At 38.3% G+C, this 144,179-nt stretch overlaps 2 protein-coding genes across 2 annotated transcripts; both read left to right on the plus strand.

The window, feature by feature from the left end:
• Positions 1–35,997: 35,997 nt before the first annotated feature.
• LOC108116182 (ubiquitin-conjugating enzyme E2 G1) lies at positions 35,998–87,217 on the plus strand. Its single transcript, XM_041817855.1, has 3 exons — positions 35,998–36,177; positions 76,827–76,929; positions 86,784–87,217. Exons 1-3 carry the CDS (start codon positions 36,015–36,017, stop codon positions 87,139–87,141), a joined length of 624 nt encoding a protein of 207 aa, XP_041673789.1. The 5' UTR covers positions 35,998–36,014; the 3' UTR covers positions 87,142–87,217.
• Positions 87,218–104,420: 17,203 nt separating this feature from the next.
• LOC121529855 lies at positions 104,421–118,718 on the plus strand. The gene is made up of 4 exons (XM_041817854.1): positions 104,421–106,012; positions 106,095–106,309; positions 118,322–118,394; positions 118,546–118,718. The coding sequence occupies exons 1-4, from the start codon at positions 105,595–105,597 to the stop codon at positions 118,716–118,718; spliced, it is 879 nt and encodes a 292-aa protein (XP_041673788.1). The 5' UTR covers positions 104,421–105,594.
• The last annotated feature ends 25,461 nt before the right edge of the window (positions 118,719–144,179 follow it).

Below are 144,179 nucleotides of genomic sequence, written 5' to 3' on the forward strand. Positions count from 1 at the left end.
CCGAGTTAAAAGCATCTCGAATAGGTGCCCAGTATCAATTTGGGATTTTATTGCTGACCTCAGAAGTTGGTTGACAGTAGCGGAAATTTTATTGATTTGAATTTGTACTTTATTGTTAATATTAACCTGCCTATTGTTTGCATTTATTAATTGGAATTCTTTAAATTTAATTTTTTCAAAATCAGGGACAACCTGTAATTTGGATATGTTATGAGTTTTGTTGAAATTGGGTAGCCCACCACCAAGGCATGATTAAAATAATAAAGAAGGCAAAACTTATGCCAAGTGGCTAGGAAAAAAGATAATAAAAAATGAAAGATTATCAGGCGAGCGATAATATAGTCACGCTCGGCCTACCTAAGGTTGTCTTTGTGGACCACCCCCCCCCTTAATGAGGACTGTGGTCCCCATGTCCGCTTCAACGGTTTTCGCTTCACATAACGGTGAGAGTTTGTTGCCTAGGCGTCTGTTGGACTTCACCAGGACTTTTTCGCCAACTTTGAATGCTCTATTTTGGCGGGAAGCGTTTTCCCTATTCCGGAGCTTGTCTTGGGCGAGTTTTATCCTGTATCACTGCTAGCGTGTGCAAATCGCAACGAATGGCGTTTACGCCTTTAGGAACTATTACCTTTGCGAGCTCCTCCAGCAATGACTCCTCGCAAGTGAAGTCAATAATTTTCCGTCTCTTGTTTCCAAAGAGAACGAAGCTGCGCCTTGACGGAGAGCGTGCTTCCTCCAGAACTTTGGATTGGATGGTGTGGGTTAGCGACAGCTCACTGTGAATTGTGGCCGCGCTTGAAAATGCCTCTTCCTCTTCTGCAACGTTGAGTTGTTGCCTCGAGAGGGCATCCGCAACAAGGCTGGCCTTGCCAGCCATGTAATGGACTTTGGCACCACACTCGTCGATGCGTTCTTTCCATCTTTTAATTTTTGTATTCGGATTAGAATCCGATACCGCGTAGGTCAGTGTAGATGTTTAAATCTTTGACCCTATAAAGGTAGTGGCGCAGCTTTTCTAGCGCCCAAACTATGGCCAACAGCTCCATTTCGTTGGTAGCGTAGTTAACCTCTCTGTCCTTTAAGGTCCTAGAGATCATAGTGATGGGCCGCCCCTCTTGGGAAAGCACTGCGCCAATGGCATACGCTGAGGCATCTGTCGTTAGATCAAATGCCTTTTTATAATCGGGGTACCTGAGGATAACGTCCTCAGAGGCCAGGATGTTACGCAGCTTTTTTAAAAGCTAGCCGTTGCGGCTCGGTAAACTGTACCTGGATGCTTCTGGTTTATAATGTTCGAAATGGGCTTAGCTATTGATGCAAAATATTTAATAAAGCACCTATAATATCCAGCCAAGCCCGTGCATGATCTTACTTCGAAAGCGTTATTAGGCTCTAGGAATTCTTTAATGGCCCTGACTTTTTCCGGGTCTGTCGTAGTCCCCTCTCTGGTGACTATAAACCCCAAAAAGTTAACGCTTTTTTTGAAGAAGACCGATTTCTGCGCCGACACTCTTATGTTAGCGTCGTGTAGGCTCTTTAGAACCCAGTCCACGTGTTGTATGTGTTTGTTTTCGTGTTCTGAAAGACGATAACATCACCGACATAGACGTAGCAAAATTTGACAATCTGCTCTCGCAGTAGGTCGTCGATGGTTCTTTGGAAGATGCTGGCAGCATTCCTCAACCCGAATGGCAGTCGGCGAAACTCGTATTTTCCCCCGTTTACGGAAAAGGAAGTTTTCTCACGGTCACGTTCTGCCAGTATAATTTGGTGGTAGCCAGACTTCAAATCGAGCGTTGTGAAGTATTTGGCTTTGCCTAAATTCCCTAGTATCATAGGGATAATTGGCATAGGGTAGTGATCCGGTATTGTCCTCTCGTTTAACTTTCGAAAGTCTAATACTAGCCGCATTTTGCGATTGCCAGATTCGCCGGTGCCCTTTTTGACTACTACCCATATTGGGTTATTGTAGGGGGATCTCGACTTCTGCCGTTTTTAGTAGGTCTTGAATTTCGCCATTGACGAAATCTGCCGTTCCAATCGGATACGGATAGGGTCGGGCATAAATGGGCTCCTCATCAACTGTCCTGATGGTGGCTACCACTGACGTGTTGTAAGGTAACGCCTCATCTGGGTTCGCGAAGGCGTTTTTCCTGTCGCTTAGCATTTTTGAAAATGCTTTTCTGACTATAGGTGGTGCGCTGGAGCAGTCCACCTCAGTGAAATTTACGTTGGGGCATGATTGGAATTCTAGCTTTTCCATCTCGGAGCCCCATTTGAGGTGGCCGGAAGCTAGGTCAAGTGACGCTCCTGCTTGTTTTAATAGACCAAGGCCGATGATGGCATCAAAAGAGGACAAGTCTAGTAAGATGAAGAACGTATCCTTCAAGTTGAACAGGAATATGAAGCATTTTTTTGTTATCGTGGTAACGCCATGGATGGAATGTACTGAAAATGGCGAACCTACTGGGCGGACGCCTTTCAACCCTTCGTATGGACGGATGAAATTTTTTGACGCGCCCGAGTCTATTAAAAGCTTCATCTCTTCGTCTAAAGAAGGGTAGCAGGACCTTTCCCCTAAAAAATTTATGACGTCCGAATCGTAATCTTTAACAGCATCGACGTCAATTTCTTGAGCCGCGCTTGAAGCTGCGGCAGTATATTTGATCCCGGTTTCATGATTAAGCCTCTGCCTTTTGTGTGGGGCAGATCGATCGGACTCAGCCGGCTTCCTGTTTTGGTATGCCGGGGCTTGAGATGGCTTGAGCATCTTGGACTGCGATGGGTCGATGTCCATGGGTTCAGGGGTGCCTCCACTGTGTGGGGCAGAGTGTACCTGCGCCTTGTGTTGCTTGGCGTAGTACGAATTATTGCCAGCGTTTGTCTGTGCATTTGCCTGCGCAGAAGTCTGTAGGTATTCTTGCGCCTTTGGGTGCTGTTTTTTGTCTTTGTCCTCCTGGCTTTTGGCAAATGAAGCCGCGAAGGAGTACCTTTCATGGTTAGATTCCACTTTTTTTTGCCAAAGCGAGAGACGAAGGCATATCTTTCGGCTTTGCGGAAAAAATGACATCCGTGGGGCTGCGCTTAAGCCCCGAGATAAATACTCGGAGTGCGTCATCCCGGAATTTGTCACACAAGACCTTTGCCGCCGAGGCTTCGTACGACATAGTGGCCTTGTTGGTAAGCAAGGTGAGCTTTTTCTCGACCTCGTCATAGTATTGTAGGATGGTCTTATTTCCCTGCCTAAGAGTACCCATTTCCTTATCACCGTACGTAAAATCGAGTCGATTTATAATCGCGTCGAACTTAGCACAGTGCCAAACGAGGATAGCACGGCATCGTCGGGGCCTCTTATTTTGCTCCTAATAATGATGACCGCCTGATAATGGCGAGAGCTGTTTACGTATTTCTTAAAAATGCATAGCCAGGCGTAGTTCGTTTTCCCTACGCCGGTGTTCAATATTGGCTTCTTGAACAGCATGTTGAATGGCCGCCTGTATAGTGGCTGTCATTTGTTTCATGTTGAAATCCATGTTCTCGAATTTGAGAGCGCTAGCTTTAGCGCTTTTTGGGGTGGAAAATCTGGCCGGCCCTTCGGTCTCGGACTCAGAATCACTAGAGAGTTGTCTTGTGTTCCTCTATTGTTGAAAGGGATTGCTCATGTGGAGCTGTAGCTATAAAACCGCCCGATAAAATAAATTCATGCATGAATTACATATATTCAAACAGAGACCATTGGGCTGGTAAGGGGGCCGCGGGGGCTGAGCTGCCGCTTTAGTTATGTGTGCGGGCTCGTCAAATTGCGCTATTGCTGTGTCAAGTAACGGTAAGGTGAGGGGTGCGCGGGGACTGAGCCTCCGCTTATGACAAACAAAGAAAAATAAAAGCAACAAAGTGGGATACACTGCATGTGCGGCCGTACCTTATTTCTGAAAACGGAGTGGGGAAACAAAACGGAGAAGAATTCTTGTGTAACAAAAGAGACATATAAAAGCTGAATTAAATACACGCGATTATATAAATTATTTCGGATCGAAATTTCATTTTTTGCCAGCGATTTTTTCGTCTTGGTTAATAATTTTTATTCCGCACTTGTTGTGTTATATAGTAATATTTATTTATTTATTCACACAAAAAAGAAATGCAAACAATATTGGGAAGTAATTAATTTATAAAAATGGTTTATAAATTTTATAATAAGATAAGAAATGTCAACGCTAAACCGTCAGCCACTTAATGGAAATTAATTAAATAGAAAAGGTTAATGGGGCTGCAGTTTTTTAGCTGTCAGTGTAAGGAACAATATCTCACTATTCTCGTCTTCTTCTTTTTTTTTTATAAAAAAAAATTCATGCAGACATAGAGGGTATTTATGTAGATAAAAGTGCTCACTTACATAATTTTTACGTTAGGCGCCAGTCAATAATGATATGGGGTGGTATTTTATATTATAATCGGTTATCCCTCGCTGCAGTCAGTGGTGCCGCAGATTCTAAAGAGATGATGGGGTAGTTGTCCCTGGCGGTTGCTGAGGGGGTTGCTTCTCCTTGTAGGCAGAGAGCGATGTTTTTTTCCCTGGCGGTTGCCGAGGGAAATTCCCTTTATGACGGGAATTACGGTGGGAGCACTTGCTCCGTTATCACGGCCCTTGAGGCACGGTGACCAATTCAATAAAATGAATTTACTATATAACGGCTATGCCGGAGATTTGATTTAAAGTGCTCTTTATTGCTTGAGACTCTGACACAAACTGAAACTTAAAGTTAACAAAATGTATTTCATAGCGGCCACGCAAATGTGCAGTGCTCGCCGCTATGTATGGGCATCCGGCCAGACGCTGTGTCAGCCGTTTGGTCAGGGCGCGCTCTTAAGTAATCGGACATTGCCGCTGCTCGGTTAACTTCAGTTAACTTATACAAGAAACTGCTTAATAAACGGATGGAGCAAGGGCAGAGCATGACGACCTACATAAGTGAATTTGTGGAAATTTTGGATGGTCTAACCGGAGTTGGAATAGAGCTAAACGATGAACTATGCACTATCGTTTTGCTATCGAGCCTTCCAGAACAATTTGAGCATTTCGTGGTCGCTATGGAGACGCAAGATCAGTTGCCGTCGTTCGAAGTTCTCACCATCAAGTTAAAGGAGGAGAGCGAAAGAAAAGGAAGTGCAGAAGAACGAGTCGACAATACTAAGGCATTCGCTGCAGAAGAAGACCTATGGGCAGAAGAAACGAAAAAATATCGTTTGTTTCAAGTGTGGTGAACAAGGGCACATTAAGTCCCAGTGTCGAAGTGAGAGCGAGGGAGATCACCGGATGGCATCAAGAAATGTGGTAAATCGCCAAAGCAGCCTGCTGCACGCCTGTGACGTCAACAACGTCGACAATTCAACATGGTGCTTGGATAGTGGCGCAACAAGCCATATGTGTTGCGCAAGAGAGCTATTCACAAAGTTTGAGAAGCACACTGAACAGATCGGACTGGGTGATGCTGGTTTCCTTCAAGGGGATAGTATAGGTGACGTCAAGATACAGACAGGCCAGTGCATGTTGACACTAAAAAAAAGTTCTTTACGTTCCTAAGATGACCGGAAGTTTTTATTCCGTGAGCAGTGCTGTCGAGCACAGGTGCAAGGTGGTCTTTGACATTGAGAATGCCAAGGTGATGCAAGATGGAGAATGCATAGTGAAAGACAACAAGATTGGCAACTTGTACTTGTTTGAAGGTGGACGAAGCAAATGTATTGCAATGTCAGCTGTTGATGGGATTTTGCTGCACAAGAGATACGGCCACATTAATTTCTCTAGCATGAAAGAGATGATATCCAAAGGGATAGTTTGAGGGATAGATAATATTCGGTTGCCAGAGAATATTAATTGCAAAACATGTATGGTTAGCAAAATCCATGTCCAACCTTTCCCAGCAGCAACAAGTAATCGGGCTAAAGAGCTTTTGGAGCTGATACACGCAGATGTCTGTGGACCTTTCCAAGTATTTTCTGACTTTCATTGACGATAAGTCCAGGAAGATTTTTGTTTACTTTCTGCGTGGGAAGAACGAGGTGCTATCCAAATTCATCGAATTCAAAAATCTGGTGGAACGGCAGACAGGCAGAAGGCTTAAATGCCTGCGGAGTGATAATGGCGGAGAATTTGTCAATAAACAGTTTGACGAATGTCTGAGGCAGCATGGAATCGACAGACAGCTAACAATAGCGTATACTTCCCAGCAAAATGGAGTTGCGGAACGGGCCAATCGTACGCTTGTGGAAATGTCGAGATGCCTTCTGGTCCAGGCGGGACTGGGAGATCATCTTTGGGCAGAAGCTGTCAACACTTCGGTTTATCTGCGAAACCGCTCGCCTACAAGCGCATTAGAGAGTATGACTCCTATGGAAGCGTGGACGTGTAAGAGACCTTCTGTAAAACATCTAGAAGTTTTTGGATCTCTTGCAGTTGCTCTAGAATATGATTCTCCGGTTGCCAACCAGACCTGGCAGCTCACAGATTTACCAAAGAATCAGCGAGCAATTGGATGCAAGTGGGTGTTCAACGTGAAGCGTGATAAAGATGGCCAAATAGAACGCTTCAAGGCTCGACTGGTAGCAAAAGGATGCTCCCAGCAGTTCGGCATAAACTACCAAGAAACATTTTCGCCGGTATGCTGATTGGAGAGTGTGCGCTTTATTATAGCACTGGGGCCGGAGCTCAAGCTACATCTTCATCAAATGGATGTATGCACCGCGTATCTTAACAGCGATCTGAATGAAACGGTCTACATGAAGCAGCCGGAGGGATATTCAGATGAAACGAATCCTGAAGAAATCAATATATGGCTTGAAGCAGTCAGGAAGGGCCTGGAACGAGAAGCTGAATGGCGTTTTGGTTAATATGGGATTCGTTGCCTGTGATAACGAGCCATGTTTGTACAAACATTGTGGAGAAGGTAATCTTGCTTTAATCCTAGTATATGTTGACGATATACTTATAGCTTGCCAATCGCACGAGGATTTGCTGAAACTCAAGAGCAGCATCTCACAGTCGTTCGAGTGCGTTGACAAGGGTCAGTTTAACCATTTCCTGGGCATGGAAATCGAACGAGAAGGCGATCTTGGAGCGACTACTTTGGGACATACGCAATATATCAAGGACTTATTGCATAGCCACGGGAGTGATCTTTGTAAATCGGCGAAGACACCTTTAGACGCTGGTTTTCAAGTGGATTGCGCAAGCGCTCAATGCAAAAAGGTGGATCCTACGTTTTATCAGTCCGTAGTAGGAGAGCTTATGTGGCTAGCTCTTACAACAAGGCCTGACATATTGCATTCGGTGTCAAAATTGGCACAACGGAACCAAAACCCGCATGCTGAACACATGGCACATCTTCAGATACCTCGGCAATGTGGTCAATCGTTCTGTGGATATGTGGATGCGGATTGGGCAGGCGATAGGCTTGACAGAAAGTCCTATTCTGGTTACATCTACCTGTTAGCAGGTGGTCCGATTTCTTGGCGTTCGGAGAAGCAGCGAAGTGTGGCGTTAATCAGTACCGAGGCGGAGTACATGGCACTATCGGCGGCATTTAAGGAGGCGATCGTCATGCGAAGGTTGATTATAGAGATCGGCTGCGGAGACAACGACACCCCGATCGTCGTGTATGGGTATAATCTGAGTGCGCAGGCGTTAACCAAGAATCCTGTTCATCATTCCAGGACAAAGCACATTGATATACGTTATCATTTTGTAAGAGAAATTGTAAAGGAAGGGAAAGTTTTGTTGAAATACAAATGTACAACTGAAATGTTAGCAGATATTTTGACAAAGAATCTTCCGAAGACGAAACACGAAGAGTTTACAAAATCATTAAATTTGTTTTGATTATATTTTTTGTAAACAAGCTTGCATTGAGGAAGGGTGTAGAAAATACAGTACCCTGTATATTTCTGTTTGTTACAATGCACGCTTGTATAGGTATTAGAAAGAGATCTTGAAGTATCGATATTTGTCTCGCTCTAAGGAATAGAGAATAAGAAAATATGTATACCAATCTTTTGTTTCTTCTTTAACTTCAAAGTTAGTCGCAAATAAAATTCCGAAGCATACACACGGTGTTCTCTGATTTGGCTTCTTCGAATTCTGCCGCTCAAGATAAATTGGGCCAATAATAGAGTCTAGTTATTTGATGAGTTTCTGTGATAATAAGAGATCTGTCTTCAGCGTTCTCTACATCCTGGACAAATATCTTAGTGTATAACAATTTGTTTATAAAATTGTCCTTAAGTGGTTTTTGAATTCTGTAAAAATCTTCTAGAGTACAGTGAACTCCTATTGTTATATTGGGTGTCATACTCTATTATTTGTCTAGTATTTCCGAATAAATCAATCGACTCATGTATTGTATACCTCCCGGTTGCTATTAGCAATTGTTGCTTAAACTGGTTTAAGGGTTTTCGGGTTTTCGGGTTTCTTGTATTACATTTTCAAAACTACTCTCTGCTGAATGCTGAGTATTTTGATCTGAGACCGATTCATTACTTTCCGTTAAATTATTTATTTGAATCCTTGATAAAGCGTCCGCAACAACATTTGTTGCTCCTGGCTTGTAAATGATTTTGGTTGAATAGCTTTCAATAAAGGAATACCACCTTTTCATCTAAATTTTTGGATTTTTTTGAGAAATGGAAAAGGAAAGAGGTTGATGATTGGTATAGATCTCGATGTTGTTAACCCCATATAAGTAATTTCGAAGATTTTTAAAAGCCCATACAATGGCTAAAAGTTCCTTTTTATTTGTTGCGTATAATTGTTCGGTTTTTGTCAGAGTTTTTGAAATAAATGTAATTGGTTTTCCTTCCTGAGAAAGAACAGCACCAATTGCTAAGTCAGTTGCGTCCGTGGTTAGAGTAAATTTTTTATTATAGTCTGGTTGTACTAGTTCTACGTGTGCAATTAAATTTTCTTTGAGCTCGTTAAAAGCTCTTACAGCTGAATCATCAAACTGTATTAAAGTTTAACGTGATGCCTTTTTTGATACTTTGCAGTTTTGGCCTTCTAAATATTTTGTTAAAGGTTTAGCTATCTTTGCGTAATTTTGTACAAATTTTCTGTAATATTCTGTAAGGCCTAGGAAGCTTCTAAGCTCTCGAATATTTGTAGGTATTCAATATTTTACGATAATAGAAATTTTTTCGGGATCGGTTTTTATCACATTGTGAGAGACAACGTAACCGAGAAAATTGGTTGTCTGGTTCATTCATGAGCATCTGATGAAATCCAGATTCCAAGTCAATTGTTGAAAAGTAATGGCTTTACCAAAATTTGACAAAATCATTGAAGGGTCTGGTATTGTATTTTCATTGATTTTTTTTATAATCAATTACGAGTCTGAGTTTTGGAGTTCCGTCTTCATTGAAACCCTTTTTTGGTACTAATAGTACTGTTGAATTATAAGGACTTCTACTTGGCCTTATAATTTCTTCTTTTAACATTCGACTTATTTTAGAATTTACAAAATCTGAAGCTGATTGAGCATAAGGGTATTGTTTGCTGTAAATGGCCCTATCATTTACGGTGTTTATTTCACCGCGGATATCTGTCCTAAATGGAATCTGCATATTTATTTTTGAATGCTCTTCATTGATAATATTTAATATTTCGTTCTCCAGATCTTTCCTCTGATCTGCAGACGATATTTTTATGTTGTTTATTCTGTGATTGTCGGGTAGTTCAATGACGGCGTGTTCAGAATTTTTAAATTCCAAACTTTTATTTTTGTCGGATTTCTCAACAACGGCGGGTTCGGGATTTTTAATTCCCAAACTTTTATTTTTGTCGGATATTTCAACGACGGCGTGTTCGGAATTTTTGAATTCCAAACTAGATTCGCTTTGATTACCCATTTCAGATTCGGATCTGATTTGAGCTTTTTCATCAAAGTATTTTTTTAATATAAATTCTTTTAATGGAAGAATGGTGTTTTCTTCTGTTAAAGAATGTTGGTTTAATACGTTTTCATTATCATAATTTAATTTTTCTTCTTTCCCATTATATTTAATTACTCCCTTAGCTGTATCTATTACCGCTCCTATTTTTTTAATAGGTTATAGCCGACCAGTAAATCTGAGTCAAGCCCATAAAAAGTATATGGTGTATCAAAAATAGTTATTTTATGATAAAATTTAATTATTTAATATCCATTCACTGTGGATATCTTTTTGTAAATCGGAAGCTCGTTCTTATTTTTATAAATACCTGTTCTTATATATTACGAGGTTGCCCCAGTGTCAATTAATATTTTTAATTTTTTGTTTATTATTGGATCATTTCTAAATAAGTAGGGTAGGCCTACTCCTGACTGTTGTCTAATAAATGGTTCTCCTCAATGTTATTTAATCTCATCGTCTTGTTAACCGGTTGGTTAACAGTTCCAGTTGATACCCTCTTATTTGGCCTTGCTGAGTATTCTGGGTCTCAAATTTTTTTGCTTGATCCCACTTTTTCTGACTATAATTATTATTTTGATATTTATTTTAGCCTTGATTATAGCCATTGTTAGCCTTATTCTGAAACTGGATAGACTCGTCTACCTCCATTGGTACCGGCTTATTTTGTGGCTGCCTATAGGTGTTCCACTGTTTTTGTTGGTTATTATTAAATCTACCCAAGAGTTCCAAGAATTATTTTTATTCTGATTATAATAACCATAAGCATTTTTATTCTGGTTGTTGTCATGATTAAACCTTAAATTATTATTGTTTCTCTGGTTACTGTAACTATTGCTTTGTTGTCTTGTCTTGTGGTTGAAATGTGTTTGTCCATTTCCACTAGAGTTTGGCTCGCTATGTTTTCTCTGAGTAGTAGAGAAACTATTTGCGAAATGATCCCTCATGTTGTTGTTTTCCAATTCCTGAACTATGACCATTGCATTTGGTAGGTCAGGTGGATTCATTGAGAAAATAGTATCTGAAATTTGGCCGTTGAGGCCGGTAATGAAAACTCTAAGAGCTGTCTTCCTGTGTTTCTCATTCATTTCTGCTGTTATAGGCTTGTTTCTACCGTAAGTCATAATAGTTTTATTAATTAGAAGAGTTAATTTTCTATTAACTGTACCATAATAATCCATTATGGATAATTTTCCCTGACTCAATACACTTAATTCCTGTTCAATAATGTGAATTGGTCGTTTGTCGCTAAAGACGAAGTCAAGTCTGGCCATTATGGCATCGAAATTTAATACAGTACCGTTATGGGTTAAAGCGTCGTTTGCCATTCCTGTTATTTTGTTTCGTAATATAGATAAGGCAGAATAAAATCTTTCACTCCCTCTGGCATATTGCCCCATGGCTATTTCTGCCGATTCTCTCCAGCTAACATATTTATCCTCTTCACCTTTATATTCCCTAACAGATTTGATGATCTCATAAGATGTGTCGCATTTTATATTTGGATCTACAATCTCTATCTGATAATCCTCAACCGATTTAATTTTGTGCGAAAGCTGCGATCTTAAATTAACGATCTCGTCCTTTAATGGATTTAATTCTAAATTTACAATTTGCTTAATTAAATCTCCTACATTTAACATGGTGTTGTTTGTTATTGCCTGATGGCTTGTATTTTCTTGTGGCTGATTCATGTAGAGTCTTTTATTTGCTCCAATCTGGCTTGTTGAAGGTTCTGACATTTTGAGAAGTTTTATGAAATTTGAAATTAACTCTTCCACTTTGTATATTTATATTTTCTTTCTTACAAATTTTTTGTATAATAATAATAATAATAAATAAATGATATATGGGTCTTCCTTCTTTTAAATATTTGGCGAGGGATTGCCCTTCAGCCTGTTTTCTTTGAATGATTTTTGTTGTTGATTTTGAAGATTTTTTTACTTTTTGATTTTAAACATTTGTTTAATTTAACTGTTTTTTTTAATGTTTATTTTTTAATGAAAGTTTTTTTCACTTTTTGATTTTTATATTGTCCGAGCAATGAATTTATGTTACGATCACTATTTTGTAATTTGAGATTTCAAGGGGATTGTTGTGATTGGCCGCGCTAAATTCCTTTTTTCACTTTAAAACTTTTTTGTTTTTATTTTAAAGCTTGTTTTTTTTTAAATTTTTTAGTCTCACGGTTCCACGTTGGGCGCCAATTAAGTTTCTCACTCGTGATTTTAGTAAAAAAATTTTATTTTATTTTTTAATAACTTAATCACTATTAAAATTTTTCAATAGGTAGAACTTAGTCTATTCACTGCTCGTTTACTTTTTACTTTTTATCAGTACTGCTCGATTCGGATCTCAAAAACGGACTGTCGATCTCTAGTTCAATGATTAATAATCAAACCTCCGCTTAAGAGAATTTATACCCAAAAATTGATAAAGAGAATGGAATCTCAAAAGAGTCGGAAAATAGGTTGATGCAATTGCCAATTCAATTTGAAGTCCAATCTTGTCCGGAAATTGGTGTTTACATTAGCGGAGCTTAGGGACCGCTTTGGGGATCTTTTTGATTACGTTAGCGGACTCGGGGCTCGCTTTGGGGAGCTTTTGTTTACGTTAGCGGACTGGATGTTTACAGCATCCGTTTGATTTGGGCTGCGTGAAATTAATCTGGGTGGGAATGATTCTGAGACCTGGTTGACAGAGATAGCTGACCTCGGATTTATCTCGGGTCTGTCAGAGTTATTTGGAAATTGGCTCTCGGCTCAAAGTTGTTTATAAATTGGGTAAGAGCCCCTAAATAATGAGTCATATAACTTGCATATCTATAAGTTGATAACCGCTTCTCGGACATTAAGTATACCTGCGATATGGGACCTTCTGCAAGTGGTCACCACATGGTTTTTTAGATAATGATATCGGGCAGCGGAAATTCCCCGCTTGAACCTGCGTTGGGATATTTAGAAATAAGAGTCTATGCGATATTACTGTTAGCTACCTAAGTTATGACTCTACGGAAATAAATCAGTTTGAAATATCAACTCAACAAATGTAGACGTTTGCTTCCTTTGCAGCCTCTCTTACATTTTGATCCTTCGATCCTTCAAAAAATATTTACTTTGAAAAAACTCTGCAGTTTCCCCCTATATGGTAACGGACTCAGAGAAAAGGCCAGCTCCTTTAAGCATAGCAAAGGAAGCAAAAATATTTAACTCTTGTTTCCCCCTACATGGTAAGGAACAGAGTATAACATTGAAAACAAAAGGATAAATAAGAGTCCTTATTGCTTAAAAATACATTATTTTTCCAACTCAATAAATTGGTTGGTTTAATATAAGCAATTTTGTTAAAATTAATTTTTGGGGTCAAAAAATCGGCAATATACAAAATAAAATGAAAAAAAGTGGAGGCATGCTAAGGTTTTGACATTAGCAGTGAGTGTAAATGTGAAAAATAATAAAAAGTTCCTAAAATAACAAAAATAAATAAATAAATAAATGCCATAAGAGCATAAAAACACTTAACTGACGTTAAGTTAAACTGGAACTTAGTGCCAACATCAAAAATAAAGTGCCAAATTCAACACAGACACCTGCAAGCCAAGACTAAAAAACAACAAACAAAAAAATGGAAACCAAAAGAAGACGACATTACAACCACTGCGTGAACAACAACAACAGCAACAAAAAAAGCAGCAGCAACAACAAAAGCAGCAGCAACAAAAGCAGCAGCAACAACAAAAGCACCAGCAAAAACAACAGCAGTAGTAGAAGACGACAGTGGCAACAACAAGGAGCAGCAGCTAACTCAATTCAAAAAAAATTTTTTATACATATACATATACTTATTTAATTACGCACATACCTATATTATAAAAAAAAAACATTAAAAAAACGCAAAGGTTGGCAATAACAATATTGTTAACAGATTTTTTAAGTTGCTATATAGATAAAATATTTTCCGAAAAAACGATTGGGTTTCTCTCACAGCAGGCCGAAATCACGTTTGAAGTTAGAAAGTTGGAAGCAAAACCAACGATAAATTCCTTATTCGCAAAGCTAGAGGAGTTAAGGAGTATTTTCGTTTCTAATCATAAAAATTTCTAAAAAGGCGAGTGACAGCGCATATAAAATAGAGCTGTCGTTCCATAATATTGTTCTGCAACTAAGATGTTATCTAGAGGAAACATCGAAACTTATAGACAGTAGTTCAGATTTCCTTAATAAATAAAAATAAAATAGAATTTCTTTGGAATAAGGTGGTTAACATAATCGAATAAGTGAAGAAATAAGCGAACTGGAATTCGACAAACCAAATATTTTAACAGCCATCAAAAGCCGACTCAGCGGAATAAATAATATTTCTGAACTATCTATTCATATTGAATCCAGTAAGCAGATAAAATCAATTATTGACATGATTATTGACTCAGTTTATGTAATAATACTAAAGGCACAATTGTACGAAGATGTGGATGCAATTTTCGCGCACATTATCCTTCGAAAATTTTACAAGGAGTCAATTAATCTTTACGAAAGCCATGTCAAAAAGACAAGAAATTCAGTCACTGTCTGATATCGTGGACTTTTTAGAACAAAGGCTCAACTCAATTTCTTCATTTTCACAGGAAAACAAACCTGTTAAGAAAATGGTAACAAATATTTCTTCTCACAAAAATTATAGTAAAAATTGTGCGTGTTGCAAGTTACCGGGGCATTATGTAATTCAATGCCATAAAATTAAAAATAATGAGCCCAGCAAAAAGATCTGACTGGGCAGGAAAAAATTTGCCTAAGATGACTTAGGCATCCATTTGATAAAAAATGTACAATCGAGCAACTTTGCTTGACTTGTAACTAGCCCCACCATACATTACTTCACTTTACAGGGCATAAACAGGAAAAAGTGAATACCTGTAGGACAACAGAGCAAGCGTTGTTAGCCACTGCCCTGGTCCAGGTAAAGTCGAGGAATGGTTTGAGATATTAAGGGCTTTGACAATTATGTATATCTGAGGAAGCTTCACAAATTTTGCAATTACCTAGAATTGAAAGTTATACCCAAATTAGTGGTGTTTTCTCCACTAAAAAATGCAATTCTAAGCATAAAGTGAATTTGCAAATTAAAAGAAATGGAAGCAAAGGTAAATTGACAGTAGATGCAATTATTCTTCCAAAGTTGACAAAGGCACTACCAGTTCAATTATTAAATATAGACACTTCCAGGTGGAATAAATTCCGGCTTGCTGATCCAGAATTTAATAAACCAGGTAGAGTGGACATTATTAGAGCAGTAAATTTATATTCTCACATTTTTCAAAGTGGGTTAAAGAAAATAGACGGGCTCCTAAGTCAAAATACCGAATTTGGTTGAATTGTATTGTTGCAACAATGATCGAGTCCAAAGATTTGGAGAGATTTTGGGAATTAGAAAAGGATGATAGCAATGACATAGAAACCAAATTTTGCGAAAACAATTTTATTAAAACTACCACGAGAGATTCAAGTGGTAGATATATTGTTAGGATTCCATTTAAGGACGATACATCCTTAGCGGAATCAAATCCACAAGCAATGGCACGGCTCATTAACATGGAAAAGAAATTTCAGCGAAATGAAAAATTAAGAGAAGCTTACAAAAAGTTTATGACGGAATATATGGATCTCGGTCATATGATCGAATCTAAAAAAGAAGGAAAATGTTACTAGCCTCATCAAGCCGTACTTAGGGATTCCAGCTTAACCACTAAATTAAGAGTAGTATTTGACGCTTCGGCCAAAACTACTAATAGTAAAAGTCTCAATGACATTATGCGGATTGGACCCCGAGTTCAAAAAGATATTTTTAACATCATTTTAAATTGGCGTAAATGGGAATACGTCATATCAGCGGACATCGAATAAATATACCGGCAGATATTCATTGATGAAAAAGATCAAGAATATCAATATATATTGTTCTCCTAACGATAAAATAAAGTCTTACAAATTAACAACAATAACATATGGGACTGCATCTGCTCCATATTTAGCTACTAGAGTTCCAGTAGACATTGCCGATAAATGCAAAAATGAAGCACTCGGAGAAATAATTAGAAATGACTTTTATATGGACGATCTCATGACAGGTGCCAATTCAATAGAAGAAGCAATAAATATAATACAAATTATTTCTTGCGAATTCATGTCATTTAATCTGAATTTAAGAAAATGAATTTCTAACAAACCAGAGATATAAGAAGTTGTAGAAGATACAGGGGACAACAAGATAATATCGATCAAACATTGGGACTGTGGTTACCCATTTGTTGTTTGGATCTGGAGAAAACTATCATGCCACCTGGGATTTATTAACCAAGCAGTATGAGAATAAAAGAAAAATTTTCTCAGACCACATAAATAGGCTTATGGATATGCCAAATTTGAATATGGAATTCAGTAAGCAGATAAAATCAATTATTGACACGATTAATGAGTCAGTTTATGTAATAAAACTAAATGCACAATTGTCCGAAGATGTGGATGCAATTTTCGCGCACATTATCCTTCGAAAATTTAACAAGGAGTCAATAAATCTTTACGAAAGCCATGTCAAAAAGACATAAGAAATTCAGTCACTGTCTGATATCGTGGACTTTTTAGAACAAAGGCTCAACTCAATTTCTTCATTTTCACAGGAAAACAAACCTGTTAAGAAAATGGTAACAAATATTTCTTCTCACAAAAATTATAGTAAAAATTGTGCGTGTTGCAAGTTACCGGGGCATTATTTAATTCAATGCCATAAAATTAAAAATAATGAGCCCAGCAAAAAGATCTGACTGGGCAGGAAAAAATTTGCCTAAGATGACTTAGGCATCCATTTGATAAAAAATGTACAATCGAGCAACTTTGCTTGACTTGTAACTAGCCCCACCATACATTACTTCACTTTACAGGGCATAAACAGGAAAAAGTGAATACCTGTAGGACAACAGAGCAAGCGTTGTTAGCCACTGCCCTGGTCCAGGTAAAGTCGAGGAATGGTTTGAGATATTAAGGGCTTTGACAATTATGTATATCTGAGGAAGCTTCACAAATTTTGCAATTACCTAGAATTGAAAGATATACCCAAATTAGTGGTGTTTTCTCCACTAAAAAATGCAAGAGATTTTGGGAATTAGAAAAGGATGATAGCAATGACATAGAAACCGAATTTTGCGAAAACAATTTTATTAAAACTACCACGAGAGATTCAAGTGGTAGATATATTGTTAGGATTCCATTTAAGGACAATACATCCATAGGGGAATCAAAGCCACAAGCAATGTGGCAGAAAGCTCATTAACATGGAAAAGAAATTTCAGCGAAATGAAAAATTAAGAGAAGCTTACAAAAAGTTTATGACGGAATATATGGATCTCGGTCATATGATCGAATCTAAAAAAGAAGGAAAATGTTACTAGCCTCATCAAGCCGTACTTAGGGATTCCAGCTTAACCACTAAATTAATAGTAGTATTTGACGCTTCGGCCAAAACTACTAATAGTAAAAGTATCAATGACATTATGTGGATTGGATCCCGAGTTCAAAAAGGTATTTTTTTGTTGCTTGGATCTGGAGAAAACTATCAAGCCACTTGGGATTTCTTAACCAAGCAGTATGAGAATAAAAGTAAAATTTTCTGAGACCACATAAATAGGCTTATGGATATGCCAAATTTGAATATGGAATCCAGTAAGCAGATAAAATCATTTATTGACACGATTAATGAGTAAGTTTATGTAATAAAACTAAAGGCACAATTGTCCGAAGATTTGGATGCAATTTTCGCGCACATTATCCTTCAAAAATTTAACAAGGAGTCAATTAATCTTTACTTTACCAAATTTGCGTACTAGAGGTCCAGTAGACATAGCCGATAAATGCAAAAATGAAGCACTCGGAAAAATAATTAGAAACGACTTTTATATGGACGATCTCATGAAAGGTGCCAATTAAATAGAAGAAGCGATAAATATAATACAAATTATTTCTTGCGAATTCATGTCAGTTAATCTGAATTTAAGAAAATGAATTTCTAAAAAACCAGAGATATTAGAAGTTGTAGAAGATACAGGGGACAACAAGATAATATCTATCAAAGATAATGAATCCGTGAAAACATTGGGACTTCAATGGGAACCCCAAAAAGATGACATTAAGTTTGAGGTCAACTTGGGGAGTACAAAAAAAAAATAAACGTACTGTTCTCTCAATTTTATCAAAAATTTATGATCCCTTAGGATGGTTAGCCCCAGTAACCATTTCAGGGAAGCTTTTTATACAAAATCTCTGGCTTTAAGAAAATAGCTGGAATCAGGAATTATCAATTGATGATGCCCAAGAATGGTCAAGTTATAAAGAAAAACTGGAATTTCTAGGAAAAATCAGAATACCACAATGGATTCAAAGCAGATCCCTTTCTTCTATTGAACTCCATGGGTTTGCCGATGCATCTGAAAGAGCATATGCCTCCGTAGTATATGCAAAGGTAGGAAAGCTGGTTACGATACGATCACACTTCACTTCTCTTTCAAAGCGAACGGTTGTATTTTTGGCTTTTGCGTGTTCTCGAGCGATTTAATCTTTGAATTTATTCCCGAATCACCTCGTTTTTGCTACTTTTTTGCAAACGTTTATCTACTTGAAAAATCCGTCTTTCGATTCCGCGTCGTCCAGTGCATTTATTGTTATCTGTTTTCATAAAGCATTTATTGCAAACAAATAACAACTGTGTATTCTAACATTTTTTTTACTTTACTTTGTGCTATTAGTAACGGAACTTTAACCGCTTACCTCTCCAGCACAACATCTGTAGATCTCTTTTCTATATCTCCCACCGGCTTGTAGCTCTCGAAAACACACTCTATCTCCCTCTCTTATACAACTTCTACTCTCTTATAACGCCTCTCTCTCGCTAACACTCTCTCGCTTACTCTATTGCCCCTAACTGTTTCTCTCAAACTCCCTTTCTTCTTCCCTATAATATTTTTTCTGGCACAGTGGTTTACATTTTACTAATTATTTGCCAAAATGTCCGATATTATCTGTTGCATTAAAAAATGCAATAAAATTGTGTCTCCTTCATTGTCACCGCTGCCGTCCACCACTCCAATCGTGACGACACCGGTAACAGCTCATATTTCGGATCCCGAAAATGTTGCTAAGGTGCGTAGGCATTTGTCCGATGAGCAGTCCGAGGTAGTCGCATTGGACCCTCCCGTGCCAAATGTTCTACAAGCCCAAAAGAATTTACCCTTGACTCACCAGAGGAACTTAGGGTCCGGATTACCGGTACCCACTGGTAGCGTGGGTAAACCACCCGCCCCGCTACCCGGCTTTCCCCTGATACGTCCGAATCGGATCGCTAGGAACGTGGCATCTTTCAAGATCCGTGTTTCTCCGATGGCTTTTGACGATATCTGTTCGACCAATTTCTGGCCGCAACATATTTTCGTTCAAGAACATCAGCTTAAAAATAAAAAGAAGAAAAAAAGTCGCCCTTTAGGAGTAAAGCTTCCACAAGTGAACGCTCCTGCCAACCTAAAAAACTAACATCATCCATAATTCTTTCGTACCAGAACACAAGAGGCTTTCGCTCTAAACTTTCTAATTTGTTCTCGGTAAGCTTCTCGTTTGCATCCCAGGTCATTGTGTTTACCGAAACCTGGCTAACTGCAGAAATCCTTAATTCTAAAGTTTTCCCCAGTAGGTACACAATATATAGGCTTGACCGATCCCTCGGAAATGGTAGTGGAGTAATAACTTCAGTGGACTCTAATCTCGTTTCCGAGGTGATAAATCTTCAAACTGGAGACTTAGAATTTATCAGAGTTAAAATTTCATTGTCTAGGTTAAATTTATATATCACTTGCTCTTATATTCCGCCTAAGTCCGATTCCTTGACATATGAGCGGCACCTAGCAGCCATTCAGTCTGTCTTCTTAATGTTATCGGACATGGATCAGCTGGTGGTGTTGGGTGATTTCAACCTACCCCAGGTAGCTTGGTCCATGAACGATAACACCTTAGCTTTAACACCTAGGTCGCATCACGACTTTACTACTGGCATGTTAGACATGTCACTGGCTCAAATTAATCATATGGGGAATTCTTTAGGTCGTATGCTCGATCTGTGTTTTCTCTCTGATACGGACGCCGTATCCATATACAGAGCTCCACCTCTCACACACCCTGAAGATCCTTATTATCCAACATTAGATCTTACGATCGATATGGGGCTATGTACTAAGCCTAAGAACAATTACGCCTAATTTTTGATCGCTTTGTTTCGTTGCGGTTTCCGGCTATGGCGGATAAACCCTCTTGGTATACAAGGCACCTTTCTAATCTAAAAAATATCAAATTAAGATTCTTTAAAAAATACTTAAGAACTAATAGCAATTACTGTTATGTGCATTATATGGTGGCTCGGTCTAACTTTACCGTGAATAACACTCAGTGTTATAAGAACTATTTATCTCGATGTAAGAACCAGTTTGCTCTGGATCCGAAACAGTTCTATAGTTTTGTTAGCACTAAGCGTAAATCGAAAACCTTTCCGTCTTTGCTATCGTTTGGAAAATCTACTGCAACCACGGATCAGGAAATTGTCGATCTTTTTGCACAGTTTTTTCAAACCACCTATTCACCTTTGTTAATAAACGCGCAAAATTACGCTTACGATATCCCCCGGTCTAACTTTATTTCCCGACCCACCTTGTCGGAATGTGCGGTTATAAAGGATCTTCAGAATGTGAAGCCTTTTCACAAGGGGAAAAAATCGGATGCTGAAAATTACAGAGGTATATCTAAACTATCAGCAATTCCGAAACTTTTTGAAAAAATTCTTGTGCCTCACTTGCAGCACCAGTGTAGAGCTGTCATATCTCCATGCCAGCATGGCTTTATGAAACAACGGTCTACCACTACCAATCTTCTGGAACTAACATCCTTCTTGATCACTGGTTTCCAAAATAAACTTCAGAAGGATGTCATTTACACTGACTTCAGTAAAGCATTTGACTCCGTGAATCACGGCCTTCTTTTAGAAAAACTTGATCTTATCGGTTTTCCTACTGATCTCCTGGGTTGGATTAGCAGTTACCTCACAGGTAGAACGCAACGAGTTCTTTTTAAAAATTCAGTGTCTGCTTTAGTCTATGCTTCCTCCGGGGTCCCTCAGGGGAGCCACCTTGGTCTATTACTTTTTACTTTATTCATTTACGACCTTCCCTTGGTTGTTAATGACTCCCTAGTACTTATGTATGCAGATTATGTCAAACTCTGCAATATACCGATGCCTCCTACTAGGTGAAACTGCAGTCTGACCTTAATAATTTGATGCTCTGCAAACTTATTAAATCTTAATGGCTCTAAGTGCAAAGCAATGACCTTCTGTCGCCTAAGACCTAAAGTTGCCACTTATACTCTGCATGGTATAGCTCTGGAAAGAATTAACACAGTTGAAGATCTTGGCATCTTACTCGATGCAAAACTAAAGTTTTCCGACCAAATTTCCTCTATGGCTGGAGAAGTGATTGGTTTCATTAAAAGGTGGTCGAAGGAATTTAACGAACCATATGTTACCAAAACACTTTTTATTTCTTTAGTTCATCCGATTCTGGAATATGGATCATGTATCTGGGATCCCCAGTATGGGGTTCACCAGTGCCTTATTGAATCATCCAAAAGAATTTTTTAATATTTGCTCTCCGCGGTCTCAACTGGGATGCAAACATACACCTTCCCTCTTATAAAAGTAGACTCTTACTAATCAATTTACCATACCTCGCTAATCGTAGGACGATGCTTGGTGTCGGTTTTATCCATAATCTTTTTAAGGGTGAAATTGATAGCCAGGCCCTTCTAGGCCGCTTGAATATCCATGTAGCCCTTAGGATTACTAGAAACTATATTCCTCTATCCTTAGAGCATTGTACTTCGAACTTTGCCCAACATGAACCATTTCGGGTCCTATATTCAAACTACAATGATCTTTATAACATTACTTCTAACTCTTCTCCTAACACTTTGAAAGTTTCGATACTAATCCATTTGGCACAAAACTAACTTTCCTCGTATCTTTACTAATCCACTCGGATCTATCCCCGTGTTCCGAGCCGTACGTCAGAAGGCAGCGCCCCTCGGTCGGTTGGGCGGGAGGTGGATTGCACGTCAAGCAACGGGAGTCGCAAAAAAAAAAAAAATATAGTAGCTAGCAAAAGCAGGGTAAACCCAATTAAGAATAGGAAAACGATTCCAAAACTAGAGCTGTGCGCTGCTCATCTTCTTAGTAAGCTACTACAAAAAATTAAGTAGTCGATTGATAATGCGGCTAAAATATACGCATGGAGTGACTCTTCCATTACGTTGGCTTGGATCAAAGGTGGTCAAAGCAAAATCAAATTTATTAAGCATAGGACCGATGACATTCGAAAGTAAACAGAAGTAGAATGGAATCACGTAAGATCTGAAGATAATCCAGCTGACTCGGCTTCAAGAGGAATTCCCTCAAGCGAGGGAATTACAGTACGCAGAAACAATAATAATTAAAAAAGAGCAAGATTCCCAATTTGGTTCAGAGCTCAACTGTTTGCTTAACCAAATAAGAAATTAAAATTTATTTGAAAATCTTAAGCTTGCATTCATTCCTTGATCAAAATAATATTATCAGAGTAGGCGGCAGATTACAAAATTCCAATGCCAGATTCGAAGTGAAGCATCCAATTATTATCGATAAAGGTCACGTTTCTTCGTTAATTATAGAAAATGCTCATAAGGAAACCTTGCATCGCGGAATAATATTAATGAGAACACATATTCAGCGAAAATATTGGATCTTTTGATTAAGGAATTCACTAAAGAAATAATTAAATGAATGAACGAAATGTGCAAGATATCGCCATATTACCGCACAACAAGTAATGGGAAATTTACCTAAATATAGGGTAACAATGGCATACCCGTTTATAAATACAGGAATTGATTACGCAGGGCCTTACTATATGAGATGTTCCAAAAATAGAGGTCAGAAAACATACAAAGGATATGTAGTGGTATTTGTGTGTATGGCAATAAAGGCGATACACTTGGAAATTGTAAGTGATTTAACTTCTGACGCCTTTTTAGCAGCGCCCAGGAGATTTATCGCAAGAAGAGGAAAATGTGTCAGTATCTATTCCGACAATGGAACAAATTTTGTGGGTGCAGCAAGAAAGTTAGGCGAAGAACTGATAAAGGCAATACAACAAAATTCTGTAGTTGCATCTCAACTCGAGAAAGAAGGGATTTAGTGGCATTTTATCCCCCCGGCAGGACCTCTTTTTGGAGGTATCTGGGAGGCCGGCGTAAAATCTATGAAATACCATTTAAAACGAGTGATTGGAGATAGTATATTGACATACGAAGAGATGGCAACCTTGCTATGCCAAATAGAGGGAGTTTTAAACTCACGGCCCCTATATCTATCAGATAATGATATAGAGGATAATGAATTTCTAACGCCGGGTCACTTCTTAATAGGACCACCACCATTAGAAATAATCGAACCTATAAATGATAACCAGAAAATATGTGATTTAGATAGGTGGAAATTAATCCAAAAAATTAAAAGAGATTTTTGGAGGAAATGGAAGGAGGACTACTTGCATATCTTGCAACAGAGGTATAAATGGAAAAAAGATATTCCAAATATTGAAACAGGGCAAGTAGTGCTCTTGAAGGATGAAAATTGCCACCCAGCCAGATGGCCAATGGCAAAGGTAGAAGAAACTCACAAAGGTAAGGACAATAGATAGGTAGTCAAAGTCAAAACCCCAGAAGCGTCATTTACAAGACCAATTACAAAGACTTGCAGTTTGATTGGTGTACAAGAAGCAGCTGACGCAGTATAAATTCCGATCGCAGATACTAAAAGAAGAGTGTCTCCTAGATTGTCGAAGTTAGGCAGTATGATGATATTGATGTTGCTTGCTTTGCTTTGCCAGTTATCAAGTGCTACACCGACGACTATAAAAAAGACTAGGTTTGTTAAGTTTGCTGCCTGTCCCAGTGTGCTGGAAGCTGGGAGCGGGGAGCGGGGAGCGGAGAGCAACAGCTGATCGCTCTCGCATTTTGGGACGATGCGTGGGAGAACGAAAGCGGGAAGAGGGCATCGGCAAGCGAGAGAACACGCACGTTGAATCAAACGCGGGACGTCATTTACATATGTGCATAAATTAATAAACGTGAATTCTGTGAATTTATCTATTAGTGTTTTGCATTGCCCGGGAACCCCTCTTACAATGACCCTTTGTTAGCCAAATACAAGGGAACACAACTTTACATGGTGGCCCATGAGGGGAACCTGCAATCGTAAAGCATAATAGAAAATTCTTAATTTTGTGTAAATGAACGCCGTTAGATCGCAACTGTGTTAAGTTTCAAGTCGGCTCTGCATATCGCGGAAAGTGAAAAAGAGAAAACTGCGATACATAGACGCAGCAACAGAAGTTTCTGGACCTTTCTGGACGTTTTATTCGCTTCTTTTGGGCTGGATTCGTGTGCATAACGGAATTGCAGCTGCACCTAGACTACAGGCCGGCGGCGCAAGACGACAGTTTTTTTAACTTTGGAGATCTTGGAGATCGTTGATCTTCGCTTCATCTTGGGGTGGATTCTGGTATACATAACTGAGTAAGTAGACAAGTTGTGTGCGAAATAAAATTTACTGAGTTTTTCTATTAAATTATTTATTATTGGAGTGGTGAGTTGCGCGCGAAGTTCGGTTTTACAACATTGGTCAACACGAAAGCGGGATCGGATGCTCCTACTTTGGAGCAGCTGGTTAACTTGCAGGCGAATCGATTTCAGTCCGTGAAATCCCTGTTGCAAAATTTTAAAATGGATTCGCAATCGAGGAAAACGTGGATTTACCTGAAGAAACGGCTGGAACAAGTTGAGGAGTTACGAAGCGCATTTAGGGAGACGGATTCAGTTATCGTGAACCTGGAAGGATTTTCTGTGTCGGCCTATGCCACGAAGGATTTCCAGTCGGAGTTCGAGGAGCAGTACATGGATGCCTATTGCACTTTCGCGGAGGAGTTGGTCAAACTTGGACCAGAGGCTTGTGCGCCTCCGCCGCCAGTGTCGGTTCCGAAGTTCTCCGGCGCGTGTGTCGATTGGCCAGGCTATTATTATGCCTTCACGAGCCTAATCCACAACACGCCAATCTGAGTAGTGTGCAGAAGTTGCACTTTCTCAAGGAGTCGCTGCCGAGGGACCGCGATAATGACATCCGTCAGATGCAGCTCACGGAAGGGAACTATTCGGTTACTTGGGGATTGATGATCAAGAGGTACAACAATCCTCGCCTCGTTTTTGCCCACCACATGAATGCCATCTACGCGTTGCCTAGGCTACAGAATGACAACAAAGAGTTAATACGGTCGATGGTCGAGCCATCGAGGCTACCAAAGGAGACCTACAACGCTTGGGAGCACCATCAATGAAGTTGTTCCACAGCTCCATCCTACAGAGAGTTGGAGTCATTTTTTAACGATCGGGTGGTTGTAATGGATGCGATTGAGAACCGAGGCTCGTCGTTTGACTCCGCTGTGGGCCCAGGATCTTCAGACCCTACCAAACGAGTGCGAGTGCACAGTGCACAGGAGCACGCTAGGCGCCCTATCGGCGCCTGTTACCACTGCGTCGGCGACCATATCCTGCGTCGTTGCTCAACGTTTTTGGCCTTAGACTGCTACCATAGGAAGGACATAGTAAGCAGGGCTAAATTATGCATCAATTGTCTAAGTAAGGCACATGCCCTATCGCGCTGCACGAGTAATAAAGTCTGTCAAGTTTGTGGGCAGCGTCATCACACATTGTTGCATTTCCCTGTTTTGGCTCATAGCCAGTCGCCGAGCGGGGTGCTGCCGCATCATGTGGCGCCGACTCCTAGTGCACCTGCAGACAGGGATAGCGTATCTCAAATCCGTAGTAATGTTAGCCCTGACTTTTCAGTAGACGTTGATTCCGCGTATGTCCTCAATTCGGTTACTTCCTGTCTTCCTTGTCGCAGCTTCATGCCTCAGCGTTGGGACCATATACGAGTGCTCCCGCTGGCGGATCCGAACTTCTCACGATCGAAGCGAGTCGACCTCATCTTGGGTGTGGACCTGTTGGCGCAAATCATGTTGTCGGATACCAGGATCGGGCTGCCCGGCGAGCCTATAGCTCAGAACACTCAACGTGGGTGGATCCTATCTGGTTTGGCGGACGGAGTGCGGGAAGCGACCCAGGTTCGCTGTCATCGGGTGCTCTTGGACACCGAGGCTTTGCTTAAGCGTTTCTGCGAGGTGGAGGCCGTTCCGGACCGTTCTTTCACATTGGAGGGTGACCTCTGGTGCGAAGCCTTCTTTCAGAAGACACATATTCAGCGATCGGATGGCCGTTACGTGGTATGGTTGCCCTTCAAAACTTATATTAATCCAACTATGGTTCTTGGAAGATCGCATCAGATGGCGCTTAATAGGTTCCTTCAGTTGGAACGGCGTCTGTCGAGCAGTCCGGAGCGGTGGAGCAAATATGTTGAGGAGATCGAGGAGTACTTTGCCCTCAAACAGATAGCGCCGGCGGTGGGCAGTGAAAGCAGTTTGCTGATGCGTACTTCTACGGGTAGGCATGTGGCTTCCTGCGTGCTGCCGCATCATGCGGTCTTTAAGAAGGAGCCGCAGTCGCTTAAGCAAAGAATCGTTTTCGACGCCTCCGCAAGGACTAGCAACAGCCCTTCAGAACGACATGTCGCACGTTGGCGGAAATATCGTTTCGTTTTTGCAGCGGATATCCAGAAGATGTATCGTTGTAAAGATGTTCATCCGGAAGACGCCCAATACCAGCGGATTTTATGGCGGGCGGCGGATGGGTCCATCAGCGTTTTCGCGTTGTCAACGTTAACCTTTGGTACGGCGTCTGCACCATTCACGGCCATCAGGGTCATCCAGCAGTTGGCGAAGGACGAGCGCCGTTCGTTTCCCAAGGCGGAAGAGGTGTTAATGAGCTAAATATATGTGGATGACATTCTTTCCGGAGGTCACACGTTGGAAGAAGCTAGGGGTAAGCGGACACAAGTATCGGGGGCGATAAAATCCGCGTGCATGAAGTTGCGGAAATGGTCTAGCAACGAATCCAGTCTCTTGCTCTCGATTCCTGCGGAGCATCAGTGCAGCCGGACTCCTTTAAACTGGGACACTACGGATCCTATCAAGGCGTTAGGGATGTATTGGCTTCCGAATATGGACTGTTTTAAATTTCAAGTCATTTTTGAGATTCCAGATAGGTTTACCAAACGGATGATTCTAACGAGCATAGCTAGGCTGTTTGATCCACTGGGTCTCATCGCACCAGTCATCATCGTGGGAAAGCTGATCTTAAAGGAGGTAACCATGGCAAAGAAAGTGCATGCGGATGGCACTCAGTCGGCGCTGGAGTGGGACGACGAGGTTCCGGACGCCCTCGTAGAACGGTGGCGAACGTTTCGGGACGGGTTGTCGAGGATCGACGACATAAGCATAGACCGATGGATTCATTATTCCCCTGGATGTATAGTGTCAGCTCAGCTTCACGCGTTCTGCGACGGTTCATCGACATCTTATGCGGCCTCGGTCTACCTAAGGCTCGATTGCGAGGACGGAGCATGCTATAGCTCACTGTTGGCCTCGAAGTCAAGGGTGACTCCCACAAGGCCCTTGACTATACCTAGAACGGAGCTGAGTAGCGCAGTTTTGGCTGTCAAGTTGGTAAAATGGCTTACTTCGGCTAAATGGCTAAGCGACCTACCCATCGAATCGTTCTACTGGACGGATGCTACAATCCTTTTACACTGGCTGTACGGGGACATCACTAGGTGGAAGATGTTCGTGGCCAACAGGGTCGCGTTAATTCTGGATCATTCTTCGCCCTCGCAATGGAGGCATGTGGGCACGGCTGAGAATCCAGCGGGCTGTGCAACAAGAGGACAAGGGCTGTGCAACTTTGGCCTATGGTGGCGAGGCCCTGAGTGGCTTACACGCAGTCCGAGTGACTGGCCTTCTATGGAGTTCGAGCAGGTCGACACGAACGATGCCGCACTAGAGGCAAAGGCGGCCAAAGTACGAGTTCACCACGCAGTCCCGCTTTCGTCGTTCGTTGGCAGATTTTCTACTTTTAGCCGGGCTGTACGAGTCACGGCCTATGCGTTGCGGTTCAGGCACAATGCTGTCGGCAAGGGGGAGAGGCGCATCGGCCCCATAGCCAATGAAGAGCTTGACTTTGTTTTAGGGACTAAAGTGCGCATCGTGCAGCGGGAATCGTTCCCAATGGATTTGGCTGCAGTAAGAGAAAGTAAACTGCTACCTGCGCGAAGTAAGCACTTGAGCTTGTCGCCGATCTTGTCGGAAGGCATCCTGCGAGTGAGGGGGCGACTACGGCATTCTAACTTGCCATATGAGCGCCGGCATCCGATAATACTCCCAAGTTCCCATCATTACACTAAGCTGGTAATTCGGCACTCGCATGTTTTGACTCTGCACGGAGGTGCGCAGCTGACGTTAGCGCATATCCGCCAGCGGTTCTGGATAGTGACAGGAAGGCAGGCAGTTCAAAGAGTTGTGCGGAAATGTGTCCAGTGCTTCCGGGCACAGCCCTCCGCTTCGGCTCAGCTCATGGGAGACTTACCGCTTTATCGAGTGAACCCTCCTCGTCCATTCATTGCAACGGGAGTTGACTTCACAGGCGCTATTGAGCTTAAGGCAGCACGGTTGCGAGGCACCAGCTTCTACAAGGGGTACATCGCCGTTTTCATTTGCCTTGCAACAAAGGCAGTGCATTTGGAAGCGGTGACAGGCCTCACCACGGAGCAGTTTCTGCTGGCGCTGGACAGATTCACAGGGAGGAGAGGGACTGGCTAGTACATCTACAGCAGAGACCCAAGTGGTGCCGCGAGGCTGAAGGACTCCAGCTGGGCGACCTCGTCATCATCAAGGACGACCGTTTTCCGCCGTCGCAATGGCTACTGGGGCGCGTCGTCGAGCTACACCCGGGGACGGATGCGTTGGTTCGAGTTGTCACGCTTAAAACCAAGCAAGACCGGTTGAAGCGTTCGGTGTCGAAGCTCTGCCCACTACCGATCCGATCTTAAGCGCCCTCACATACACACCTCAATTATAATTAACTCGTCTTGTGCGCACACTTCTTGTTTACTTTCCCGTACCAGATTCTACCCCACAACCAAGTTGGACCGGACAAGCGAAGGTTTCACATGCTAGGTCTAGCATCGGCGGGTGGCATGTTAAGTTTTCTGCTTGTCCCAGTGTGCTGGAAGCTGGGAGCGGAGAGCAACAGCTGATCGCTCTCGCATTTTGGGACGATGCGTGGGAGAACGAAAGCTGGAAGAGGGCAAATGCAGTCGTCTTCGGCAAGCGAGAGAACACGCACGTTGAATCTAACTCGGGACGTCATTTACATATGTGCATAAATTAATAAACGTGAATTCTGTGAATTTAAATATTAGTGTTTTGCATTGCCCGGGAACCCCTCTTACAATGACCCTTTGTTAGCCAAATACAAGGGGACACAATTTTACAAGGTTTTATATTCAAAAACTTAATTGCACTGCGGCAATTTATTTAGATCCATTGGGAGATGTTGAAATAGTAAGCACATCTTGTAATTAAGTGATTTATTATAAAATGGATCCATATTTCAAGATGATTACAAAAGGTAATGCGCTCATAAAGGGAATGAGAAAGGTTTGTGAAATTCTTCATAGCTTCGAAGAGCAATGTAGTCTAGTTTTGGATAATATGCAAAGCCAATTATCGGAACTAGAAGACAACAATAAATTGTTTATGATGCAGCCAAGATCCAGAAGCAAGCGTGCTCCGTTCGAGTTCATGGGTTCATTATATCATATTTTATTTGGCATAATGGATGAGGATGACAGAGAACAATTAGAAGAAAATATGAAGAAATTATTAGACAACCAGAATAATATAGATAAACTAGTTCAGAAGCAAACATCAGTGGTTGATTCAACAACTAATATATTAAAAAGAACAACCGAAGATGTTAACGCAAATTTTAGGAGTATGCAAGTTAGAATTGATAACATGACGAAAGTTCTTAATGAAAATTATTATGTCTATAAGGAATCGATAAAGTTCTTTATGATAACAAAACAACTGAGCTCCCTGATTGAGGAAGGTGAGAAGGTGCAGGCAGGTATAATTAGCCTTTTAATCGATATTAATCATGGTCGGCTAAATACAAATATTCTTCGGCACAACCCAACTGAAAAAGAAGATAGCGAAAATTCAGTCTTTCGGAAAATCTAATAATTCCGGGGAAACACTAAGGGACAGAGCTTAAGGAAGTATATACTCTGTTAACAGCCGGGGGATTGTTTATCGACGAAATACTAATCATTAGCGCTAAGATACCTCTGTTTAGAAGGCATCCGTCTAAATTATTTAGACTCATTCCGGTGCCAATTAGGAATGAAGATCAGATGATCATGGTGCATACAGCTTCCGAATATTTAATTTATAATTTTGAGATCGATTCTTATCATATAAAGACGGAAGCAACCTTAAATCAATGCCAGAAATGGCAACCTAATAAAAGGATATGCAAAGGATGTTGGCCCTGGAATTCTGCGAATGACAACGCATGTGAGATTCAGCCGCTGAAGCCAAATAGAGCTGCGATTTGTATTTATAAACAAATCGTGGATTCTAAAAGTTACTGGGTAGAGTTGGAAAAGAAAAGTAGTTTGTTGTTTAAAGTTCCGATTAATACCAAAGTCAGACTGCAATGTACTGGCTCTCAAATACAGGTTTTTGACCTGCCTCAGCAAAGGGTGCTAAGTATTGCGCCATATTGTACGGCACGGACAGACGATAAGATCTTAGTTGCCCATCATAATATTCAATCTGAAAGCGAGGAAACGCTATCAACATCATATAACATAGATATCAATGAAGTTCCAAAGATTATTTGGGATCCGCTAAAACTAACAACATTAATCCATACTGTTGAAACTAGGCGAGTAAATAATGAAATTAAATACTTGAAAGAACATCATTACAACTTAAAAGATTTAAATATATGCTGGATTAATGATTGCGTTAGTAATTATGATAATTTTAATAATATATTTTGTACGAAAATGTGCTGTTAGACAAAGACTGCAAGCAATAACCTTTCCCGGTCCATTGCCAGTCATATAAATGTTGGCAATTAAGATCAAACAAAATAAATACAAATATAAAATAAAAAGAGGAAACGCTATAATCGAGTGCCGCGACTATAAGATACCCATTACTGTTTTACAAAATTTTAAAATAATATTTTGCTAGTGGAAATTCACAAGGCGCCACCTATTGTCAGAGGAAGTAGGTTGAGTGTGCCCATGTGAGGACTTAAAACCTTAATTTCTCTATAAATAGCGAAAAAATGTTCCGATTTGAAAAATTTGGTAAATCGATAGATATGAACAGAAATAAGTTATACAAGGTCAAACGAAGGCATTCATAATAATATTATAGACGCCATAGTTTTCCGCGGCTTATGGGCGTTAGTGGGCGTGGCCGGATGCAACTTCGTGGCAAGTTGCAGAGGCATCTCTTAAATACGTGTTCCTAAGCAAAATTTTGTAGCTTTTACAGTTTTCGAGATTTTTGCATTTTTGGTTTTTCGGGTTTTGTGGGCGTTAGAGTGGGCGTGGCTTGATTGAAAAAACAATTCGCATTGGGAGCATCATAAAAACCTACATACTTAATCCGAACTTTCTATCTTTTATAGTTACCGAGATATCAGCTTTTTTAGAAAATCCGAAAACCGTCTTTTGAGCCTTGTGGCCGTATGGGTGGGTGTGGCCGGATAGTAGAACCACTATAAGATGCGCTGGCATCTAAAGATTATACTTTCTGAATTTCAACTTTCTAGCTTCAATAGTTTCTGAGATTTCAGCAATTTTAGTTTTTTGCGATTTGTGGGCGTTGGAGTGGGCGTGGCAGGATTCTGTATCGGGACCTTAAGAATCTTATTGGTTAATGTCTACTTTGTATCTGTTATAGTTCCTAAGATCTCAGCGTTCATACGGACGGACGGACGGACGGCCGGCAGACGGACATGGCTCAATCGACTTCGCTATTGATCCTGATCAAGAATATATACACTTTATAGGGTCGGAAACGCTTCATTCTATCTGTTACATACTTTTCAACGAATCTAGTATACTCTTTTACTCTACGAGTAACGGGTATAAATATTAATAAATACAGTCCACTACATCGATGTTTAAAAAAAAAATAACATTAAAAAATATATACTATACATGTATATAAAAACATATAAAAATAAATACAGTCCACTATATCGTTGTTTTAAGAACATATGAAAGTACGATAAGCCATTAAAAAATTAAAAATAAAGAATATACATATAGTAAAGTGAAAACCATTATAAATAATGTTTCCGTCGTAACTGTAAAGCCGGAGCCTAATCTTGCTGACCCTTGGCAGAATGTTCACACATGAACACGTACATATATATATATATAATATAAGAATGTTATGTAAACATCAAACCGCTGCAGTACTGAAGTGTAAAGCATCTGTATGCATATCTATAAGTTGATAACCGCTTCTCGGACATTAAGTATACCTGCGATATGGGACCTCCTGCGAGTGGTCACCACATGGTTTCTTAGATAATGATATCGGCAGCGGAAATTCCCCGCTTCTACCTGCGTTGGGATATTTAGAAATAATAGTCTAGGCGATATTACTGTTAGCTACCTAAGTTAGGACCATACGGAAATAAATAAATTTGAAATATCAACTCAACAAATGTAGACGTTTGCTTCATTTGCAGCCTCTCTTACAATGAGTCCTTCTGATTTGGATTTATTGATTACAGTGGAGTTGCACTTATTAATTTTTCTCGCGAATCGAACTTAATTGGATGTCCCAGCGTTGCTTCTTCTACCTGGAGTCAATTCAGAAGCTAAACTTAGGCAGGATATTAGGGAGAGTGAGGAATCTTGCAGCGTTCCCAAAATCAACCACCATCCCTGATGGAGAAGTTTATCGCCAAATTTTCCCTAAGTAAGAGGTTGGTCTGGGCCAGATACGCGGCCAAACGAACTCGCTATGCTGATATGTACCATTTCCGACTTACACAGTAATGACCCAAAGCAAAGTGTCCTTATCTTCCGATGCAAAAGCGATCGGGAAAACACCAGAGGTATAATAACCGCCCCAGAGGGTATCTCATGTGTGCATGGCAACACGCTATTATGAATTGTAAGGAGTTCAATCACGCCACAGTCATCGTCAAGAAACATCGGATCTGTCCTTTAAACTAGGCACAGGACATGGTTCTGCCGGAGAAGTATAGGCCAAAGATACTGGGCTTCTATGGAAGTGTGACGGGGTGAGACAGCCAGAAAGTTACAGCATGGCTCTTCAGGGACTCAATAACGAGAGAAAAATGTGACGCAATGACTAGAGCAGCAAGAGGTTAATTATGGCAACAGTGAGAAGTTGTGGTACCTGTGGTCGGGGTCGAGAACCGAAAAAAGTCTGGAAAGATCCGTCTAGTCTTCGTCGCAGCAGCCAACAGAGCTACACTCCCACTCTTCCATTTCAGGGAAGGAGCCATTGGAGTGTGTGCAGACCTAAAGGATATGTTCCACCAAGTATTAGTACATGACAGATGTGTTTAAAGACTCCTGTGGGAGCATTAAGATGATCGGGATGAGCCGTTGGTAAGAGATGAGCCATGTAAAATAGTTCCAGTGTTCACGCTACTAATTTTGGTACTGGACGAGTACAAGCAACACAACTTCACGTCTTTGTGCAGGTGTATTTCGTGGGTTCGAAAACCAAATTTTTTCAGTGACAAGTTCAATCCAGAGAATGGAACTTCTAGCGGCCGTGCTGTGGACCCGGCTGATGAACACTTTGAGGCAGGAGTACAGTGTGGAGATAAAAAGATGCGTATTTTGGTAGGAATCCAAAACTGTGCTGTTCTGGATAAGTAGCACCCACCGGCGATTCAACCAGGAATCGGGTAGCAGATATCCTGGAGACTACTGATGTATCCCAGTGAAGATGGGTAGCAGAGGACGCAACCAGACCGCATCGCCATATGAACTTCAGTCAAGGCGGACCCTCGTTCCTAAGAGAACCTGAAGAGAAGTGTCAGCAGAAAGTAGGCAGCCAACTGAGAGGGTTGTCTTCGAAATTCGACGACGAAGGAGAAAACCGGCACTTTATTATAGTGTCCCACAGACAAATGCTGACGAAGATATCAGTATGCCTCTACCTATGTAATGACATGTCGCAAGGCATTGCTGCTGGACGTACATCCATTCGTATTCTATGCGCAACACTTGTTGATTAACTAAGCTAATTTGTGCTCAAAACTCGGACCCATGTCTTTTTTCTAGTTGCAGGCTGAATCAAACCTTCTATTTTGGCTGTGTTCATTATGTAACCACCTTCCACTTGTACCTGCTCTGAAGTATGGTCTTGGTGGTGTTTGCTCCACATTTGGATATCGTCGCTGCAGTCTACGTTGCACATGGTTCCTAAGTCGATGCCCGCCAAGTCTTCTTGCACCGGTTTAGGAGCGCCTTCGCAGATAATCGGGGAGAGGGCATCAGTTTAGAGTCGGAACTACCTTCTTTGCCCTTAAGTCTCCCTAACGTATATCAGAAAAATATTTATGCTTCCGTAGGAGTAACTTTTATTGAGCGACAGCTTTTTATTGAAGTATAAAAGAAAACTTAAACTATAAGCCAAATCCTTTTAGAATTGTCAAGCCAAGGTTGTGAAAGTGCAATGTCACGAAATTTTACCTTTACTCTATTTTAAACCAAAATTTACCAGGTAAAAATAAGATCTACTATTAATCCTTAAGTCAGATATTTTGCCCGAAATTAAAAACTGGTGTTCTCAATGGGGATAGCGTGGATTACGAGAAATCTTGGCTTTTACAAGAACAAACCATTAAATTTACGACTAGTCTAATTTATAATTGCCAACTTTAATTTATAAATTTCCAGCTGGATACTGACTTTATTCTCTACAAATCATGTATCTTACCAAATTCAAAGTGTATTATAATTGATTACGTTTCAATAACTAAAACTAGCGAGCTTGAGGAATATGTATATACATACATTCTCTAAGGATACCCAAAAAATAAAGGCTTAACAATAATTAAAGTCATATACATATGTATGAAATTATCAATCTTTTAAATGTACTGAAAAATGTTTCAAGGAATATTGAAAACATAGTTTTGGGTTAGTGAAGAAACGAAAATCGTCAAAACGAAATGCAAAAATCTCAAGAACTACAACAGCTTGAAAGGTGTGCTTAAGAATACGTTACGCGTTTTGTGAATTTCCACTAGCAAAATTAATAATTTAAAATGGTGTAAAACAGTATCGGATATCTTAGAGTCGCGGCACTCAACTATAGCGTTTCTTCTTGTTTAGTTCTGCTGTAAGTTAGAGGGTCATCTCTACTTTGGGGAATATTCTTAGCATAAGGAGGATCAGAATGCAAAGATTTAATTTTAAACAAAAACCTTTGAATAATGGAAACGTTTAATAATCAAAGTATTACACTACTATAAATTAATCGTTCCGTTTTCGTCCAAGTTGGAAATTCGAGTTTCTTATTACCCCTGGGTCTTATTGAAAAATGATAACTACAACTCTTTAGTTAGTTTGATAAAAGTTCGATATCAGTCACACAGGATCGAAAACCAGCAGATGATACAGTTTAAATTTGAATGATTAAGGCATTATTTTGGTGGTGGAGAAAAAGAAAACATAGGTCATCGAGACCCCTATTCGCACGTAATATAAATGTTACATTCAAAATAATTTTTGTTCTATCTTATTTGAAAGGTTAATGCGGCTCTGTGGAAAAAGGATGTGAGTATAGTATAAAAGTAATATAATTGTCAGTGTTCTTATTCGTCATTCCGGTGGCTTGTTATATATTGTACAACGAAAAAATGTTTGTTTGGCCCAACGAAAACTGTCATTATAAAGTTATATTTAACCATAAAGTTTTTATTTGTGTAATTTCGTTGTGCTTTATATTAAGCTATAGAATTATTTTTAAAGTTATAATGTCTGAACTTCAGTCATCATTACTGTTAAAGAAACAACTGGCAGGTATGCTTAACAACTTAATACGAATATATACATACATACATGCATACATAAATATGTACCAATATACTCTATCATTGTTATGTTTTTAAGTACCATTGTATATTTGAGAAATTTGTATTTATGCCACATTGTTTTGAAAATTGTATTAAAGCGGAAAACCATATAATCTTTTTAATAAGTTTTTTGATGGGATCTTTTTTTTTATAAGTACTTTTCACATGTATACATAAATATAGAGAAAATTGTTTTAGTCTGCATTAATATTTTATACCATTTACAAATAATGCTACAGTATATAGGTATGTACATGCATACATTAATGGAATTATGCACAGATATATATATATATTTATATACATATGTATATGCATCTATGAATACTATCCCTTCTCTTTGTCCACTAGAACTATACATTCACATACACGAGTAAATAAATACAGTTGCTCACAGATCCATGCATTAAAAAAACAATTTTAAAACGTCACTGATCTCAAGCTATCTTAATTTTCAAAAAGAAATTTATTGAGGTGTAATAAAAGATGTATGTATTTATGTAATTAAAAAAAATACTTTGATTTTCATAGAAAATGAGGGTCTTTTATTTATTTATTTGTATGTACATAGATATGTACATATGCATGTGTGTACATATCAACTATATTTAATACATTTTATTTAAAGTTTAGGATCTTAAATGGGGATATTTTCCATGTTAATTCTTACGGAAAACTACGCGTCATTTGAGATTAAATTAAAAAGTTTAACAGTAATTAAATGGCCCCTAAAAATTTTTAGATCCAATCTTAAATTTGTGAACAATTATGGATCACGCTATTCATAATGGGAAGGATTAAAAAAAAAAAACAAGCTAAAAAAATGTGCTGATGGTAGAATAACACAAAAAAATTATGTGGATTTTTCTATGGCTGCGCAAACGTTAGGAGTTTTATGTTAACCTAAATGGAGTGCACGACATAAAACCGGATCAACAATATCTACAGTGGCTCCAAGCTTATTTCGTGCAAGAAAAAATCGAATTTTTAATTTGATACTGCTACTAAACCAGCAGAGGTATCAAAAAAATTTAAACGCAGTAATGTTAAGAATGTCGCATATTATTAAAATAATAACAAAAGTTTTTACTAATTTAAAAAACAAAAGAATTTTTCATACAAAAACTAAAAAATAGGGCAGCTCCGACGCACAAGCTTATTTCGTGCAAGCACTTTAACGGTTAATAACTCTAAACTAGGACTTTTAAATCCATTTTTTTTTCTTAATACTAGTAAAAATATATTAACAAAAGCATATTTATAAGTTTTCGAGGCTGGGGGCACCCAAAAATTACGGATTAACGAGGATTTTCAAACTATTGCGCCACGAATAATAGTCAATAGTTTGTTGAGCAAAGCGAATTAGTCCTTAAACATTTTAAGGATGGGAAAACCCAGGAAATGGTTGCCTCAAGCCCTAGTACAAACCCATACATAACCCAAACGCTTTTTTACGAAAATCGGGGGGCAGAAAGGGGCGGTAATGCACCGAACAAAATTTTTAATGACCAGGAGGAGAGACGTATTGTCCCAAAAGTGAAGGAAAACCCCAAGCTATCGGCTCCAAAAATAGTTGAGGAGATCGAGAACGAAATGGGCAAAAAATGTTGCCCAGGTACAGTTCGGAACATTTTACAGAACCATAACTTTAATGGTCGAGTTCCTAGAAAAAAGCCCTTTATAAGTGCTAAAAATAAGTTGGCGCGCGTCAAATTCGCCAGGGAACTTGAAAGTAGTCCGATTTTGGTCTGGAACGACGTTATGTTTGTGGACGAATGTCCTAATGTAATATATTTGGGTCCCAGATGAGGAAATATGTTTGGCGGCGTCCCAATACAGAGCTACATTCAAAAACAAAAAATCAGCGGCTAAGCACGGCGGTGGTCATGCTATAGTTTGGGCATGTATTACTGTGTCCGGCGCCGGAAATTTGGTTTTTATTGACGGAATCATGGATGCCAATAAATATTCAACTATTTTGAAAGAAAATTTGGTACAAAGCTTGGGGTTTTCCTTCACTTTTGGGACAATACGTATCTCCTCCTGGTCATTAAAAATTTTGTTCGGTGCATTACCGCCCCTTTCTGCCCCCCGATTTTCGTAAAAAAGCGTTTGGGTTATGTATGGGTTTGTACTAGGGCTTGAGGCAACCATTTCCTGGGTTTTCCCATCCTTAAAATGTTTAAGGACTAATTCGCTTTGCTGAACAAACTATTGACTATTATTCGTGGCGCAATAGTTTGAAAATCCTCGTTAATCCGTAATTTTTGGGTGCCCCCAGCCTCGAAAACTTATAAATATGCTTTTGTTAATATATTTTTACTAGTATTAAGAAAAAAAAATGGATTTAAAAGTCCTAGTTTAGAGTTATTAACCGTTAAAGTGCTTGCACGAAATAAGCTTGTGCGTCGGAGCTGCCCTATCTTTTAGTTTTTGTATGAAAAATTCTTTTGTTTTTTAAATTAGTAAAAACTTTTGTTATTATTTTAATAATATGCGACATTCTTAACATTACTGCGTTTAAATTTTTTTGATACCTCTGCTGGTTTAGTAGCAGTATCAAATTAAAAATTCGATTTTTTCTTGCACGAAATAAGCTTGGAGCCACTGTATATGTATATTTACATACTATATGTGTATGTACATACAGTGACGAACAAAATTTTTGGCACAGAAGGCTTCATTAACTTTTATGCACGATTTCTCCCCTTAAAATTTAGATGTTTAAATAAAAAAAAATGTATACATATAATAAAACAAAGGCCAACCTGAAGGTGGCTCTAATAGAAAAGGGGTAGAAACAACACAAAATTTCGTTTTTTCGATGCCAAAACGGTTGGAAGCCTTTATAAAACAAAATGGCTTAGCCACAAAGTATTAATTTTAGGTATTTTAATTTATTTTTAAGTGTTGCTATAAGTGTGCCAATAATTTTGTTCAGGGAAATTCAGTTCTTAATTATGTTTTTTAATTTTTAAAAATCAACCATTGAAGGTAAAAAATTGAAATAAACTTTGTCGTGTTATGTTTTTATAATATTATATGTAATATTGAAGCCTTCTGTGCCAATAATTTAGTTCGTCACTGTACCTGTTACTCCAAGAGTAAGGGATATTTTGTATATATTGAAAAGTACAGTGAGTGGCTCCAAGCTTATTTCGTGCAAGAATAAATCAAAGTTTAAATTTGATACTTCTACTAAACCAGCAGAGATATCAAAAAAATTTAAACTCAGTAATGTTAAGAATGTCGCATGTTATTAAAATAATAACAAAAGTTTTTACTAATTTAAAAAACAAAAAAATTGTTCATACAAAAACTTAAAAATAGGGCAATTCTGACGCACAAGCTTATTTCGTGCAAGCACTTTAATGGTAAATAACTCTAAACTGCGACTTTTAAATCCATTTTTTTCTTAATACTAGTAAAAATATATTAGCAAAAGCATATTTATAAGTTTTCGAGGCTGGGGGCACCCAAAAATTAAGGATTAACGAGGATTTTCAAACTATGGCGCCACGAACAACTATTGAGCAAAGCGAATTAGTCCTTAAACATTTTAAGGATGTGAAAACCCAGGAAATGGTTGCCTCAAGTCCTAGTTCATAACCCAAAGGTTTTTTTGCGAAAATCGGGTGGGGTTTTTCTTTATTTCCTTCCTCGTGGTCATTAAAAATTTTGTTCGGTGCATCACGGCCCTTATCTGCCACCCGTCAGATTTGCCCTATTTTTTAGTTTTTGTATAAAAAATTCTTAATTCCTTATCTATGCTGGTTTTGTAGCAGTATCAAATTTAAACTTTGATTTATTCTTGCACGAAATAAGCTTGGAGCCACGGTATGTAACAGTAGGAACAGAAGGAATCGTTTCCGACCCCATAAAGCAGGGGTGCTCAACGACTATGCTCTGAATCATTTGTTTTTCTAAATGCTTAGAGCATACATACATATCAGAGAACGGCAAGGGTACACTCAGACATTGAGTGCACCCGAATCATTTGTGCCATCTCGGCACTCAGATAAGGGTGGGTGTCTTGCACAACTCATTTCGAATGTGCACCTGCGCACCCAGTACTCTCCTGCACAGACACCCAACATACTCATAGCAAATGAAGGGAGTGTCTGAAACACCCATGTTTTTGGGATGAGTAATTCGGGTGTCTTCAAATGATCCGAGTGTTTCGGGTGTCTTCAACTGATTCGATTGTTTCGGGTGTCTTCAACTGATCTGAGTGTTTCGGGTGTCTTCAGCTATAATGCATGAGCAGGTCATTGAGGGTTGACCGAATAATTTTACATGAAAGGAAGGAAGGAAATCCCAATAATTTAACATAAACATAGCCCCTTAAAAAAGCCAAAATAATTTGTTTTCCGTTTGGATTAATTTTATTCTTAGATAAGTATATTTTTAATAATAAAAATTATTGCCGTCTTCAGTAACTAATATTAAAAAATAATAAATTTATAAACATTGCAAGTGATTAGTCTTCAATGACAAAGTCTTAAAAAACCCAAAAAAACTTACATTGCATCAATATTTTAGGATTTTCCGTGTCTTTATCAAGATATCTACCTATAAACTTATTACCGTTTTTTGCAGATGCATATAAGAATACAGATCATAAGTCAATCCTTCCTTCTTTTCATGTAAAATTATTCGGTCAACCCTCAATGACCTGCTCATGCAATACAGCTGAAGACACCCGAAACACTCAGATCAATTGAAGACACCCGGAACACTCGAATCAGTTGAAGACACCCGAATCACTCATCCCAAAAACATGGGTGTATCAGACACTCCCTTCATTTTGTATAAGTGTTTTGGGTGTCTGTGCATTAGAATCATGTGCATAGAATTGAGTGGGTGACAAAAACGCAAACACTCAAAACACACAAAACGATCTGTGCACTCGGCTGTGTGCTCTTTTCTTGCTGTTCATGAGTGCGACAAACACTCGAAATGTATAGGTGTGATTCGGGTGCCGAAAAAAGACACCCTTGACGTTCTCTGATACATATGTATGTATGTAGGTACTTTCTCGCTCATAAGCTTCGAACGCTCGCGGGGATATTACAGTAACAATTTTTCGATTTTCTCTTTCCCCCTCATTCCGTCGCCAAACGTAATATATTTTTTTCTTGTTTCATCCTGGAACATCTTCGAACACTAGCACTGGAATTCATTCCTTATACCTTCTGTTTGCAATTCTGAGTATTTTTCGGACTTGGAGGGCCGGTAAAATGAGTGATGAATTTTTTCTCTTAGTGCAGAGATGCAAGCCAACACAAAAACATCACTAAATATGTGCACGCTTTCTTGTATTTATGTTAGTAAATGCTCTGCCGTAAGGGGATTTTGAGCACCCCTGCTACAAAGCATACGAGTATATAGTGGCTCGCAACATACTTCGTGCAGTCGAAGTACGCTGTAACCTATATTCAATGTTGCGGCTGCACTAGGAAAATGTAATTTGATGTTAACATTTTTCATAGCTAAAAATCAAATTCTTAAACATAAAAGTTACATAACAAAAACTTACTTTTTAGAATTTTTTTTTATGCCGCAGCTTAATTTGTGCAGTTCATTTAGGCTAACATAAAAATCTTAATTATTAATTTTTTACGTTGTGTCCTGTCCAAGTACAGTCCGCAGCTCAAGATGATTATTTTATCTGAACAAGTCCACCTTAACGCCTATAAACCGTGGAAATCTGTGGCGACAATGATATTAAAATTTATGTTTTCGTTTTACTTTTTATATTAATCGATATTTATTGATTTATCAAAATATGTACATACATATAAATCGGAACATTTTGCCTCACATGGGCAGTTACTTCACCATAAGTTATTAAACATGCTCTTTCTGACAAGAGGTGGCGCTGCGTAAATTTCTGTTAGCAAAATAATAATTTAAAATTAAAAAAAAACAAGGGGAAACGCTATAGACGAGTGCCGCGACCATAAGATACCCGTTACTGTTTTACAAAATTTTAAAATATTATTTTGCTAGTGGAAATTCACAAGGCGCCACCTATTGTCAGAGGAAGTATGTTGAGTATGCTTATAGTGACGTCACTGCCCATGTGAGGCCTTATAACTTAATTTCTTTATAAATAGCGAAATAATGTTGCGATTTGAAAAATCTTTGGTAAATCGATAGGTATTAACAGAAATAAGTTACACAAGGTCAAACGAAGGCATTCATAATAATATTATAGACGCCACAGTTTTCCGCGGTTTGTGGGCGTCAGAGTAGGCGTGGCCGGATGCAACTTCGTGGAAAGTTGCAAAGGCATCTCCTAAATACGTCCTAAACAAAATTATGTAGCTCTTATAGTTTTTGAGATTTTTGCATTTTTGGTTGTTCAGGTTTTGTGGGCGTTAGAGTGGGCGTGGCTTGATCGAAAAAAAAACAATTCGCATTGGGAGCATAATAGAAACCTACATGCTTAATCCGAACTTTCTATCTCTTATAGTTACCGAGATATCAGCTTTTCTAGAAAATCCGAAAACCGTCTTTTGAGCCTTGTGGGCGTATGGGTGGGTGTGGCCGGATAGTAGTACCACTATAAGATGCGCTGCCATTTAAAGATTATACTTTTTGAATTTCAACTTTCTAACTGCAATAGCTCCTGAGATTTCAGCAATTTTAGTTTTTGGCGATTTGTGGGCGTTAGAGTGGGCGTGGCAGGATGCTGTAATAAACTTGCGCTGTCCCGGGACCTCAAGAATCTTCATGCTTAATCTCAACTTTGTATCTGCTATAGTTCCTGAGATCTCAGCGTTCATACGGACGGACGGACGGACGGACGGACGGTCGGACGGACGGACGGACGGACGGACAGACGGACATGGCTCAATCGACTTCGCTATTGATCCTGATCAAGAATATATATACTTTATAGGGTCGCAAAAGCTTCCTTCTATCTGTTACATACTTTTCAACGAATCTAGTATACCCTTTTACTCTACGAGTAACGGGTATAAAAAAAAAAGTATATTATAGTCGCTATACTCCACTAAAGCGTTTCTTTCTTTATGTAAGCTAAGAAGCGACTTCTTTTTCCTTAAGTTTATTTGTGTAATCGGACAACATAATAACTTAATAATCGCAGTCTATATCAGAACTGAAGTTTTCGCCGGCTGGCCGTTGCCAAGTAGGAAATTACTACCATTGCTAGCGCATCACTCCGGGCACAAGCGGTGCTGTGCAATTCGCGAGAGCGAATTCAGCGCAGCTCAATGTTGGATCACGCGGCCGCGCATGTTGCTGTCCCGTGGTTGTGATGGGGAGGAGTAGGGAAGAGGATAGTGTTAACTCCTCCCCGCCGCAAGAACTGCGTTCCGCAGATCAACGAGACTTGGGCTGACCCTGAATGATGTAAGCGCCTAAATTCGCGGCGATGGGGAAATATAACTTAGAAACAACCTAAACTGAATATAAATTTGACCTACCGCAGTATCTCCTCTCTCTTTCTATGGGATCGCTGATCGCCAAACTTAACGTAGCTTTAGACCACAATCACTGTGGCCAGATAAGTGTAATCCGCGAATACAATACTGAACGAAGAGGAGCCATAGTGGCGCGCGATTTAAACTGACTGACTGATTACCGATACTTATCAGACTACCTCACTACTACCTCATCAATCTAGGATGGGAAAGTAAACAAGAAGTGTGCGGAAGAAACGAGTTAATTCTTAAAGAGGTGGGTAAGTGACGGCGCCTAAGAACGGCTTGACAGTGGACAAAGTTCCAACACTGAACGTTTCATCTGGCCATGCTTTTCAGTGTTACAAAACGGACCAACCCATCCGTCCATGGGTGTAAATCGACGACGCGATCCAGTAACCATTGTGACGGCGGGAACCGGTCGTCCTTGACTATCACGAGGTCGGCACCTCTTGGGCCTCTGCGGTAAATGAGACAGTCCCGACGGCAAGCCTTCCGGAAATGGCGTACCCTTGATTGCTTGATAAGAAAGTGCCCTGTAAAGGACTTGTACTGCGGACGTTTTTCCGTTTTGTGGAGGTCCTTTCAATGATGGTCTTCTTCTGTAAGGGCACATCTTTAATTTTCACATGAGATTCCTCTGAGCCTTCGAAAAGTTCATCGCTTGGTGCAATATGTGCAATATCTATCTTCTTGTTCCTGATCAGCAAAACATTGCTGGAGCAGTCGATCCATAGAATAATTGCCTGGGACCTTTCTTTGCGGTGTAGACCCAGTCATTGGAAGTTGCATCGATGCCCCTGAAGATCACGTTGATTTTATTTGGAAATGAGTGCAGAGTTTCCTGAAGCGCTGCCTTGATCTTTGCCAATTCGTTGCTGGGAACATTCGCTTTGTTGTATTTGCGAGCGGGCACCATGAGATCCACACCGTGATCGATAACGTGTTTCACATGTGAACGAAATATGTCTACCATCTTAACCGATTGCCGGTCTTTGGTGAGCTGGCCATTGAAGTAGACGGCATCTCTCTCTGACGCTAAAAAGCTGACCTCGAAGAAACGCCTGCGCAATGCCTTGCTGTACAAAAGCATTAGAAGCATTACTCATCCTCCTGGTGTCTGGCAACATAATTTGCTCCAAAATATCCACTCCGAAGATGAGATCGACTCAATTCGGATCCGCCGGTGGGAGCCCTCGTATATGATCCCACCGCTGTGGCATGAAGCTGAGGCTCGGAAGATAGGAAGTAACCGAATTGAGAACATATGCCGACTGTATACCGACAATATACATGACGAGCGACTGTATACTTCCACCGCAATGGTCGACCAGGGCGGTTATAACTGTGTGTTGACCGTTGTACGGATTTCGCACGGTGATACAAGCAGTGGGGAGAACATTTTTCGAAGAAAAATTCGACGTAGCTGAATAGCATCTGAAAGATGCGTCTGGGTCCGACGTTGACTGCGTGCGCTGTTGAGAAACGTTCTCCATGGCTGCAGATGCACTAAAATCCGGCGCCACAGGTCGGACCGGAAGCGGCGGTATGTGGCTCAGCGATTGATTATGAGTCGGAACTGGGAAATCCAACAATGTGTGCTGGCGCTGTCCACAAACTTGACAGCCTTTATTACTAGTGCAGCGCAAAAGAGCATACGACTTACTTTAACAATTGATATAGAATTTAACCCTGCTTCTGGGACCAAGAAGGTTGTGCAACGGCGCAAAATATGGTCGCCGCCACAGTGGTAACAGGCACCATTAGGGTGCCCAGAGTGCTCCTGTGCACTGTGCACTGTGCACTCGCACTCGTTTGCTCGGGTCAGTTGATCCTTGGGCAGCACTGTAAACGTACGATGAGCTCCGGTTCTCAATCGCATCCATTATGACCAGCCGATCGTTCGAAAAGAATTCCAACTACCTGTAGGATGGAACGGTGACACCGCTTCCTTGATGGTGCTCTCAAGCGTTGTGGGTCTCTTTGGATAACCTTGATGCTACGTAATGTGCAAACCAGTGCAGCGATTACCCGTCCATAGCTTTGGCGCGGCGTAATGCAGCCAAGCAAAAATTGACCATCGACCGTATTAGATCCGTGTTGTCCTTTTGCAGCCTGGGCAACGCGTAGATGGCGTTCGTGCGGTGAGGGAAAACGATGCGAGGATTGTTGTACCTCTTAATCATCATTCCCCAGGCCACTGAATAGTTTCCTTCCGTGACCTGCATCTGACGGATATCATTATGGCTATTTGAGGGCAACAATTTTTTGAGAAAGTGCAACTTCTGAACATTACTTAACTTGCTTTTGTTGTGGATGAGGCTCGTGAAGGCATTATAGTAGACACACGCGCCGTAGAATTTAGGAGCGGACATCTGCGGTATGTTTAGCCGTACTTCCGCGTCGGCGCCCCCAGACACTGGTGGCGGAGGCCAAGCTTGTCCAAATCCTCAGCGAAAGCGCAATAAGCATCCATGTACCGCTCCTCGAACTCCGACTGAAAATCCTTTGTTGCATAGGTCAAATCAGAAAATTCTTTCGGGTTCACAAACGCCGAATCCGTCTCCCTGAAAGCGATCCGTAGTTCCTCCACTTGTTCCAACCGTTTCTTCAAATTAATCCCCGTTTCTTCAAATTAATCCTGGATTGCGAATATTTCCTAAAAATTTTGGAACATTGATTTTAGGGACTGGAATCTATTTGCCTGCAAATTAACCAACTGCTGCAAAGTCGGAGCATCCGATTCAGCCTTTATGTTGGCAAGTGTAAAATACGAACTTCGCGCGCAATCAGTTATGTACATATACCAGAATCCACCCCAAGAAGAAGCGAAGAGTGTTGCCGTCTTCGGAATTCAAGAAACTGTTCTCTATGAGCCTAGGTATTGCCTTCCTCCCTTTCCGAGATTTGCCCGACTCCCGAGAAATCTGCAAGACCAAGTCGATGCAGAGCTCGTTACTTCTTTGACTTTCTGAAATTAAAAAGCAATAATCCGTTATTGCTCCCCGGGTTGAGAAATTATTTTTTTGCCAATAGTGGCAACGTTGTCCATATCACTGTAAATTGAATCCCGACGTTGTTTTCGCTGTAGATGGATTAGTTACTCACCTACCAGCGGCGCACAAATTCGACACTGTAGACTGATATCTGGCACATGTATCGTGGTAAAAATTTGCCAAATTTTAGCTAAATATAATGTTAATTAAAGATGGCAAGAGCCAGTGGGAAAGCCAATTATATGGAATCATAATTCGTAACACATATAGACACTCTTTTCAGAACTCCTGAAACGTCAAGAAAAAACAAATGCCAGTTTGAATGAATTTCAGATCGTACCGCTGACAGATCCCGGACATTCACGCATCCGAGCCCAACTACTAACTTTCCCTGGTATGTGATGCACCTGATGTCGCGATTGGAGCCAAGAACAGCTAATCGACCTTGGCAACTTCGGCCATTGTTTTTTTTTCAAAGAAAATCATAACCATTGAGGAAAACTACAGCTCTTACGATCATAAAATGTTCACGATTTTTAAAGCCTAAAATTAAGCATTGCATCGAGGGTCTCATAATAACCAGCAAAACGGAATACTACACTCTTGTTTATGCTTTTAGGCATCGGCCTTAGATGGCAACACCAAGGCAACTCCGTAATCTGGGCTTCAATTTGCAGCTTACGATTCGCAGTCACTGTATTCCGAGCGGAAAACGGCAAAACCTAATGGAATGGTTCATGACCCTTCTCCTTCACGATCAGTTGGCACAATAATCTGAACCCACAGAAGGTCACAGTTCTCAACGGCACTAGAACTGGAAATCACAGTAATATCGTAAACTGTATGAAACAAAATGCTGAATTTAAGGTCTAGCCTAAGACAATACATAGCGGATGTGATCGAAACTAAAAGCGAGGCCTAATTATAAAAACACTCGGCAAGACTGAAGCCACTAAGCTTCAACTACAAGCGTGTGTAATATGTGAAACTTAATAAAACATAACGTGTAGCCATACCCCGTTATCACTAAATTGGTTAGCAGAGTAACAGGTATTCCTTTGTCGGTTCATTCTTTTTTATTATTTCCGATACTAGTAAATGACTCCATGACTCGGTTCGTCCATTGGTCTGTTTGAGATCTCGGAAACTATAAGAGTTATAAAGTTGGGGCTAATAATGCGTAAGTTAAAAGTCGGGCGGGGTCAAAGAGGTGGGAGTCAGCGAATTTTTTAGTTTTTTCTGGTTCTGGTTCTGGTTTCTGGTTCAGGAGGAAAAAATGCGTGTTTCCAATTTTGTGCTATATCAAAAAGAGAAAAAGCTTTATTGACAAGAATTATGTATGCTTAACAAAGAGTTGCGCTTTTGATCCCGTTACTCAGGGCTGGTGAGTATTTGTATTGTGCTTTAGATCCCGTTGCTGAGAGCGAGAATGCGAGAGCATGTCTACAATCTATGCGTGAGCCTTATACACTATTTATATTAGTTTAGTGGCAGAAAGCGACGGTGGTACAGAGACAGGGTAGGGTGTTCTATGTATTCGTATTGTGCTTTAGATCTCGTTGCTGAGAGCGGGAGTGTAAGAATGCGAGAGCATGTCTACAATCGATGCGTGAGCCTTATACACTTCTTATATTTGTGCAGTGGCAGAATGCGACTGGGGTACAGAGACAGGGTAGGGTGCTCTATGAAACTCCTACCTACTGATTTAAACAATAGTGATAATGGTAGTAATAATGAACATAAGGCCTTTTAAGCTATAATTTGTTAAAGCTTTAAGTTTAAAGTTTTTTTTTTTTTTTGTTTATTATATTTCGTCTGTATTTCTATCAACAACCCTTACGAGACTTTCAATTCCATTGAGTAAACTTCATCTGTTTTCTTTTAAGAATTGTTTTCCTTATTTTTGATTTGTGTAATTTTTGGTTTCTAGTTGTAATGAGAGTTGTACCTCTATCTCTTAAAACTCTGTGTACGAAAAATCTGGGTGTTAATTTATTTCATCTATTTTCTTTTCTAAGGATTGAAACGTTAGGCTCTAACGTTATTGGGTCTGTTCTTGTCTCATTTAGCTTTACAGTCCTTTTAGTAATGTCGTTTTCTAATTGATCTTAAGTTTTATGATATAATGTTTCCCGAAATTGGTTTAGCTGGATTAAATAATCGTGTTCGTTATTGTATTTAATAGTTTGGTGGGATATGTGGGTTCTATCACTAAATAATTCGAAAGGAGTTAATTTTGTTGCGGAGTGTATTGAGTTGTTATAAGTAATTAATGTCTCCGTCATTAGTTCGTCGTGTTCAGTGACTTCTGTTGCTTTCGAGTGACAAGTATTATTCTGTAGATTTCCGATAGAGTGGAATGAAGTCTTTCTACAGGGGAATTGCTCGAAGATTGCTGGAATGAGGTTGCGTATAGTTCGATGTTGAATTGTAGACAAAATTTGTTAAACATATCGCTTAGAAATTCTGCCCCCTGATCATAGACCAATTTTTTAGGTGTACCGAATATACTGAAGAAGTGTTTTAGAGATTTGATGACATTAATTGGGTAAGCCGCAGCAAATTTGTCAATGATAGTTAGATTATAATTACCATTGATAGTATAGATGTCAATATGTATTTCTGGGTTTTGGAATGCAATTTTTTGTGGTTTTCTGTCATATTTTAACTTAAAACAGGTTTCGCAGTTCTTGATTATTTGGGAAATTTTGTCTTTCATATATGGAAAGAAATATTGGCGTTTAATATGCAAAAGTATTCCGTCAATGCCTCTATGGTTATTATTAATGTGATAGTCGGTTATAACTTTTTCTATTTCTGATTTGTTAGTAATTTCAGGAAGGACAAACGAGCATCTCACTAAATGGGATGTGTTGTTATTTGAGTAATAAGTTTCTTAAACTTTTTCTATTAGTTCGAAAATGTGATCGGGGGCAAAGATTGCGTATGTCTTTTTTTGTTTTCATGACTGCTTGAGTATGTTTGCAACATCATTAAACTTGAACAAAGGCCTACGGTATTCTTTCCTCAGCTTATTTTTAAATGGGGTTAATGTAGTGGAGCCAGTGTGGGGGTCGATTATGAAAACGAGTTGATTGTTAAATTAATTGAGGGGTTTAGTTGACTGTGGAAGATTTGTTTTAGATGTAATGAGTGCTTCGTTGTGATTAAGTGTGGCGTCTATTCGAATGAGTGCGATTACGTTCTGTGAGCCTTTTTCATGAACGACTTCAAAGTCATATTCTAACCATTGCAGCCTCCAGTGCATAAGCCAAGTCAATGGCTTTCAAGATGCTTTCCTTCAAGAGGGCTTTGCGCCCTCTTGGAACACTATATTACCTAAAAATTCGGTTTCTTTCCTAAGAAAGTCAGATTTTGTAAGTTGGATTTTGAAATTTGCAATTCTTAGACGTTGAAAGACACTCTTTAGGTGTGTGAGATGTTCTTGGAGAGGGGCAGAAAAAATTATTTTGTCATCTAAATATACCAGACAGATACTTCCGACCAGGTCGCCTAAAATGATGTCCATTACCCTTTGAAAGGTGGCAGGAGCGTTCTTAAGCCTAAAAGGCATTTTAATGAATTCATAGTGACCTACTACTGAATGCAGTTTTGGCTGCGTCATCAGGGTTTATCTCAATCTGACGTTGAAAAATATCTAGCTTTGCCTATGCGATCTAGGATGCCGTCAATGTTGGGTATGGGGTATTTGTCGGTGACCGTTTTGTCATTAAGTTTCCTGTAATCTATTACAAGTCGCCATTTCTGTTCCTCGGTGGGAGTGCTTTTCTTAGGAACGACCCAAACAGGTGCGCTCCATGGTGAATAGCTGGATTTTATGATGTCTTGTTTTAGCATTGAGTCTATGTGTTTCTTGACTTTCTCTTTGTGAATAAATGGGTATCTGTATGATTTAACGTATAGAGGAACGTTATCAATAGTTGGAATAGAATGTGTTATTTTGTTCTGAAACTGAGAGGTTTGGCCTTGTTATAGAGTATGTCGATGTATTTTTTACATAGTGAGGATAATCCCTGTTTTTCTTCGGGATTTAAATGTTCTAGGTTAAGTTCTTCTAGAGAATTCGGGGTGTCATGTGACTGGGGGAGGTCGGAAGAAATGTTGAAAAGCTCTGTATAGTTGGTTTCAGAAAAGGGTGTACCTTCGATAGGGTCTTCAAGATAAAGGAGTTGATCTGAATGGCTAAATATATATATATATATATTACCATTGTGTAAATCTGTAACGGGTATCTTATAGTCGCGGCACTCGACTATGGCGGTTTTTCTTGTTTTACTTTGGAAGAAAGCGACATCTGCATTCCATTATCTATTAAACCTTTTGGTAATTGTTTCGGATCTTCGAATTGGTGAAGTGCTGGTACTTCACCAGCACATTTAATTCCTAGGAGTTACAAGCAATATAAAAATTCATGGTTAAAATATAGATCATTTTACTTTACGTCTGCTTCCCTCGAGTATCAAAAATGAAAAGAAAGATATTTGCATCCGGGCTTGCAGCTTAACAGAGATTTAACATCAAAGGCTTCTTTTGCTTCGGCGTTGCCTGATTCCACGGGAGCAGTTCACTATCTATGGCAACAGTATTGTTATAATTGAAGCAAATAATAATATCCACCCCAAAGATGAGTAGGTTTTCTATACTGACCAAACCAAATTCTCGCGATATATCCTTAAACTAAATTCATTGATCATCATTCACAGATGTCTTTTAGGAAAGAGACAAAGCCTTTCGTTCTTTTTGCAATATCTTATTCGTATTCGTACAATTTGTTTTACCTTTTTTTATACGCTGCTATTTATTTATTCAATCTCCTTTGGAGACTACAAATAAGTTAACAAATTTCAAGTCTATAACCTAACTATCTAATTGAGAGTTTTAATTTAACCGGCTGGGGGTCAATTGTTGCATTGTAGTCAAGTTTTGATGAGATCATTGTTAGCTTCCGAGCGAAATTGTTCGGATGTACGTTGTGTTTAGGTGGCTTTAAATTCCGAGATCTCTGGTTGTTATTGGCTAGAACATCTAATGGTGCCCCTGTGATAGTTCAAGCGGGCGGGGTCAAAGAGGTGGGAGTCAGCGAATTTTTCAGTTTTTTCTGGTTCTTTCTATGCCGCAACGTTTTTTTTTTGTCAGGAGGAAAAAATGCGTGTTTCCAATTTTGTGCTATATCAAAAAGTGAAAAAGCTTTATTGACAAGAAATATGTATGCTTAACTAAGAGTTGCGCTTTTGATCCCGTTACTCTGGGCTGGTGAGTATTTGTATTGTGCTTTAGATCCCGTTGCTGAGAGCGAGAATGCGAGAGCATGTCTACAATCTATGCGTGAGCCTTATACACTTTTTATATTAGTTTAGGGGCAGAAAGCGACGGTGGTACAGAGACAGGGTAGGGTGTTCTATGTATTCGTATTGTGCTTTAGATCTCGTTTCTGAGAGCGGAAGTGTAAGAATGCGAGACCATGTCTACAATCGATGCGTGAGCCTTATACACTTCTTATATTTGTGCAGTGGCAGAATGCGACTGGGGTACAGAGACAGGGTAGGGTGCTCTATGAAACTCCTACCTACTGATTTAAACAATAGTGATAATGGTAGTAATAATAAACATAAGGCCTTTTAAGCTATAATTTGTTAAAGTTTTAAGTTTAAATTTTTTTTTTTTTTTTATTATATTTCGTCTGTATTCATCATACTTCATCTGTTTTCTTTTAAGAATTGTTTTCCTTATTTTTGATTTATGTAATTTTTGGTTTCTAGTTGTAATGAGAGTTGTACCTCTATCTCTTAAAACTCTGTGTACGAAAAATCTGGGTGTTAATTTATTTCATCTATTTTCTTTTCTAAGGATTGAAACGTTAGGCTCTAACGTTATTGGGTCTGTTCTTGTCTCATTTAGCTTTACAGTCCTTTTAGTAATGTCGTTTTCTAATTGATCTTAAGTTTTATGATATAATGTTTCCCGAAATTGGTTTAGCTGGGTTAAATAATCGTGTTCGTTATTGTATTTAATAGTTTGGTGGGATATGTGGGTTCTATCACTAAATAATTGGAAAGGAGTTAATTTTGTTGCGGAGTGTATTGAGTTGTTATAAGTAATTAATGTCTCCGTCATTAGTTCGTCGTGTTCAGTGACTTCTGTTGCTTTCGAGTGACAAGTATTATTCTGTAGATTTCCGATAGAGTGGAATGAAGTCTTTCTACAGGGGAATTGCTCGAAGATTGCTGGAATGAGGTTGCGTATAGTTCGATGTTGAATTGTAGACAAAATTTGTTAAACATATCGCTTAGAAATTCTGCCCCCTGATCATAGACCAATTTTTTAGGTGTACCGAATATACTGAAGAAGTGTTTTAGAGATTTGATGACATTAATTGGGTAAGCCGCAGCAAATTTGTCAATGATAGTTAGATTATAATTACCATTGATAGTATAGATGTCAATATGTATGATATCTAAGGGTTTTGTGGGTATTTCTGGGATTTGTAATGCAATTTTTTGTGGTTTTCTGTCATATTTTAACTTAAAACAGGTTTCGCAGTTCTTGATTATTTGGGAAATTTTGTCTTTCATATATGGAAAGAAATATTGGCGTTTAATGTGCAAAAGTATTCCGTCAATGCCTCTATGGTTATTATTAATGTGATAGTCGGTTATAACTTTTTCTATTTCTGATTTGTTAGTAATTTCAGGAAGGACAAACGAGCATCTCACTAAATGGGATGTGTTGTTATTTGAGTAATAAGTTTCTTAAACTTTTTCTATTAGTTCGAAAATGTGATCGGGGGCAAAGATTGCGTATGTCTTTTTTTTGTTTTCATGACTGCTTGAGTATGTTTGCAACATCATTAAACTTGAACAAAGGCCTACGGTATTCTTTCCTCAGCTTATTTTTAAATGGGGTTAATGTAGTGCAGCCAGTGTGGGGATCGATTTTTAAAATGAGTTGATTGTTAAATTAATTGAGGGGTTTAGTTGACTGTGGAAGATTTGTTTTAGATGTAATGAGTGCTTCGTTGTGATTAAGTGTGGCGTCTATTCGAATGAGTGCGTCAGCAATTACGTTCTGTGAGCCTTTTCATGAACGACTTCAAAGTCATACTCTAACCATTGCAGCCTCCAGTGCATAAGCCAAGTCAATGGCTTTCAAGATGCTTTCCTTCAAGAGGGCTTTGCGCCCTCTTGGAACACTATATTACCTAAAAATTCGGTTTCTTTCCTAAGAAAAGTCAGATTTTGTAAGTTGAATTTTGAAATTTGCATTTCTAAGACGTTGAAAGACACTCTTTAGGTGTGTGAGATGTTCTTGGAGAGGGGCAGAAAAAATTATTTTGTCATCTAAATATACCAGACAGATACTTCCGACTAGGTCGCCTAAAATGATGTCCATTACCCTTTGAAAGGTGGGAGGAGCGTTCTTTAGCCCAAAAGGCATTATAATGAATTCGTAGTGACCTACTACTGAATGCAGTTTTGGCTGTGTCATCAGGGTTCATCTCAATCTGGTGGAAGCCACTTGCAAGGTCTAACGTTGAAAAATATCTAGCTTTGCCTATGCGATCTAGGATGCCGTCAATGTTGGGTATGGGGTATTTGTCGGTAACCGTTTTGTCATTAAGTTTCCTGTAATCTATTACAAGTCGCCATTTCTGTTCCTCGGTGGGGGTGCTTTTCTTAGGAACGACCCAAACAGGTGCGCCTCATGGTAACTAGCTGGATTTTATGATGTCTTGTTTTAGCATTGAGTCTATGTGTTTCTTGACTTTCTCTTTGTGAATAAATGTGTATCTGTATGATTTAACGTATAGAGAAACGTTATCAATAGTTGGAATAGAATGTGTTATTTTGTTCTGAAACTGAGAGGTTTGGCCTTGTTATAGAAAATGTCGATGTATTTTTTACATAGTTAGGATAATCCCTGTTTTTCTTCGGGATTTAAATGTTCTAGGTTAAGTTCTTCTAGAGAATTCGGGGTGTCATGTGACTGGGGGAGGTCGGAAGAAATGTTGAAAAGCTCTGTATAGTTGGTTTCAGAAAAGGGTGTATATATATATATATATATATATATATATATAGATATATATATATATTTATTTAGTAATTAATATAAAATATATATATATATATATATATATTTTACCATTGTGTAAATCTGTAACGGGTATCTTATAGTCGCGGCACTCGACTATGGCGGTTTTTCTTGTTTTACTTTGGAAGAAAGCGACATCTGCATTCCATTATCTATTAAACCTTTTGATAATTGTTTCGGATCTTCGAATTGGTGTAGTGCTGGTACTTCACCAGCACATTTAATTCCTAGGAGTTACAAGCAATATAAAAATTCATGGTTAAAATATAGATCATTTTACTTTTCGTCTGCTTCCCTCGAGTATCAAAAATGAAAAGAAAGATATCTGCATCCGGGCTTGCAGCTTAAGAGAGATTTAACATCAAAGGCTTCTTTTGCTTCGGCGTTGCCTGATGCCACGGGAGCAGTTCACTATCTATGGCAACAGTATTGTTATAATTGAAGCAAATAATAATATCCACCCCAAAGATGAGTAGGTTTTCTATACTGACCAAACCAAATTCTCGCGATATATCCTTAAACTAAATTCATTGATCATCATTCACAGATGTCTTTTAGGAACGAGACAAAGCCTTTCGTACTTTTTGCAATATCTTATTCGTATTCGTACAATTTGTTTTACCTTTTTTTGTACGCTGCTATTTATTTATTCAATCTCCTTTGGAGACTACAAATAAGTTAACAAATTTCAAGTCTATAACCTAACTATCTAATTGAGAGTTTTAATTTAACCGGCTGGGGGTCGGTTGTTGCATTGTAGTCAAGTTTTGATGAGTTCATTGTTAGCTTCCGAGTGAAATTGTTCGGATGTACGTTGTGTTTAGGTGGCTTTAAATTCCGAGATCTCTGGTTGTTATTGGCTAGAACATCTAATGGTGCCCCTGTGATAGTTCAAGTCGGTTGGGGTCAAAGAGGTGGGAGTCAGCGAATTTTTGAGGTTTTTCTGGTTCTTTCTATGCCGCAACGTTTTTTTTGTCATGAGGAAAAAAATGCGTGTTTCCAATTTTGTGCTATATCAAAAAGTGAAAAAGCTTTATTGACAAGAATTATGTATGCTTAACTAAGAGTTGCGCTTTTGATCCCGTTACTCAGGGCTGGTGAGTATTTGTATTGTGCTTTAGATCCCGTTGCTGAGAGCGAGAATGCGAGAGCATGTCTACAATCTATGCGTGAGCCTTATACACTATTTATATTAGTTTAGTGGCAGAAAGCGACGGTGGTACAGAGACAGGGTAGGGTGCTCTATGTATTCGTATTGTGCTTTAGATCTCGTTGCTGAGAGCGGGAGTGTAAGAATGCGAGACCATGTTTACAATCGATGCGTGAGCCTTATACACTTCTTATATTTGTGCAGTGGCAGAATGCGACTGGGGTACAGAGACAGGGTAGGGTGCTCTATGAAACTCCTACCTACTGATTTAAACAATAGTGATAATGGTAGTAATAATGAACATAAGGCCTTTTAAGCTATAATTTGTTAAAGTTTTAAGTTTAAAGTTTTTTTTTTTGTTTATTATATTTCGTCTGTATTTCCATCAACAACCCTTACGAGACTGTCAATTCCATTGAGTAAACTTCATCTGTTTTCTTTTAAGAATTGTTTTCCTTATTTTTGATTTGTGTAATTTTTGGTTTCTAGTTGTAATGAGAGTTGTACCTCTATCTCTTAAAACTCTGTGTACGAAAAATCTGGGTGTTAATTTATTTCATCTATTTTCTTTTCTAAGGATTGAAACGTTAGGCTCTAACGTTATTGGGTCTGTTCTTGTCTCATTTAGCTTTACAGTCCTTTTAGTAATGTCGTTTTCTAATTGATCTTAAGTTTTATGATATAATGTTTCCCGAAATTGGTTTAGCTGGATTAAATAATCGTGTTAGTTATTGTATTTAATAGTTTGGTGGGATATGTGGGTTCTATCACTAAATAATTCGAAAGGAGTTAATTTTGTTGCGGAGTGTATTGCGTTGTTATAAGTAATTAATGTCTCCGTCATTAGTTCGTCGTGTTCAGTAATCAACTTCTGTTGCTTTCGAGTGACAAGTATTATTCTGTAGATCTCCGATAGAGTGGAATGGAGTCTTTCTACAGGGGAATTGATCGAAGATTGCTGGAATGAGGTTGCGTATAGTTCGATGTTGAATTGTAGACAAAATTTGTTAAACATATCGCTTAGAAATTCTGCCCCCTGATCATAGACCAATTTTTTAGGTGTACCGAATATACTGAAGAAGTGTTTTAGAGATTTGATGACATTAATTGGGTAAGCCGCAGCAAATTTGTCAATGATAGTTAGATTATAATTACCATTGATAGTATAGCTGTCAATATGTGTGATATTTAAAGGTTTTGTGGGTATTTCTGGGATTTGTAATGCAATTTTTTGTGGTTTTCTGTCGTATTTTAACTTAAAACAGGTTTCGCAGTTCTTGATTATTTGGGAAATTTTGTCTTTCATATATGGAAAGAAATATTGGCGTTTAATATGCAAAAGGGATGTGTTGTTATTTGAGAAATATGTTTCTTAAACTTTTTCTATTAGTTCGAAAATGTGATCGGGGGGCAAAGATTGCGTATGTTTTTTTTTGTTTTCATGACTGCTTGAGTATGTTTGCAACATCATTAAACTTGAACAAAAGCCTACGGTATTCTTTCCTCAGCTTATTTTTAAATGGGGTTAATGAACGAGTTGATTGTTAAAGACTGTGGAAGATTTGTTTTAGATGTAATGAGTGCTTCGTTGTGATTAAGTGTGGCGTCTATTCGAATGAGTGCGTCAGCAATTACGTTCTGTGAGCCTTTTTCATGAACGACTTCAAAGTCATATTCTAACCATTGCAGCCTCCAGCGAATGATTTTTGAGTTGGGTAGCTTAAAGTGCATAAGCCAAGTCAATGGCTTTCAAGATGCTTTCCTTCAAGAGGGGTTTGCGCCCTCTTGGGTCACTATATTACCTAAAAATTCGGTTTATTTCCTAAGAAAGTCAGATTTTGTAAGTTGGATTTTGAAATTTGCATTTCTAAGACGTTGAAAGACACTCTTTAGGTGTGTGAGATGTTCTTGGAGAGGGGCAGAAAAAATTATTTTGTCATCTAAATATACCAGACAGATACTTCCGACCAGGTCGCCTCAAATGATGTCCATTACCCTTTGAAAGGTGGCAGGAGCGTTCTTAAGCCTAAAAGGCATTCTAATGAATTCATAGTGACCTACTACTGAATGCAGTTTTGGCTGCGTCATCAGGGTTTATCTCAATCTGACGTTGAAAAATATCTAGCTTTGCCTATGCGATCTAGGATGCCGTCAATGTTGGGTATGGGGTATTTGTCGGTGACCGTTTTGTCATTAAGTTTCCTGTAATCTATTACAAGTCGCCATTTCTGTTCCTCGGTGGGAGTGCTTTTCTTAGGAACGACCCAAACAGGTGCACTCCATGGTGAATAGCTGGATTTTATGATGTCTTGTTTTAGCATTGAGTCTATGTGTTTCTTGACTTTCTCTTTGTGAATAAATGGGTATCTGTATGATTTAACGTATAGAGGAACGTTATCAATAGTTGGAATAGAATGTGTTATTTTGTTCTGAAACTGAGAGGTTTGGCCTTGTTATAGAGTATGTCGATGTATTTTTTACATAGTGAGGATAATCCCTGTTTTTCTTCGGGATTTAAATGTTCTAGGTTAAGTTCTTCTAGAGAATTCGGGGTGTCATGTGACTGGGGGAGGTCGGAAGAAATGTTGAAAAGCTCTGTATAGTTGGTTTCAGAAAAGGGTGTACCTTCGATAGGGTCTTCAAGATAAAGGAGTTGATCTGAATGGCTAAATATATATATATATATTACCATTGTGTAAATCTGTAACGGGTATCTTATAGTCGCGGCACTCGACTATGGCGGTTTTTCTTGTTTTACTTTGGAAGAAAGCGACATCTGCATTCCATTATCTATTAAACCTTTTGGTAATTGTTTCGGATCTTCGAATTGGTGAAGTGCTGGTACTTCACCAGCACATTTAATTCCTAGGAGTTACAAGCAATATAAAAATTCATGGTTAAAATATAGATCATTTTTACTTTACGTCTGCTTCCCTCGAGTATCAAAAATGAAAAGAAAGATATTTGCATCCGGGCTTGCAGCTTAACAGAGATTTAACATCAAAGGCTTCTTTTGCTTCGGCGTTGCCTGATTCCACGGGAGCAGTTCACTATCTATGGCAACAGTATTGTTATAATTGAAGCAAATAATAATATCCACCCCAAAGATGAGTAGGTTTTCTATACTGACCAAACCAAATTCTCGCGATATATCCTTAAACTAAATTCATTGATCATCATTCACAGATGTCTTTTAGGAAAGAGACAAAGCCTTTCGTTCTTTTTGCAATATCTTATTCGTATTCGTACAATTTGTTTTACCTTTTTTTATACGCTGCTATTTATTTATTCAATCTCCTTTGGAGACTACAAATAAGTTAACAAATTTCAAGTCTATAACCTAACTATCTAATTGAGAGTTTTAATTTAACCGGCTGGGGGTCAATTGTTGCATTGTAGTCAAGTTTTGATGAGATCATTGTTAGCTTCCGAGCGAAATTGTTCGGATGTACGTTGTGTTTAGGTGGCTTTAAATTCCGAGATCTCTGGTTGTTATTGGCTAGAACATCTAATGGTGCCCCTGTGATAGTTCAAGCGGGCGGGGTCAAAGAGGTGGGAGTCAGTGAATTTTTCAGTTTTTTCTGGTTCTTTCTATGCCGCAACGTTTTTTTTTTGTCAGGAGGAAAAAATGCGTGTTTCCAATTTTGTGCTATATCAAAAAGTGAAAAAGCTTTATTGACAAGAAATATGTATGCTTAACTAAGAGTTGCGCTTTTGATCCCGTTACTCTGGGCTGGTGAGTATTTGTATTGTGCTTTAGATCCCGTTGCTGAGAGCGAGAATGCGAGAGCATGTCTACAATCTATGCGTGAGCCTTATACACTTTTTATATTAGTTTAGGGGCAGAAAGCGACGGTGGTACAGAGACAGGGTAGGGTGGTCTATGTATTCGTATTGTGCTTTAGATCTCGTTTCTGAGAGCGGAAGTGTAAGAATGCGAGACCATGTCTACAATCGATGCGTGAGCCTTATACACTTCTTATATTTGTGCAGTGGCAGAATGCGACTGGGGTACAGAGACAGGGTAGGGTGCTCTATGAAACTCCTACCTACTGATTTAAACAATAGTGATAATGGTAGTAATAATAAACATAAGGCCTTTTAAGCTATAATTTGTTAAAGTTTTAAGTTTAAAGTTTTTTTTTTTTTTATTATATTTCGTCTGTATTCATCATACTTCATCTGTTTTCTTTTAAGAATTGTTTTCCTTATTTTTGATTTATGTAATTTTTGGTTTCTAGTTGTAATGAGAGTTGTACCTCTATCTCTTAAAACTCTGTGTACGAAAAATCTGGGTGTTAATTTATTTCATCTATTTTCTTTTCTAAGGATTGAAACGTTAGGCTCTAACGTTATTGGGTCTGTTCTTGTCTCATTTAGCTTTACAGTCCTTTTAGTAATGTCGTTTTCTAATTGATCTTAAGTTTTATGATATAATGTTTCCCGAAATTGGTTTAGCTGGGTTAAATAATCGTGTTCGTTATTGTATTTAATAGTTTGGTGGGATATGTGGGTTCTATCACTAAATAATTGGAAAGGAGTTAATTTTGTTGCGGAGTGTATTGAGTTGTTATAAGTAATTAATGTCTCCGTCATTAGTTCGTCGTGTTCAGTGACTTCTGTTGCTTTCGAGTGACAAGTATTATTCTGTAGATTTCCGATAGAGTGGAATGAAGTCTTTCTACAGGGGAATTGCTCGAAGATTGCTGGAATGAGGTTGCGTATAGTTCGATGTTGAATTGTAGACAAAATTTGTTAAACATATCGCTTAGAAATTCTGCCCCCCTGATCATAGACCAATTTTTTAGGTGTACCGAATATACTGAAGAAGTGTTTTAGAGATTTGATGACATTAATTGGGTAAGCCGCAGCAAATTTGTCAATGATAGTTAGATTATAATTACCATTGATAGTATAGATGTCAATATGTATGATATCTAAGGGTTTTGTGGGTATTTCTGGGATTTGTAATGCAATTTTTTGTGGTTTTCTGTCATATTTTAACTTAAAACAGGTTTCGCAGTTCTTGATTATTTGGGAAATTTTGTCTTTCATATATGGAAAGAAATATTGGCGTTTAATGTGCAAAAGTATTCCGTCAATGCCTCTATGGTTATTATTAATGTGATAGTCGGTTATAACTTTTTCTATTTCTGATTTGTTAGTAATTTCAGGAAGGACAAACGAGCATCTCACTAAATGGGATGTGTTGTTATTTGAGTAATAAGTTTCTTAAACTTTTTCTATTAGTTCGAAAATGTGATCGGGGGCAAAGATTGCGTATGTCTTTTTTTTGTTTTCATGACTGCTTGAGTATGTTTGCAACATCATTAAACTTGAACAAAGGCCTACGGTATTCTTTCCTCAGCTTATTTTTAAATGGGGTTAATGTAGTGCAGCCAGTGTGGGGATCGATTTTTAAAATGAGTTGATTGTTAAATTAATTGAGGGGTTTAGTTGACTGTGGAAGATTTGTTTTAGATGTAATGAGTGCTTCGTTGTGATTAAGTGTGGCGTCTATTCGAATGAGTGCGTCAGCAATTACGTTCTGTGAGCCTTTTTCATGAACGACTTCAAAGTCATACTCTAACCATTGCAGCCTCCAGTGCATAAGCCAAGTCAATGGCTTTCAAGATGCTTTCCTTCAAGAGGGCTTTGCGCCCTCTTGGAACACTATATTACCTAAAAATTCGGTTTCTTTCCTAAGAAAAGTCAGATTTTGTAAGTTGAATTTTGAAATTTGCATTTCTAAGACGTTGAAAGACACTCTTTAGGTGTGTGAGATGTTCTTGGAGAGGGGCAGAAAAAATTATTTTGTCATCTAAATATACCAGACAGATACTTCCGACTAGGTCGCCTAAAATGATGTCCATTACCCTTTGAAAGGTGGGAGGAGCGTTCTTTAGCCCAAAAGGCATTATAATGAATTCGTAGTGACCTACTACTGAATGCAGTTTTGGCTGTGTCATCAGGGTTCATCTCAATCTGGTGGAAGCCACTTGCAAGGTCTAACGTTGAAAAATATCTAGCTTTTGCCTATGCGATCTAGGATGCCGTCAATGTTGGGTATGGGGTATTTGTCGGTAACCGTTTTGTCATTAAGTTTCCTGTAATCTATTACAAGTCGCCATTTCTGTTCCTCGGTGGGGGTGCTTTTCTTAGGAACGACCCAAACAGGTGCGCCTCATGGTAACTAGCTGGATTTTATGATGTCTTGTTTTAGCATTGAGTCTATGTGTTTCTTGACTTTCTCTTTGTGAATAAATGTGTATCTGTATGATTTAACGTATAGAGAAACGTTATCAATAGTTGGAATAGAATGTGTTATTTTGTTCTGAAACTGAGAGGTTTGGCCTTGTTATAGAAAATGTCGATGTATTTTTTACATAGTTAGGATAATCCCTGTTTTTCTTCGGGATTTAAATGTTCTAGGTTAAGTTCTTCTAGAGAATTCGGGGTGTCATGTGACTGGGGGAGGTCGGAAGAAATGTTGAAAAGCTCTGTATAGTTGGTTTCAGAAAAGGGTGTATATATATATATATATATATATATATATATATAGATATATATATATATTTATTTAGTAATTAATATAAAATATTATATATATATATATATATATTTTACCATTGTGTAAATCTGTAACGGGTATCTTATAGTCGCGGCACTCGACTATTGCGGTTTTTCTTGTTTTACTTTGGAAGAAAGCGACATCTGCATTCCATTATCTATTAAACCTTTTGATAATTGTTTCGGATCTTCGAATTGGTGTAGTGCTGGTACTTCACCAGCACATTTAATTCCTAGGAGTTACAAGCAATATAAAAATTCATGGTTAAAATATAGATCATTTTACTTTTCGTCTGCTTCCCTCGAGTATCAAAAATGAAAAGAAAGATATCTGCATCCGGGCTTGCAGCTTAAGAGAGATTTAACATCAAAGGCTTCTTTTGCTTCGGCGTTGCCTGATGCCACGGGAGCAGTTCACTATCTATGGCAACAGTATTGTTATAATTGAAGCAAATAATAATATCCACCCCAAAGATGAGTAGGTTTTCTATACTGACCAAACCAAATTCTCGCGATATATCCTTAAACTAAATTCATTGATCATCATTCACAGATGTCTTTTAGGAACGAGACAAAGCCTTTCGTACTTTTTGCAATATCTTATTCGTATTCGTACAATTTGTTTTACCTTTTTTTGTACGCTGCTATTTATTTATTCAATCTCCTTTGGAGACTACAAATAAGTTAACAAATTTCAAGTCTATAACCTAACTATCTAATTGAGAGTTTTAATTTAACCGGCTGGGGGTCGGTTGTTGCATTGTAGTCAAGTTTTGATGAGTTCATTGTTAGCTTCCGAGTGAAATTGTTCGGATGTACGTTGTGTTTAGGTGGCTTTAAATTCCGAGATCTCTGGTTGTTATTGGCTAGAACATCTAATGGTGCCCCTGTGATAGTTCAAGTCGGTTGGGGTCAAAGAGGTGGGAGTCAGCGAATTTTTGAGGTTTTTCTGGTTCTTTCTATGCCGCAACGTTTTTTTTTGTCATGAGGAAAAAAATGCGTGTTTCCAATTTTGTGCTATATCAAAAAGTGAAAAAGCTTTATTGACAAGAATTATGTATGCTTAACTAAGAGTTGCGCTTTTGATCCCGTTACTCAGGGCTGGTGAGTATTTGTATTGTGCTTTAGATCCCGTTGCTGAGAGCGAGAATGCGAGAGCATGTCTACAATCTATGCGTGAGCCTTATACACTATTTATATTAGTTTAGTGGCAGAAAGCGACGGTGGTACAGAGACAGGGTAGGGTGTTCTATGTATTCGTATTGTGCTTTAGATCTCGTTGCTGAGAGCGGGAGTGTAAGAATGCGAGACCATGTTTACAATCGATGCGTGAGCCTTATACACTTCTTATATTTGTGCAGTGGCAGAATGCGACTGGGGTACAGAGACAGGGTAGGGTGCTCTATGAAACTCCTACCTACTGATTTAAACAATAGTGATAATGGTAGTAATAATGAACATAAGGCCTTTTAAGCTATAATTTGTTAAAGTTTTAAGTTTAAAAGTTTTTTTTTTTTTTGTTTATTATATTTCGTCTGTATTTCCATCAACAACCCTTACGAGACTGTCAATTCCATTGAGTAAACTTCATCTGTTTTCTTTTAAGAATTGTTTTCCTTATTTTTGATTTGTGTAATTTTTGGTTTCTAGTTGTAATGAGAGTTGTACCTCTATCTCTTAAAACTCTGTGTACGAAAAATCTGGGTGTTAATTTATTTCATCTATTTTCTTTTCTAAGGATTGAAACGTTAGGCTCTAACGTTATTGGGTCTGTTCTTGTCTCATTTAGCTTTACAGTCCTTTTAGTAATGTCGTTTTCTAATTGATCTTAAGTTTTATGATATAATGTTTCCCGAAATTGGTTTAGCTGGATTAAATAATCGTGTTAGTTATTGTATTTAATAGTTTGGTGGGATATGTGGGTTCTATCACTAAATAATTCGAAAGGAGTTAATTTTGTTGCGGAGTGTATTGCGTTGTTATAAGTAATTAATGTCTCCGTCATTAGTTCGTCGTGTTCAGTAATCAACTTCTGTTGCTTTCGAGTGACAAGTATTATTCTGTAGATCTCCGATAGAGTGGAATGGAGTCTTTCTACAGGGGAATTGATCGAAGATTGCTGGAATGAGGTTGCGTATAGTTCGATGTTGAATTGTAGACAAAATTTGTTAAACATATCGCTTAGAAATTCTGCCCCCTGATCATAGACCAATTTTTTAGGTGTACCGAATATACTGAAGAAGTGTTTTAGAGATTTGATGACATTAATTGGGTAAGCCGCAGCAAATTTGTCAATGATAGTTAGATTATAATTACCATTGATAGTATAGCTGTCAATATGTGTGATATTTAAAGGTTTTGTGGGTATTTCTGGGATTTGTAATGCAATTTTTTGTGGTTTTCTGTCGTATTTTAACTTAAAACAGGTTTCGCAGTTCTTGATTATTTGGGAAATTTTGTCTTTCATATATGGAAAGAAATATTGGCGTTTAATATGCAAAAGGGATGTGTTGTTATTTGAGAAATATGTTTCTTAAACTTTTTCTATTAGTTCGAAAATGTGATCGGGGGCAAAGATTGCGTATGTTTTTTTTTGTTTTCATGACTGCTTGAGTATGTTTGCAACATCATTAAACTTGAACAAAAGCCTACGGTATTCTTTCCTCAGCTTATTTTTAAATGGGGTTAATGAACGAGTTGATTGTTAAAGACTGTGGAAGATTTGTTTTAGATGTAATGAGTGCTTCGTTGTGATTAAGTGTGGCGTCTATTCGAATGAGTGCGTCAGCAATTACGTTCTGTGAGCCTTTTTCATGAACGACTTCAAAGTCATATTCTAACCATTGCAGCCTCCAGCGAATGATTTTTGAGTTGGGTAGCTTAAAGTGCATAAGCCAAGTCAATGGCTTTCAAGATGCTTTCCTTCAAGAGGGGTTTGCGCCCTCTTGGGTCACTATATTACCTAAAAATTCGGTTTATTTCCTAAGAAAGTCAGATTTTGTAAGTTGGATTTTGAAATTTGCATTTCTAAGACGTTGAAAGACACTCTTTAGGTGTGTGAGATGTTCTTGGAGAGGGCAGAAAAAATTATTTTGTCATCTAAATATACCAGACAGATACTTCCGACCAGGTCGCCTCAAATGATGTCCATTACCCTTTGAAAGGTGGCAGGAGCGTTCTTAAGCCTAAAAGGCATTCTAATGAATTCATAGTGACCTACTACTGAATGCAGTTTTGGCTGCGTCATCAGGGTTTATCTCAATCTGACGTTGAAAAATATCTAGCTTTGCCTATGCGATCTAGGATGCCGTCAATGTTGGGTATGGGGTATTTGTCGGTGACCGTTTTGTCATTAAGTTTCCTGTAATCTATTACAAGTCGCCATTTCTGTTCCTCGGTGGGGGTGCTTTTCTTAGGAACGACCCAAACAGGTGCGCTCCATGGTGAATAGCTGGATTTAATGATGTCTTGTTTAAGCATTGAGTCTATTTGTTTCTTGACCTCCTCTTTGTGAATAAATGGGTATCTGTATGGAATAGAATATCAATAGTTGGAATAGAATGTGTTATTTTGTTTTGAAAGTGAGAGGTTTGGCCTTGTTATAGAATATGTCGATGTATTTTTTACATAGTGAGGATAATCCCTGTTTTTCTTCGGGATTTAAATGTTCTAGGTTAAGTTCTTCTAGAGAATTCGGGGTGTCATGTGACTGGGGGAGGTCGGATGAAATGTTGAAAAGCTCTGTATAGTTGGTTTCAGAAAAGGGTGTACCTTCGATAGGGTCTTCAAGATAAAGGAGTTGATCTGAATGGCTAACTATATATATATATATATATATATATAAGTTATGGCCTGACATAGCCAGAGGGGGGAGTATTCCCCCGGATATTACCTAGTTAATGATATCTGCATCCTCGTGTTTCCAATTAAGGGTCCCTTCGTCCTTCACAGCTCGCTAATTATTGTCTACGATGCTAAGTTAAAAATAAAACAGTAATCGTTTCTACACGTTACAATGGTTTTATTAAAAATGATAAAGGTGTGCTGGCTTTGGGGGTACAAATCTAAGTAAATCTAAAACATAAGTTTTGCTGGCTTGTTGGCTGCATAACGCTGGCAGAGCGGTTGCAGCGGTCCGATGCTGACAGCAGCGGTTTTGGGGGTTTTGGGCCAAAGTGTTGCTATGCTCCAGGTGCTGGTGTTGCATTTCCGTCCGTGTGCAGGGGTAGGGGAAGCTATGGCTGAGACAGCTAGCGATCGGTCAGTGCTCTTCCATTGTCGCGCTGCTGATAGCAGCGGTTCTGGATATTTGGGCCAACGAGTTGCTAACCTCCAGGTGCTAGCTCTGCATTTTGGGTTGGCCGCAGCGATGGGAAGGGGTAGCGGCAGGTATTGCTGAGGCAGCTAGCGGGCGGTCAGTGCTCTTCCATTCTCACGCTACTGCCGTTGCAATTCTGCCGGTGCAATTCTGCCGTTAACGTTCTGTCGCTGCGCTGTCGCTCTGACGCCGCTGACGTTTGGTGTTTGCACTACCGCTGCTGTGTCTCTGCTTGTCGTCGGGTTGGCTGAGTGGGGTGATGAGGGAAGTCGCGGTGTCTGGTATCCGGGTCGAGAGGCGGTGAAGGGAAGGGGGCGTTTGGCCGGTGTTAACTCCTCCCCACCACAAGATCTGTGTCCCACAGATTATTAGGCTTTGGTTGCGGGTTTCAGAGTATCCTGCGCTTCCAGGCTTGCAGGCGGGTCCCGCAGTTTAGAGATTCCTTTGGTCGACGTTATCTTCTTCCAAACGATGAATACCGTTGTCATAATGGAGAGGGCTATGACTATCTCCACTGAAAAGGATATCCAAATCTCATCTGACATCACAGATAACTTCTTTAGGTTTTCCATGCTGAATTCGAGGACATATTTCAGCGAGAGCTCGTAACCCGTTGTTTTTACCTGGGTTAGCACGGCGGGCATTGCCATAAGGTGTGTTGAAGAGTATCTGCTGTAGTTCCGGTCGCCGATTGAGATTGTTTCGTTGTCAAATTGTATGACGTACGATCCCTCCAATTTGTACTTCTTGGCTGGTGTGGATATCGTTCCATTGAAGTTGGTTAGAAAGAGTGTGCCGTCATCGATTAGGTCCACCTTTTCCTGGTTGATCATCAGATAGTCGCATTCGGCCTGACCTCCTTTTAACAGTCTGGGTATGCAACCGTCTTCCTCCAATTACAACAAGTCCTTTTCTCGGCAGACCGTTGTGTTGCCGATGGATATACACTTTCCGAGGAGGGCGTATGTTTCCAGGCGGTCCATCGCCAATGTGTTGTATTTCAGAACAACTTGTTTCCCATCGGATATCGTTGGGTAGATCCTCATTAGTCTGTACCTCCTATCCACTACCTTGGGCATAGCCAAGATGTACAAGAGAACAGTCCCGTTTGTCAGGATTGTTGGTTTAGAGAATTCGACGGCCTCGACAACGTTTCGATAAGGGAGGCTGTCCACCTCCGCCAGTATTGTGTCGACCTCGTCTTGGTCCAGGAGATTCGTGTTGACCACTCCAGTTTTTCCAAGTCCAGGCCCTCAGTATTTCATTGACCTGGTCCGCTATTATAATTGCTTTATGGAGAACGGCCGTCGTCACGTGGAAGTCCCCATCTATTGCGTTGACTCTCCCGATAACGTCGTTCAACTTCTGGAGCGACTCGTGTGTTGTGTCGAACAACCTGGTATTGATGCGAATCTGCTGATTGTTGTTTCTTGCCAAGCTGTCCTCCTCTTTCAAGATGGCATTCCAATCCGATTTGTCCGGCGATCCCGCAACCCATTTCCAGGCTGATCCTAGCCAGTCGATTGAGCGTTGTCTTCGTGTTGGTGCGCCAACCATGCGCGATATTCCTTCTGAAGCGTGTTGCAGATAGTGGTCAACTAGTGCGTTGATACGTTGGTCGGTTACCACCATAGCCTCGTTTGCCACCTGGTCGATGAGTTGCTGCATGTGGCCTAGATTGATGACGTGAGCCAGTTTGAAAACGCCATTGGCCCTCCAGACGGTACCTTGTTGTAAGGGGACAACCGGTGCATCATATTTGAAAATGTGGAGGGTTGTCGCCACGTAGATTGTGGACGCACTTGTAACGTCGGCAGGGGATTACGTGCACATGAAATGTAGATTCTTATAATAAAATAGTTTCTTTGTCTTAAGCCTAATGTTTGTGTTCGTGTTCTTGGTATTTTCTTGTATTATTCGTATGTTCTTATTACTAAAAAAATTTTATTTGATGTGGTTCAATATCGTTTTAATTAATTGTTCACCTGTTATGCGAGGTGTTTTGATTTTGCTTAACTTAAACTAAGAATTGAATTATTGAGTTTTTCTGTTTATTACTAAATTACTAATGTTTATTTGTTTGCTTGTGTTTGAAGGAGGTTATGGGTCAGTGAAACGTTCAGTACGCACTTTTGTATAGATAAATTTCAATGTTTTGAGGAGTTATGATACACTGTTGCCAGTCTTCCCTGTCGAGAAAAATATAACCTACACTGTTGATCAAAAAAAGTTAATTTCTTAAATGGGATTTATGAAAGATTTTTCCCGACCTTGTTTTGATAGTGACCTTTCGGTCATCTTCAACCTCCTCCACTTTGAATCGCTGCTTTTCTTTTGTTTTAATCTGTTTATTGGCGACATAAACGGTGTCACCTTGTTCATAGGAAATTGGGTCGCCTCTATTTTTATTGCGCCCATTATTGGTTAGGTTTTGTTTGTGCTCAATGAGGCCTCGAAAGTCCTCAAGAGTTTGCTGTTTAAAATTAGATAGCCCCTGATAGTTTATTCGGGAAGTTCGGTTTAAAAAAATGTCAACGGGTTTTTTATTTGTCACCGAGTGGACAGAGTTATTGTATCTGTCTACAACAATTGAGATAAGCTCGTTTGGCTTAAAGGTGGGATATTCGCCTTTCAAGCATCGATATATTTCCATGAAGGTGGAATGGAATCTTTCTTCCTGACCGTTTACTTCGCTTTTCTGAGTTGGGGTATGGTATAGCTCAATGTCCAAAGTTCGAAGGTAGTTTAGGACAGTTGGGCATAGAAGGCCTCTTTCGTTATCAGTAACTATCATTCTAGGCGCCGTGAAGTAATGGAGTGCATCCAATAGTGTTTCGCAAAGATGGATTGCTGATTTCGATTGTAAGGGGAAAAGTTTAGCGAATTTAGAGAATTTGTCGATGCAACTGAGATATACTTTTTTCTCCAATGTGAAAACGTCGATATGAAGTATTTCACATGGGTAATTAGGGATAGAAGTTGGCTGTAGTGGTGGTTTATTTGGGTGCCTGTCATACTTGTGCAATTTACAAGTGGCACAGGTTGACAGTTGCGTGCGAATAATGTTAGCCATCCGTGGGAAATAGTACTTTTCTAGGATCTGAATGCGGACCTCTTTTGGGTTTCTATGCGCTCTGCGATGTTCTTTTTCGATGACTTCGCAAATTTGCTCCTCGTCCGAAATATCCTGAACTAAACGCTGTGTTATGCGGATTTTAAACAATTTAAAACTCTGAATGCAACAGGTTTGAAGGAGTTGTAGGTAATCGTCCGGAATTTTAATCCCATTGATTACTGAAGGTTTTAAGTATTTTTTTAGTGAGTCTAGAAGCTTAGAAGAGGTAATGTCGTTAATTGGAATTGAGTGGCGCACGTATCCGGCATGTGGGTGCTCACATGAGTAATCGGATAGGGCTGGAAGAAAAATCAATTGATTTCGGTAGGCTTTAATCGGCGTTTCAACATGGGGGATTAAATGAGATGCGTCTTGGAGAGCGCTATGAATTGTTGCTATAGAATCTGACTCGGAGGCGGTATCGGTGCCAGAGCCCAGATGGTTAACGTACGTTGTAACCCTTGAAAGTGCATCGGCCACTATATTCGACTTCCCTGGTTTGTATATCAGTTCGCAATTGTATTCCTCAATACGGGACTTCCAACGTTTTAATTTGGCGTTAATATTTCTATTGCCCAGGACAAATGTTAAAGGCTGGTGATCGGTGTAGATCTTGATGGATCCGGCACCATACAAATAACACCGGAGATTATCTAAGGCCCACACTATGGCGAGCATTTCCTTTTCATTGGTGGCATAGTTTTCTTCCGTCTGAGTCAAGGACCGAGAGATATACGCTATTGGCCTATCTTTGCCAGCGTCTACTTGAGAAAGGACTGCCCCGATAGCATAATTCGACGCGTCAGTGGTTAAGTGAAAGGGTTTAGAAAAATTTGGAAATGCCAAAACCTCTGAGGATGAAAGGATAGATTTTAAATCATTGAAGGCTTTTAGGTGTACATTTAGGGATTTTTTGGCAAGAAGGGAATCTTGATATCGGGTGATATTGTCAGGAGGTCATTTTTCCTGTCGATCAGGGCTTTTAAAGTTCTTAGGGTGTCGTCTCCTATGATGCCGTCAAATGATGTTAGTCCGGGAAGGACAAAAAAGGTGAGAACGGTATTGTTCCCAATCGGCTTAAAAAATTGTCCAGTGATACAATGCGTTATTTTAACATTACCCCCTGCGGACTGAACGACAAACGGTGTGGGTAGTGCTATAGAGCCGGCGGAGTTCTTGGGGCTTATAAAATTATTGTTAGCACCGGTTTCTATTAGAAATTGTAGTTTGGCCCCTGTTTTGGTCCCATACTCTATGTATGGTATACTAGAGAGGCGTCGGTCATAAAATTTTGTTCACCATCGCCAATACACTGTATCTCCTCCAAGGGAGAGCAATGTTCTACCCCTTGCGATGGGTGTTCCATCTCCTCCCCCTCATTACCAGAATGTTGTTGATAACACTCGTTGGGAACGGGGTCTGATGATGGAGTGGACTGGATATGGTAAAGCCTTTGCGCTTTACGGAAGGGGTTTAAATTGGAATTAGTGCTCGGGCTTCGTTTGATGCCACCGGCCTCTCCTTGACGCGAGTTAAAATTTGATCTGTAACTTTGGCCTGAACGATTTGACTCATGTTTGATTGCTCTAGCTCCCTGGAATCTTGGGGGGCTCTGCGGGCTTCCGCTGGGAGCAAGGTTGTGTCCCGAATTAATCTGTACCCTATGATTTAAATGGTTATTGTTAAACTGATTCGTCTGGGGGAACCTTGGTGCTATAGGTCTATAGTTCTGGTGACTTTGGCTAAAGGCCTGTCTAAAAAAAGGCGCCCTTGGTGCAGGGTTCCTCGGTTCCATTTTTTGTAATTCTAGGCAAATAGAGTATGCCTCGTGGACGTCCGCAGGCTTACGGATTATCAGTAGCCTAGAAGCGTCGCCGTTTACTCCCCTTATAAAAGCATTAAGGGCTTTGTCCCTTTGAACGGCAAGAAAAGCATCGGTTATCTCTGTAGAATAATTCATGCTCTTAATTTTATTCATTATGAGCGAGACATGATTATTGATCTTAAGGTAGAAATCCTGTCCAGTTTTTGGCTTCCCTGGGTCATTTGAGCTAGTTCGTACTCAAGCGTACCAACATCTCGTTTATCGGCAAAGTGTAATGCCAATACCCGTTTGACCTCTGCCCAATCGTCTTCTCGCACGTTATAGGCATTAAGTGCCATGTCAGCGTTGCCCCTAATTTTTTGCCTAATCTGAATAAGGACTGACCTATATAGGGGTTTCTCCCGTACGACCTCGAAATCGTTAATAATGGATTGAGCCCTATTAATCCAAGAGTTGTATTTCACAAGCTCCCTTACGCAATCCGGTACGGACGAAGACTCCTTGAGTTCGTACTCCGTACGCGGACGCATTAATGGTACCGGTATCTCTGGTACCGGGTTGCGTCGCTCGAAGTCAGTTTCTAAAACGTTCACCCTATTTCCTATTTTCCTAACCTCTTCCTTCATGCTCACCATCTGATTGGTTAAGGCCGAAATGGTAGCATCAAGGCGGTTTAAAACTTCTTTCATTTCCTCCATTTTTATAGTTAAATTTTTCTCAGGTTTTTTTCTTTATTTAATTTTGGGTCGAAGCAGGGAATTTAGCAACAGTTTTCCGCGTTTTTGTTAATTAATTTCTATTTTATTTGTATTTTTTTATTAGTATTAACAGACGTGCGTTTAAAGAATTAGAAAGAATTAGTATGTGATTTTCTTTTTGTTCGGAAAGAAAAAACAAAATTGTAATTTTAGTTTGAGCGTTGTGCGATTTTTTAATAAAATTCGTGTTTTTTTGGTACTTTATTTTTGTATTTCTGTGTAATTGTGTTTATCGGCGCGGTGGTCCGTATTTATCCGTTTTGGCATTGTGCCTACTAAGGTAGGCATTCCACATCCGTTAGCCTTTCCAAAAAAAAAATTTTTTTTTTTTTATTTCAAAATTGGTTTATAATTTTTGCCGCTCGCAAATTAATTGCCGCAGCGGTTGTCTGTGTTTATTTAATTAAAATTGCAATTTTTACACTCGCGAATAAGCTACCCAATGGTGTGGACTTATCGCCGCAGTGGATTATCGCTTCTTTTGTTTTATATTACTTAGTGTTTTGTGCCCGCGAATATGCCGCGTCACAGGGTACGTGGACAGATCGCCGCGGCAGGTACTAAGTTTATTCACAAATTTTTTTGCGCCCGTGGGGAATGCCAGCTCTAAACGGCAGCATCCTCACCGCAGCGGGTAAATGTGATTCAATTCCAATTATATTTTTTACACGAACACGCACAACGCTTTCTTTTTTTTTAGCTTTTATTTATTCACATATTTTTCACTTTATTTGTTACTTTTTTCTTTCTCGTTTTTTTTTTTTTTTTGTTTTTTGGGGGTCCTTGGGTCCCACTTTCGAAAGAAAGTGGAATCTGTTCGGGCGCCAGTTATGGCCAGACATAGCCAGAGGGGGGAGTATTCCCCCGGATATTACCTAGTTAATGATATCTGCATCCTCGTGTTTCCAATTAAGGGTCCCTTCGTCCTTCACAGCTCGCAAATTATTGTCTACGATGCTACGTTAGAAATAAAACAGTAATCGTTTCTACACGTTACAATGGTTTTATTAAAAATGATAAAGGTGTGCTGGCTTTGGGGGTACAAATCGAAGTAAATCTAAAACATAAGTTTTGCTGGCTTGTTGGCTGCATAACGCTGGCAGAGCGGTTGCAGCTGTCCGATGCTGACAGCAGCGGTTTTGGGGGTTTTGGGCCAAAGTGTTGCTATGCTCCAGGTGCTGGGGTTGCATTTCCGTCCGTGTGCAGGGGTAGGGGAAGCTATGGCTGAGACAGCTAGCGATCGGTTAGTGCTCTTCCATTGTCGCGCTGCTGATAGCAGCGGTTCTGGATATTTGGGCCAACGAGCTGCTAACCTCCAGGTGCTAGCTCTGCATTTTGGGTTGGCCGCAGCGATGGGAAGGGGTAGCGGCAGGTATTGCTGAGGCAGCTAGCGGGCGGTCAGTGCTCTTCCATTCTCACGCTACTGCCGTTGTAATTCTGCCGGTGCAATTCTGCCGTTGACGTTCTGTCGCTGCGCTGTCGCTCTGACGCCGCTGACGTTTGGTGTTTGCACTACCGCTGCTGTGTCTCTGCTGGTCGTCGGGTTGGCTGAGTGGGGTGATGAGGGAAGTCGCGGTGTCTGGTATCCGGGTCGAGAGGCGGTGAATGGAAGGGGGCGTTTGGCCGGTGTTAACTAACCATTGTGTAAATCTGTAACGGGTATCTTATAGTCGCGGCACTCGACTATGGCGGTTTTTCTTGTTTTACTTTGGAAGAAAGCGACATCTGCATTCCATTATCTATTAAACCTTTTGGTAATTGTTTCGGATCTTCGAATTGGTGTAGTGCTGGTACTTCACCAGCACATTTAATTCCTAGGAGTTACAAGCAATATAAAAATTCATGGTTAAAATATAGATCATTTTACTTTTCGTCTGCTTCCCTCGAGTATCAAAAATGAAAAGAAAGATATTTGCATCCGGGCTTGCAGCTTAACAGAGATTTAACATCAAAGGCTTCTTTTGCTTCGGCGTTGCCTGATGCCACGGGAGCAGTTCACTATCTATGGCAACAGTATTGTTATAATTGAAGCAAATAATAATATCCACCCCGAAGAAGAGTAGGTTTTCTATACTGACCAAACCAAATTCTCCCGATATATCCTTAAACTAAATTCATTGATCATCATTCACAGATGTCTTTTAGTAACGAGACAAAGCCTTTCGTACTTTTTGCAATATCTTTTTCGTTTTCGTACAATTTGTTTTACCTTTTTTTATACGCTACTATTTATTTATTCAATCTCCTTTGGAGACTACGAATAAGTTAACAAATTTCAAGTCTATAACCTAACTATCTAATTGAGAGTTTTAATTTAACCGGCTGGGGGTCGGTTGTTGCATTGTAGTCAAGTTTTGATGAGATCATTGTTAGCTTCCGAGTGAAATTGTTCGGATGTACGTTGTGTTTAGGTGGCTTTAAATTCCGAGATCTCTGGTTGTTATTGGCTAGAACATCTAATGGTGCCCCTTTGATAGTTCAAAGAATTTTTGCTTGTGCCCACATGGATAATGTCAACGTTCCTCCTCCTTGCGTTTCGCCACAGCTGAGACCCGTATGTTCATATTGGCTTAGGCAGGTTCTCACCTTGTGAAAAAAATCGTTCTTTTTTGCCTTATCGTGTAGATCAATGTTTTCAAAATGTGTTCAGATCAAAATCTATAGCACTGTCGAACACCGTCCGAGCGAAGGCAAAACTTCAAACACTTTTTCTCAGAACCACGTTTTCGGACCTGATTGGTATAATGGACCAACCGTCACCAAATTTTCATTAAAATTATCCTTTGGGTTTATTCTAATAAAAAATATTACAAACTTTTTATTATAAAAAATAATTAGTGAAGAAAAAAATGGATTTCGAAATTTTGATTTTTTAATGATCGTTTGTTTTTAATGTTAAATTTAATCGTTTTCTGAAAACAAATTTATTGAAAGGTGCACTTTTTCTGGTCCACAAGGTGATAGCCTGCCTTAAGGATACTGATAGATAGTATAGCAGGAACTTGTAGTCTAAGCGTGGGAGACCGCGAATTCAGAATCCAGTGAACTTTAGTGTTAGTTTGAGTTCTTAACATTCGATATGCCTTCGCCTTGTTAGACGCCTATACAGGGAGACACTTAGATAAGCTATTTCACTAACTTGGAGAATTTTAGTGTTTTTCAAGGTTATCGGAGGGCATGATTATCTGTTCAGAGTAAACGTTATGTGTTTGCACTGTTGTTCGTTAATTTTAACACACAAGTCAGATAGCAACCTCTCGACTAATACTAAGTGATCCGCGAGTTGCTCTGTTGCTCGATTCGGGACTTTCGCGCGGCTCAGGATGGCTGTGTTGTCGGCGAACGTGGATGTAGTTAGACATTCGTATAGAGTACGTAGAGTGTGGGACCAAGTGCACTACCTTGAATAACTCCAGCTTCTATGGTGTGGTCCTCCGATGTTGTTGTTGTAAATCTAATGTTTTTTTATGTATAGGGCTCTAGTTATTTATGAGTGTACTTTTGATCACGGTTTTGATTTAATGCAAGAGGCCATCTACGTGAACGAATTTCTCACTGCACTATTCTTGATTTTCGGGGGCGATGCGTATTTCAGCTGATAACAGGTTAATCCGATCGATTGTGTCTTTCTCGGAAGCCGAATCAATGATAATACTTTGAGCTCTGATGTAAGGTATTATGCGAAATCAAACACAATTATCTAAGAGCTTTGAGAGATACATTAGCAAACTTAGTTTTAGCAATATTGGTGGACGAAAAGATTATTGGGTCCGTCTCTGGTGCAGTGTTTGTTTGCGGTAGAGCGAACGAATTTATTGCAGGGGCGATTGATTCGCACGGGGAGTTAGATTTGTTTCAGCTTTTGAAATCCAAAAAAGTTAAAATCTCGGGAACTATAAGAGTCTTGTTAGGTATTCTCATTCTAGAGATGCCACTGCAGCACTCGGTCACTCTAACGCTCAGAAACTGCTGAAAACTGCGGAGTCCAAATATTACAATTTAGGTTTTCGTTTGAGTTTGTATACAATTTTTAGTCAATATCTATCGATTTATTAAAAATTTTATTTCTTAGAGTAATTTTTGCATAAAAACAAAAACAATAAAAATAAATATCAATTTAAAACTACAGCTTTTTTGTGAAAATATTTTGATGTTTCATAAAGAAAATATAAAACTTTTTTGAAAGCTGGGGCTTAGAATTCTGTTTGACGTAATTTATGAACACTACTGAACTCTTCGAAATAAACATTTAATTTTAACAATAAATTTCTCAAAGTTTATTTATATTTGTATCGTTTCAGAACTCAATAAGAATCCAGTGGAAGGATTCTCAGCTGGTTTAATTGATGAAAACGATATTTTCCGCTGGGAAGTCTTAATAATAGGACCACCAGATACGCTGTAGTACGTAATTTAAATTAAATTATTAAGTTATTATTAGAAAATATAATTTTGAAGATATTTAAATCCTCAAATAGTAGATGCAACACTTTATAATCGTTATTCGCAGAATAAGTGGGTATATATATTCCAACTATTTAATCATTGGGTCATATAAACTATCGTTGTATCGTTGGTCCACAATTAAAGAAGTAATTAAGAGATTAATGTTGAAATATGAACTAGATGGCGCTTTTAAAATTATGCGTAGTCATATCTTATTACAGAGCAAGGATGCTTAACGTCTATGCTCTGAGTGCTCATTTCTTTTTGTAAATGCTCGGACCACACGGGCGCTCGCCCACAAGCTTTACAGTAACAATTTTTTGTTTTACTTTCTCCGCCTCATTCCGTCTCCAAACGCAATATATTTTGTTCTTGTTTCGTCTAGGAACATCTTCGAACACTTGCACTGGAATTCATTCATTCATTATGTTTGCAATTTAGAGTATATTATGGGTCAGTAAGATGAGTGATGATTTTTTGTTCTCTCAGTGCACAGCTGGAACCCAATACATAAACGTTATGTGTTTATCGGAATATCAATCGGAATATTGTTCCTATGCTTCCATAGGATGGCCAAAAATCCCAGTGGAATCCACAAAATAGTTCGTTTCTTCCATGAGAAATCATCAAAGCTGTCCTGAACCAGAAAATATGACATACAAAATATTAGCTGTTAAATTACAAATCATAAGTTAAGTAGAATCTTCTGCAAAAAATAAGATGCGGCATGAAAATTTTCTGAATTTTTTGTTTTTATTACAAAAGTTTTTTGTTTTTATGATTTTGAAAATCGTTTAAGTATAATAAGCATGTTAAAATTCCCTGTTAAAAAACTGCGTTTAAATTTTTGAAAGATTTTCTTTGGTTTAGCAGGAATAACGACTCAAACTTTTTTTTGGTAGCTGCACGAAATAAGCTGCGATCCACTGTATCTTAAAATTGCGTCACTCAGCTAAAGTAATCGTTTATTTATGGATTTTACAAAATAAGATTCACCAACTTAAAAACATAATCGTAAAAATTGTGGTATCTTATCAGGAACTAAAGTGTTAATAATTGGGGATTAATTAGGCTGGTTTTTCACATATGGTAAAGTCAAGTAAACGAAAAGTTTAACTAAACAAAAAACTTAAATCCACCAGGCGCGTAAACGAATAAATCAGAAGATTTTTCGGACTCGCGAGCAAGCAACATAGAGCTGCCATTGTAAGAAGCATTGATTCTCCAAATTTAGTCCGCACTTTTGCAATGATTGCCCTTGTGCTTGGTTGAAAGTCATTCCGAAGGCACCGGGAACTGCCAACGTTTGAATTCGAATGCCTTATCCGCCGCAATTCCAGACAGTGTAATATTATTTTGTGATCGTACGATGGCCAAAATGAGCGATAGAAGAAAAGTATTGCCAGTACCACCGGGGGCATTTATGAAAAACAGTCCAACCCTCCTTTCTGTGATTGCACGCATAATTCTGACAAACGCAGTGCGTTATTCTAAAACCAACTGCGGAAGATTTATTTGAACAGATGCCCTGAGCTCGACAGAATCAAAGTTTGTTTCTTGTTGCAACTCACAATCGAGCAGGTCACTTGCTGGTCGGTTTAGAGCAGGCATATCCAGTTGCCCAGTGTCTTTTTAGCGATTGTGAATCATATGTCATCAACTAAAAGCCTCGTTATACACATTTGGTATGAATAGATGACATAAATTTCACAATTTACATAAATTCTTACGTGAATTACATAAAAAAACACTTCAAAAAAATAAACATTTCAAATTTAACTGTTTAAAAAAAGCCATCCAGTTTCATTCCTACAGCGTTGCCACATACTCTACTCCCTAAGCCGTTAAGAGCTGAGTCCACTTCGGGTTTTATGTTTTACTTTTAATTAAACTGTAACTAGTTCTCTTAGCTCTTCTTTGTCCAAATATCGAGGAAGCTCATTCACACAACTGCACTTTTTTCGGCTGTTCCAATTGCTTCTTCGATTTAGCTCTCATGTTATATAATTGGGGTATTATATATGTATATGCTTAACATAGTCTTCTAGGTTTTTTTCAACCCAACTAAACGAAAAACATTAAATATCTATTGAAGTACTTTGGGACATATATACAATGTTTCTTGTAAAATATAATACCGAAAAACCCAAATTTAAAATGAAATCCACCCGAAATACGTTTTTCAATGATTTGTATAATCATAAAAAATAACCCTTTTTGGACCAACCTGTGGCACCATTAAAAAAACCAAAAAAACATTAGCTAAAATTTAGTCACAGATACTAATAAAACAAGAAGAAACTCTATAGTCGAGTGCCGTGACTATAAGATACCCGTTACTGTTTTACACAATTGTAAAATATTCATTTAAATATAAATATTTGAATTTCCACTAGAATTCACAAAGCATGTCAGAGAAAGCTTGTTGAACAACTAATAGTAAAGTCACTGCCCATGCCACGTGAGGCCTTATTATCTACATTTCTTCATAAATAGCGAAATAATGTTTCGATTTTGGTATATTGGTCAAACGAAGACAACCATTAAAATATTATGGACGTCACATTTTCCGCGGTTAGAGTGGGCGTGGCAAGATTAATCTACCTGCTTAATCTTAACTCTGTATCTCTTATAGTTCCTGAGATTTCAGCGTTCATACGGACATATAGACGGACAAACGAACGGCTTAATCGAATTCGCTATTGATACTGATAAAAAAATATATATAATTAAATGAACATTGAACACATTGAACATTCGTAAGTTTAAAAAAATAATTTGATTTTTATTAAACCGAATTATTACAAGATTCTTTGATGAAGAACACCGACTCGAACAATTTCGTGTCTTGAACTGAACTTCACTGGATATTGAGTTTTACAGTAATGCACTTAGTTTATAAACTTCTCTTAATTATGTATTGATTATAATTATGCTTGAACGCGTACCGAGGATAACTATTCTCGAGCGTTAACTGTCTTAAACTGATTTTATCTTAAGTCTTAATTTATTATGAAGCCTTGGTTTTGGGCTTTTACAATTATTATGTTCTCTGAGAGAACTTTCTTATATCCAAGCTTTATTCTCTTGTATTCAAGTTTAATACTCTTGAATGCAAGATTTCTCTTTTCAGTTGTCCGTAACAGGACTCCTACTTTAACCTTGATCGTCTATGGAAAATTTAAGTGTTAATGTTTAGTCTGGAGTCTGAGTAATAAGACTCTCTTGTTTTTCAGTCGCGGTGTGGGAAAGAATTTGGGTCTGCGATCTGTCTGTGTTTAGATAAAAGGTTTGGGAAAGTTTATCTTTTAATTTTCCATATTCGATTAAGTTTACATAGAAAGGTATCGATCTTACTTATGACTAAGTGGAGGTGACGAGGTTATTATGGATATGTCACTATATATTTTATAGGGTCGGAAAAGCTTCCTTCTACATGTTACATACTTTTCAACAAATCTAATATACCCTTTTACTCTACGAGTAACGGATATAAAAACTACATAAATACAAATCAATCTGTAACAAGTAGCTTCATGAATATAGCCCCTTAACAAATTACAAACCTTTTAAGATATTCCGAGTTGTCATCAAGCCATCTCTGTGCGATTGACTTATGATCTGTATTCCTTAACTCATCTGCCATAAACGGTAATAAGTTTTCCAGTCTTATAGTAATTTATTATTATTTTTAGGAACCTCCCCCTTCGGTGTCCAACCGCGATATGACAAATATTTTAGAATTTATATAAATTCTTACGTAAATCACACCATCACATCATAAAAAAACCTTAAAAAAAATAAACAAAATTATAAATTTAACTGCGGGCTACATTTCTAAAGAGTTGCCTCAACTGTTGGGAGCTAGAGCTGCCAACTATAACTGATCAGAACTGCCTACTTTACTAAATTTTCCAAATTTTTCAATAAATTTTCCTAGTTTTAGTTTTGACAAATTTTCCTCTTTTATTGTTTCTCAACACGCCCGAAGCCCCCTTGAGCCCAAATTGGCTGAATGCTATTGAAACCATTATAATTGAGCGACTAAAAAAAGTTTATAGTGCTGTACGTGGACGACCAAAAGTTGCTGAGTCCTCTAAAATGACGAAACATAATCGGATAGCGCTGCTCGAAAAACGTGATGAGTTTCTGTGTTGCGCTCAGCCAATTTTTTTAATTGACACTGGAATAACGGAACACCAATACTTGGTTATTCGTGAATTCGTAATTGTAAATGAGCATTGCCAAGCTATGAAAAAATTCTCTGATTTAAAACTTCAAGTTATCCAAAGGACATAACAGTGGATGAAACATATGCAGAAGTGGACAACATTTTACTTGTAAGATCTTCGTTAAATTTTTGCATTTAAATTTTAATGCATCTACACATTACTTTTAATAATGAAAATGAATGGTTTATTCTTATACACTACTGCAAGAACTAAAGAACCTCATTTGTTTCTATTTCGTAAATCTTTATTTATGGCCGCGGCTTCTCACAAGTCCAACCACTGTGGGTGAAGGGTTCAATGAAATAATAGATCCAATGTATAATGCACTTGGCATGAACCCTGCAACGTCCCGAATTATTATGAATTTTATGTTAGTCAAAAAGCAGTTTGTCAAAGAAAACACAAGGGCTCTTGAGAAAGGAAAGCAATTCTGAACGAAGAAGTTCGATTAGTGCAGAAAATCCGAACACCTTACTAGTTATAAAGCTTAACACATAATATGTAAAAAATGTTAGATGCAAAAAAAGTATTTAAAAACATTTTCTGAAACTTTTTTGCTTTTTGTTATATGGAATTACGTAATCAAAATGGAACTTGTTAACAAAAATATTTTAAAATAAATTTAAAGTGTTCTTTTAAAAAAATTACAACTTTTTAAGAATTTTATTTGAGAAAAAATGCAGATACTTTAACTATTTAATAGCTATTATGCAGGTTTTAAAGTGGCTTCCTTGGGGAGCGATGCAGAGCCATCAACGGGCCCTAAATTTTTGGAAATTTAGCGCAATGGGCCGCAGGTCTTTTGTCGATAATCGATCTCATTCGCGGAGCAATGATTTCTTCAGCGCCTCCAAACTTATGTGGCGTTAAGCACATGGCACACACTGCAGTCCATCGCATTGAGATCCGGCGCGTAAGCTGACCATTCAGTGGATGTGATAAAGTCCGAAAAATTTGCTATGCACCAGTCCTGGGTCAATTTTGACCTATGGGCTGGCGCTGATTCCGTTTGAAACGTCCACTGCGTATCACCAAAGTTCTGCTGGGCCCAAGGAAGCACAACAGTTTTCAAAATATCATGGCACACCTAATTGATTTGTACCCATTGTTCGATGAAAAAAAGGGGTATTTTGCCAATGGATTGGATGGATTGCTCAAATTGACGGCGCTCGATTATTGCAGAGGTACCTGGAGCTTCAGCTGACCAGCTTCTGTCATTTTGGCGATTTGGCCTGTTGGATGGTGAAAAAGAAGACACTCCCATTTTTGACCTGCGGCCCGACGCTTCAGCTGAGTCTCTCGCACTTATAGTCATCTGTAAGAAGCTGTACTTTTTGGAGCTTGTTGGACTTGAGTTAAGTTCATTTTTGGCAATCACCGAATTATTTCGCGACTTATTTCGATTTCACGGGCTATTTTTATAACCGAGACTGCAATTCCGGGTGATTCGCTTTTTCACGATCTGCCGAATTCTGGAAGTGTTGGCGGTGCATGGTCTTCCTCGTCCGTTGCGGTCACCTTTATGGCCAAGCTAATTAAATCGCCGGTTTTGGTATACCGAGCAAACGAACAATGTCGCACTGGCGATTTCCTTGATGAAGCATGTTTAAATTTGCACCACGCTTGTTAGCGTGTTATACACACACACGCATGTTGGCAAATTGACGGTAACGAGTGGGCGTATTGACGGCGGCGAGTTGGCGAATTGACGGAGCGAGTTGACAGCGCCATGGAAAAACAAAAGCTGATCAGCTGGGTGAATGCATAAAATTTAGGGTAGAATTAAGATAACTGTAAGCTCAATATTCTACTTTGACTTTGTTTTTGATTCTAAATTTAATAACTTCTCATAACTATCGATTAAGTTTTGTAAAATGGAGCGTACCGAGATTTTGCAGCTGCGTTTGGAAGAGTTAAAAGAAAAGTTGTGCGAGTTACAGTTGAATACCCAGGGTAATAAGGTTATATTACAGGATAGACTTTTGAATCATTATGGAAGATAAGAGGGAATAAAACTTTGGATCACCCTTAAAGATGTTAAGGGCAGTGTCTCAAGGTTTGACGGGTCAAGCCGAGTTGATATTGATCAGTGGATCAGTGAAATGGAAGAATGTTCCTTAACAGTCCAGTGGGATTATTTACAATTGTATGTGTACGGGCAGCAACTACTTGAAGGTGCAGCCAAGGCTTATATCCATAGTCAACGGGGAACTTCTAGTTGGAAAACACTGAAAGAGGCTTTGATAGAAGAATTCCAAGAGAAGTTATCGTCGGCAGAAATACACAAGCGTTTAAATAAATGTCAACAGATGAAGAGAGAAAGTTTACATGAATTCTTATACGCTCTTTTAGGAATAGCGAAGCCAATCCATTTGGAAGAGAAAAGCATTATTTAATACTTTGTCGAAGGGATACCGGACCCTAGATCCAATATGTTAGTGCTCTATCAGGTAAAAACTATTAAAGAGTTGAAGGAGAACTTGAGAACTAGAACTAGAACTAGAGTTGTAAGAGCTTCAGATAAAAATCAGGGTTCAGCATCAGGCACAAAAGAATCTGGAGGTGGAAAAGATTCCATGTCGAATAAACAAATAAGGAAATGCTTTCAGTGCGGAGATACCGGACATATGATAAATACATGCCCTCAGACCGATATTACTTGTTTTAAGTGCCACAGGACAGGTCATCGTGCACCTCAGTGTAAAAAGGAAAGTCAAGAAAATCAGATGGAAACCTCGAACATGGTACAGGACAGGAATCGGTTGATTAAGCCATGAAGTACTTTCACATGTATGGTTAGCTCGGAACGGATCGGAAAAGAAGTTGAACATGACCTATCGCACTTGAATAAAGCGTTGCAAAAAGAAATAAGTGAATTGATTGAAAACTATCGACCTGTTCGAAATCCAAATGCTCCGGTTCAAATGAAGTTAATCTGGTCAGACGATCTCCCAGTGTATCAACACCCCAGACGTATGGTAGGTGAACAGGTGAAAGAATGGTTAAATGAGGGGTTCTTATCGCCAATAGATAAAGGGCATCAGCCGTTGCCCATATATCACATTGATCACGTCGGGCCAATGGCAGTAACTAGCAGAGGCCATAACCATATCCTCCTTGTTGTTGACTCGTTTTCAAATTTATCTGGCTTTATCCGACTCGGAGCACAGGGGTGAATGAGGTCGTAAATTGTTTAGAAAGACAGGCAGCATTGTTTGAAAACCCTGCTAGGATTGTGCCAGATAGGGGTACCGCTTTCACTTCAAATGTGTTTAAAGAGTTCTGTGAAAGGGGGAATATAATATCTTTTGATAACTGCAGGTGTTCCGCGTAGTAATGGCTAAGTTCAGTGGATGCATAAGTTTGTGGTGCCTATGTTGTCAAAGTTGAGCCACGAAAGCAGGTGATGAATGGCACTGTACCACGAATTACTAAGGCGTCTCCGTTTCAAAAACTCACTAACTTAGAAAATTGAATGACTTATAATTTAATGAGATTCGTAAGGATTGCATTATAGAGGATTTGAATAAAGATCGAAACGAATTGCGCGCGAAAGCTCGTGAAAACATTATAAAGTTGCAAGAGGAGAATAAGAGGGAATTTGATTCAAAAAGTAAACCGGAGCGACAGTATATAGAAAATGATTTAATTGCTATAAAACGAACTAAGTATGGAAATGGGCTCAAGTTAAAGGAAAAGTTTTTGGGACCATACAAGATAGTTAAAGTAAAGAAGTAGATATGATTGGTAGATATGATGTTGAGAAGGTGAGTGATGGTGAAAGGCCTTGTAAAACACCAACCGCGTCAGACTAGATGAAGCCATGGAGTTTCTTCTCGACGAAGAATATATCAGGACAGCCGAATGTAAAGTTATCGAGTGGAAAAGAGAATAACTAAACTACTTGTAGTGGAAGATTTATCGGTTATCGGGACGCAAGCACAGGCCGAACTTCAACGTTTGGCAGTGAGAGAGAGCTAGGAGTCAGTCGTCATATTGAGAGAGGTGTGAACGGTCGTAGGCTGCAAGATCGCGATAAACGCATTTATGTTTATAAACGGAGCCCATTCATTTAACTTTTATAATTTATTATATATTTTAAACTAGTTAATTAATAAATAAGTAACTAATGTATGAAAATACCTACATATGTATATATGAGGACAGCAAGAGTCTCTTGCTCTGAGCATGAGAAGAGTCTCTTGATTTTTATTTGCAGTGGGTTTCGTGACTTGTTTCACGGGGGGTATCTTTTGGCAACTACTAGGTTAGCCCATGAAATGCTCAGATGGGCACTGTTAAGTATTAATTGATTTAGGCTAGCTGTTTTTTAATTGACATTGGAACTTGGTATTTAGGTTAAAGGTATTCAAATAAGTTTCAAAAATATTTAAATTCGATTTTGTGTTTTATAGTATGGTCATGTGCAAGAGGGTTGCTATGATTAGGAAGCTGTGCAAAAAGTAAGGTTATACGGGCTTTTGTCATTAAGAATTATGTTATTAGAATCAGTTATTGTTCTCTGAGGGCCCCAGAATTGGAGTCAGGCATTAAAATCCCCAAAAGTTAATGTTTGCTTACATTTGGGTGGTCTTAGCCTAGATTGAATATTACTAAGATTAAAGGTAGCTTAAGGTTAAAGATAAGAATTATAATACCACCTTATGAGTGTTAGGGGTTAGGTGAAAGCATTGTGTTGTAAAGTTTTTATGTGTGATCTATTTGTTTATGAGTATTTGTTCAAAACTGTAGAACTTGTATAATGCAAATTATATATTATATATATGAGCCCGTGTATAGTCCCACGCCGTTTTCATTAAGGGGGTGGATGAAGTTCGCTAGGGCCGATGGGTCCGCATTCTTTTAAACCGCTTGATTGAAATTCATGTACATACATGTACACACAATGTACATACTCTAAAATGTTTGTATTTTGTTTAAAGCACTAAGATGTCCAATATGTGCTGCATATCGCCATATGTTCTATAACTTCTGGCATCGTCAATATCATCATCGTTCATATGCATTTGTGATAAAATTGTCAACGTTTATATTTATTTCGTATTTTTGGTTTGCACTTGCTTCGATCAAATATTTAGTTTTTATTGTTTTTTAAATTTATGATCTGGTTAAACTTAAAAAAAAGATAACAAAAAAAGCTATAGTTAGTCGAGTGTATCGTCTATAGAGGCATTTTTTCTAACGCCACCTATTGACATAACCACAATGTTCTGCTATTACTACTACTACTACTACTATTACTACTACTATTACAATTACTCCTACTATTACAACTACTACTATTACTTCTATTATTCTACTTCTACTAGTACTAATATGAAATGAAAATTTAATCAATCAAGAAATATTCTATAAACATTTTTCTATGCGAAATATATTTTTATTGCGTTCAGAATTGGTTTTTTTAAATACATAAAACCTCGTAGCCAACCCAATATAATCCCCGATATAAAGTCCTATTTGATTTAATGACTCTATTTATTGTCGACTGTTAAACAGAAAAAAAATAATAACTGTAAAAAATGTTATAAATATTTTCTTTCTTATTCTTACCCACAGCGAAGGAGGTTTCTTTAAAGCACATCTTTACTTCCCCAAAGAATATCCATTGCGTCCACCACGAATGAAGTTTGTTACAGAAATTTGGCATCCAAATATCGAAAAAAATGGAGATGTTTGTATTTCAATTTTACATGAGCCTGGAGACGACAAATGGGGCTACGAAAAAGCATCGGAGCGCTGGTTACCCGTGCACACAGTGGAAACTATCTTGATATCTGTAATATCAATGTTGGCAGATCCTAACGATGAGTCTCCAGCTAATGTTGATGCTGCTAAGGAGTGGCGAGAATCCTATACCGATTTTAAACGCAAAGTTGCTCGTTGCGTCCGGAAAAGTCAAGAGGAATGCTCGTGAAGCTGGTCGCCTATATTTGTATATTTATATTAAACATTTTATACATTAAAAGGATTAAATGAATTATGTAGGCATATTTGAGAATTATTTTGGTTATTAAGTGGGATGTGTTGTTAGGGCCCCCAAAATTTTTACCAGAAAGCGTGGCTCCTATGGGTCTAAACTAATGGTAGCTTTAAGTTTCAGTTTTGAGTGTTATATATGTAGTAGTTAATATGAGATGATGATAGACGACAGCGACTCGGTCGACTACCATGCCATGACTGTCTCAATTTTTTAGAAAGCGGTCCCGGCTACCGTTCATTGAACGACGCTTGGCTAAGAGAAACTTAAAAATTCCTATCGACACAGGGCCAGCGAAAACGTATATTAAAGTTCGTCGATATGCTGAAAATAATATCTAAAGTCTTCTCCGACGTAACTCAAGTCTTGCCGTACAACACAAATGTTGTGGCAACTATTCGCCGTACAACAATTTAACTTAGGTGATCTATAAAAATGGATTAGATGAAACAGGTGGTTGGAATAATCGTTCACCTAATACCCCTGGCAAAGCTTGGCAAAGCCAAATACTTTACAACGTTAGACATAAAATCCGGCTATCACCAAATTTTTCTCGCGAAGGAATATCGCGGAAGTCAACGGAAGAAAGTATGAATTCTGCCGTTTGCCTTTGGGAGCGCAATCGATGATGTCTTGATAGGGCAGATAGGGAAATGACGATGTCATTATCTTTTCAGAAAACGAAAAAAAAAATTAAACCAAGCCAACGTGATCATCTTTGAAGAGAAAACCCATTTAATTTAAAGAATGTGTCCAATAACTTCGTAGTGACACAAAACGGGGCTACATCTGACCCTGTAAAGGTAGCAGCCATTCTTAGGACTTAGCAGCTATTATAGCTGCTTCATAAAGGATGAAACACATGATTTGGAAAGTACCAAAAAATTTTAATGATCAGCAAAGATATGCATTTAATAGACTTCGAAATATTTTGTCACTTTAAGAAACCGTTCGATCTGACAACCGATGCGTCAGCTTACGGCATCGGGGCTGTTCTGTCGCAAGAAAAAATCTCATAACGAAGATATTCAGAAACCTTAAAGATTGCATCTAACGAAAGCCTGATCTTTTATATTTTTCGGAAATAAACCCCGCCATATTATACATTTCACGGAAAAATCCACCCTTTTAAAAGCATTAAAAGTTGTCGACGCTATTCATTGTAACTTGTCAGCATTGGCCAGCATTCAACATGCATTATTGTCAAATTTTCCACCGACGAAATTTTGGCATTCCAAAAACTTTGTATCAGACATCTGCATATATAATATAAAAATTATTGTAACACTTTCAGGTTGTTGTGGGCTTATTATATTTTATTCATTTATTTCACCTAAACCTGTTAAGGTAAATGATAATATAAACAATGTTACAATTATTATTTATTACACAGATATGGCTGCGGAGTACGATTTTAGACTAACTTAATGGTCTGATCCGGCTGCAGCTAGAAGACTTTGTCTGGTCGCCGCGCTGTCGCCAAAGTGCCGGATCAGCATTGGGTATTCGGTTGCTGACGATCACTCGCTGCGCATGTGTTCTGGCCGGGCTCCGGGCGATTGCCCCCAGAGTGCGGAGTCGGAAGTTTCTGTGGTACGCGTGTTGGCCACTTCTGGCCGGGCTCTGGGTGATTGCCCCCCGATTGCGGAGTCGGCGGTTTCCGTACTACGCGTGTTGGCCACTTCTGGCCGGGCTGCGGATGATTGTCCCCGGAGTGCGGAGTCGGCGGTTTCCCTATTCCGCGTGTTGGCCACAGGACACGGCAACACGGAAGTTTCCCAATTTGGGAACTGGGTGTGTTAACTTCTCCTCCTTTTAAGTGATCGCCGTCCCGGTGACCCAATGGTTCCAAGTCATCGTTAATTCCTGTTTTGGCGTGGACTTTGGTCTTTAGATGGTGGTAGCTGGACCGGATAGACAGTTATCTTCTTTAAAACAAGCCTGGGATTAGGAAATTTAATAAGAAAATGAATGATATCGGAATTTTGAAAAACACTTATACTATATGCTTCTAAAATTCCTATCAAACTAATGTTAATAGGCTTCTTGTCTTTAAATTCGCCAATGTCAGAGCTATTTAGAATTGCCGGACTTACAATATTTAATTTTGCTAGGGTCAAGCCCATTAGAATGTTTTCCAGATCTGTGATGCCGAATCTATTTTTAGCAAAAATTATTTCTAAAAGATTATTTTCTTTATTTGTCCCAAATTTTTATACCCGTTACTCGTAGAGTAAAAGGGTATATTAGATTCGTTGAAAAGTATCTAACAGGTGAATGAAGCGTTTCCGACCCTCTAGAGTATATATATTCTTGATCAGTATCAATAGCGAAGACGATTGAGCCTAGTCCGTCTGTCCGTCCGTCAGTTCGTATGAACGCTGAGATCTCAGGAACTATACTAGATACAAAGTTGAGATTAATCATGAATATTCTTGAGGTCCCTACGCAGCACAAGTTTAGTACAGCATCCTGCTACGCCCACTGTAACGCCCACAAATTGCGAAAAACTAAAATTGCTGAAATCTCGAGCTATTAGAGCTAGAAAGTTCAAATTTAGTTTACATAATCTTTAGATGGCAGCGCATCTTATAGCGGCAACACCCACCCATATGCTCACAAGGCCACTATAAGAGATAGAAAGTTCGGATTAAGCATGTAGGTTTTTATGATGCATGCACAAAATGCAAATTGTTTTTTTTTCATCTAACCATTCCCACCCTAACGCCGGCAATACCCGGAAAATCAAAAATGCAAAAATCTCGGGGCCTATAAGAAATGCCTGCAACATGGAACGAGTTTTCAACCGGCCCCGCCCACTTCGTTTGCCTTCGTTTGACCTTATAAAACTTATTTCTGTTAATATCTATCGATTTACCAAAGGGTTTTTTAAATCAGAACATTATTTCGCTATTTATAAAGAAATTTAGGTTATAAGGCCTCACATGCGCAAGGACGTCACTACCAGTAACTCAACATGCATTCTCTCAAAATTTCCACTGGCAAAATGCATATTGTAAAATTATGTAAAACAGTATCGGGTAACTTACAGTCGCGGCACTTGACTATAGAGTTTTCTGTTGTTTAATTTGTTCTTTATTTGTCTCGAAAATTTTATAGCTTCATCGTCGCGTCCGTCTTTACAGCCATTAGTGCCCATATTATAATGTATTTTATATAATGTATTTAATATAGAAGAATATAAAAAATATGAAAAAGTATAAAAAAGGGTCGGGAGTCTAGCCAAGGATGGTTAGCGTAGATTGTCTTTGTGGACCACCCTCCCTCTAATTAAGACCGTTGTTTCCTGCGAACATAATGGTGAGAGCTTGTTACCTAGTCTTTAATTTGCTTTTAGAAAAACTTGTTCGTCTACCTGATAGTCCTTATATGTCCTATTCTTGTTTACCTGGTCAATCATCTTCTCCTGTACTGGTTGAATTTTCCTAATAATTTCTCTATCGAATTCCATGAGCTTTGTGTGAACTATTTCTGTGGTTTTTTTGTAAGTTACTGAGAGGATTGATTTGTTGGTTGCTAAATGGATTATTTCTATAGTATCGTTCAATTTGCATCCAAAGTTCAGGCATCTGGCTATTTCGGATAGAGTGCTATGAAACCTCTATACTTGACCACTTGTTGTGCTGAGGTAGAGGTAGAACGTTGGAAGTGTTGATAATGAAATGATTTAACAAAGTTGTTTTAATAGTCTCGGAATTTAGCGATCTTTTATTATCGCAGTAGCTTGTTGTTGTTTTCGGAAAGAAATTTATTATGTGTAATAAAGGGGTTTTTAAGTCTACTATGGCCCTTGAAGCGATGTTTTGCACTATGACGAATTTCGAGAATTTATCGACGCATGTAAGGAAAAGGGCTCCTTGGTTGAGAAAATATCAATGTGTAGAATTCTCCCACGAATGAGGGTATAAGAGTTTCTGCAACTATTTGCTTTGATGGGTGGTGGAACAGGTTTTTCAATTTGATGTTATTTCTGTTGCTAACCGAAACATTTTTGTGAATAAATAGTCCCTAAGAATTTGTTTTACATTTTCTTGTGCTGCTTGGTGAGCCCTTATGTGTTCTGTTATGACAATTTCTTTCTGTTCGGTTGAGTCCGTTTTGCCCTGTACGATGTTTTTCGTCTGCTTGAAAGAAGTGCCTCCGCGTTTACAACATCTCGTAATGTTTCAATCAGATTTTCCCGGTTGGGGTTCTGTTTATGTGCCTCACCTTGCTCTTAAACAATATGAATGTATCCACCGAGAAACTATTTCCGTCTTCGATTATTATTTGGTTTCGGAAGCAGTTTACTGGGTTGTCGGTTGTCTCGATGGTGTATGTCATGGACTCTTCGCTATGAATGGTGGCTACGTCCGATTCTTGTACGTCTTCTAAGGCTTTACTTTTTTGGGGAGATAATGAGTGTGCCACGAAATTTTCTTTGTCTGGTTTTTAAATTTTTTTTCTGAGACGGCAAAGGTAAGTGGTTGATGATCGGTAAAGTTTTTAAGTGACTAGGAGCTCTCGCTCATTGGTTGCGTAATTTTTCGTTGTCACGTAGGGCCATATTCCGAAGCCTATATTTTCTCTCTTTAGAATGGTTGTCAGAGGTCTTGCGATAGTCGCGAAGTTTTTTATGAAGCACCTTTAGTAGCTTGCTAGTCCTTGACGTGGCCTTCTTTTGTTTTTGAGAATATAATAACGTCGTCTATATAAACGTAGCATCTTTTAGAGATTCCCTCCTTAGGACGTCAACGATAGCCCTTTGGAAGATGCTTGGAGCGTTTTTAAGTCCAAATAGCATTCTACAAAATTCGTATTGGCCATTATTTACGGAAAAAAGCGTTTTTTCCCTGTCCTCTTCTGCCACCTCTATCTAGTGGAAGCCTGACTTGAGGTCGAGTGCAGTGAAATACCGTGACTTGCCCATATTCGACTGTATTTTCAAAATTGTTGGGATAGGATATCTATCATCTACTGTTATCTGATTTAATTTCCTGTAGTCGATAACTAATCGCTTCTTCTTAACCCCATTTTGGTCTATACCTTTCTTATCCACAACCCAGGTAGGGTTGTTATATGGGGACCTGGATGGCCTTATCACGACGTCCGCTAGAAGTTGTTTTACCTCTGCATTGACGAATTTGGTGACACCCATGGGGTGTGGGTACGACTTGGAGTACACCGGTTCCACATCAGTTTTTATTGTGGCTATAGTGTTAATATTGAATGGAAGTGCTTCGTCTGGATCTTTATAATTCTTGACAATCATTTTATTGAAGGTGGCTATAACTGCCACGGGAACATCTTAATCATAAATTTTAATAAAGTTGACATTTTCTGACATATTGAATCGGATCTTTTCGTCTCCGTTGTTTGTGTGAAGAACAGTCCCGGTATAATCAAGTTTCGCATTCGCTTGTTTAAGAAAGTCGAGGCCGATAATATCATCGAAGTGTTAAGGTTATTTATGATAAAAAAGGGTGTTTTTATGTTAAACACCGAAACTAAACATTTTTTATTTATTTTGGTAAAGCCATGAATTGACTTTACAGTAAAGGGTTTCTCCTCTGCCACAATTTCTTTCAGTCCCGGGATTGGAGTAATCTATTTTTTGAGGTGCCTGTGTGTAATGTAGGGGAGCAGGGATTTTATTCTAAAAATTACATGAGTCTTCTTCCTCAAGATCGTCTTCTACTTCAGTAGCACAGGTCTGCGCATGACGTTTATTTTTTGTTGCCTTGCTGACTGCCCTTTTTCGTTGTGGGCTGTCTAAATACCTCCCTGAAGGAGGGGTCGATCTCCATTGGCTCTGGTGCTGGTTGACCCTGACAAGTTCCTGTGCTTATGTGTGGTCTCTGTCCAAAGGAACCATTCTGGTTGTTGGCTCCTTTTTGAGTCCTAACAAGTGAGGAGTTTTCCTAATTGCTCCTGAATTTCAGAATGGGTCTGGGAATTTTTTCAACCTTCTTGTCGCTGGTTGTTCGGCTTGTATGCTTTCTCCTCATTGTGTTGGGCGAAAGTGGCGCGAAAACGCTTCTTTCGTTACTTGATTCAGCTTCTTGTGCTAATGCTAATGCTGCTGACCCAATGGTTCCAAGTCATCGTTAATTCCTGTTTTGGCTAGGACTTTGGTCTTTAGATGGTGGTATCTGGACCGGATAGAATGTTATCTTCTTTAAAACAAGCCTAGGATTAGGAAATTTAATAAGAAAATGAATGATATCGGAATTTTGAAAAACAGTTATACTATATGCTTCTAAAATGTCTATCAAACTAATGTTAATAGGCAGCTTGTCTTTAAATTCGCCAATGTCGGAGCTATCTAGAATTGTCGGACTTACAATATTTAATTTTGCTAGGGTCAAGCCCATTAGAATGTTTTCCAGATCTGTGATGCCGAATCTATTTTTAGCAAAAATTATTTCTAAAAGATTATTTTCTTTATTTGTCCCAAGTTTTTATACCCGTTACTCGTAGAGTAAAAGGGTATATTAGATTCGTTGAAAAGTATGTAACAGGTGAATGAAGCGTTTCCGACCCTCTAAAGTATATATATTCTTGATCAGTATCAATAGCGAAGACGATTGAGCCTAGTCCGTCTGTCCGTCCGTCAGTTCGTATGAACGCTGAGATCTCAGGAACTATACTAGATACAAAGTTGAGATTAATCATGAAGATTCTTGAGGTCCCTACGCAGCACAAGTTTAGTACAGCATCCTGCTACGCCCACTGTAACGCCCACAAATCGCGAAAAACTAAAATTGCTGAAATCTCAGGAGCTATTAGAGCTAGAAAGTTCAAATTTAGTTTACATAATCTTTAGATGGCAGCGCATCTTATAGCGGCAACACCCACCCATATGCTCACAAGGCCACTATAAGAGATAGAAAGTTCGGATTAAGCATGTAGGTTTTTATGATGCATGCACAAAATGCAAATTGTTTTTTTTCATCTAACCATTCCCACCCTAACGCCGACAATACCCGGAAAACCAAAAATGCAAAAATCTCGGGGCCTATAAGATATGCCTGCAACATGGAACGAGTTTTCAACCGGCCCCGCCCACTTCGTTTGCCTTCGTTTGACCTTATAAAACTTATTTCTGTTAATATCTATCGATTTACCAAAGGGTTTTTTAAATCAGAACATTATTTCGTTATTTATAAAGAAATTTAGGTTATAAGGTCTCACATGCGCAAGGACGTCACTACCAGTAACTCAACATGCATTCTCTCAAAATTTCCACTGGCAAAATGCATATTGTAAAATTATGTAAAACAGTATCGGGTAACTTACAGTCGCGGCACTTGACTATAGAGTTTTCTTTTGTTTAATTTGTTCTTTATTTGCCTCGAAAATTTTATAGCTTCATCGTCGCGTCCGTCTTTACAGCCATTAGTGCCCATATTATAATGTATTTTATATAATGTATTTAATATAGAAGAATATAAAAAATATGAAAAAGTATAAAAAAGGGTCGGGAGTCTAGCCAAGGATGGTTAGCGTAGATTGTCTTTGTGGACCACCCTCCCTCTAATTAAGACCGTTGTTTCCTGCGAACATAATGGTGAGAGCTTGTTACCTAGTCTTTAATTTGCTTTTAGAAAAACTTGTTCGTCTACCTGATAGTCCTTATATGTCCTATTCTTGTTTACCTGGTCAATCATCTTCTCCTGTACCGCTTGAATTTTCCTAATAATTTCTCTATCGAATTCCATGGGCTTTGTGTGAACTATTTCTGTGGGTTTTTTGTAAGTTACTGAGAGGTTTGATTTGTTGGTTGCTAAATGTATTATTTCTATAGTATCGTTCAATTTGCATCCAAAGTTCAGGCATCTGGCTATTTCGGCTAGAGTGCTATGAAACCTCTATACTTGACCACTTGTTGTGCTGAGGTAGAGGTAGAGCGTTGGAAGTGTTGATAATGAAATGATTTGACAAAGTTGTTTTAATAGTCTCGAAATTTTGCGATCTTTTATTATCGCAGTAGATTGTTGTTGTTTTCGGAAAGAAATTTATTATGTGTAATAAAGGGGTTTTTAAGTCTACTATGGCCCTTGAGGCGATGTTTTGCACTATGACGAATTTCGAGAATTTATCGACGCATGTAAGGAAAAGGGCTCCTTGGTTGAGAAAATATCAATGTGTAGAATTCTCCCACGAATGAGGGTATAAGAGTTTCTGCAACCATTTGCTTTGATGGGTGGTGGAACAGGTTTTTCAATTTGATGTTATTTCTGTTGCTAACCAAAACATTTTTGGGAATAAATAGTCCATAAGAATTTGTTTTACATTTTCTTTTGCTGCTTGGTGAGCCCTTATGTGTTCTGTTATGACAATTTCTTTCTGTTCGGTTGAGTCCGTTTTGCCCTGTACGATGTTTTTCGTCTGCTTGAAAGAAGTGCCTCCGCGTTTACAACATCTCGTAATGTTTCAATCAGATTTTCCCGGTTGGGTTTCTGTTTATGTGCCTCACCTTGCTCTTAAACAATATGAATGTATCCACCGAGAAACTATTTCCGTCTTCGATTATTATTTGGTTTCGGAAGCAGTTTACTGGGTTGTCGGTTGTCTCGATGGTGTATGTCAGGGACTCTTCGCTATGAATGGTGGCTACGTCCGATTCTTGTACGTCTTCTAAGGCTTTACTTTTTTGGGGAGATAATGAGTGTGCCACGAAATTTTCTTTGTCTGGTTTTTAAATTTTTTTTCTGAGACGGCAAAGGTAAGTGGTTGATGATCGGTAAAGTTTTTAAGTGACTAGGAGCTCTCGCTCATTGGTTGCGTAATTTTTCGTTGTCACGTAGGGCCATATTCCGAAGCCTATATTTTCTCTCTTTAGAATGGTTGTCAGAGGTCTTGCGATAGTCGCGAAGTTTTTTATGAAGCACCTTTAGTAGCTTGCTAGTCCTTGACGTGGCCTTCTTTTGTTTTTGAGAATATAATAACGTCGTCTATATAAACGTAGCATCTTTTAGAGATTCCCTCCTTAGGACGTCAACGATAGCCCTTTGGAAGATGCTTGGAGCGTTTTTAAGTCCAAATAGCATTCTGCAAAATTCGTATTGGCCATTATTTACGGAAAAAAGCGTTTTTTCCCTGTCCTCTTCTGCCACCTCTATCTAGTGGAAGCCTGACTTGAGGTCGAGTGCAGTGAAATACCGTGACTTGCCCATATTCGACTGTATTTTCAAAATTGTTGGGATAGGATATCTATCATCTACTGTTATCTGATTTAATTTCCTGTAGTCGATAACTAATCGCTTCTTAACCCCATTTTGGTCTATACCTTTCTTATCCACAACCCAGGTAGGGTTGTAATATGGGGACCTGGATGGCCTTATCACGACGTCCGCTAGAAGTTGTTTTACCTCTGCATTGACGAATTTGGTGACACCCATGGGGTGTGGGTACGACTTGGAGTACACCGGTTCCACATCAGTTTTTATTGTGGCTATAGTGTTAATATTGAATGGAAGTGCTTCGTCTGGATCTTTATAATTCTTGACAATCATTTTATTGAAGGTGGCTATAACTGCCCCGGGAACATCTTAATCATAAATTTTAATAAAGTTGACATTTTCTGACCTATTGAATCGGATCTTTTCGTCTCCGTTGTTTGTGTGAAGAACATTCCCGGTATAATCAAGTTTCGCATTCGCTTGTTTAAGAAAGTCGAGGCCGATAATATCATCGAAGTGTTAAGGTTATTTATGATAAAAAAGGGTGTTTTTATGTTAAACACCGAAACTAAACATTTTTTATTTATTTTGGTAAAGCCATGAATTGACTTTACAGTAAAGGGTTTCTCCTCTGCCACAATTTCTTTCAGTCCCGGGATTGGAGTAATCTATTTTTTGAGGTGCCTGTGTGTAATGTAGGGGAGCAGGGATTTTATTCTAAAAATTACATGAGTCTTCTTCCTCAAGATCGTCTTCTACTTCAGTAGCACAGGTCTGCGCATGACGTTTATTTTTTGTTGCCTTGCTGACTGCCCTTTTTCGTTGTGGGCTGTCTAAATACCTCCCTGAAGGAGGGGTAGATCTCCATTGGCTCTGGTGCTGGTTGACCCTGACAAGTTCCTGTGCTTATGTGTGGTCTCTGTCCAAAGGAACCATTCTGGTTGTTGGCTCCTTTTTGAGTCCTAACAAGTGAGGAGTTTTCCTAATTGCTCCTGAATTTCAGAATGGGTCTGGGAATTTTTTCAACCTTCTTGTCGCTGGTTGTTCGGCTTGTATGCTTTCTCCTCATTGTGTTGGGCGAAAGTGGCGCGAAAACGCTTCTTTCGTTACTTGATTCAGCTTCTTGTGCTAATGCTAATGGTGCTGACCCAATGGTTCCTAGTCATCGTTAATTCCTGTTTTGGCGTGGACTTTGGTCTTTAGATGGTGGTATCTGGACCGGATAGACTGTTATCTTCTTTAAAACAAGCCTAGGATTAGGAAATTTAATAAGAAAATGAATGATATCGGAATTTTGAAAAACAGTTATACTATATGCTTCTAAAATTTCTATCAAACTAATGTTAATAGGCACCTTGTCTTTAATTTCGCCAATGTCGGAGCTATCTAGAATTGTCGGACTTACAATATTTAATTTTGCTAGGGTCAAGCCCATTAGAATGTTTTCCAGATCTGTGATGCCGAATCTATTTTTAGCAAAAATTATTTCTAAAAGATTATTTTCTTTATTTGTCCCAAGTTTTTATACCCGTTACTCGTAGAGTAAAAGGGTATATTAGATTCGTTGAAAAGTATGTAACAGGTGAATGAAGCGTTTCCGACCCTCTAAAGTATATATATTCTTGATCAGTATCAATAGCGAAGACGATTGAGCCTAGTCCGTCTGTCCGTCCGTCAGTTCGTATGAACGCTGAGATCTCAGGAACTATACTAGATACAAAGTTGAGATTAATCATGAAGATTCTTGAGGTCCCTACGCAGCACAAGTTTAGTACAGCATCCTGCTACGCCCACTGTAACGCCCACAAATCGCGAAAAACTAAAATTGCTGAAATCTCAGGAGCTATTAGAGCTAGAAAGTTCAAATTTAGTTTACATAATCTTTAGATGGCAGCGCATCTTATAGCGGCAACACCCACCCATATGCTCACAAGGCCACTATAAGAGATAGAAAGTTCGGATTAAGCATGTAGGTTTTTATGATGCATGCACAAAATGCAAATTGTTTTTTTTCATCTAACCATTCCCACCCTAACGCCGACAATACCCGGAAAACCAAAAATGCAAAAATCTCGGGGCCTATAAGATATGCCTGCAACATGGAACGAGTTTTCAACCGGCCCCGCCCACTTCGTTTGCCTTCGTTTGACCTTATAAAACTTATTTCTGTTAATATCTATCGATTTACCAAAGGGTTTTTTAAATCAGAACATTATTTCGTTATTTATAAAGAAATTTAGGTTATAAGGTCTCACATGCGCAAGGACGTCACTACCAGTAACTCAACATGCATTCTCTCAAAATTTCCACTGGCAAAATGCATATTGTAAAATTATGTAAAACAGTATCGGGTAACTTACAGTCGCGGCACTTGACTATAGAGTTTTCTTTTGTTTAATTTGTTCTTTATTTGCCTCGAAAATTTTATAGCTTCATCGTCGCGTCCGTCTTTACAGCTATTAGTGCCCATATTATAATGTATTTTATATAATGTATTTAATATAGAAGAATATAAAAAATATGAAAAAGTATAAAAAAGGGTCGGGAGTCTAGCCAGGATGGTTAGCGTAGATTGTCTTTGTGGACCACCCTCCCTCTAATTAAGACCGTTGTTTCCTGCGAACATAATGGTGAGAGCTTGTTACCTAGTCTTTAATTTGCTTTTAGAAAAACTTGTTCGTCTACCTGATAGTCCTTATATGTCCTATTCTTGTTTACCTGGTCAATCATCTTCTCCTGTACCGGTTGAATTTTCCTAATAATTTCTCTATCGAATTCCATGGGCTTTGTGTGAACTATTTCTGTGGGTTTTTTGTAAGTTACTGAGAGGTTTGATTTGTTGGTTGCTAAATGTATTATTTCTATAGTATCGTTCAATTTGCATCCAAAGTTCAGGCATCTGGCTATTTCGGCTAGAGTGCTATGAAACCTCTATACTTGACCACTTGTTGTGCTGAGGTAGAGGTAGAGCGTTGGAAGTGTTGATAATGAAATGATTTGACAAAGTTGTTTTAATAGTCTCGAAATTTTGCAATCTTTTATTATCGCAGTAGATTGTTGTTGTTTTCGGAAAGAAATTTATTATGTGTAATAAAGGGGTTTTTAAGTCTACTATGGCCCTTGAGGCGATGTTTTGCACTATGACGAATTTCGAGAATTTATCGACGCATGTAAGGAAAAGGGCTCCATGGGTTGAGAAAATATCAATGTGTAGAATTCTCCCACGAATGAGGGTTTAAGAGTTTCTGCAACCATTTGCTTTGATGGGTGGTGAAACAGGTTTTTCAATTTGATGTTTTTTTCTGTTGCTAACCAAAACATTTTTGGGAATAACTAGTCCCTAAGAATTTGTTTTACATTTTCTTGTGCTGCTTGGTGAGCCCTTATGTGTTCTGTTATGACAATTTCTTTCTGTTCGGTTGAGTCCGTTTTGCCCTGTACGAAGTTTTTCGTCTGCTTGAAAGAAGTTGCGTTTACAACATCTCGTAATGTTTCAATCAGTTTCCGGTTGGGTTTCTGTTTATGTGCCTACCTTGCTCTTAAACAAATGAATGTATCCACCGAAATATTTCGTCTTCTTATTATTTGGTTTCGGAAGCAGTTTACTAGGTTGTCGGTTGTCTCGATGGTGTATGTCAGGGACTCTTCGCTATGAATGGTGGCTACGTCCGATTCTTGTACGTCTTCTAAGGCTTTAATTTTTTGGCGAGATAATGAGTGTGCCACGAAATTTTCTATGTCTGGTTTTTAAATTTTTTTTCTGAGGTAAAGGTAAGGGTAAGGTAAGTGGTTGATGATCGGTAAAGTTTTTAAGTAACTAGGAGCTCTCGCTCATTGGTTGCGTAATTTTTCGTTGTCACGTAGGGCCCTAGTCTGAAGCCTATATTTTCTCTCTTTAGGATGCTTGTCAGAGGTCTTGCGATAGTCACGAAGTTTTTTATGAAGCACCTTTAGTAGCTTGCTAGCCCTAGAAAAGATCTGAGGTCAAAACGTGTTTTTGGTGGGGAAATTCCTTAATAGACTTTACCTTTTCAGGTGAAGTTTGCAGTCCCCCTTGTGACACTATGAAGCCCAAGTACTCGACGCTCTTTTTAAAGAACTTCGATTTCTCTTGGGATACTCTCATACCTTCTTCCTGGATGGCCTTATCACGCCGTCCGCTAAAAGTTGTTTTGACTCTGCATTGACGAATTTGGTTACACCCATGGGGTGTGGGTACGTTTTGGAGTACACCGGTTCCCCATCAGTTTTTATTGTGGCTATAGTGTTAATATTGAATGGAAGTGCTTCGTCTGGATCTTTATAATTTTTGGCAATCATTTTATCAAAGGTGGCTTTAACTGCCACGGGAACATCTTCATCATAAATTTTAATAAAGTTGACATTTTCTGACCTATTGAATCGGATCTTTTCGTCTCCGTTGTTTGTCTGAAGAACATTCCCGGTATAATCAAGTTTCGCATTCGCTTGTTTAAGCAAGTCGAGGCCGATAATATCATCGAAGTGTTAAGGTTATTTATGATAAAAAAAAGGGTGTTTTTATGTTAAACACCGAAACTAAACATTTTTTAATTATTTTGGTAAAGCCATGGATTGACTTTACAGTAAAGGGTTTCTGCGCTGCCACAATTTTTTTCAGTCCCGGGATTAGAGTAATCTATTTTTTGAGGTGACTGTGTGTAATGTAGGGGAGCAGGGATTTTATTCTAAAAATTACATGAGTCTTCTTCCTCAAGATCGTCTTCTACTTCAGTAGCACAGGTCTGCGCAACGGCGTCATAATCTTCGTCGTCAGATTTCTCTTCTGGCAGGAGGTTCATTTTTTGTTGCCTTTTTGCCATGGGCTCCATGGGTTGAGAAAATATCAATGTGTAGAATTCTCCCACGAATGAGGATTTAGGAGTTTCTGCAACCATTTGCTTTGATGGGTGGTGAAACAGGTTTTTCAATTTGATGTTTTTTCTGTTGCTAACCGAAACATTTTTGGGAATAACTAGTCCCTAAGAATTTGTTTTACATTTTCTTGTGCTGCTTGGTGAGCCCTTATGTGTTCTGTTATGACAATTTCTTTCTGTTCGGTTGAGTCCGTTTTGCCCTGTACGAAGTTTTTCGTCTGCTTGAAAGAAGTGTTAGGGAAGGATTCTACTAGTCGGTGCTATAGCGTGTGTATTGCGTTTACTACCTCCGCGTTTACAACATCTCGTAATGTTTCAATCAGATATTCCGGTTGGGGTTCTGTTTATGTGCCTCACCTTGCTCTTAAACAAGATGAATGTATCCACCGAGAAACTATTTACGTCTTCGATTATTATATGGTTTCGGAAGCAGTTTACTGGGTTGTCGGTTGTCTCGATGGTGTATGTCAGGGACTCTTCGCTATGAATGGTGGCTACGTCCGATTCTTGTACGTCTTCTAAGGTTTTAATTTTTTGGCGAGATAATGAGTGTGCCACGAAATTTTCCTTGTCTGGTTTTTAAATTTTTTTCTGAGACAGCAAAGGTAAGTGGTTGATGATCGGTAAAGTTTTTAAGTAACAAGGAGCTCTCGCTCATTGGTTGCGTAATTTTTCGTTGTCACGTAGGGCGCGTGATATCATTGTGATTGGGCGGCCATCTTGAGATAGTACTGCCCCTAGTCCGAAGCCTATATTTTCTCCCTTCAAGATGCTTTTTAGAGGTCTTGCGATAGTCGCGAAGTTTTTTATGAAGCACCTTTAGTAGCTTGCTAGCCCTAGAAAATATCTGAGGTCAAAAAGTGTTTTTGGTGGGGAAATTCCTTAATAGACTTTACCTTTTCAGGTGAAGTTTGCAGTCCCCCTTGTGACACTATGAAGCCCAAGTACTCGACGCTCTTTTTAAAGAACTTCGATTTCTCTTGGGATACTCTCATACCTTCTTCCTGGATGGCCTTATCACGCCGTCCGCTAAAAGTTGTTTTACCTCTGCATTGACGAATTTGGTTACACCCATGGGGTGTGGGTACGACTTGGAGTACACCGGTTCCCCATCAGTTTTTATTGTGGCTATAGTGTTAATATTGAATGAAAGTGCTTCGTCTGGATCTTTATAATTTTTGGCAATCATTTTATCAAAGGTGGCTTTAACTGCCACGGGAACATCTTCATCATAAATTTTAATAAAGTTGACATTTTCTGACCTATTGAATCGGATCTTTTCGTCTCCGTTGTTTGTCTGAAGAACATTCCCGGTATAATCAAGTTTCGCATTCGCTTGTTTAAGCAAGTCGAGGCCGATAATATCATCGAAGTGTTAAGGTTATTTATGATAAAAAAAAGGGTGTTTTTATGTTAAACACCGAAACTAAACATTTTTTAATTATTTTGGTAAAGCCATGGATTGACTTTACAGTAAAGGGTTTCTGCGCTGCCACAATTTTTTTCAGTCCCGGGATTAGAGTAATCTATTTTTTGAGGTGACTGTGTGTAATGTAGGGGAGCAGGGATTTTATTCTAAAAATTACATGAGTCTTCTTCCTCAAGATCGTCTTCTACTTCAGTAGCACAGGTCTGCGCAACGGCGTCATAATCTTCGTCGTCAGATTTCTCTTCTGGCAGGAGGTTCATTTTTTGTTGCCTTTTTGCCATGGGCTCCATGGGTTGAGAAAATATCAATGTGTAGAATTCTCCCACGAATGAGGATTTAGGAGTTTCTGCAACCATTTGCTTTGATGGGTGGTGAAACAGGTTTTTCAATTTGATGTTTTTTCTGTTGCTAACCGAAACATTTTTGGGAATAACTAGTCCCTAAGAATTTGTTTTACATTTTCTTGTGCTGCTTGGTGAGCCCTTATGTGTTCTGTTATGACAATTTCTTTCTGTTCGGTTGAGTCCGTTTTGCCCTGTACGAAGTTTTTCGTCTGCTTGAAAGAAGTGTTAGGGAAGGATTCTACTAGTCGGTGCTATAGCGTGTGTATTGCGTTTACTACCTCCGCGTTTACAACATCTCGTAATGTTTCAATCAGATATTCCGGTTGGGGTTCTGTTTATGTGCCTCACCTTGCTCTTAAACAAGATGAATGTATCCACCGAGAAACTATTTACGTCTTCGATTATTATATGGTTTCGGAAGCAGTTTACTGGGTTGTCGGTTGTCTCGATGGTGTATGTCAGGGACTCTTCGCTATGAATGGTGGCTACGTCCGATTCTTGTACGTCTTCTAAGGTTTTAATTTTTTGGCGAGATAATGAGTGTGACACGAAATTTTCCTTGTCTGGTTTTTAAATTTTTTTCTGAGACAGCAAAGGTAAGTGGTTGATGATCGGTAAAGTTTTTAAGTAACAAGGAGCTCTCGCTCATTGGTTGCGTAATTTTTCGTTGTCACGTAGGGCGCGTGATATCATTGTGATTGGGCGGCCATCTTGAGATAGTACTGCCCCTAGTCCGAAGCCTATATTTTCTCCCTTCAAGATGCTTTTTAGAGGTCTTGCGATAGTCGCGAAGTTTTTTATGAAGCACCTTTAGTAGCTTGCTAGCCCTAGAAAATATCTGAGGTCAAAAAGTGTTTTTGGTGGGGAAATTCCTTAATAGACTTTACCTTTTCAGGTGAAGTTTGCAGTCCCCCTTGTGACACTATGAAGCCCAAGTACTCGACGCTCTTTTTAAAGAACTTCGATTTCTCTTGGGATACTCTCATACCTTCTTCCTGGATGGCCTTATCACGCCGTCCGCTAAAAGTTGTTTTACCTCTGCATTGACGAATTTGGTTACACCCATGGGGTGTGGGTACGACTTGGAGTACACCGGTTCCCCATCAGTTTTTATTGTGGCTATAGTGTTAATATTGAATGAAAGTGCTTCGTCTGGATCTTTATAATTTTTGGCAATCATTTTAACTGCCACGGGAACATCTTCATCATAAATTTTAATAAAGTTGACATTTTCTCACCTATTGAATCGGATCTTTTCGTTTCCGTTGTTTGTGTGAAGAAAATTCCCGGTATAATCAAGTTTCTCATTCGCTTGTTTAAGCAAGTCGAGGCCGATAATATCATCGAAGTGTTAAGGTTATCTATATATATAAAAGAAAGTCGTGTTAGTTACACCACTTATAACTCAAGAACGGCAGAACAGATTTGGCTGAAAATTGGTAGGGAGGTAGCTTAGAGCCAGGAGACGGACATAGGATACTTTTTATCCCGTTCGACAGCGTTCCTCTGTGACTTGACATGAAACGTCAGTCACTATAAAACTTGGTATAATAAAAAAGAATCCGACTTGGAATAACAAAACGCAAATGACAGCTATGTAATTGACGTAAAATGACAGCTATGTAATGACGTATGGATGACAATTTGATATTTGTAAGAAATCAATATTAAAACTATTTCTATTAAATAAATAATTAACAAGTGGATTGAAGTGAAGTGAAGTTTAATTAATAATGCCGCGACCAAGACGATCGAATCTTTCCCGACAAAGCCGTAATGCAAGAAGAATACAAAATACTGCAAATGAAAGGACTGAAGAAGAACAAGAAAGTGCACGTGAACAGCGCCGCAATAGTATGGCTCGACTTCGTGCTTCTCAATCACGAGAGCAAAGTAAAGCAGCCCGTGAAACAGCTCGGTTGGCAATGCAGAATCGTCGAGCGAACAACAGAAGTCAACAAATAGATAATTTGCGACGCAGAACAAGATATTTAGCTGATTTGAATCGAGCTGCGTTTCGATACGATTGCAGCAATGATTACAGCTTGCATCCTAGCGTTTGCATTGGGCAAATGGACGTTGTTTGCGAGTATTGTGGTGCATTAAAGTTTTCCGGAGAAACGCCTGGACTATGCTGCGTTAATGGTAAAGTGAAATTGCCAGTGCTGACTCCGCCACATGAGCCATTGTATTCATTGCTTTGCGGCGAAACACAAGAATCACGCCACTTTCTTGCAAATACTCGAAAATACAATAGTTGTTTCCAAATGACGTCATTTGGGGCAGACATTATCGAAGAAGGAGGTTTTAATCCGACATTTAAGGTATTTATTTTTGTACTTACATAGAATGTAGTTAAAGAATAACTTAGTTTATCTATTGGTATGTATTATACTACTCTCCTACAGAAAAAGTGTTTATAACCCAGTTAATACTGTCTGGTTTTTATTTTGTAGATACAAGGACAGATTCACCATCGAATTGGATCATTACTACCTTTCGAAGATACACAGAATAAATTTTTACAAATATGTTTCATGGGCAACATGGAAGAACAACTTGATCGACGCCTAGGGATCAATGCAGGAATGAAGCGAGCAATTCTTCAAGACTTGCAGTGTCTGCTTCATGAACATCATGCGTTGGTCAGGTTGTTTAAGAGTGCTTTAGAGCGCATGCCAAATGATGACTATAAAGTTGTCATCAAAGCAGATAAACGACCATCTGGAACACACGAACGCACATTTAATGCTCCAACAGTAGACGAACTTGCCATCCTGATTGTTGGTGAACAATTGGAAAAACGCGATATTGTGCTTACACGTCGTGATACTGGGCAACTGCAACAAATATCGGAAACTCATCGATCATATGACGCATTGGAATACCCACTGATGTTTTGGCAAGGAGAAGATGGATATTATTTTAATATTAAAATGATAAATCCATTGAATGGTAAAGTATCAGTATCTTTATAATGGTTAATGTCTGTATTATTTGCCTTTGAAATGGTTAATTATCAAATTTTTAATTTCAGGTGAAGAAACTACAAAGAAAGTTAGCTCAATGAATTATTATGCATATCGTTTGATGATTCGTCAAAATGCTGACAACTATTTGCTGCGGTTTCGTCGATTGTTTCAGCAGTATTGCGTTGACATGTATGTAAAAATAGAAACGGAACGTTTAACATTTATTAGGTTGATCCAAGCCAAACTGCGTTCTGAAGAGTACATCCATTTACGTGATGCAGTTAGTAATGAAGGAAATGCAGCTAATATTGGTCGATTAACTATTCTGCCGACGACGTACATTGGTAGCCCGAGTCATATGTATGAATATGCACAAGATGCAATGACATATGTTCGTCATTACGGCCGGCCAGATCTCTTTATTACTTTTACCTGTAATTGTATTTTTTCGAATAAAATAAAAAGAAAACTGCTTATTTATTGCCATTTAGACGGATCAAAGTTCGCCGGGTCGGCTAGTTTATGATAAAAAAAATGGTGTTTTTATGTTAAACACCGAAACTAAACATTTTTTAATTATATTGGTAAAGCCATGGATTGACTTTACAGTAAAGGGTTTCTCCGCTGCTACAATTTCTTCCAGTCCCGGGATTGGAGTAACCTATTTTTTGAGGTGCCTGTGTGTAATGTAGGGGAGCAGGGATTTTATTCTAAAAATTACATGAGTTTTCTTCCTCAAGATCGTCTTCTACTTCAGTAGCACAGGTCTGCGCATGACGTTTATTTTTTGTTGCCTTGCTGACTGCCCTTTTTCGTTGTGGGCTGTCTAAATACCCTCCTGAAGGAGGGGTCGATCTCCATTGGCTCTGGTGCTGGTTGACCCTGATAAGTTCCTGTGCTTATGTGTGGTCTCTGTCCAAAGGAACCATTCTGGTTGTTGGCTCCTTTTTGAGTCCTAACAAGTGAGGAGTTTTCCTAAATGCTCCTGAATTTCAGAATGGGTCTGGGAATTTTTTCAGCCTTCTTGTCGATGGTTGTTCGGCTTGTATGCTTTCTCCTCATTGTGTCGGGCGAAAGTGGCGCAAAAACGATTCTTTCGTTACTTGATTCAGCTTCTTGTGCTAATGGTAATGCTGCTGACCCAATGGTTCCAAGTCATCGTTAATTCCTGTTTTGGCGTGGACTTTGGTCTTTAGATGGTGGTATCTGGACCGGATAGATTGTTATCTTCTTTGAAACAAGCCTAGGATTAGGAAATTTAACAAGAAAATGAATGATATCGGAATTTTTAAAAACAGTTATACTATATGCTTCTAAAATTTCTATCAAACTAATGTTAATAGGCAGCTTGTCTTTAATTTCGCAAATGTCGGAGCTATCTAGAATTGCCGGACTTACAATATTTAATTTTGCTAGGGTCAAGCCCATTAGAATGTTTTCCAGATCTGTGATGCCGAATCTATTTTTAGCCAAAATTATTTCTAAAAGATTATTTTCTTAATTTGTCCCAAATTTTTTTACCCGTAACTCGTAGAGTAAAAGGGTGTATTAGATTCTTGAAAAGTATGTAACAGGTAGAATGAAGCGTTTCCGACCCTCTAAAGTATATATATTCTTGATCAGTATTAATAGCGAAGAAGATTGAACCTAGTCTGCCTGTCCATCCGTCAGTTCGTATGAACGCTGAGATCTTAGGAAATATACTAGATACAAAGTTGAGATTAATCATGAAGATTCCTGAGGTCCCTACGCAGCACAAGTTTAGTACAGTATCCTGCCACGCCCACTGTAACGCCCACAAATCGTGAAAAACTAAAATTGCTGAAATGTCAGGAGCTATTAGAGCTATATAATCTTTAGATGGCAGTTTATATAATCTTTAGATGGCAGCGCATCTTATAGCGGCAACACCCACCCATACGCCCACAAGGCTCAAAATTCAGTTTTCCCATTTTCTAGAAAAGGTGATATTTCTGCAACTATAAGAGATAGAAAGTTCGGATTAAGCATGTAGGTTTTTATGCTGCACCAAATGCAAACTGTTTTTACATCTAGCCATTTCCACCCTAACGCCGACAATACCCGGAAAACCAAAAATGCAAAAATCTCGGGGCCTATAAGAAATGCCTGCAACATGGCAAGAGTTTTCAACCGGCCCCGCCCACTCTAACGCCCACAAACCGCGGAAAACTGGCGTCTATAATATTATTATGTATGCCTTCGTTTGACCTTATAAAACTTATTTCTGTTAATATCCATCGATTTACCAAAGCTTTTTTAAATCAGAACATTATTTCGCTATTTATAAAGAAATTTAGGTTATAAGGCCTCACATGGGCAAGGACGTCACTATCAGTAACTCAACATGCATTCTCTCACAATTTCCACTAGCAAAATGACTATTGTAAAATTGTGTAAAACAGTATCGGGTAACTTACAGTCGCGGCACTTGACTATAGCGTTTTGTTTTGTTTAATTTGTTCTTTATTTGTCTCGAAATATTTTTATTGTTCTTTATTTTTGGAATGTAATATTTAATTCCGTTTGTTCTTCATTTGTTTTTATTAGTCGGTCTTGTTTGAATTTAACTTGCTCCGAATCATTAAAGTACCTGCAACAACTTTTAAGGTTTGTCCTAATAAAGTTTATACTCCTGGCAGCGCTATGAGTGATTTTTAGGGTGGCTACCAACTTGCGAATGTGTCTGATGTCCGCTGCTATAACCGGTAGTCTGTGGTCATCGGTAAATGTTCTCGTTAGCGCTTCCGTCTGGTCAGCAAAGTCCTTGGTCGTCATGTTCATTGCATGTTGTAGGTATCCGAAAGACTCCCAGACAACAATGTCACTGTCCTCTTTGGGGTATAGTCCGCGTTCGTGTAGTCATTCAGTTTCACCGTCGCGTCCGTCCTTACTCTTCGCTATGAATGGTGGCTACGTCCGATTATTGTACGTCTTCTAAGGTTTTAATTTTTTGGCGAGATAATGAGTGTGCCACGAAATTTTCCTTGTCTGGTTTTTAAATTTTTTTCTGAGTCAGCAAAGGTAAGTGGTTGATGATCGGTAAAGTTTTTAAGTGACAAGGAGCTCTCGCTCTTTGGTTGCGTAATTTTTCGTTGTCACGTAGGGCGCGTGATATCATTGCGATTGGGCGGCCATCTTGAGATAGTACTGCCCCTAGTCCGAAGCCTATATTTTCTCCCTTTAAGATGCTTGTTAGAGGTCTTGCGATAGTCGCGAAGTTTTTTATGAAGCACCTTTAGTAGCTTGAGGTCAAAAAGTGTTTTTGGTGGGAGAAATTCCTTAACAGACTTTACCTTTTCAGGTGAAGTTTGCAGTCCCCCTTGTGGCACTATGAAGCCCAACTACTCGACGCTCTTTTTAAAAAACTTCGATTTCTCTTGGGATACTCTCATACCTTCTTCCTGGATGGCCTTATCACGCCGTCCGCTAAAAGTTGTTTTGACTCTGCATTGACGAATTTGGTTACACCCATGGGGTGTGGGTACGTTTTGGAGTACACCGGTTCCCCATCAGTTTTTATTGTGGCTATAGTGTTAATATTGAATGGAAGTGCTTCGTCTGGATCTTTATAATTTTTGGCAATCATTTTATCGAAGGTGGCTTTAACTGCCACGGGAACATCCTCATCATAAATTTTAATAAAGTTCACATTTTCTGACCTATTGAATCGGATCTTTTCGTCTCCGTTGTTTGTGTGAAGAAAATTCCCGGTATAATCAAGTTTCTCATTCGCTTGTTTAAGCAAGTCGAGGCCGATAATATCATCGAAGTGTTAAGGTTATTTATGATAAAAAATGGTGTTTTTATGTTAAACACCGAAACTAAACATTTTTTTATTTTGGTAAAAGCCATGAATTGACTTTACAGTAAAGGGTTTCTCCGCTGCCACAATTTCTTTCAGTCCCGGGATTGGAGGCTATTTTTTGAGGTGACTGTGTGTAATGTAGGGGAGCAGGGATTTTATTCTAAAAATTACATGAGTTTTCTTCCTCAAGATCGTCTTCTACTTCAGTAGCACAGGTCTGCGCAACGGCGTCGTAATCTTCGTCGTCAGATTTCTCTTCTGGCAGAAGGTTCATTTTTTGTTGCCTTGCTGACTGCCCTTTTTGCCATGTTGTAGGCAGTCTAAATACCCTCCTGAAGGAGGGGTCGATCTCCATTGGCTCTGGTGCTGGTTGACCCTGATAAGTTCCTGTGCTTATGTGTGGTCTCTGTCCAAAGGAACCATTCTGGTTGTTGGCTCCTTTTTGAGTCCTAACAAGTGAGGAGTTTTCCTAATTGCTCCTGAATTTCTGGGAATTTTTTCAACCTTCTCGTCGATGGTTGTTCGGCTTGTATGCTTTCTCCTCATTGTGTCGGGCGAAAGTGGCGCAAAAACGCTTCTTTCGTTACTTGATTCAGCTTCTTGTGCTAATGCTAATGCTGCTGACCCAATGGATCCAAGTCATCGTTAATTCCTGGTTTGGAGTGGACTTTGGTCTTTAGATGGTGGTATCTGGACCGGATAGACTGTTATCTTCTTTGAAACAAGCCTAGGATTAGGAAATTTAACAAGAAAATGAATGATATCGGAATTTTTAAAAACAGTTATACTATATGCTTCTAAAATTTCTATCAAACTAATGTTAATAGGCAGCTTGTCTTTAATTTCGCAAATGTCGGAGCTATCTAGAATTGCCGGACTTACAATATTTAATTTTGCTAGGGTCAAGCCCATTAGAATGTTTTCCAGATCTGTGATGCCGAATCTATTTTTAGCCAAAATTATTTCTAAAAGATTATTTTCTTAATTTGTCCCAAATTTTTTTACCCGTAACTCGTAGAGTAAAAGGGTGTATTAGATTCTTGAAAAGTATGTAACAGGTAGAATGAAGCGTTTCCGACCCTCTAAAGTATATATATTCTTGATCAGTATTAATGCAAACTGTTTATGCATCTAACCATTTCCACCCTAACGCCGACAATACCCGGAAAACCAAAAATGCAAAAATCTCGGGGCCTATAAGAAATGCCTGCAACATGGAAAGAGTTTTCAACCGGCCCCGCCCACTCTAACGCCCACAAACCGCGGAAAACTGGCGTCTATAATATTATTATGTATGCCTTCGTTTGACCTTATAAAACTTATTTCTGTTAATATCCATCGATTTACCAAAGCTTTTTTAAATCAGAACATTATTTCGCTATTTATAAAGAAATTTAGGTTATAAGGCCTCACATGGGCAAGGACGTCACTATCAGTAACTCAACATGCATTCTCTCACAATATCCACTAGCAAAATGACTATTGTAAAATTGTGTAAAAAAGTATCGGGTAACTTACAGTCGCGGCACTTGACTATAGCGTTTTCTTTTGTTTAATTTGTTCTTTATTTGTCTCGAAATATTTTTATTGTTCTTTATTTTTGGAATGTAATATTTAATTCCGTTTGTTCTTCATTTGTTTTTATTAGTCGGTCTTGTTTGAATTTAACTTGCTCCGAATCATTAAAGTACCTGCAACAAATTTTAAGGTTTGTCCTAATAAAGTTTATACTCCTGGCAGCGCTATGAGTGATTTTTAGGGTGGCTACCAACTTGCGAATGTGTCTGATGTCCGCCGCTATAACCGGTAGTCTGTGGTCATCGGTAAATGTTCTCGTTAGCGCTTCCGTCTGAACAGCAAAGTCCTCGGTCGTCATGTTCATTGCATGTTGTAGGTATCCGAAAGACTCCCAGACAACAATGTCACTGTCCTCTTTGGGGTATAGTCCGCGTTCGTGTAGTCATTCAGTTTCACCGTCGCATCCGTCCTTACAGCCATTAGTGTCCATATTATAATGTATTTTATATAATGTATTTAATATAGAAGAATATAAAAAATATGAAAAAGTATAAAAAGGGTCGGGAGTCTAGCCAAGGATTGTTAGCGTAGATTGTCTTTGTGGACCACTCTCCCTCTAATTAAGACCGTTGTTTCCTGCGAGCATAGTGGTGAGAGCTTGTTACCTAGTCTTTTTAGAAAAACTTTTTCGCCTACCTAATAGTCCTCATAGGTCCTATTCTCGTTTACCTGGTCAATCATCTTCTCCTGTACCGGTTGAATTTTCCTAATAATTTCTCTATCGAATTCCATGGGCTATGTGAGAACTATTTCTGTGGGTTTTTTGTAAGTTACTTAGTGGATTGATTTGTTGGTTGCTAAAAAGGATTATTCCTATTATTCATTTCAATTTGCATCCAAGTTTCAGGCATCTGGCTATTTCGGCTAGAGTGCTATGAAACCTCTATATTTGACCATTTGTTGTTCTGTGTAGAGGTAGAGCGTTGGAAGTGTTGATAATGAAATGATTAAACAAAGTTGTTTTAATAGTCTCGGAATTTAGCGATCTTTTATTATCGCAGTAGATTGTTGTTGTTTTCGGAAAGAAATTTATTATGTGTAATAAAGGGGTTTTTAAGTCTACTATTATCGACGCCTGTAAGGAAAAGGGCTCCATGGTTGAGAAAATATCAATGTGTAGAATTCTCCCACGAATGAGGGTATAAGAGTTTCTGCAACCATTTGCTTTGATGGGTGGTGGAACAGGTTTTTCAATTTGATGTTATTTCTGTTGCTAACCGAAACATTTTTGGGAATAAATAGTCCCTAAGAATTTGTTTCACATTTTCTTGTGCTGCTTGGTGAGCCCTTATGTGTCCTGTTATGACACTTCTTTCTGTTCGGTTGAGTCCGTTTTGCCCTGCTTGAAAGAAGTGCTAGGGAAGGATTCTACTAGTCGGTGCTATTGCGTGTGTATTGCGTTTACTACCTCCGCGTTTACAACATCTCGTAATGTTTTAATCAGATTTTCCCGGTTGGGGTTCTGTTTATGTGTCTTACCTTGCTCTTAAACAAGATAAATGTACCGTCTTCGATTATTATTTGGTTTCGGAAGCAGTTTACTGGGTTGTCGGTTGTCTCGATGGTGTATGTCAGGGACTCTTCGCTATGAATGGTGGCTACGTCCGATTATTGTACGTCTTCTAAGGTTTTAATTTTTTGGCGAGATAATGAGTGTGCCACGAAATTTTCCTTGTCTGGTTTTTAAATTTTTTTCTGAGTCAGCAAAGGTAAGTGGTTGATGATCGGTAAAGTTTTTAAGTGACAAGGAGCTCTCGCTCTTTGGTTGCGTAATTTTTCGTTGTCACGTAGGGCGCGTGATATCATTGCGATTGGGCGGCCATCTTGAGATAGTACTGCCCCTAGTCCGAAGCCTATATTTTCTCCCTTTAAGATGCTTGTTAGAGGTCTTGCGATAGTCGCGAAGTTTTTTATGAAGCACCTTTAGTAGCTTGAGGTCAAAAAGTGTTTTTGGTGGGAGAAATTCCTTAATAGACTTTACCTTTTCAGGTGAAGTTTGCAGTCCCCCTTGTGGCACTATGAAGCCCAACTACTCGACGCTCTTTTTAAAAAACTTCGATTTCTCTTGGGATACTCTCATACCTTCTTCCAGGATGGCCTTATCACGCCGTCCGCTAAAAGTTGTTTTGACTCTGCATTGACGAATTTGGTTACACCCATGGGGTGTGGGTACGTTTTGGAGTACACCGGTTCCCCATCAGTTTTTATTGTGGCTATAGTGTTAATATTGAATGGAAGTGCTTCGTCTGGATCTTTATAATTTTTGGCAATCATTTTATCGAAGGTGGCTTTAACTGCCACGGGAACATCCTCATCATAAATTTTAATAAAGTTCACATTTTCTGACCTATTGAATCGGATCTTTTCGTCTCCGTTGTTTGTGTGAAGAAAATTCCCGGTATAATCAAGTTTCTCATTCGCTTGTTTAAGCAAGTCGAGGCCGATAATATCATCGAAGTGTTAAGGTTATTTATGATAAAAAATGGTGTTTTTATGTTAAACACCGAAACTAAACATTTTTTATTTATTTTGGTAAAGCCATGAATTGACTTTACAGTAAAGGGTTTCTCCGCTGCCACAATTTCTTTCAGTCCCGGGATTGGAGTCTATTTTTTGAGGTGACTGTGTGTAATGTAGGGGAGCAGGGATTTTATTCTAAAAATTACATGAGTTTTCTTCCTCAAGATCGTCTTCTACTTCAGTAGCACAGGTCTGCGCAACGGCGTCGTAATCTTCGTCGTCAGATTTCTCTTCTGGCAGAAGGTTCATTTTTTGTTGCCTTGCTGACTGCCCTTTTTGCCATGTTGTAGGCAGTCTAAATACCCTCCTGAAGGAGGGGTCGATCTCCATTGGCTCTGGTGCTGGTTGACCCTGATAAGTTCCTGTGCTTATGTGTGGTCTCTGTCCAAAGGAACCATTCTGGTTGTTGGCTCCTTTTTGAGTCCTAACAAGTGAGGAGTTTTCCTAATTGCTCCTGAATTTCTGGGAATTTTTTCAACCTTCTCGTCGATGGTTGTTCGGCTTGTATGCTTTCTCCTCATTGTGTCGGGCGAAAGTGGCGCAAAAACGCTTCTTTCGTTACTTGATTCAGCTTCTTGTGCTAATGCTAATGCTGCTGACCCAATGGATCCAAGTCATCGTTAATTCCTGGTTTGGAGTGGACTTTGGTCTTTAGATGGTGGTAGCTGGACCGGATAGACTGTTGTCTTCTTTAAAACAAGCCTAGGATTAGGAAATTTAATAAGAAAATGAATGATATCGGAATTTTGAAAAACACTTATACTATATGCTTCTAAAATTCCTATCAAACTAATGTTAATAGGCATCTTGTCTTTAAATTCGCCAATGTCGGAGCTATCTAGAATTGCCGGACTTACAATATTTAATTTTGCTAGGGACAAGCCGATTAGAATGTTTTCCAGATCTGTGATGCCGAATCTATTTTTAGCCAAAATTATTTCTAAAAGATTATTTTCTTTATTTGTCCCAAATTTGTATACCCGTTACTCGTAGAGAAAAGGGTATATTAGATTCGTTTAAAAGTATGTAACAGGTAGAATGAAGCGTTTCCGACCCTCTAGAGTATATATATTCTTGATCAGTATCAATAGCGAAGACGATTGAGCCTAGTCCGCCTATCCGTCCGTCAGTTCGTATGAACGCGGAGATCTTAGGATCTATACTAGATACAAAGTTGAGATTCAGCATGAAGATTCTTGAGGTACCTACGCAGCACAAGTTAATACAGCATCCTGCCACGCCCACTATAAAGCCCACAAACCGCGAAAAACTAAAATTGCTGAAATCTAAGGAGCTATTAGAGCTAGAAAGTTCAAATTTAGTTTATATAATCTTTAGATGGCAGCGCATCTTATAGCGGCAACACCCACCCATACGCCCACAAGGCTCAAAAGACAGTTTCCCATTTTCTAGAAAAGCTGATATTTCGGCCACTATAAGAGATAGAAAGTTCGGATTAAGCATCTAGGTTTTTATGATGCATGCACAAAATGCAAATTGTTTTTTTTTCATCTAACCATTCCCACCTTAACGCCGACCATACCCGGAAAACCAAAAATGGAAAAATCTCGGGGCCTATAAGAAATGCCTGCAACATGGCACCAGTTTTCAACCGGCCCCGCCCACTCTAACGCCCACAAACCGCGGAAAAAAGGCGTCTATAATATTATTATGAATGCCTTCGTTTGACCTTATAAAACTTATTTCTGTTAATATCTATCGATTTACCAAAGCTTTTTTAAATCAGAACATTATTTCGCTATTTATAAAGAAATTTAGGTTATAAGGCCTCACATGGGCAAGGACGTACTGATAGTGACTCAACATGCATTCTCTCACAATTTCCACTGGCAAAACGAATATTGTAAAATTATGTAAAACAGTATCGGGTAACTTACAGTCGCGGCACTTGACTATAGCGTTTTGTTTTGTTTAATTTGTTCTTTATTTGTCTCGAAAAATTTTTATTTTTCTTTATTTTTGGAATTTGGTATTTAATTCCGTTTGTTCTTCATTTGTTTTTTTTAGTTGGTCTTGTTTGAACTTCACTTGCTACCAATCATTAAAGTCGGGTGTACCTGCAACAACTTTTAAGGTTTGTCCTAATAAAGTTTATACTCCTAGCGGCCCTATGAGGGATTTTTGGGGTGTCTACCAACTTGCGAATGTGTCTGATGTCCGTCGCTATAACCGGTAGTCTGTGTTCTCCGCGTTCGTGTAGTCATCCAGTTTCACCGTCGCGTCCGTTTTTACAGCCATTAGTGCCCATATTATAATGTATTTTATATAATGTATTTAATATAGAAGAATATAAAAAATATGAAAAAGTATAAAAGAGGGTCGGGAGTATAGCCAAGGATGGTTAGCGTAGATTGTCTTTGTGGACCACAATCCCTCTAATTAAGACCGTTGTTTCCAGCGAACATAGCGGTGAGAGCTTGTTACCTAGTCTTTTATTTGCTTTGTAAGTTACTGAGTGGATTGATTTGTTGGTTGCTGAAAAGAATTATTCCTATAGTATCGTTCAATTTGCATCCAAGTTTCAGGCATCTGGCTATTTCGGCTAGAGTGCTATGAAACCTCTATACTTGACCATTTGTTGTGCTGTGTAGAGGTAGAGCGTTGGAAGTGTTGATAATGAAATGATTTAACAAAGTTGTTTGTTTATTATCGCAGTAGATTGTTGTTGTTTTCGGAAAGAAATTTATTATGTGTAATAAAGGGGTTTTTAAGTCTACTATTATCGACGCCTGTAAGGAAAAGGGCTCCATGGTTGAGAAAATATCAATGTGTAGAATTCTCCCACGAATGAGGGTATAAGAGTTTCTGCAACCATTTGCTTTGATGGGTGGTGGAACAGGTTTTTTAATTTGATGTTATTTCTGTTGCTAACCGAAACATTTTTGGGAATAAATAGTCCCTAAGAATTTGTTTTACATTTTCTTGTGCTGCTTGGTGAGCCCTTATTTGTTCTGTTATGACAATTTCTTTCTGTTCAGTTGAGTCCGTTTTGCCCTGTACGAAGTTTTTCGTCTGTTTGAAAGAAGTGCTAGGGAAGGACTCTATTAGTCGGTGCTATTGCGTGTGTATTGCGTTTACTACCTCCGCGTTTACAATCAGATTTTCCCGGTTGGGGTTCTGTTTATGTACCTCACCTTGCTCTTAAACAAGATGAATGTATCCACCGAGAAACTATTTTCGTCCTCGATTATTATTTGGTTTCGGAAGCAGCTTACTGGGTTGTCGGTTGTCTCGATGGTGTATGTCAGGGACTCTTCGCTATGAATGGTGGCTACGTCCGATTCTTGTACGTCTTCTAAGGTTTTAATTTTTTGGCGAGATAATGAGTGTGCCACGAAATTTTCCTTGTCTGGTTTTTAAATTTTTTTCTGAGTCAGCAAAGGTAAGTGGTTGATGATCGGTAAAGTTTTTAAGTGACAAGGAGCTCTCGCTCTTTGGTTGCGTAATTTTTCGTTGTCACGTAGGGCGCGTGATATCATTGCGATTGGGCGGCCATCTTGAGATAGTACTGCCCCTAGTCCGAAGCCTATATTTTCTCCCTTTAAGATGCTTGTTAGAGGTCTTGCGATAGTCGCGAAGTTTTTTATGAAGCACCTTTAGTAGCTTGAGGTCAAAAAGTGTTTTTGGTGGGAGAAATTCCTTAATAGACTTTACCTTTTCAGGTGAAGTTTGCAGTCCCCCTTGTGACACTATGAAGCCCAACTACTCGACGCTCTTTTTAAAGAACTTCGATTTCTCTTGGGATACTCTCATACCTTCTTCCTGGATGGCCTTATCACGCCGTCCGCTAAAAGTTGTTTTGCCTCTGCATTGAGGAATTTGGTTACACCCATGGGGTGTGGGTACGTTTTGGAGTACACCGGTTCCCCATCAGTTTTTATTGTGGCTATAGTGTTAATATTGAATGGAAGTGTTTCGTCTGGATCTTTATAATTTTTGGCAATCATTTTAACTGCCACGGGAACATCTTCATCATAAATTTTAATAAAGTTGACATTTTCTGACCTCTTGAATCGGATCTTTTCGTCTCCGTTGTTTGTCTGAAGAACATTCCCGGTATAATCAAGTTTCTCATTCGCTTGTTTAAGCAAGTCGAGGCCGATAATATCATCGAAGTGTTAAGGTTATTTATGATAAAAAAAGGGTGTTTTTATGTTAAACACCGAAACTAAACATTTTTTAATTATTTTGGTAAAGCCATGGATTGACTTTACAGTAAAGGGTTTCTGCGCTGCCACAATTTCTTTCAGTCCCGGGATTGGAGTAATCTATTTTTTGAGGTGACTGTGTGTAATGTAAAGGAGCAGGGATTTTATTCTAAAAATTACATGAGTCTTCTTCCTCAAGATCGTCTTCTACTTCAGTAGCACAGGTCTACGCAACGGCGTCGTAATCTTCGTCGTCAGATTTTTCTTCTGGCGTGAGGTTCATTTTTTGTTGCCTTGCTGACTGCCCTTTTTGCCATGTTGTGGTCAGTCTATATATCCTCCTGAAGGAGGGGTCGATCTCCATTGGCTCTGGTGCTGGTTATAAGATAAGTTCCTGTGCTTATGTGTGGTCTCTGTCCAAAGGAACCATTCTGGTTGTTGGCTCCTTTTTAAGTCCTAACAAGTGTCGGGCTAAAGTGGCGCAAAAACGCTTCTTTCGTTACCTGATTCAGCTTCTTGTGCTAATGCTAATGCTGGTGACCCAATGGTTCCAAGTCATCGTTAATTCCTGGTTTGGCGTGGACTTTGGTCCTTAGACGGTGTTAGCTGGACTGGATAGACTGTTGTCTTCTTTAAAACAAGCCTAGGGTTAGGAAATTTAATAAAAAAATAATGATATCGGAATTTTGAAAAACACTTATACTATATGCTTATAAAATTTCTATCAAACTAATGTTAATAGGCAGCTTGTCTTTAAATTCGCCAATGTCGGAGCTATCTAGAATTGCCGGACTTACAATATTTAATTTTGCTAGGGACAAGCTCATTAGAATGTTTTCCAGATCTGTGATGACGAATCTATTTTTAGCCAAAATTATTTCTAAAAGATTATTTTCTTTATTTGTCCCAAATTTTTATACCAGTTACTCGTAGAGAAAAGGGTATATTAGATTCGTTTAAAAGTATGTAACAGGTAGAATGAAGCGCTTCCGACCCTCTAAAGTATATAAGTTAACACGGTCACCCAGCAACGGAAAAGTTGCCAGGCTGATCCCGCACGGATGGGAATATGCAAGGCCAGCGTCACCTGCGGATATTGCACAGCGACGGTGCTATGGTCAGCATATTCAGCGGGCAATGCACTGTGACGGAAGCAGCCCACAATCGACGGGCAATGCACTGCAACGCAAGCAGCGGCTGCCCAACTCCACGCACGAGGCGCCGGGTCAGCAGTTTCAGAGCATAGGGCTAGCTTACATTTTAAGAATTTATGTACTTAGCAGTTAGTCGAATTTTGGAAATAAATCGTGACGGACATCGCCTCGCGAAACCAAAGTCTTCTCATTTTAATTTATATATTCTTGATTAGTATTAATAGCGAAGACGATTGAACCTAGTCTGCCTATCCGTCCGTCAGTTCGTATGAACGCTGAGATCTTAGGAACTATACTAGATACAAAGTTTAGATTAAGCATTGAAAAGGATGAATTAATAAAACAACCTTTTCCGTTGAGTTCTGTATTAAAACTGAATTTTATTTTCTAAGTCCCTGCTTAGGAAACTAACATGACATTCTTATTCTGGTCTTATCTGTGGCCTACGCAGAGGCCGCGTCTGCCTGCGCGAGAGAGTTATCATTTGACCCCCACACAGGAACCTTTGGAGCAGTGTGAGAAGCATCTCAAGTGATTATCTTCGGTTTGGGTCAAGTGGCCTGCACTTACAGATTACAAGTGCTAGCACCGCTCCCCTGTAGGGTCTACAATTACAGATCATAGTTTATGGCTCTGGATCGATTTACAACTGTCACATGACATGCACAGAGCTCATAGAGTATTATATTTTATTTTTATTAGTGTTCGTCTGAACATTCTGGCAAGGGCCGGCAAGATTAGGTGTCTGTGTTAATTACAATTTATTTTATTTATTCTCAAAAATATTGCAATACATTATTAGTGGACTGTATTAATTCGATATATTTTATTTTGCATAATAATTTTGACACCCCTTCACGGCTTGTAATTATTGTGTTTTAACATTATAGTGAATTTATTTATTTTTTTTTTTAACATAAAACATTTTTATATCATTGATTTATTGTATCTACAAGTTTATATATTAAGCATACCGCCGGGTAATGCTATGGCTTGTAACTGCCTTCGTATTTTTATTTTCCTTATAAAATACACAATTAATATAATTATTATTACAATCGCTAAAATTAGGGATGCATGTCCAGTTAAATGGTGAAAGTCTAATTCCCTCAATTCTAGCTTGTGAGTTTTTAAGTATTGAATTTCCTTTGACAAACGATTGATTTCGTCCGTATGATTGATTAATGGCATGTCGACCGGGTTCCAAATAATCTTGGGTATCTCGTTAACTTCCCCAATGTAAGACAACGCTAATGTTCCCTGATCTTCTAACTGAATACTGTGTTGAGCAACTAATATTTTATCATCAGTTCGAGCAGTACAATCTGACCTCAAAGTCATTATTCCTTGTTCAGGTAAATCTATTATCTCTATTTTTGAATTGGTACACTGAATTCTAGCCTTAGAATTGTTTTGAACTTTAAAAAGCCAACTACTTTTCTTTTCCAACTCAACCCAATATGACTTACTCTCAACAATCGATTTATACCTGCAGTTCGATGCCTTAATTGGTTTGAGAGGTTTAATCTCACAACTATTGTCGTTAGCACTACTCCAAGGCCAACTTCCCTCGCAAACTCTTTTATTCGACTGCCACCTTTGACATTTATTAATAGTAGATTCTGCCATAAGATGATATGCATCGATCTAAAAATTATAAATTAAGTACTGAGAATCTACGTGAACTGTAATCATGCGGTCGTCCAGTTTTACCGGAACTGGGATAATTTTATAAAGTACTGAAGCATGTCTACCAAACAATGGTATTTTGCCATTAATTATTAATTTTTTATCCACAAATAAACCTCTAGCCGTCAATAATGTATAAATCTCCTTTAATTCTGTGCCTGTTCTTTTCCCTCGCAAGACTAAATTTTCAGACAAACTGTCTTTTATTCTGGAAATTTCACTTTTTAGCTGACTAGGTCTTAATACGAGGTGTGTTCAAAAAGTAAGGTGACTTTTCAAATTTCGCGGGCAACATATTTTCGATTATCGATTTTTTTGTTTTGTTATATTGGTACACTCTTCCCTAACATCTGTACCAAGTTTCAATGGAACATCCTCTTTTGTTTGGTTGTGAGAGGCGTAAAGTTACAAGTTATTTTGCGAGCTCGGCGATTTTTTGCTATCGAAAAATATGGATCAAAGGATTTGCATCAAATTTTGTGTAAAAAATAAAATTAAGTGCTCTGAAACACTTGAAATGTTGACAGTGGCATACGGTGAAACTGTTCTGAGTAAAAAAAATGTGTACAAGTGGTACAAACTCTTCCAAGATGGCCGGGAAGATGCCAATGACCAGCCTCGCTCTGGACGCCCAAGCACGTCAACAACTGATGAAAACGTTCAAACAGTGACGAAAATTGTTTTGGAAAATCGTCGAATCACTATCAGAGAAGTTGCTGAAGATGTCGGTATATCGCTTGGCTCGTGCCATGAAATTTTTTCAAACGTTTTGGGTATGAGTCGTGTGTCAGCGAAGTTTGTTCCGAAATTGCTGAATTTTGACCAAAAGAACCGTCGCATGAGCATCGCTCAAGAGCTGTTGAATGACGTCAACGACGACCCAGATTTACTCAAAAGGGTCATAACTGGTGTCGAATCATGGGTATATGGTTATGATATCGAAACCAAAGCCCAATCGTCCCAATGGAAGAGCCCAGGCGAGCCAAGACCGAAAAAAGCACGCCAAGTTCGATCAAATGTCAAAGTTTTGATCACTGTTTTCTTCGATTACCATGGCGTGGTGCATCAGGAGTTCTTACCATATGGTCGTACGGTCAATAAACAGTATTATCTGGAAGTTATGCGCCGTTTGCGAGAAGCAATACGAAAGAAACGTCCAGAATTGTGGAAAAACAATTCATGGCTTTTGCATCACGATAATGCCCCTGCTCACTCATCTTTGCTTGTGAGAGATTTTTGGCCAAAAACAACACCACAATAATGCCTCAGCCACCATATTCACCGGATTTGGCCCCATGTGACTTTTTCTTGTTCCCAAAACTGAAGAGACCTATGAAAGGACGGAGATTTGCAACGATTGAAGAGATAAAGACTGCATCGCTGCAAGAGCTCAAGGCTATACCGAAAAGTGCTTATGGGAAGTGCTTTGAGGATTGGAAAAACCGTTGGCATAAGTGTATTGTATCTGAGGGGGATTACTTTGAAGGGGACAACATAAATATTGATAAATAAATTAATAGTTTTTCTTGAAAATACAAAGTCACCTTACTTTTTGAACACACCTCGTATGTTTGTATTAAGTCGGCCATGATTTATGTCTATTAAGAGGCTTATGATACTATATTGAATTTTCTCGCATTCATCTATAATGTTACTTAGCTGTTTGGTTATCATAAAAAAGTTGATAGACTCTTTGTACACATAATATGATTCTTGCAATACCGCCGTCATATTCTTAATTCTTTCGTTCATTCCTTTAAAATTTGAGTTAACTTCATCCGTCGTTTTTCTTTAAAATGTTAGTCGTCGAATCGACTAAGGAAGTTTGTTTCCTACTTAACTCGTTAAGGCTATGCTGATTGCTTAATAAGTTTTTATATTATCCTCCATTTGTATCCTGTCGTTTTCATCCATTATTCCAAATAGAATGTGATAAAGCGATCCCATAAAACCAAATGGAGCACGTTTACTTCTTGATTTTCCCTGAGCCATAAAACGTTTATTATTTTCTTCTATGTCTAAGATCTGTCTTTCCGTGTTACTCAGAACTAAAAGGCATTGATCCTCAAAACTATGAAGTCGTTCGCAAATTACCCTCATTTTTGGTATTAATTCTTTACCTTTTTTAAGCATTTCGAAGTAAACGTCCATATTATAAAATATTATTAAATTCCAAGAGGAGGCTACAATTTCAACATCCCCCATTGGGTCTAAATATATTGCCGAAGTCTTATTTATCTACTCTATTGCATACCTTGGCTGATCAACCCTAGCTGATGCATTAGCAAATTGGCAGAATATAAATAATAACATGGCCATTACAAAACCAAGTTTTGAAATCTTTGATGTACCTCTTGTTTGTCTTTTCGGTTTTGTCTCTTCGGGATCAGATTCCATTTTATCTACAGACTTTATTCCGTCTAAGGGACAAACTTTGCTTATCGGTCTAGTGATAAATCCATCTTGTAATTTTACTTCTACCACTCTAACCTTTTCGTCTTTACCTTTATGGACTTTTTCTACCTTTCCCATTGGCCACCTGGCTGGATGACTGTTCTCATCCTTCAACAAAACAATTTGTCCGTTCTCTATATTTGGACTTTCCCTCTTCCATTTGTTTCTCTGTTGTAAAGTATGCAAATACTCCTCTTTCCATTTAACCCAGAAGTCTCTTCTAATTTTTTGGATTAATTTCCACCTATCTAAATTACCAATTTTCTCGTTTTCAATTGGTTCAACAATCTCTAACGGTGGTCTACCAATCAAGAAATGACCTGGAGTTAATACTTCATGTTGATCCATTTCATTCTCAGAAGTATACAACGGTCTTGAATTCAGGCATGCTTCTATTTGATATAAAAGTGTTGATATCTCTTCGTATGTCAGACTATTTTCCCCTATTACCCGTTTCAAATGGTGCTTCATGGATTTAACTCCAGATTCCCAAATACCTCCGAAGTGAGGTCCTGCCGGGGGAATAAAATGCCAATCAATTCTATCTTTTTCAAGCTGCGCGGCAATCAATGTGTTTTCTTTGATTGCTTTAACGAACTCTTGATCCAACTTTCTTGAAGCTCCTACGAAATTTGTTCCGTTATCTGAATAGATATTGGCAACTTTTCCTCTTCTAGCGATAAATCTTCTTAGGGCTTCTAGAAATGCATCCGAGGTTAAATCACTTACCATTTCTAGATGAATGGCCTTGGTAGCCATACACACAAATACGGCAATGTATCCCTTATATGTTTTTAGCCCACGATTCTTGGAACATTTAACAAAATAAGGACCTGCGTAATCTATCCCAGTATTTAAGAATGGGTACGACATTGTAACTCTGTATTTAGGCAGATTGCCCATTATTTGTTGAGCAGTATTTTGTCTGTACCTAGCACACTTGACACATTCTCTCAAATACTTATATAAGGAATTCTTTAGCCCGAAAATCCAATATTTCCTTTGGATATAATTTCGCATTAAGTTTATCCCTCCATGCAAAGTTTCTTTATGGGCCTTTTGGATCAATAAATTTGATAAATGGCACTTGTGTGAGTTCTGTAGTCTCCCTCCTACTCGAAGTATACCATCCTTATCTAAAAATGGATTCAACGACAATATCCTATTACTTGTCTTAATTTCTTTTTTGTTTCCAGGCATTTTATCTCTAGACTGAATTGATATTCTTGCTGTTTTTTAATAACGATCTTTTCAGCTCTATTCAGCTCCTTTACCGATAGAAAAGAAGGAAAAGATTCTTTCTTAATTTTTGATCGAATGAATCTATTTAAATATGCTATTATTCGTATAATTTTTTCAATGCTGGAAAACTTCTCCAATAATTTGTAAATGGGGTCATCGGTTTTGTTATTTAGAATAGAATTTACCAAAACCACATCTTCTTTGGATTGCTGTCGCGGCCAATGCTCCTTTGGCTCAGATAGCCATTTCGGACCTTTCCCCCACTCTTGATGATAAATCTGCAGGATTTTCTTCAGACTTCACATGGTTCCATTCGGTATTAGTTAGTTTTCGAATGTCATCCGTTCTTCGTCTAATATGGATAATAATGGATTCATTTATTCGTTTGATCAATTCACTAAGCAAGTGAGCTGCACATAACTCTAGCTTGGGAATAGTTTTTCTATTTTTAATTGGATTAATTCTACTTTTGCTGGCTACTATGTTTACACAATTCCCTACTTTAGCATATACCACTGCTGCATATGCCTTTTCGGAAGCGTCAGCAAATCCATGAAGCTGTATTATTGAACTATTTTTTGAACTAATCCATCTTGGGATTCGAATCTCTTCTAAAAGCAATAAATTTTCCTTAAAATTTACCCAAAAATCTTTATCTTCCTTGGATAATTCTTGATCCCATTCACTCTTATTTATACATAGTTTTTGAATAAAAAGTTTTCCTAAAATAGTTACAGGAGCCAGCCATCCCAAAGGGTCATATATTTTTGATAATGTTGATAGCTCTATCCTTTTGTTGATGTTTTTCGAGACCCCGCAATTTACTTTGAATTTAAATAAATCTTTCTGCGGTTCCCATTGAAGCCCCAGGGTTTTTCGCTTTCATTTTCCACAAGAGTGAGAACCTTGTTATCTCCTGTATCTTCTAAAGTTTCCATTATTTTTGAACTGTTCGATATCCATTTTCTTAAATTCATTCCCACATTTTGTAATCCTTGAGAAATTTAATTAAATTATTGGCCTTTTCTATAGAGTCAGCCCCAGTCATTAGGTCATCCATATAAAAATCATTCCTAATTATCTCACTTACATCTTTGTTTTTGCATTTATCAGCAATATCTACTAGAATTCTAGTAGCTAAATATGGTGCAGATGCTGTACCATATGTGACTGTTGTCAATTTATAATTTTAAATTTTTTCATCTGGAGAATCTCTCCATAAAATATATTGATACTGTTGATCATTATCATTAATATTTATCTGACGATACATTTTTTCAACGTCCGCAGATACTACATATTCCCATTTTCGCCATTTAATGATAATGTCAAAAATATCTTTTTGAACTCGAAGACCAACCCACATTATGTCGTTCAAACTTTTATTATTAGTTGCTTTTGCTGAAGCGTCAAAAACAACTCTTAATTTGGTCGTCAGGCTTGAATCTCTAATTACTGCCTGGTGAGGTAAAAAGTATTTTTCTTCTCCCTGCACTTTGACCATGTGACCTAAATCCATATATTCATGCATGAATTTAGCATAGTCTAACCTTAGTTTTTCATTTCTATTTAATTTTTTCTCAAGATTCATGAAACGAGCCATTGCTTGTTTCTTTGAATCTCCTAAGGTGACATCATCTTTAAAGGGCACAATGTATCGACCATCTGAACCTTTTTTTCTAGTTTTTATGAAATAATTCTCACATATTTCAGATTCGATATCATTTTTGTCCTCTTCCTCAACTTCCCAATACCGATCCATATCTTTTAATTCGATGGTGGTTGCTACAATTGTCTTCTTACCTTTGGATTTTTTGCACCCAGAGACAATCCACCCGAAATCGGTTTTTTGACCGAGGAGGCCATTAATTTTGACCACTCCATTCTGCAGAATGTGAGTGTATAGATCTGCCCCACTTATCAGATCTACACGACCCGGCTTATTAAAGTCTGGGTCAGCCAAATTGTACTTATCCCACTTTGTTTTGTCAACATTAACTGTGTTGACTGGGAGAGACATCATAAGTTTTGGAAGTATAAGTGCTTAAACTCTTATCGTTTTTTGGAAATTATTTTGTTTAATTGAAAGATTTACCTTGTGCTTCGAGATGCACTTTCCCGTGGACGATACTCCACTGATCTCTGTTTGAGACCGAATTTTGGGCAATTTCAGAATCTGCGCAGATTCTTCTGAAATTATTGTGCTTTGAGAACCACTGTCGATCAAAGCTCTAAAATTTTCGAAAACTCCCTCAGAGGTTTGAATTTGAATGCGTGCTGTAGCTAGCAACGCTTGTTCCGATGTCATACACGAGTTTACTTTATTTTCATTCGTTTTTTCAACTTTTTGGTCTGTTTTAGACTTGACATAAATGTGTAGCATACTATGGTGATTTTTCTTACAAATCGAACATGAAATGTCACTTTGACATTTCTTACTATATGTTTAAGGCATTTAAAACACAAATGTGCCTTTTTTACTTTTTCCATCCGTTCAGATAGATTCAAAGCCTTAAATTTTTGACACTGTAATATCAAATGTCCCGTACTTTTGCACATCGGACAACTGTTAGTAGACAACTCTTTCATATTGCTACTGAACACTTTTTTAACAGGTTTTTCATCCTGAACTGAGCTAATCGAACTGAGTCGTTGCTCTAAAAATTGAATTTCTTTAGTTTTTTTAACATGGCTCTCATATAGTTGTAGAGCTTCTTTGTTAAATTTTCTTATTATTATGTGTGCAAAAACTATATCAACCTCGTCAGAAATTTGTGCCTTTAATTTTATCATGTGAATTGACTCATTAATTGTGTCAATAAACATTCTTAATTGCCGCACTGATTCCACATTTAGATTTTGGAGATCAAGAAGGCGATTAATCTGATCGGAAAAAATTTTCCTCTTATTTTCATACCGCTTGGTTAACAATTCCCAAGCGGCCTCATAGTTTTCACCTGATCCCAACAATAAGTGAGAAACCACATTCCTGGCTTCTCCCTTTAGTGAGATTTTAAGGTAATTAAATTTTAAGGAAGGACTGAGATCTTCCCTTAAATGTATGAGTTCATTAAATAACTCATAAAATAGGTCCCAATCTTTGGAATCTCCATAAAATGTGGGTACCTGAATTTTAGGTAGCGTTGGCAAATCATCAATTTATGATTTCCTCGAGTTTTTTTTCTCATATCTTTGGTCACCATGGAAATATCGAATGCTAATTCTTCAAATATATCATCATACCTTTTTAATCGTGACGTCCGTAGTGTTTCCCTGCTTTAAAAGAACTAGCTTATCCCAATAAAAATTTATCTTCCCAATCCTAATTTCAAAAGTTTTAATTTTATCGTTTTGAATGTCCTCAAATGTGTCTTTTAAATACCTTTCTAACTGCTCAATCGCTATATCTAACTGGCTTTCGCAGCTTACATTTGATTCTATTTTCTGCTCGTTTGCCATTAATTTTCCCTCGGACTTATCAGAATCAGCTAACACTCTATCTATTCTTACTTTAATTCTATTAAAAATCGAGAGCATTTCTTCATAATGACTCTTTACAAAGTAGTCATGGTCGACTACTCCAATATGTACCAGAGCTTTATGGTTTTGGATGCACTCGGCTTTCAGCTCATCAAATTTCTTCAAATATTCAAATGATAAGCTTGGGAGAACTTCCAGCGCCGTAAGGGCGTTGGTAATCTCCACCTGCCTTTTTATAAGTGCGATAGTTTGATCGGACAACATTTTTGCTATGTACTTTTTATACTACAAAAAATTATATTAACCGACTTAAATTACCGACAACTTATATAATAATTTTATAATATATATAATATTTTTAATTTTCAATTATTTAATTATGAATAATAGGACTTATCTGATCCTATTTAATTTTTTATGGTTGCCGCTGCTGTCGTCGCTGCTGACTCTATAATGTTCGCTGTTTTTTCCGTTGTCGATTAAAGTTGACTTTGGTAGATGCTGTCCTCGATATTGTAGTTGTAGTCGTAGACGTGCTGAAGTCCTTGAAGTCCTGGCGTCCTTGTATGCAGGTTAGGTGTTTTATAGATGATTTACGATCTTTTTTTTTTTTTTTGAGTTTTTATATTGGGAGTCACTTATTTTTGGGGTCACTTTGGGGTCACTTTGATATTATTATACTCGTTATTTTTCCAATAAATTTGGGAGTCACTTTTTTATTATTATTCCCGTTATTTTTTCAATGAATTTGGGAGTCACTTTTTCGATGTCGGCCTCGAATACGCCTGATTTTATTAAATCACTTTTTCGATGTTTGAAGGCCTCGAAAACGCCAAAAATAATAATTGCTCGATGGCAAAATTATTTTTATTTTGTAATTTGTCGATTTCTCGACCACTTTCACAACAAACTTGGACTTTTTTGTTGCAATACTATAGTTGAATTAATTTTTTATTATATCAGAAAAGATTGTTTTATATCTTTTTGATTTTTATAAATTTTTCACTCTGTTTCTTACCACTGGTGGGGGATAACAAGAGTCAACTATTCATTAACACCTTAAACAAAAACTGCAAGTGTTACAGATTTTATTTTTTAGGTGCTGGCCTAAGTTCTGAGTCTCTTACCACTGGTGGGGGAAAACTGCAGAGTTGTCGAAGGACCAAAATGAAAGGGATGAATTAATAAAACAACCTTTTCCGTTGAGTTCTGTATTAAAACTGAATTTTATTTTCTAAGTCCCTGCTTAGGAAACTAACATGACATTCTTATTCTGGTCTTATCTGTGGCCTACGCAGAGGCCGCGTCTGCCTGCGCGAGAGAGTTATCATTTGACCCCCACACAGGAACCTTTGGCGCAGTGTGAGAAGCATCTCAAGTGATTATCTTCGGTTTGGCTCAAGTGGCCTGCACTTACAGATTACAAGTGCTAGCACCGCTCCCCTGTAGGGTCTACAATTACAGATCATAGTTTATGGCTCTGGATCGATTTACAACTGTCACATGACATGCACAGAGCTCATAGAGTATTATATTTTATTTTTATTAGTGTTCGTCTGAACAAGCATGAAGATTCTTGAGGTACCTACGCAGCACAAGTTAATACAGCATCCTGCCACGCCCACTATAAAGCCCACAAACCGCGAAAAACTAAAATTGCTGAAATCTAAGGAGCTATTAGAGCTAGAAACTTCAAATTTAGTTTATATAATCTTTAGATGGCAGCGCATCTTATAGCGGCAACACCCACCCATACGCCCACAAGGCTTAAAAGACAGTTTCCCATTTTCTAGAAAAGCTGATATTTCGGCCACTATAAGAGATAGAAAGTTCGGATTAAGCATGTAGGTTTTTATGATGCATGCACAAAATGCAAATTGTTTTTTTTTCATCTAACCATTCCCACCTTAACGCCGACAATACCCGGAAAACCAAAAATGCAAAAATCTCGGGGCCTATAAGAAATGCCTGAAACATGGCACGAGTTTTCAACCGGCCCCGCCCACTCTAACGCCCACAAACCGCGGAAAACTGGCGTCTATAATATTATTATGAATGCCTTCGTTTGACCTTATGAAACTTATTTCTGTTAATATCTATCGATTTACAGAATCAGAACATTATTTCGCTATTTATAAAGAAATTTAGGTTATAAGGCCTCACATGGGCAAGGACGTGCTGATAGTGACTCAACATGCATTCTCTCACAATTTCCACTAGCAAAATGAATATTGTAAAATTATGTAAAACAGTATCGGGTAACTTACAGTCGCGGCACTTGACTATAGCGTTTTGTTTTGTTTAATTTGTTCTTTATTTGTCTCGAAAAATTTTTATTTTTCTTTATTTTTGGAATTTGGTATTTAATTCCGTTTGTTCTTCATTTGTTTTTATTAGTTGGTCTTGTTTGAACTTCACTTGCTCCCAATCATTAAAGTCGGGTGTACCTGCAACAACTTTTATTTATATTTCCTTTGGATATAATTTCGCATTAAGTTTATCCCTCCATGCAAAGTTTCTTTATGGGCCTTTTGGATCAATAAATTTGATAAATGGCACTTGTGTAAAATAATTGGATGCTTTACTTCAAATTCTGCATTGGAGTTCTGTAGTCTCCCTCCTACTCGAAGTATACCATCCTTATCTAAAAATGGATTCAACGACAATATCCTATTACTTGTCTTAATTTCTTTTTTTGTTTCCAGGCATTTTATCTCTAGACTGAATTGATATTCTTGCTGTTTTTTAATAACGATCTTTTCAGCTCTATTCAGCTCCTTTACCGATAGAAAAGAAGGAAGAGATTCTTTCTTAATTTTTGATCGAATGAATCTATTTAAATATGCTATTATTCGTATAATTTTTTCAATGCTGGAAAACTTCTCCAATAATTTGTAAATGGGGTCATCGGTTTTGTTATTTAGAATAGAATTTACCAAAACCACATCTTCTTTGGATTGCTGTCGCGGCCAATGCTCCTTTGGCTCAGATAGCCATTTTGGACCTTTCCCCCACTCTTGATGATAAATCTGCAGGATTTTCTTCAGACTTCACATGGTTCCATTCGGTATTAGTTAGTTTTCGAATGTCATCCGTTCTTCGTCTAATATGGATAATAATGGATTCATTTATTCGTTTGATCAATTCACTAAGCAAGTGAGCTGCACATAACTCTAGCTTGGGAATAGTTTTTCTATTTTTAATTGGATTAATTCTACTTTTGCTGGCTACTATGTTTACACAATTCCCTACTTTAGCATATACCACTGCTGCATATGCCTTTTCGGAAGCGTCAGCAAATCCATGAAGCTGTATTATTGAACTATTTTTGAACTAATCCATCTTGGGATTCGAATCTCTTCTAAAAGCAATAAATTTTCCTTAAAATTTACCCAAAAATCTTTATCTTCCTTGGATAATTCTTGATCCCATTCACTCTTATTTATCCATAGTTTTTGAATAAAAAGTTTTCCTAAAATAGTTACAGGAACCAGCCATCCCAAAGGGTCATATATTTTTGATAATGTTGATAGCTCTATCCTTTTGTTGATGTTTTTCGAGACCCCGCAATTTAGAAGAGTGAGAACCTTGTTATCTCCTGTATCTTCTAAAGTTTCCATTATTTTTGAACTGTTCGATATCCATTTTCTTAAATTCATTCCCACATTTTGTAATCCTTGAGAAATCAATTTAATTATTGGCCTCTTCTATAGAGTCAGCCCCAGTCATTAGGTCATCCATATAAAAATCATTCCTAATTATCTCACTTACATCTTTGTTTTTGCATTTATCAGCAATATCTACTAGAATTCTAGTAGCTAAATATGGTGCAGATGCTGTACCATATGTGACTGTTGTCAATTTATAATTTTAAATTTTTTCATCTGGAGAATCTCTCCATAAAATATATTGATACTGTTGATCATTATCATTAATATTTATCTGACGATACATTTTTTCAACGTCCGCAGATACTACATATTCCCATTTTCGCCATTTAATGATAATGTCAAAAATATCTTTTTGAACTCGAAGACCAACCCACATTATGTCGTTCAAACTTTTATTATTAGTTGCTTTTGCTGAAGCGTCAAAAACAACTCTTAATTTGGTCGTCAGGCTTGAATCTCTAATTACTGCCTGGTGAGGTAAAAAGTATTTTCCTTCTCCCTGCACTTTGACCATGTGACCTAAATCCATATATTCATGCATGAATTTAGCATAGTCTAACCTTAGTTTTTCATTTCTATTTAATTTTTTCTCAAGATTCATGAAACGAGCCATTGCTTGTTTCTTTGAATCTCCTAAGGTGACATCATCTTTAAATGGCACAATGTATCGACCATCTGAACCTTTTTTTCTAGTTTTTATGAAATAATTCTCACATATTTCAGATTCGATATCATTTTTGTCCTCTTCCTCAACTTCCCAATACCGATCCATATCTTTTAATTCGATGGTGGTTGCTACAATTGTCTTCTTACCTTTGGATTTTTTGCACCCAGAGACAATCCACCCGAAATCGGTTTTTTGACCGAGGAGGCCATTAATTTTTGACCACTCCATTCTGCAGAATGTGAGTGTATAGATCTGCCCCACTTATCAGATCTACACGACCCGGCTTATTAAAGTCTGGGTCAGCCAAATTGTACTTATCCCACTTTGTTTTGTCAACATTAACTGTGTTGACTGGGAGAGACATCATAAGTTTTGGAAGTATAAGTGCTTAAACTCTTATCGTTTTTTGAAATTATTTTGTTTAATTGAAAGATTTACCTTGTGCTTCGAGATGCACTTTCCCGTGGACGATACTCCACTGATCTCTGTTTGAGACCGAATTTTGGGCAATTTCAGAATCTGCGCAGATTCTTCTGAAATTATTGTGCTTTGAGAACCACTGTCGATCAAAGCTCTAAAATTTTCGAAAACTCCCTCAGAGGTTTGAATTTGAATGCGTGCTGTAGCTAGCAACGCTTGTTCCGATGTCATACACGAGTTTACTTTATTTTCATTCGTTTTTTCAACTTTTTGTCTGTTTTAGACTAAATGTGTAGCATACTATGGTGATTTTTCATACAAATCGAACATGAAATGTCACTTTGACATTTCTTACTATATGAATGTTTAAGGCATTTAAAACACAAATGTGCCTTTTTTACTTTTTCCATCCGTTCAGATAGATTCAAAGCCTTAAATTTTTGACACTGTAATATCAAATGTCCCGTACTTTTGCACATCGGACAACTGTTAGTAGACAACTCTTTCATATTGCTACTGAACACTTTTTTAACAGGTTTTTCATCCTGAACTGAGCTAATCGAACTGAGTCGTTGCTCTAAAAATTGAATTTCTTTAGTTTTTTTAACATGGCTCTCATATAGTTGTAGAGCTTCTTTGTTAAATTTTCTTATTATTATGTGTGCAAAAACTATATCAACCTCGTCAGAAATTTGTGCCTTTAATTTTATCATGTGAATTGACTCATTAATTGTGTCAATAAACATTCTTAATTGCCGCACTGATTCCACATTTAGATTTTGGAGATCAAGAAGGCGATTAATCTGATCGGAAAAAATTTTCCTCTTATTTTCATACCGCTCGGTTAACAATTCCCAAGCGGCCTCATAGTTTTCACCTGATCCCAACAATAAGTGAGAAACCACATTCCTGGCTTCTCCCTTTAGTGAGATTTTAAGGTAATTAAATTTTAAGGAAGGACTGAGATCTTCCCTTAAATGTATGAGTTCATTAAATAACTCATAAAATAGGTCCCAATCTTTGGAATCTCCATAAAATGTGGGTACCTGAATTTTAGGTAGCGTTGGCAAATCATCAATTTATGATTTCCTCGAGTTTTTTTTCTCATATCTTTGGTCACCATGGAAATATCGAATGCTAATTCTTCAAATATATCATCATACCTTTTTAATCGTGACGTCCGTAGTGTTTCCCTGCTTTAAAAGAACTAGCTTATCCCAATAAAAATTTATCTTCCCAATCCTAATTTCAAAAGTTTTAATTTTATCGTTTTGAATGTCCTCAAATGTGTCTTTTAAATACCTTTCTAACTGCTCAATCGCTATATCTAACTGGCTTTCGCAGCTTACATTTGATTCTATTTTCTGCTCGTTTGCCATTAATTTTCCCTCGGACTTATCAGAATCAGCTAACACTCTATCTATTCTTACTTTAATTCTATTAAAAATCGAGAGCATTTCTTCATAATGACTCTTTACAAAGTAGTCATGGTCGACTACTCCAATATGTACCAGAGCTTTATGGTTTTGGATGCACTCGGCTTTCAGCTCATCAAATTTCTTCAAATATTCAAATGATAAGCTTGGGAGAACTTCCAGCGCCGTAAGGGCGTTGGTAATCTCCACCTGCCTTTTTATAAGTGCGATAGTTTGATCGGACAACATTTTTGCTATGTACTTTTTATACTACAAAAAATTATATTAACCGACTTAAATTACCGACAACTTATATAATAATTTTATAATATATATAATATTTTTAATTTTCAATTATTTAATTATGAATAATAGGACTTATCTGATCCTATTTAATTTTTATGGTTGCCGCTGCTGTCGTCGCTGCTGACTCTATAATGTTCGCTGTTTTTTCCGTTGTCGATTAAAGTTGACTTTGGTAGATGCTGTCCTCGATATTGTAGTTGTAGTCGTAGACGTGCTGAAGTCCTTGAAGTCCTGGCGTCCTTGTATGCAGGTTAGGTGTTTTATAGATGATTTACGATCTTTTTTTTTTTTTTGAGTTTTTATATTGGGAGTCACTTATTTTTTGGGGTCACTTTGGGGTCACTTTTGATATTATTATACTCGTTATTTTTCCAATAAATTTGGGAGTCACTTTTTTATTATTATTCCCGTTATTTTTTCAATGAATTTGGGAGTCACTTTTTCGATGTCGGCCTCGAATACGCCTGATTTTATTAAATCACTTTTTCGATGTTTGAAGGCCTCGAAAACGCCAAAAATAATAATTGCTCGATGGCAAAATTATTTTTATTTTGTAATTTGTCGATTTCTCGACCACTTTCACAACAAACTTGGACTTTTTTGTTGCAATACTATAGTTGAATTAATTTTTTATTATATCAGAAAAGATTGTTTTATATCTTTTTGATTTTTATAAATTTTTTACTCTGTTTCTTACCACTGGTGGGGGATAACAAGAGTGAACTATTCATTAACACCTTAAACAAAAACTGCAAGTGTTACAGATTTTATTTTTTAGGTGCTGGCCTAAGTTCTGAGTCTCTTACCACTGGTGGGGGAAAACTGCAGAGTTGTCGAAGGACCAAAATGAAAGGGATGAATTAATAAAACAACCTTTTCCGTTGAGTTCTGTATTAAAACTGAATTTTATTTTCTAAGTCCCTGCTTAGGAAACTAACATGACATTCTTATTCTGGTCTTATCTGTGGCCTACGCAGAGGCCGCGTCTGCCTGCGCGAGAGAGTTATCATTTGACCCCCACACAGGAACCTTTGGCGCAGTGTGAGAAGCATCTCAAGTGATTATCTTCGGTTTGGCTCAAGTGGCCTGCACTTACAGATTACAAGTGCTAGCACCGCTCCCCTGTAGGGTCTACAATTACAGATCATAGTTTATGGCTCTGGATCGATTTACAACTGTCACATGACATGCACAGAGCTCATAGAGTATTATATTTTATTTTTATTAGTGTTCGTCTGAACAAGCATGAAGATTCTTGAGGTACCTACGCAGCACAAGTTAATACAGCATCCTGCCACGCCCACTATAAAGCCCACAAACCGCGAAAAACTAAAATTGCTGAAATCTAAGGAGCTATTAGAGCTAGAAACTTCAAATTTAGTTTATATAATCTTTAGATGGCAGCGCATCTTATAGCGGCAACACCCACCCATACGCCCACAAGGCTTAAAAGACAGTTTCCCATTTTCTAGAAAAGCTGATATTTCGGCCACTATAAGAGATAGAAAGTTCGGATTAAGCATGTAGGTTTTTATGATGCATGCACAAAATGCAAATTTTTTTTTTCATCTAACCATTCCCACCTTAACGCCGACAATACCCGGAAAACCAAAAATGCAAAAATCTCGGGGCCTATAAGAAATGCCTGAAACATGGCACGAGTTTTCAACCGGCCCCGCCCACTCTAACGCCCACAAACCGCGGAAAACTGGCGTCTATAATATTATTATGAATGCCTTCGTTTGACCTTATGAAACTTATTTCTGTTAATATCTATCGATTTACAGAATCAGAACATTATTTCGCTATTTATAAAGAAATTTAGGTTATAAGGCCTCACATGGGCAAGGACGTGCTGATAGTGACTCAACATGCATTCTCTCACAATTTCCACTAGCAAAATGAATATTGTAAAATTATGTAAAACAGTATCGGGTAACTTACAGTCGCGGCACTTGACTATAGCGTTTTGTTTTGTTTAATTTGTTCTTTATTTGTCTCGAAAAATTTTTATTTTTCTTTATTTTTGGAATTTGGTATTTAATTCCGTTTGTTCTTCATTTGTTTTTATTAGTTGGTCTTGTTTGAACTTCACTTGCTCCCAATCATTAAAGTCGGGTGTACCTGCAACAACTTTTATTTATATTTCCTTTGGATATAATTTCGCATTAAGTTTATCCCTCCATGCAAAGTTTCTTTATGGGCCTTTTGGATCAATAAATTTGATAAATGGCACTTGTGTAAAATAATTGGATGCTTTACTTCAAATTCTGCATTGGAGTTCTGTAGTCTCCCTCCTACTCGAAGTATACCATCCATATCTAAAAATGGATTCAACGACAATATCCCATTACTTGTCTTAATTTCTTTTTTTGTTTCCAGGCATTTTATCTCTAGACTGAATTGATATTCTTGCTGTTTTTTAATAACGATCTTTTCAGCTCTATTCAGCTCCTTTACCGATAGAAAAGAAGGAAAAGATTCTTTCTTAATTTTTGATCGAATGAATCTATTTAAATATGCTATTATTCGTATAATTTTTTCAATGCTGGAAAACTTCTCCAATAATTTGTAAATGGGGTCATCGGTTTTGTTATTTAGAATAGAATTTACCAAAACCACATCTTCTTTGGATTGCTGTCGCGGCCAATGCTCCTTTGGCTCAGATAGCCATTTCGGACCTTTCCCCCACTCTTGATGATAAATCTGCAGGATTTTCTTCAGACTTCAGATGGTTCCATTCGGTATTAGTTAGTTTTCGAATGTCATCCGTTCTTCGTCTAATATGGATAATAATGGATTCATTTATTCGTTTGATCAATTCACTAAGCAAGTGAGCTGCACATAACTCTAGCTTGGGAATAGTTTTTCTATTTTTAATTGGATTAATTCTACTTTTGCTGGCTACTATGTTTACACAATTCCCTACTTTAGCATATACCACTGCTGCATATGCCTTTTCGGAAGCGTCAGCAAATCCATGAAGCTGTATTATTGAACTATTTTTTGAACTAATCCATCTTGGGATTCGAATCTCTTCTAAAAGCAATAAATTTTCCTTAAAATTTACCCAAAAATCTTTATCTTCCTTGGATAATTCTTGATCCCATTCACTCTTATTTATACATAGTTTTTGAATAAAAAGTTTTCCTAAAATAGTTACAGGAGCCAGCCATCCCAAAGGGTCATATATTTTTGATAATGTTGATAGCTCTATCCTTTTGTTGATGTTTTTCGAGACCCCGCAATTTACTTTGAATTTAAATAAATCTTTCTGCGGTTCCCATTGAAGCCCCAGGGTTTTTACGCTTTCATTTTCCACAAGAGTGAGAACCTTGTTATCTCCTGTATCTTCTAAAGTTTCCATTATTTTTGAACTGTTCGATATCCATTTTCTTAAATTCATTCCCACATTTTGTAATCCTTGAGAAATTTAATTAAATTATTGGCCTTTTCTATAGAGTCAGCCCCAGTCATTAGGTCATCCATATAAAAATCATTCCTAATTATCTCACTTACATCTTTGTTTTTGCATTTATCAGCAATATCTACTAGAATTCTAGTAGCTAAATATGGTGCAGATGCTGTACCATATGTGACTGTTGTCAATTTATAATTTTAAATTTTTTCATCTGGAGAATCTCTCCATAAAATATATTGATACTGTTGATCATTATCATTAATATTTATCTGACGATACATTTTTTCAACGTCCGCAGATACTACATATTCCCATTTTCGCCATTTAATGATAATGTCAAAAATATCTTTTTGAACTCGAAGACCAACCCACATTATGTCGTTCAAACTTTTATTATTAGTTGCTTTTGCTGAAGCGTCAAAAACAACTCTTAATTTGGTCGTCAGGCTTGAATCTCTAATTACTGCCTGGTGAGGTAAAAAGTATTTTCCTTCTCCCTGCACTTTGACCATGTGACCTAAATCCATATATTCATGCATGAATTTAGCATAGTCTAACCTTAGTTTTTCATTTCTATTTAATTTTTTCTCAAGATTCATGAAACGAGCCATTGCTTGTTTCTTTGAATCTCCTAAGGTGACATCATCTTTAAATGGCACAAATGTATCGACCATCTGAACCTTTTTTCTAGTTTTTATGAAATAATTCTCACATATTTCAGATTCGATATCATTTTTGTCCTCTTCCTCAACTTCCCAATACCGATCCATATCTTTTAATTCGATGGCGGTTGCTACAATTGTCTTCTTACCTTTGGATTTTTGCACCCAGAGACAATCCACCCGAAATCGGTTTTTTGACCAAGGAGGCCATTAATTTTGACCACTCCATTCTGCAGAATGTGAGTGTATAGATCTGCCCCACTTATCAGATCTACACGACCCGGCTTATTAAAGTCTGGGTCAGCCAAATTGTACTTATCCCACTTTGTTTTGTCAACATTAACTGTGTTGACTGGGAGAGACATCATAAGTTTTGGAAGTATAAGTGCTTAAACTCTTATCGTTTTTTGGAAATTATTTTGTTTAATTGAAAGATTTACCTTGTGCTTCGAGATGCACTTTCCCGTGGACGATACTCCACTGATCTCTGTTTGAGACCGAATTTTGGGCAATTTCAGAATCTGCGCAGATTCTTCTGAAATTATTGTGCTTTGAGAACCACTGTCGATCAAAGCTCTAAAATTTTCGAAAACTCCCTCAGAGGTTTGAATTTGAATGCGTGCTGTAGCTAGCAACGCTTGTTCCGATGTCATACACGAGTTTACTTTATTTTCATTCGTTTTTTCAACTTTTTGGTCTGTTTTAGACTTGACATAAATGTGTAGCATACTATGGTGATTTTTCTTACAAATCGAACATGAAATGTCACTTTGACATTTCTTACTATATGAATGTTTAAGGCATTTAAAACACAAATGTGCCTTTTTTACTTTTTCCATCCGTTCAGATAGATTCAAAGCCTTAAATTTTTGACACTGTAATATCAAATGTCCCGTACTTTTGCACATCGGACAACTGTTAGTAGACAACTCTTTCATATTGCTACTGAACACTTTTTTAACAGGTTTTTCATCCTGAACTGAGCTAATCGAACTGAGTCGTTGCTCTAAAAATTGAATTTCTTTAGTTTTTTTAACATGGCTCTCATATAGTTGTAGAGCTTCTTTGTTAAATTTTCTTATTATTATGTGTGCAAAAACTATATCAACCTCGTCAGAAATTTGTGCCTTTAATTTTATCATGTGAATTGACTCATTAATTGTGTCAATAAACATTCTTAATTGCCGCACTGATTCCACATTTAGATTTTGGAGATCAAGAAGGCGATTAATCTGATCGGAAAAAATTTTCCTCTTATTTTCATACCGCTTGGTTAACAATTCCCAAGCGGCCTCATAGTTTTCACCTGATCCCAACAATAAGTGAGAAACCACATTCCTGGCTTCTCCCTTTAGTGAGATTTTAAGGTAATTAAATTTTAAGGAAGGACTGAGATCTTCCCTTAAATGTATGAGTTCATTAAATAACTCATAAAATAGGTCCCAATCTTTGGAATCTCCGTAAAATGTGGGTACCTGAATTTTAGGTAGCGTTGGCAAATCATCAATTTATGATTTCCTCGAGTTTTTTTCTCATATCTTTGGTCACCATGGAAATATCGAATGCTAATTCTTCAAATATATCATCATACCTTTTTAATCGTGACGTCCGTAGTGTTTCCCTGCTTTAAAAGAACTAGCTTATCCCAATAAAAATTTATCTTCCCAATCCTAATTTCAAAAGTTTTAATTTTATCGTTTTGAATGTCCTCAAATGTGTCTTTTAAATACCTTTCTAACTGCTCAATCGCTATATCTAACTGGCTTTCGCAGCTTACATTTGATTCTATTTTCTGCTCGTTTGCCATTAATTTTCCCTCGGACTTATCAGAATCAGCTAACACTCTATCTATTCTTACTTTAATTCTATTAAAAATCGAGAGCATTTCTTCATAATGACTCTTTACAAAGTAGTCATGGTCGACTACTCCAATATGTACCAGAGCTTTATGGTTTTGGATGCACTCGGCTTTCAGCTCATCAAATTTCTTCAAATATTCAAATGATAAGCTTGGGAGAACTTCCAGCGCCGTAAGGGCGTTGGTAATCTCCACCTGCCTTTTTATAAGTGCGATAGTTTGATCGGACAACATTTTTGCTATGTACTTTTTATACTACAAAAAATTATATTAACCGACTTAAATTACCGACAACTTATATAATAATTTTATAATATATATAATATTTTTAATTTTCAATTATTTAATTATGAATAATAGGACTTATCTGATCCTATTTAATTTTTATGGTTGCCGCTGCTGTCGTCGCTGCTGACTCTATAATGTTCGCTGTTTTTTCCGTTGTCGATTAAAGTTGACTTTGGTAGATGCTGTCCTCGATATTGTAGTTGTAGTCGTAGACGTGCTGAAGTCCTTGAAGTCCTGGCGTCCTTGTATGCAGGTTAGGTGTTTTATAGATGATTTACGATCTTTTTTTTTTTTTTTGAGTTTTTATATTGGGAGTCACTTATTTTTGGGGTCACTTTGGGGTCACTTTGATATTATTATACTCGTTATTTTTCCAATAAATTTGGGAGTCACTTTTTTATTATTATTCCCGTTATTTTTTCAATGAATTTGGGAGTCACTTTTTCGATGTCGGCCTCGAATACGCCTGATTTTATTAAATCACTTTTTCGATGTTTGAAGGCCTCGAAAACGCCAAAAAATAATAATTGCTCGATGGCAAAATTATTTTTATTTTGTAATTTGTCGATTTCTCGACCACTTTCACAACAAACTTGGACTTTTTTGTTGCAATACTATAGTTGAATTAATTTTTTATTATATCAGAAAAGATTGTTTTATATCTTTTTGATTTTTATAAATTTTTTACTCTGTTTCTTACCACTGGTGGGGGATAACAAGAGTCAACTATTCATTAACACCTTAAACAAAAACTGCAAGTGTTACAGATTTTATTTTTTAGGTGCTGGCCTAAGTTCTGAGTCTCTTACCACTGGTGGGGGAAAACTGCAGAGTTGTCGAAGGACCAAAATGAAAGGGATGAATTAATAAAACAACCTTTTCCGTTGAGTTCTGTATTAAAACTGAATTTTATTTTCTAAGTCCCTGCTTAGGAAACTAACATGACATTCTTATTCTGGTCTTATCTGTGGCCTACGCAGAGGCCGCGTCTGCCTGCGCGAGAGAGTTATCATTTGACCCCCACACAGGAACCTTTGGCGCAGTGTGAGAAGCATCTCAAGTGATTATCTTCGGTTTGGCTCAAGTGGCCTGCACTTACAGATTACAAGTGCTAGCACCGCTCCCCCTGTAGGGTCTACAATTACAGATCATAGTTTATGGCTCTGGATCGATTTACAACTGTCACATGACATGCACAGAGCTCATAGAGTATTATATTTTATTTTTATTAGTGTTCGTCTGAACAAGCATGAAGATTCTTGAGGTACCTACGCAGCACAAGTTAATACAGCATCCTGCCACGCCCACTATAAAGCCCACAAACCGCGAAAAACTAAAATTGCTGAAATCTAAGGAGCTATTAGAGCTAGAAACTTCAAATTTAGTTTATATAATCTTTAGATGGCAGCGCATCTTATAGCGGCAACACCCACCCATACGCCCACAAGGCTTAAAAGACAGTTTCCCATTTTCTAGAAAATCTGATATTTCGGCCACTATAAGAGATAGAAAGTTCGGATTAAGCATGTAGGTTTTTATGATGCATGCACAAAATGCAAATTGTTTTTTTTTTCATCTAACCATTCCCACCTTAACGCCGACAATACCCGGAAAACCAAAAATGCAAAAATCTCGGGGCCTATAAGAAATGCCTGAAACATGGCACGAGTTTTCAACCGGCCCCGCCCACTCTAACGCCCACAAACCGCGGAAAACTGGCGTCTATAATATTATTATGAATGCCTTCGTTTGACCTTATGAAACTTATTTCTGTTAATATCTATCGATTTACAGAATCAGAACATTATTTCGCTATTTATAAAGAAATTTAGGTTATAAGGCCTCACATGGGCAAGGACGTGCTGATAGTGACTCAACATGCATTCTCTCACAATTTCCACTAGCAAAATGAATATTGTAAAATTATGTAAAACAGTATCGGGTAACTTACAGTCGCGGCACTTGACTATAGCGTTTTGTTTTGTTTAATTTGTTCTTTATTTGTCTCGAAAAATTTTTATTTTTCTTTATTTTTGGAATTTGGTATTTAATTCCGTTTGTTCTTCATTTGTTTTTATTAGTTGGTCTTGTTTGAACTTCACTTGCTCCCAATCATTAAAGTCGGGTGTACCTGCAACAACTTTTATTTATATTTCCTTTGGATATAATTTCGCATTAAGTTTATCCCTCCATGCAAAGTTTCTTTATGGGCCTTTTGGATCAATAAATTTGATAAATGGCACTTGTGTAAAATAATTGGATGCTTTACTTCAAATTCTGCATTGGAGTTCTGTAGTCTCCCTCCTACTCGAAGTATACCATCCATATCTAAAAATGGATTCAACGACAATATCCTATTACTTGTCTTAATTTTTTTTTGTTTCCAGGCATTTTATCTCTAGACTGAATTGATATTCTTGCTGTTTTTTAATAACGATCTTTTCAGCTCTATTCAGCTCCTTTACCGATAGAAAAGAAGGAAAAGATTCTTTCTTAATTTTTGATCGAATGAATCTATTTAAATATGCTATTATTCGTATAATTTTTTCAATGCTGGAAAACTTCTCCAATAATTTGTAAATGGGGTCATCGGTTTTGTTATTTAGAATAGAATTTACCAAAACCACATCTTCTTTGGATTGCTGTCGCGGCCAATGCTCCTTTGGCTCAGATAGCCATTTCGGACCTTTCCCCCACTCTTGATGATAAATCTGCAGGATTTTCTTCAGACTTCAGATGGTTCCATTCGGTATTAGTTAGTTTTCGAATGTCATCCGTTCTTCGTCTAATATGGATAATAATGGATTCATTTATTCGTTTGATCAATTCACTAAGCAAGTGAGCTGCACATAACTCTAGCTTGGGAATAGTTTTTCTATTTTTAATTGGATTAATTCTACTTTTGCTGGCTACTATGTTTACACAATTCCCTACTTTAGCATATACCACTGCTGCATATGCCTTTTCGGAAGCGTCAGCAAATCCATGAAGCTGTATTATTGAACTATTTTTTGAACTAATCCATCTTGGGATTCGAATCTCTTCTAAAAGCAATAAATTTTCCTTAAAATTTACCCAAAAATCTTTATCTTCCTTGGATAATTCTTGATCCCATTCACTCTTATTTATCCATAGTTTTTGAATAAAAAGTTTTCCTAAAATAGTTACAGGAGCCAGCCATCCCAAAGGGTCATATATTTTTGATAATGTTGATAGCTCTATCCTTTTGTTGATGTTTTTCGAGACCCCGCAATTTAGAAGAGTGAGAACCTTGTTATCTCCTGTATCTTCTAAAGTTTCCATTATTTTTGAACTGTTCGATATCCATTT

Source organism: Drosophila eugracilis, unplaced genomic scaffold (genome assembly GCF_018153835.1).
Source record: "Drosophila eugracilis isolate 14026-0451.02 unplaced genomic scaffold, ASM1815383v1 contig_1966, whole genome shotgun sequence".
NCBI lineage: Eukaryota > Metazoa > Arthropoda > Insecta > Diptera > Drosophilidae > Drosophila > Drosophila eugracilis.

What these genes read in the sequence shown, in the direction of transcription:
- LOC108116182 (XM_041817855.1), top strand. Translation starts at nt 36,015, where the DNA reads ATGTTTGTTTGGCCCAACGAAAACTGTCATTATAAAGTTATATTTAAC. An exon ending in GTTAAAGAAACAACTGGCAG is followed by an intron (nt 36,178 to 76,826) that starts GTATGCTTAACA and finishes GTATCGTTTCAG; the next exon opens with AACTCAATAAGAATCCAGTG. An exon ending in GGACCACCAGATACGCTGTA is followed by an intron (nt 76,930 to 86,783) that starts GTACGTAATTTA and finishes TCTTACCCACAG; the next exon opens with CGAAGGAGGTTTCTTTAAAG.
- LOC121529855 (XM_041817854.1), top strand. Translation starts at nt 105,595, where the DNA reads ATGGGCAACATGGAAGAACAACTTGATCGACGCCTAGGGATCAATGCA. An exon ending in ACATCCATTTACGTGATGCA is followed by an intron (nt 106,310 to 118,321) that starts GTTAGTAATGAA and finishes TTCTTCCTCAAG; the next exon opens with ATCGTCTTCTACTTCAGTAG. An exon ending in CGTCAGATTTTTCTTCTGGC is followed by an intron (nt 118,395 to 118,545) that starts GTGAGGTTCATT and finishes CTCTGTCCAAAG; the next exon opens with GAACCATTCTGGTTGTTGGC.